Below are 144179 nucleotides of genomic sequence, written 5' to 3' on the forward strand. Positions count from 1 at the left end.
CGCCGTCACTGATCCCTGCTGTCTGGAGTTTTTAGAGCCGATAGAGACAGGTGCGATTTTTGAAAAGGTATGTGTTTTGTGACTGTGCGATGATTCGTTGCCTTACCGTACGATCACTTTCGCCATAGATGTTTTGAGGACATGACTAGCGACTCTCTCTCTCTCTCTCTCTCTCTCTCTCTCTCTCAGATCAAATGATTATATTTTCTCTTTCACAACAAAGTTTAAAGTGTCTGGAGAATAATATATATTTATTAGTTACGTATGTTGTGTAACTATATGCAGGTCTTCCCCGTCTCCCTGTCTCCACACCGTCTCTCTCTCTCTCTCTCTCTCTACGGGTGACGTGTGTTGGGGACTTGGGGTGGAGTGGCGGACAGTGAAGTGTGGCAGCAAGTTTTGATCCCTCGTTGTGATCTTCCCTCGTCTGTCCGTCTGTCTCCTTCCTTCTTGTCTGTATTTTGTTTTTCCCTTTACATCAGCTGCGTGTATGCTTGTTGAAGGATTGTTTTATTATGTTAGATTACATTAAAAGGATTTTGTTAAATTTTATCTGGTTTACAAGGGGATTTTTATTTGCTTGTACAGATCACGGTTTGAATATTTGATTTATAAAATTTGTATTAATTCCACGTTCATCCAGTACATGCTTATTTTTACTAATTGGTCTTAGGCGTCTTGATGAATTAGTCTTTTGATCAATATATAATTTATCTTAACGTTACCATCAGGTGTAATATAGCCTAATATGAATGAATTATCCCATTTGCATACAAGGCACGTGATGTGCGAGTGATCTAGCGTTCCTTTTTCCATTTCTTTATGGGAGTCAGCATTTCCTTTTTTCTTTTTCTTTTTTTTTTCTCCCGCGGCCTCAAGGACAGGCATTGTACTCAGAAAGTTTCTTAACCAGTTTTTACTTGAAGTGAGCACCCATAGCAGTCCGTTGTTGCCCGAGGTTACTCTGCATATATTTTGTCCCAAAGGATTAGCTAAATTTGCTAACTGCATGAGTGAAGATAAAATGATAAACTAACAATCTTAAACAGCATCTTCACACAATTTTCATTTTTCTGCGTCATTTTTCGAACGGCAGGTGGTAGATCATTATCGATTATATGTAGTAGCCAACAGTCTTTAACACCGTCTTCACCCAGATGACAAATCAGTTTTCTGCGTGTCTTCGAACGGCAGGTGTTAGATCATCATTATCTATCATTAGTTGCTATTCAGGACGAAAACCTCTTCCATCAATGTTTCATCCAGTCTTAGCCTATCTCAGAAATCACCTTTCCATGTTCCCTGCCTCTTCCAGAAACCTGATATTGTCCATAGTAACACTACAAAAGGTCTCCTTAAAGCTAAAATAAAAAAAAAAGAGAAGGAAGTCAAGGTAGCAAAAAGACATGAATCATTCGTCATTACAGTGAATGGCGTTAAGTGGTTAATAGCATCATGAGTCAAGACAAATGTATAAGCAAACACTCTTAGACCCAACTCAAGCTCAAGAAGGTTTATGAATACTGGTGCAGGTTCCATGGAAAGGCTGTGTTAGGAAGCGGGCAATATTTTCCCGCCAATTTCAGCTCGGCGCCCACGGTTCCCTGCGGCGTTGTCGGATGTACGATGATCCACCGGGTTCACTTCGGCTGGGATTGCCTTTCTTTCCACCCCCCTTTTACTTTTTGTTTTTACTTGTCTTGGCCGAACTTGATTCACAGTTCTTGTTTTAGTCAACGGTTGTTTTTAGGTTTGTGTACCTGGTTTAATTTTCTTAATATTAGGATGGGATTGTCTTTCAAGTCTCCTTTTACTGTTTTTTCTTGTGTTAACCGTACTTGATTTATTATTCATGTTGTTTTGTTTATGACGACGCTTATTTTAGGGGTATACGCAGGATGTTCATTTTATTTATTTGGTTATTTTTAAGGACTACTGCCTATTGAGTCTATTTTCTCAGCTCTCCGTGGGTTATAATTCAGTGGGATTTATCTGAAGATCGTGTTTGTAGTTGATTGTAGGGATGTTTTTTGGTGACTGGTGCCCTCAGAATAAATTTTACTCGTGTTATTTTTCTTTTATTTCTTAAAAGTCCATGGAAGGATTTATTTCGTGTAAATAGTTCTTAAATGCGTTTTGAGACCACCTTTACTTTTTCCTTTATTAATTTGGCAGTACTATATTCTGCTTTAGTTGAGGTTATGTTAAAGGTCTGGGGTTATATTTGGAGTTTGTTTACGTTGCTTAGGGATGTTAAGCAGTCTCTGGTGCTCTACATATATTTTTGTAATGCAGGGAAGAAGGAACCAAAGTCCAGAAGCACGCAAGATCACCCTGTCCAAGAGAGAGAGAGAGAAAAAAGCCAAATTTAAGCTCCGTTCATGTCTCACACCAAATCAAGTGTAGGTTTTATGTGCCTTATTATGATGGATTTAGGCTGGATTAGATTAGTCACGCCAGGAATGTGGGTGGGGGAGCTTGGTGGTCTTACTGTCTCAAGGTATTTTTTACTCTTACTGTCTCAAGGTATTTTTCGTTCTGGTCTTACTGTTTCAAGGTAGTTTTCGTTCTGGTCTTACTGTCTCAAGGTATTTTTCGTTCTGGTCTTACTGTCTCAAGGTAGTTTTCGTTCTGGTCTTACTGTCTCAAGGTAGTTTTCGTTCTGGTCTTACTGTTTCAAGGTATTTTTCGTTCTGGTCTTACTGTTTCAAGGTAGTTTTCGTTCTGGTCTTACTGTCTCAAGGTATTTTTCGTTCTGGTCTTACTGTCTCAAGGTATTTTTGATTCTGGTCTTACTGTCTCAAGGTATTTTTAATTCTGGTCTTACTGTCTCGAGGTATTTTCGATTCTGGTCTTACTGTCTCAAGGTATTTTTACTGACTTATTGTCTAAAGGTATTGTTTGATTCTGGCTTTACTCAAGGTATTTATTAAGTCAGGTTGGAGAAGTTTAGTGAGCAGTGTTCTCTTTGTCTTAGATTTCGTAGCACCAATTCCTTGGTGATTTACTTGTTATGACGTATCCTGTTGCATGTTACTCTGCGGACTAAACAAAGATAACAGAACATAAAGATAACAAAAAACAAAGAAAAACAAAGATAACAAAAGAACATAGTGTACAGTGCTAAATAATTCGACGAGGATAAAGTGCTAAGATGGACTTGTTACTGAATAAGATTTCGTAACAAGTCACTCGGATTTAATTTTTACCTCTAAACCTTTTTGTCCTCTTGCGTGTTACTAATCCCATCTGTGTTGATATTAAATAAAATTACATAAGGTACGAGAGTGTGAAGGTGTAGTGTGCCATATAAATCGCCTAGGAAGAGGTGCCACGGAAAACTATTATTTGTTTATATTCCGTAACATCATCCTCGGCGATTTATTTTGCCTGTTACATCTTAATACCCTCTTGCATGTTATTGAAGCATGTAAATAATGTACATGAGAATTTAAAACTTAACACCTCTTCCTCAGCGATTTTCTTGCTTCTGCGGACTCTCACGTACCGGTATGTTACTAAAATTGCATAAATAACGCACAGAATTTGAAACCTATCAGAATAAAATTTTCGCCGAGGAAGAAATGCTACGAAGCCTTCCAGAGTCCACCACTGTTCCTAAAATAACCCCGGATCCATTGACGACTTTTTTTTTTTTTTTTTTAATCGACCAGGTGCTCCGGGATTTTAAAAGATAGACTCCGCAGCGGCCATTGGTTATGTAAATGTTTGTATGCGTGACGAAGAGGGGTTAAAAATGGCGCCTTGGTGGGTGAACTTTATGCGTTTGAACAGGAGGTGGGTTAGGTATTATTCTTTTGTTGACAGGATGCTGGTATGGATTTCTGGTGAGATACAGCAGTAAATTACGTCGTCAGAGTGAAGGGGTTAAATGACTTGAAAACAGGTGTGATTATAAATAATTACTCGAATTTAAGATTGTTGCGTCAGTGATAAGCAATAAGGAAAGCCTAATCAGAGAGAGAGAATAATTACACGTATTTAATTTACGTCAGTGATAAGCAACAAGGAGTGGCTAAACAGAGAGAGAGAGAGAGAGAGAGAGAGAGAGAGAGAGAGAGAGTTTGAACTAAGTTTGTAATCGAAGTATTTCCCCTAGTCACATGTTTTGCCAAAGTGGGCTTCTCGCTTATCGATTTCTTAAGGCCGAGGTCTTGAGCCGTATGCGGTACCATCCTGCTCCACGAACGATACGGGCGGACCAACTTATCGCTCGCTTATCTCTTGTCTAACCGCTGATTCCCCGTTATGACAATCTCCATCTCCCTCAGTCTCTCCCTCATGACAAGTGGAAATGCCTCACCCGTCCCTTATCTTCCTCCCCCCCTTACCCTCCCCCCAAGCGCATAGTCGCCCATCGCTCGCTTGTGAACATGGACGAATAATTAAGAAAAGTGGGTGAGTGTGAGTGAGGTAGGCGGCCTGCACGCGACTCCCGCCCTTACCGCCTGACGTTGTGCGCGGGAGACAGGAGTGACGCCGCCAAACATGCTGCCACAAATACATATCACATTTTCCTAACCCCATCCTGAACCCAATCCCCTCTCTATCCACCCCAAAATAACCCTAAACTATCCTTCTCAAACTTTACAACATCTTGGGTTTGTGGGAGGTACATAAACTTTGAAAAAATATTAAAACGTGGAAGTAAGTTTCGGCAGTCGACGTGTTGGCGGGTGGTTGGGATGTCGGGTCGGAGACATTTTTAATTCTCAATAAAGCGTAAGAGGAAATCGTTGCCAATTAGCACCCGCGATGGCCCTAGTCTGGTTTAATGTAGAATTGAGGAGGGCGTCTGCCTTAATTGTCCGGATTGGGTCATTAGTAACCGCCCACCCCCTTTATGCATAACAGGAAGATATTGATGTTTTGGCGGCGTTCGAATCATCGGTGAAAGATCGTAAATGGTAATATTATCGACGCGGCGGCCGTCTCATGGGGGTACTTTGCTTAACTTGTCAGGCGTCGGGGTACCTGATTGTTTGTGACCTTATGGCGGGCTGGTTAGGGGATTAAATCGCCTCAAGGGGGATTTGAATTGGTGGTGCTTGATTTGGGGATGTTTTTTGAATGACGGGAGAAGGAGGAGGAAGATTTGATAGAGATGAAGTGACAGGAAGGAAAACGTGATGGAAGAAGGGGTCAGAGAGAGTGAGGAAGGTAAGGAGGAAGGAGGGAGAGGTCATTGGAAAGGGAGGGAGGTGAGGTCAGTTACATGGGAGGGAGGAGGGGGGGGAGTGAGGTCAGCGAGGATGGAGAGAGGTCACTGGGAGGGACGAGAGCAGAGGTGAATTATGTGGGATGGAAAAGGAAAGAGGAAGGGAGGAGAAGCGAAGGGGGAATGAACGCAGGAGGGAGGAAAGGAGAGAGGGAGAAGTGTGGAAGGCAGGAGGAAGGTGTGTGAAAGGGAGAGAGGGAGAGGTCAGTGAGAGGGAGGGAGGAAGAAATGAGCTTGAGGGAGGGAGGGAGAGGTCAGTGAGGGGGAGGGGAGGGGAAGGAGGGAGGTCAGTAGCCACATAACCTGTCTGTGGCCAACCTAACCTTACTGCCCTTTCCTCCCTCCCTCTCCTCCTCCTCCTCCTCCTCTGTCTCCCTCTCCCCACTCCCTCCCGCTTCTCCAGTTCGTCCCCCACCCTGTCTTATGACTCTCTCTCTCTCTCTCTCTCTCTCTCTCTCTCTCGTTTTTCCAATTCTCTTGCTTTCAATATATTTTTCTTACTCCCTTTCCCAGTCCCCACCCAATTTCATCCAAATTCTTACACTTTTAGAGCATTCTCTCTCTCTGTCTCTCGTTGGGTTTGTTATTGAAGGTGACTTAAGGGAAGTTGGAATTACCTTGACCTTTTGAGAGAGAGAGAGAGAGAGAGAGAGAGAGAGAGAGGGGGAGAGACTTGAGGGAAGTGGATGGATACTGAATGCACGAGAGAGAGAGAGAGAGAGAGAGAGAGAGAGAGAGAGAGAGAGAATCCATAGTTGATGATACACTTAGTTCAACGACTCTCGTGCATTCAATATCCCTCTCACCATTTCCCACAAGTCTCTCTCTCTCTCTCTCTCTCTCTCTCTCTCTCTCTCTCTCTCTCAACTTCCCGTCGAGTGGCATTGTCAGGTTTAACCCAGCAAACTTGAGTACAGAGAAGTTAGGAAGTTGGCTTGGCATAAATATCAATAAAAAGAAGGTTGTAATTATCGCCATTTGTCATCGAGCGCTCATCTAGGCGGCGTGATCTCAAGTGGAGAAATTATGCGCTCCCATTAAAGTAACCCCTCTAATTAATCGCCTAGTATAATTTTGGTTTCTCCGGGTATTTTCAGTGCACTTCTGGGGGTACTTGTGGAAATTCGGGTTATTTTGGGTGATTAATAAGATTGTTGGGGAAATAGCGGAATCTATGCAACACCGCGGATATCGTCGCTTGCCGACTTTTAGTCTTGATTTAATTACCGCCTTAATTAACATCCAATTGAGTTTTAAGCTTACGCATTGATTAAGGGATGGGATATGAGGTAGTTTTGTGAATTTGGAGCTGATTGAAGGAGATTTGTAGGTTTTGGAATAATTGCGTGGAAAGATGGCAAGGAGTAAATTCCGGCAGATGGCATCTGCTCAGAGGCCAACGAGCAACAGAAGAAGAATTTTGCGCAACCTCCCGCCTTCCCTACCCCCTCCAGCCGCTCCCTCCCTTCTTCCCTACCACCTCCAACCCCCTCCAAGCCTCCTACCACCCTTCCTGCCTCTGGTGCGACTGGGGGAAGGGGTGCTGGAGGGGGAGGGGGGAGGATATGAGGGTGTTTAGAGGGAAAGGAGTGTGATTTTGAGTCGCTGTGGGGAGGAAGGAGGGAAGAGTTTGAGTGAATTGGAGGGAAGGGGTCTGTTTGGTTGCTGTTTGGAGGATATTGAAGGAATATGGGTACTTTTTGGAGGGATGGTGGAAATATAGGTGACGGTTTGAAGGCGATTGAGGTAATACAGGTGTTTATTTTTATTTGTTGGAAGGTGTTTTTTAGAGGGAGAAGTGGTTAAGTGGTTTTGGGAGGAGAGGAGGAAAGGAATATTATTTGGAGGGAAAGGAGGAAGAGCTGGAGCAGGTTTGGAGGGAATGGAGGAAGTTATGAAAGGGAAAGGGGAAAGTTTGAATGATTCTGGTGGGAATATTTCCAAGTTTGGCGATCTATTTGAGGAAACTGGAGGAAAAGGAGGAAGAATTGGTGCGGGGAGAGAGAAGGAAGAACTTGAACAGGTTTGGAGGGAATGGAGAGTCAAATGTTAAGTGGTAAGGAGGAAAGTGTGAGTGATTTACAGGGAAATTGTAATTCGATTATTTCTTAGAGTGAGTTATTATTATTATTATTATTATTATTATTATTATTACCGATATTACTGTTGTTATTGTTTTATTGTTACTAGTATTACTACTACCTCCACCACCACCACTAATACTCCTACTGGTACTACTACTACTAAGTTGATTTTTGGAAGAATGAAAATATTGAATGTTTGGAGTGAGGAAGAAAAGATTAAGCAGGTCTGGAGGGACGAGAGGAAGCAATTGAATGTTGGAGGGAATATATAAAATGTAAGTAGTTTTTGGGTGGGTTGGGTAAATGTGGGTGAATTTATGAGGGAAAGAGTTGACTGGGAAAGGGGAGGAATCCATTTTTATAGGCGGGGGAGTGAATGGAACCAGGTGGCGTGTGTGTGTGTGTGTACGTAAAATGCGGAGAAAGGTAATGACAAGAAAGAACAAAGACCAAAAATGAAGGAAATGAGAGAAGAGTATGGAGAACATACGAAAATAAGGAGAACATGAACAATAAAAAACAAAGTAGGAAATAAAAGGACTCAAAGAAGCCAAAAATGAACAAAGCGAGAACAGATGAAGAACAATAACAGAACAGTTTAACCTCTTCAGTACGATGGAGGTTTGTATTCCTGCCACCTCCATACGATTTCATGAGCTCGGAGTGGTATATAAGGATCGTTCTTAACACCTCTTCCATTGCGACTTATTTTGTACTCTGCCCCTCAGTATCCCCATGAATTTTACTGATAAAATGATATAAACTAAATACAAGGAAATGCTTAAGTGTCATATGCAAAACAAATCGCCTAGGAAGGTGTGCTACGGCTGTTTTATTCTGTACCCTCAAGCAAGTTTAGTTTGACTTCTTGGCCTTTAAAGGTTATTGTAACTTTGAAGGTTAGCCTCCTGTGTACGATGATAATTTTGATTTTATTTTTTGCTTTGATTTTATTCAGTTTATAGGTCTCATAGTGAAGAGGTAGGAGAGGAGGATATGGGAGAGGGAGGAGGAAACGGGGAAGGGAAGGAGGGGGTGGAGGGAAGGGGGGATAAAGTGGGTGGTGAGGAGGGAAGGAGAGGGTGGGAGAAAGACAGAGGTTTCAGGAAAGGCAGTGGAGAGGTAATGAAAGGGGGGAGGAAAAGGGAGTGGAGTAATGGGGGAGAGGGTGAGACGGCAGGGGGAGTGGGGAGAGTTGATCACACATTCCCCCTCTCCTTCCCCCCTCAACCCCTTCACACCCCCTATCCCCCCTTCCCTCCCCAACCCCCTCACATTCCCCCCTAACACTTCCCCTCCCCCTCCCCTCCCCAATCACCTCACATATTCCTTCTGTCTCCCCTCCCCCCAACCCCCTCACAACCTCACGACAACCTCGCTACGTCGGACATGTGAAGCCCGGAACACCCACATGAGGTTACCGACAAGTCAGCATTCACGCGGGAAAGAATTGACGCCAGGAAAAAAGAAAGAAAAAAAAAGCATCATCCCGCACGAAATCCAAATTCAAATGGGATGGCGAGAGAGATTGATAAACAGGTGGGATTATGGCGGGCAGGGTGGCAGAGGGGGAGGCAGAACAGGGGTTACAAGGTCTTGGGATTTTTTTTTTCTTTTTCTTATTCTTTTTTACCCGGGCAAAGCAAAGGTGGTAGCCAGTTCGTCCATTTCTTAAGGGTGTTGCCGACACTCCCGCCATTTAAACCCCATTTCTCAAACCGTCTCGATATTTGTATTTTTACCCTCATCTGTCACGTCTCCCGGCCGTGTTTACATTGTTTACAAACTTTTTCGCCTCGTTTTTTGTTTATTTTTAGGGCGTGGATAATTCGGGGATGGTAAATTTCGGCAGCTGGTGACGTACCCATGTGTGTTCGTGCGTGCGTGTGCTTGGTGAGTTGGTTACAGGGAGTTTAGTCCTTCAGTCTTCTCGTGGCCGTGGTGAGGTGAGGGTGGTGTCCCCGTGCGCGCAACCTACATCCGTGAAACTTTAATTGTGTGATAAATTATAGCAGTGTGAGAGGACGGGAGGAGTAGCAGAGGCGGGGGTGCAGTGTGAGGTGAGTGTGAGTGCGGGAGTACGGCGGCCATCTTTACTCAACCACGCTCACGAGTCACTTCAAGCTGAGGACGTATTTTATTCTTAAATCTAAACAGTTCTATTCAGCTTAGGATTGACTTCTAGAACTGGAGGGGTTAAATAAAGCCTTCATCTCCATCCCTTCTTGGATGCTTGCCCAAACTATAAGTAAAATCATATGGTAAAAGGAAGTGAATAAAGTGATGCTGTAGGGTTGAAGGGTCAAAAAGATTTGCCATTAAAATTAGTTCACGAAATTGAAATATAACTGTAGGTAAGTGTGATTAATTGGTACTCAGATGCATAAAAAGAATCTTCAAACTCATTCTCCTATTTATGTCCTGATAAATTGGGTAAGGCTTATTAAATGAGTTATGGACCCACGCGTATTAATAAAGCCAGTGTCATTGTTTTTGATAGGATGGTGATTAAAAGCTCGCAGCGTTATATTTGAGATGCTGTTTTTTGTAGAGTATGGCTTGTTTAAAGGTGGATATGTAATCAATTTAGGGAATGGGGGAACAGAATGATAGATAAATAGGAATGTATGTACCGAGAGTGGAATGAGGAATGTATGTACCGAGAGTGGAATGGGGAGAGGTTGTGGTGATGCTGAATAAGTGGAGATTGAGGATGGATAATGGAATGATAAATGGGAATAATGTGGTTTATTTAGTGGAACGCGGGGGTGGAGGTTAGTGGAGACAATAAATGAAAGTTCAAGCCCCGTCTCATGCATAGTCGCTTACGCCTTTGACGCTTGGGGGATGACGCATGGGGAAATTTACTCTCACATCCTTTAAACTTTACAAAATCCCTTTCTTCATGCCCGAAGCTTGCATGGGGGATAGTTTTGAATGATTTGGGTTGGTTTTGGAATGTGTAGAGTGAGGGTGTGCGGAGTTTGTAAATAACGTGAAGGTTGGCAAGAGCGACTGTTGCGTATGTCCTCCGTGTGTCAGTGTTGCCGCTCGTTGGTATGGAGCCTTTTTTTCCTCCCTTGCCTCCTGTTGCTGTCTATTTCAGCTTTCACTTGCGTCAGACGGGGGTCCGTGCTCCCTCTTCCCCCTACTCCTTGCCTGAGAGCGCCCTGGTTACTTAGTTGAGGGGAAAAGAAAATAATTCACATCTGCGAGTGATGGGTTGGGAGTTGCCTGGCCTTCCTTTGTCTCTAATTACTTCACTCAGGTGTTGGCCGGCTTACCTGCCTCCCTCCCTACCTACCTCCCTCGTCGCGGCTATAACGGGACGCAGAGGGGACACATCATCCTCACTCACACTTGTCACCCTCATCGTTATCCTGTTTCACACTGATGGTAATATGGAGTGGGATACTGATACATCATCCTCGCTCACCGTTGCCATTATTTTCCCATTTTACAGACGAAGGGAGACCGGAAATCATCGTCGTTATTTATCATTAACATTATCAACAAAAATATCAACATCATCAACATCGTTTTGTTTCTTATTTATATAGAATGGAAACAGGTTTGCTTTCATCATCCATCTACGGTCATACAGACGTGCAGCTTCTGTACCTCATTCAGTAATCCATTATTGCATGAGATCGGAAACTCATTATCATAACCGTATTTTCCATCAGTACATGAGGTGCTAAAGTTACCTGTCAGTGTTCACCCTACCTCACAGTAATATTAGGGGAAGGAAATTGACTCATCATCATCATGTACATTTGCTGTTTGCCTGCCTTTGTCCTCATCATGGTCGTCTTTGTCATCACTGTAATATCGCTTCCCACCAGTATAGAAGGCGAGGAAACTGTCTTTACTTTCATAACCCTAATGGAAACAAAAACACGTAAAGGAAACACACATCTTTCATCCACTTTAATGTAACCCCATTTTCCACCCACGCGAGATGGGACCCTGACCTGCGGCATCATAAGCATCATCCTTACCCCATTTCTCACAAATTTGTTTTCAGACGGAAATCCCACAACATAAATATTGTTGTGATTGTGTAAACCTTATGGGGCTTAGGTATGAGGTAGGAGTGAGTATCCTTGGTTACTGATTCACTTATGCTTGGCCCAGATTTTCGTCCCTTTGTAGCTTTTTTCACGAAGCTCAGTGGCAGAATAAGACAGTGCAACAGATCTACATCCTTCCCATAGCACCTCCTCGTGACTAGCACCATATTCTAGCATTGATATCATGCTACAGCTCAGCATTTAAGCTGAAGTGGAAATTTTAGGCCAAGTTGAAGTGAACAGAGTACCGTCAAATCAACCCTCCAGCCTGACTACACTTGGCCATCAACTGGGCTGAAAGGGGTTAGGGATTGCCGCCGGATTAGAGAGAGAGAGAGAGTAGGTTGCGTGTGTAGTCATTGTTGAAGTGGAAAGTGTAACGTGGGAATATTATCGGTATTGATGGAAGAGGTAGGGTTGTATTTTGTGTGCCATAAGAGGTGTCGTTGCGCCTCCTAAGCGATTTATTGTGGATATTATGGTTTATCAGTTGTGTAGGTTTACTGTGGTTATTACGGTATAGCATAATTTTGTCCATTTATTTTGGGTATTACGATATAGCATCATTGTGTCGATTTATTTTGGGTATTACGGTATAGCATCATTTTATCGATTTGGGTATCACGTTATAGCATCATTTTGTCGATTGGGTATTAAGGTATAGCATCACTGTTGGTTATATGCTGTATGTTGTAGTATCGATAGAGTTTACATCAGTAACATTTAAGAGGGTATTGATGTGTCTCTAGCAGATTAAATCACTAAGGAGAAGGACCAACGAAACCTCCAAAATCACCAACAGTACGACCGTAACTAGCATAGAAAGGGAAACTTTGGAACGATATTATAAGCATTAAAAGGGTAAGTGTTGTTTTGAAAGAGTAAGGGGAGCATTGTTAACGGTAACGTGCCTTGGTGACCGTAGCTTCGTTGCTGGGAAATACGAGTGACGTAATAAGTTGTGTAAGAAGTGACCTGAAATATTTATAGCGTGTGAGTGGTAGTAGTGTAAGTCTTGTGAAGTGATTTGGCGATTTTATTCTTATTGTAGTCGTGTTTTTTTTTTTTTTTAATTTAGTTTTTCCTTCCCCTGTTCATCTTCGAGAGACCTAACTCCTTTCATCTCGGTTGTGTTGTCAGATTGGAGGAGCGTCATATACAGTATAGACCTTGGATACAGACAAAGCTCAGTAGGTCCCAGAATACACCTGTGGGATGTACTGTGAACACGCCTACGACATCCAGCCAGTCGTAAAAGCACCGTGTCCAGACATCTTGAAATGAACGGCTCTGGAATTTGTCTCGATTTAATTTTTTGGAGGGAACAGTCTTGCAGGCGTCTGGACTATGGTTCCATCTTTTCATTTTAAAAAGTGTTTCCTATCCGGACAATGTATTTTTTTTTTTTTTTTATACAAGAGCAGAGGAAAGAAAAGCATTGCATAAAAAAATAATCCATCCACCAGATTACAGGTGTCCTCCATTCATAAAAATAAGGATGGATGGAAACAGGTGTGATACTAATGTGCTTGGAGTGTAGTGTAGACGGAAGTAGAGGATGCTGACCTGTTTAAGCCGAAAAATCCAAAGCCCCAGAGATTACATGCACTAAACAACCCCCTTCCATACTGTTAACTTTAGCATCAAATAAATTTAGAGGAGAAATGCTAGCGGTCAGAGGGTTGAAAGCTAGAGGTATTGATTTGCTGCGGCTGCTGTGGGAACGCTGCTATTTACTCACACTAAGAATTGAGGGTTTTGTTCTGTTGATATAAGGGTTTAAGGGTTATTTTTAGGGGGAGTGACGACTGCTGCTAAATTTCAATTAGCGTTACTTTTTTTTTTATGAAGTAATGTTATTCAGATCTTTATTAGCTGCTGTTTGGATTTTTGTTATAAATTCTTGCTGGTCCCATTCGGAGAAGAGACGCTTGAAAGTGAAATAAAAGTTTGGCAATAGCAGTAAAAAATGTCAGGGGGTTGGAAAGGTTAGGCTAAATAGAGTGTTGCACAGAAAACCTATATAGTAGGGAATAAATGAAAGTCACTGAGCTTATTTTTCTTTTTTAGATTAATATGAACTGAGCAGCAAGAAATTTTTACTTTGATTTATTTTTTTAAATTGACAAATAGACATGTCATTAATTTAATAGGGAATAATATAATAATAATAATAATAATAAAGCTGTGGTCTTTGCAAATATGGGTAAAATTGTCAGGCGGTAACGTAATTAAAAGAAATTGCGTGGCAAAGGAAAGTGTTGTACAGAAACTCGGAATAAACTTTAAAGGTCAACCTCACCACATGCCTTGAGGGCCAGACGTCGCATAGCAGACATACAAAGGCTGGTAGTCAGCACCTAAGTTATTTTAAGGCCATTGGGTGCTTGGCAGGAGAGGGAGAGCGAGAAAGAGACGAATTATTAGAGGTAGGCGGGAGTGTGTGTGTGAGGCGGATAATTATTGCAGAATGCACAGCACGTGAGTGTAAGGTAATTGGAAGGAGGAGGGAATGAGAACCCAAAGTGCCGTGCTTGGTGGCAGACTAAGCAAGTAGGCTATGTGGGTGTTTGAGAGACAGCCCGAGAACTAGGTAGGGAATTGATCTGTGGTTGTGTCTGTGTGTGTGAGAGAGAGAGGGGGGGGGTGGAAGGACGGGTAGACTCAGAACTACTGTAGGTGTGGAGTTCGGGAGTGGGGCATCATAGGTGGTAGGAGAATTTATGTGACTAGTGGAATAGAGAGAGACAGGAAAGTCCTCGGTCTTCATGGGTGAAAAAGCAAACAGAAAAGTTGGTTTAGGAGGATGTGAGAGCCATAAATACTGATCATTAGAGCAGGAAAACATATGGTGTACATATTTTTTAGACAAAGCTTGCTAGACGAAGATTATTTTGAGTGGAGGACGCCTGTAATCTGGTGCATGGATTATTATGTGCTTTTCCTTCCTGTGTTTATCTTCTGTAAAAAATAATAATAATAGTGTGCTTATTCAAGACCGATAAAATACAAGCTTATAAAGAACAGTGAAACGCCGGAAATGATACGGAAATGACGTAATAATGTATGAAATTATGACGGTAGGGTTATACAGAGCTCTTACGTTAGTGTCACCTTAATAATTACAAAGGCTGTGGACGGAAATAAGTGGAAGTGGACTAATCTTTGTGAAAAACAGCGCGTTAAAACAAAGCCTATTATTGACCGATAGCATACGGAACTTCGTGTGTGTGTGTGTGTGTGTGTGTGTGTGTGTGTGAGAGAGAGAGAGAGAGGGGGGGAGGGAGGTTTTGTGAGAGAGCAGTGTGTGTGTGTGTGTGTGTGTGTGTGAGAGAGAGAGAGAGAGAGAGAGAGAGAGAGAGAGAGAGGGGGGGGAGGTTTTGTGAGAGCAGAGAGAGAGAGTGTGTGTGTGTGTGTGTGTGTGTGTGTGTGTGTGTGTGTGTGTGTGACCGCACTGACCTTGGTGCGGATATGGTAAAAATGATATTCCGACTCACCTTTATATATTACTGTGTTTATCCCCGCTTAAATACCCCCTCCCAATCCCACTCATATTTTTTGCCTATTGGTGTCGGTATGAAAGCAGAGGCACTTGGGTCAGTTACCCCTTTAAGCCTGGTGTTTATGTAAAGTGCTTGTGATTTAGGAAGGTTTGGCGTGGACGATACTGCTGCGTAGTTGGGAGGTAATGTTTTTTTGCGGGGATATCTGCTTGCCTGTTGATGGAGTTTTAGCTGTGATAGTGATCTGGTTAAATTGAAGGCGAATGATTACAGTAGAATGCGCTAGTTTGTTTTGACAGTTGAATTTAAACTAATGAATAAAAAGTGTTAAGCCAAATGGATTGTGTTAGATGAATAATAAGTTAAATTAAAAATGAATGGTGAGAGTTTTTGCTGGAATAATGATCTGGTTAAAAGTGAGTGATGAGAATGTGCTAATTGGAATTGATGTTTAAAGATAAAATACTGACTGAGAAATGTGTTAGTTAAACATAGATTAAGTGTTAGATGATTAGTGATCAACTTAGAGTGAATGATAAGAATGTAATAATTGGAAATGTGATGTTCACTTTACAAAGAATTGTGTTAGATGAATGAAGAGATTGTTAGAGGAATAGTGATAGTTAAATTACAAATGATTGAGTTTTAGTTAGATTGTGATGTAGTTAAGTTAAAAATGCACAGTGATGGAAGATTGTTAGTTATTTTTGAGCTAGTATAGCAAAGAGTGATTATTAGTAAAAATGAGCACTTCACTGGGATGAATATTTTTGTTTTCAGTATATAAATCGGCATAATGTACATCAGTAACATATTAGAGGATTAAAGTATATTAGGCAAGATAAATCACCGAGAGGAGGATTATAAGGTTAATTAGGCATGATAAATCGCTGAGGAAGGGGTTTTAGGAAGTTGCCAAGCCAGCAAGAATGTGGCTTCAAGGTGGAATGCATATGGTAAGGAGTGAGTTATTTGTTATTTCTGAGAGGGAAAATTTGACTCTCTCTCTCCCCTTTAAAACAGCCTCTTAATATCCCACAACACTGCAAATTGAACAGGGGCTTTCTCCTTTGATTCACGTCCCGAAGATCAAAGGCCCCAGCTCTACTCCTTTGCTCATGGGAACTGTAGTGAGTGAATGATTTTGAAGAATTAATTATATCTGATTACGTAAGCCTGGTAACGTTATCAAGGTTATTTTTCACTTATTATTATTATTGTTATGATTATTATTATTACTGCTACTATTACTATTATTACTGCTACTACTCTTACTACTAGACAATTTGACCCAATACGTATGTCAGTAAGAGCTAAAAAGGTTAGGTTACTATCTACGCTGCGGTGTGCCCTGTCCTTCAAAAAGCCTAAATATGCTAAATAAACACGACTAATGATAAGAAAATATAAAAAAAGAACAGTGGATTAATGGATGTAAAGTATTGATTAATGAGGAAGTAAAGATCGATTGATAGTTCAGTTATGTGAATGATAGATATAATAAAAATAGCTATAATGAATGATGGGTTTGAACGATAATAAATGATGAAGGAACAAATGGTGAATGAATGGTAATGAATTTTGACTTTGAACTGGGATGACTTTTTAACGAATGATGAATGAACGGTAATTTATGGCGACGATAATGGTGATGACTAAACGATGATGAATGGTGACTTTGAACTCTAATGGATTTTGTTTACCATTGAGATCAGTATGGTGGTGGTGGTAGTAGTGGTGGTGACGCTGGTGGTGGTGGTCGTGATGGTGGTGGTAGTGGTGGTGGTGATGGTCGTGGTGGTGGAATTTGGCGCAGGTAATGATTTGAGTAATATTGTGTGACTAGAGGGGGGAGGGTTGAGGAGGGGGAAGGTTCGGGGAGTTGGGGGAATGGGGGTGAGGGGCGGTACAAGGTCAGAGGCAGGATGTTGATGATCACGTGGTCACGCTGTCTGCCCCCCGCACCCCCTACCCCCCCTCCCCTGCTACGTATACCCCCATCAGCGTCCCCTCCCCCTTCCCCCTCTTCATCCCCTTCCCTTCCCCCTCTTCATCCCCTTCCCTTCCCCACCTCCCCCAGAACACTTCTTCTCTCCCTGTCTCCCACAACGCCCTCTCCTCTTCCCTCTCGGCGTCCACTTCTTTCCTCCACCACCACTACTCACACCCCCTACCTTCACATCGCCCCTCCCCTCTTTTTTTGCTTCTCCCTCCCCTCTCCCCACCCTACTGCTGTTCCTTCTCCTGCATGTCTTCCTCCTTGTTCTTTTACTCACCCCTTCCCCACCTCCTGCTCCCCCTACCTCTTCGCGTACTTGTTCCTGTCCCCCTTCCCTTCTCCCAACCCCCGTTTTCGTTCCCTAGTCCCCCCCCCCTCTCTCTCTCTCTCTCGCTCGTTATTTTCCCTGTTACTCACCCACCAGTCACACACAAACACACTCGGAGCAGCGTCACTACCTGCCGAAACGTAAACACGCCGAATTATCCCATCCCTCAAAATAGCACGAAAACAGACCGAAAAAAGTTTATAAACACGGCAAAAACAGACGTGTTGTATGAGTGTGGGCATAGTGGATATCATACATCGTTGTACACAGGAATAGGAATGACAGGAGTATGGCATTGTTGTCTCTCTCTCTCTCTCTCTCTCTCCCTACCTAGTGTCTATGGCATCACCCTTATATTCCCAGTCTCTGTCCCTTCACATGTCTCTTCCCCCTTTCATTTCTTGTACTCCCTTTCCCAAATTGTCTTCCTTCTCCTTCCCCTCCTTTTTTGTTTCCTCATCATTTCCTTTGTATTCCCTTCCCAACTATCTCCTTCCCCTCCTTTCTTTCCCTTCCTTTCCTTGTCCTCCCTTCCCCAGCTGTCCCACTCTCCCCATCGTTCCTCCTGCCTCCTTATCTGTCTCCCACTCTCCCCATCGTTCCTCCTGCCTCCTTATCTGTCTCCCACTCCCTCCCTTAACCCTCCCCTCCTTCCCCCCCCCCTCCAGCACTATATTTGGGGCGTGCAGCGTGGGTGGGGGGTGGTTGCGGGTGAGAGGGAGAAAGAATGAGAATAAAGTCAGGGAAGCAGAGAGATGTGAAGGATCAAGTGTATTAATAGAGGGATGAGGATGGGAATGGGGTGGTTGTGGGGAGATAAGAGAGGAAGGAGATTGGAAAGGGAGGAGGGGCGGGGATAGTTGAGTAGGGACGAATGGAGGGAGGGAAGGGAGAAGGGAAGGTTGTGGGGATAAGAGAAAGGGTCTGGAGTGTGTGTGTGTGTGTGTGTGATGGGGGGGATCATTTACATACAGTTCTGGTGCTGGGTTGGGGTCATAAGCCGCCCAGGACACACGCCATACCTCACAGTTTTACAAAGCCCAACCCAGTCTTTATTCTCTTTATATTTATTCTTTATTGGCGCAGGTTTACAAAGCCCAGTCCGTCTTTTCTTCATTTTATTTATTCGTTTATTAGTAATTCTGGGTGAGTATTACATAGAGTACTTTGTTACATTTCAGTCAGGGAATTTGTTGTATGTGGTTGTATTGTTTTAAAAAGTATTACTGATAGCGTACATTTGTTTTCCAGTATTTTGGAGTACAGTACTAAACCATTTTTTTTTTTTTTGGTATGTGCTTGAAAGTGTGTTTGAAGGAAGATTATAACAGTAGGCTACAGCGGTTTTGAAGTACAAATTCCGTAGTGCATTACAGTTTACGCTTTTTGTATCACCCAGTTTACTGAAGGTTCGATGATGGAAGAGTGAAAATAGAGACGGTGTTGTTGCAGATTGGAAATATCAAAACATACGAGGATAACAATGTGACAAGTGATCTAACTCGTGTGACAGCAGGCATGAGCTTGTTGTTTCTCACCCTCCCTCTCCTTCTCCTCCCCACTCCCTCTCCATCCTTGCACCCTCACCCGACACCCTCTCCCCTCCTCTCCATCCTCTCTACTCCCTCTCCATTCTTGCACCCACACCCCCTCCTCACCTGTCCATCCTCTCTCCCTCACCCACTCCTTTCCTCTCCCTATTTGCTTACCACCTCCTCCCCCCTCCACGTCCCCCCTCTTCTCTCCCACAACCCCATCCCTCCCCCCCTCTCCTACCACATACCCTCGCCCCCTCCATCACACCTGTTCCTTGCCGTAAAAATAGTCACAGCCCGAGTGATTGTGAGGAGGGCAGACAAAAAAAAGGGGGGGAGAGGGGAGAAAAGTAAAAAGATGTCACCCCCATTTGTCCTACTTCCCCTCGCGTCACCATCTACCCCACCTGTCCATATGTTAGCACCTGTTTCTCCCCTCTAATTGGGTTAAGTCATTTAGGGGTTAGGAGGAGGGGATGATAAATGCAAGATGGACGATGGAAAAGCTAAAGTCCACCGCTATATAACCCTTCTCCCCGTCACGATCTAAGAGCCCCTTCCCCGCCACCACCTTCCCCCTCCCGTTCCCTTCCTGCCACTTCCCTCTTCGTCACCTTAAGCCTTCCTCACTCCCCACCATCACCAGCCCTATCCCATTCCCTTTCCTCCAACCCCCTCCTTTTCCTTTCCCTCCATTCCCCTCCCTCCTTCCCCCTCCTATTCCCTTCCCTCCAACCCCCTCCAGTTCCCTTCCCCACCATCATTCATTTCCCTTCCCCGTCACTCCCCCTACCGTCACCTTTTGCCTCCCCCACCCATCCTTCTCTACGCTCTCCCCCTTCCCCCCACCCATCCTTCTCTACGCTCTCCCCCTTCCCCCCACCCATCCTTCTCTACGCTCTCCCCCTTCCCCCCACCCATCCTTCTCTACGCTCTCCCCCTTTCCCCCCAACCCTTCATCCATCACCACCTGTCCCTTCCCTTTGTTCTGGTTCATGCTCACCCTCCGACTCCCAACACCCACTTTTTTTTTTCCTTTCTTTTTTTTTTCCTTGCTTATTTGGGTACCTTTATCTGACGCGCTTGTCTGTGAATGATTCTTTTAACTGCTATACCGTTACCTTCAGTCCTGACGTAGTTGTATATACGCACAGTTTGTATATGAGTGAGATGTTTGGACGGGAGAGAGGGCAGTGGGATCGCGGAGGACAGCAGCATGGATGAGATTCGTTTGTGTACTTACCTTCCGGGATTAAGGCGTCTGGCGATAGATAAATAGGTAGATAGGTATAATTCATCCGTTTAAACAACTGTAACTACTATAATACACACACACACACACACACACACACACACACACACACACACACACACACACACACACACACACACACTGCCATTTGCACCCATCTCGGTACTATGATATGCAAATAAAGGTGATGACTTCTGCATGTCCTTAAATCCACCCAGTAAAAACCTGAACCCGCGCCTGTTTGTTGTTTATTTGGATTGAGAGAGAGAGAGAGAGAGAGAGTGAGAGAGCTAGTAAGAACCTGATCCCACACCTGTTTGCTTTGTTGTTTGTTTGGGTTGCTCTCCACGTCCCCACTTCGAGGACACTGGCTACCTTGATTCCCTTGTTTGTACTTGCTTGTGTGTTTGTTTTTATTGTTTATTTGTCAGCATTTTTTTTTATACTAGGATGTTATTAGGCCATGTACTGGCTGCTGTTACTTCATCATTACTATTATTATTCAATATTATTATTATTATTATTATTATTATTATCATTGTCATTATTATTATTATTGTTATTACCGTATTGTTACATTACCAGGCATAAATTATTATCCTGTTAAAATGTTGCCCATCTCTCTCTCTCTCTCTCAGTTTGACAGAAATGGCCGCCAAATATGGAATGTCGGAGCGTTGAGGGAGGGGGAAGGGGGTGAAAGGACAGAGAGAGAGGGAGGGGGGGGTTGGTTAGGGAGGAAGGGAGAGGAGAAGGGAATGGTGAAGGGGAGAGAAAGAGGGGGTGGGGGTTAGGGAGGTAGTGGGAGGAGAGGAGGGGGAGGGAGTGGTGAAGGGGGAGGGAATGCGTGAGGATAATGCTGAAGTTACTGGGCAGTTTCTCTGATGTCTAGCTTGCCCTTGTTTACCAGCTTGTATTGCAGGTGTTTTCTCCAGATGTTGCAAAAAGCTTACTCATGCATCAAAGACTCCAGTAATGAGGAGGCAGGTGGGGCGAACGAACTTTTTTTTATTTGATCGTACTTGATGTCCTGGCCGCCTGTATTATAGCAAACTGCACCTTGGAAGTGTTGGCTCGGGGACACGTTATTTTATCTCTTCTGTATCTCCTCTCTACTTTGACCCGTGGCCATTGCTCCTGTCCCCAGTCTGACGTCCCGTAGTTCATTTTTATTGAGGGCTCGAGTGTTCCTAGTGTTTTTCATTAAGAGATCCAAGTTTTCCCCAAGTGTTCCTAGTGTTCCTCATTAAGTGTTCCTAGTGTTCACCATTGTTGCGAGTGTTCTGGTTATAAAAACACACTGCTGTCACCCTGCAGACACCCCCATTTTAAGTCTGGGGGAGTCTCCAGAGCTATTCGTGCCTCTATAGCCAGTCCACAGTGTCCCTGTTTGTCACTCGGGTTTTTATCGGCACTAATATAGATTAACCCCCCTTATTGGTTTATCCCTGTTATGTTTGCCAAAAGACTCAGGCAAATGTATATGGATATTTTTCAGTGCAGATATCGCCCTAATATCAAGTGGCATTATACCCGAGCACGACTCTATTCTACAGGGAGGTTTTAAGACAAGCTTGAAAGAAAGTAGAAATCAAACTTCATCTTAAAGCATACCGTACGTCGTATCGTAGGTACAAAAAAAAGTATAATACGAAAATAAAGCAGGTTGAATGTGGAGGAAGAAGGGAGAAATAAAGGCGAGAGTTGAGAGGAGGAGGGGAGGGGTAGATTGGGGTTGGGGGCGAGAGTGGTTTAGCAGCTGAAGAAGGGAAGGGGAGGGTTAGGGGTAGGGGTGGGGTCAGTGAGTCTGTTGTAGCCAGGGAATTTCTCTCTCTCTCTCTCTCTCTCTCTCCATTGATCTATATATTTTACCACACATGCTGCTCCTCACCACCATCATTTTCAGTATTTCTGTTCATTATCATCACCACTCCTTTCCTATAATGTTACCGTTTATCTCCACAACTGTCATTACACACACACACACACACACACACACACACACACACACACACACACACACACACAATCTTAAAGTGGTTGTGTGTGTGTGTGTGTGTGTGTGTGTGTGTGTGTGTGTTACTGAGACCCTTCCCTCTCCCCTCCCCCCATTGCTCCTCTCTCTCCCTCCTCTTCGTTCCTTGCCAGCACCTTCCACTTCTCCTCCTTTCCCCCTCGTCCCTTTTCTCGATTCACTCCATTCTACCAACCTTCCCTTTTCAGCTTCCATCCTTCTCCACCTTCTTCCACATTCCCCATTCTCTTGCCCCATCTGTCATCCACCCTTCTCTTTACCATCTTTTCTTTTACTCTCCTCTTTTGCCCCCACCATCCTTTCATCCACATTCTTCCTCTTCCACTGTCCGCTTCCTCTTTTCCCTCCTCCTCTCATTCCTCTTACTTTTCATCCCATGTCTGCTTATCTATTCCCCCCCTCTTCTTGCATTCCCTCTTTCTCCTTCCTCTGAACTGTACACACCCTGCCTCTCCCCTTCTCTCCTACCTTTCTGCACCCCTTCCTATTCCTTCCTCTCCCCCTCTCCTCCCCTCTTCTTCCTCTGAGTACCCCTCCTCCCCTCCCGCTTATATAATCCAAGTGATGGCGTCGGGGGGGGGGTGATGGAGTTGAGTAATGGACGGCCCCTTCTGGTATGACTGGTGTAGCCTAGTGTGTTAGGTGTGGTGTGATGTGTGGAGTTTGAGTGGTATTGTGGAAAGGAATATGGATTGTGTGTGTGTGAGAGAGAGAGAGAAATGTGCTTGTGTGGTTATATTGATATGATGTACAGTACTTGTGTGTGTGTGTGTGTGTGTGTGTGTTAGGGGGAGTTAGGAAAGATGGTGTGATGATGTGTTGGCCTGTGATTGGTGTTCATCCCAAGTTTCTAGTGTGATGTGTTTGTGATATGATGAATTATGAACATTGATAGCCTAGGAGATAGTCGTTCGTCTTGTCTGGTAGGTTAGAAGTTAGTGGTCATTCTTGTTTGGTAGGTTAGAAGTAAGTTGTCATTCTTGTCTGGTAGGTTAGAAGTTAGTCATAATTCTTGTCTGGTAGGTTAGAAGTTAGTCATCATTCTTGTTTGGTAGGTTAGAAGTTACAGTAGTCATCATTCTTGTCTGGTAGGTTAGAAGTAAGTTGTCATTCTTGTCTGGTAGGTTAGAAGTGTAATGAGTTTAGTGTTGTGAGAATGTTTGGTAAAGTTCCCTAATAGGTACCGTAAAGTTTAATGTCTAACGTAAAGTGGAAAGAAATTCTCTCTCTCTCTCTCATAGGTAAAGTTTAGTTTCCAGTTTAAAGTGGATGGAAAATTCTCTCTCTCTCTCTCTCTCTCTCTCTCTCTCTCTCTCTCTCTCTCATAGGTAAAGTTTAGTTTCCAGTTTAAAGTGGATGGAAAATTCTCTCTCTCTCCCTCTCTCTCTCTTTCTCTCCCTCTCTCTCTCTTTCTCTCCCCCTCTCTCTCTCTCTCTCTCTCTCTCTCTCTCTCTCTCTCCTGTAGGTGAAGTTTAGTATCCAGTTTAAAGTGGATGGAAATTCTCTCTCTCTCTCTCTCTCTCTCTCTCTCTCTCTCTCCATCTATCAGACAAGCTGGTGAATCAAGACTGTCTCATCTTTATATCTGTCTATCTATTTAGTGAACCAAATGTCTATCTATCACAGTCAAGAGTAATATATCAATAAATAACACATAATTTTCTAACCACTACTTTTCCCAGTTGCTAATAAAATAGTTTGGTGTCCCCAGAGAAAAAAAAAGATAAAACAGCAAAAAATAAATGAATAAATAAATAAAAATAAAGGTGAGTCTGATGTTTAAAGGGCAAGGAAGCAGACGTGAAAGTTGCCTGTTTGGAAAGGTGTGTGTGTGTGTGTGTGTGTGTGTGTGTGTGTGTGTGTGTGTGTGTGACAGAGAGAGAGAGAGAGAGAGAGAGAGAGAGAGCAAACATAAAGGCCTTTGTTAATCTCCTGGAAGGGCGACAAGTGCCTTGATTAAATGGCTTGTGTAGAAAGGAAGAAATGAACAAACGCACACGTAAATATAGCATGTTTGAACAGAAAACAAGGAAGCAGCAAACAAAACAAGGACATTTGCAGAGAAGAGCAAGATGAGTGGAGAGAAAAACAATGAACGACACACACACACACACACACACACACACACACACACACACACACACACACACACACACACACACACACACACACACACACACACACACACACACACACACACACGACACTTATATACCCGTATCAGCGGAATGTAGGAAGTGTGTAAATAATTGTTAGATAAATAAATGTAATCAGGTGAGGGTTGCATAATCAGGTCAGTGAAGATGAAGGGAACTGCCACTGATTATGTATTGCTTAAGTTTGAAATTGATATCGTGTGTGTGTGTGTGTGTGTGTGTGTGTGTGTGTGTGTGTGTGTGTGTGTGCAAGGAAGCAGGAACCGAATTGCAGAAACCCTGAAGATTGTTCCCATCAAGAAAAAAACACAAACAAGAGAGCCAAATTCAAGATCCATTCATTTCGATGGATTGTACCTTTTTAACCTAAACTTTGCCTAGATTTTCGTCCTTTTGCAGGCCTTTTCACGTATCTGATTGACGGAAAAAGATATTGCTACGGCTTTCACATCCTATCCTTGGCACCTCCTCGTGACTAGCATCCAAATCATGTGTTAACTGATACGACTCAGCGTTCAGGAAGGAGAGATGGTAATTTTGGGCCAAGTTAGGGGGAAAAGGGTATAGGTTGTCAGTGGTTAACAATGTCACCTAAAGTTTCTCCCTTAGACAAAAGCGTGTGATGTTAATTCAAGGGTTAGATTGATAAGCTACTGTTGTACTGATCTGTTCTTCGTGTGGGTTGGCCTTTTTTCTTTTTTTAAATAATGATGTTGTGTAATTATTGTGGATTTTGGGAAGAGGTGATGAAATAGTTATATGTGGGAATGTGATGATGACGTGTGGTGGGGATGTGGTGTGAGGTGATGAGTTAGCCTAACTTAGAATGTGGTGTTAAGTTGTACAGTAGATGAATGTGGTGATTAAATACTACAGAAGTGTGTTACAGTCTGATCACTTAAGTATAGTAGATGTACACGTGTATTTTTACGTCAGATTTACACCAGAGTCAATATACTACAGTGAAAAAGGTAAGTTTGATACCAGCACAGCAGTATACAAGTCAAAATAGAGCCGACCCTGGTGACACACTGGCTTTACAATTAATTTAACATGTAACTGAGCTGGGTGGCATGTGTCGCACTCAGGATTAAGAAACTGTGGTGTAGGATGTGATGAATAAGTATCCTAGTAATATGGTGGAATGTAGTGATGACGTGTGATGTGAGGGTGATGACGAGTGTGGCGTGGCTTGCTGGCATGACGTGTGTGATGTGGTGTGGTGAGTGACGTGTGTGATGTGGCGGGGTGGCATGACGTGTGGTGTAGCGTGGTGGCAAGATGTGTGTGGTGTGACGTGTATGGTGTGGTGTGGTGATGATAACGTGTGTGGCGTAGTGTGGTGTGGTGAGGGTGTGGTAAATGGACTAGCGAGGTACACTGACTCAACCCGTATCCCGCCGTGACGCAATCCGGAAATAACGTCAACCTACCCCGTAAAACAGACCTTATGATGGCGTGCGTAGTCACTGTTTGTGTGCCCCACCAAATATGTGCTGTGTTTAGGGTGACTTTGACGAAATATACTGTTAGGAATTTAGATGGAAGATAAGTCTGTATACCGTATTCTTGCATAGTACAGTCATTTAGATTTAAGATAGTAATTGTAGTCTTGCTTAGAATTTAGATGTAAGATTGCGTGTACCAGTATATTCTTGCTTAGGAATTTAGATGTAAGATTGTATATTCATGCTTAGAGTTTAGATTTAAGATAGTAATTATATTCTTGCCTAGAATTTAGATGTAATATGGTGTATATAGATGAAAGATAGTTTGTATGTTCTTACTTAGAAATTATATGGAAGATAGCCTGTATATTCTGTCTTAGGAATTTAGATTAAGATAGTTTGCTATTTAGAAATTTATACGGTATTTAAGATGATTTGTACCCTATCATCTGTCTTAGGAATTAAGATTAAAATAGTTTGGAAGGATTTACGGTGTTTTTAAGTTTGGATTTTTTAGCTTTAGGAAAGTATATGGTATCCTGATTAAGTTCCGTTGGCTTGTAATACTTTATAATTTGCGGAAAAGGTTGATATGTTAGGAGGGAATGAGAGCTTATGTTGATTTGTTGCTGCTTGCGTAACCTACTTTGCAGCTAGATTAAGAACTGTGATAGCTACGGTAGGGGAGAGAGAATTGTGACTTGGAAAGGGTTGACGAGAGGAGGGGGAGGGATGGAGGAGGGAAGGGATGTTTTAGCGTGATAGAGAATTGTGTGTGTGTGTGTGTGTGTGTGTGTAAGATAACATAACTCGGATAAAGTTAACTAACGAGATAACAGCGATAAAAGCCGTACCATACGTGATGTGCCATATCGTTCCCACTTATCTAAAAATTGAAGGCCTCTTAGTGTGGTGACATTGTAGTTTATTTATTTATTTATTTATTTATTTATATCTTGGATGATTTTATTCAGCTGAGGAGATAATGTCGAACTGGAGGGTTAGATACTTCAACCTCTTCAGACCGAGAACCTACTGATTTGCATAATATCACGTGGAGATGCGGTACAAGGATTAATACCACAGTCGTTTTGTTTTCATCTAACGTAACCGGGCAACTTCCATAGCTTGAATTCTAGGTCATGGTTTGAAATTCAGTAAGCATAAGTTACAAGATAGAAATGAGTCTCCTTGGTTACTAGTCAAATGATCCTCCAGTCTGAATAGAGCTGGCCATCAATAAAGGTGAGAGGGGGTGGGGATATCTGTCAGGTAAGATTAACAAACTAACCAATTTAAAAATGGAGTGAATGTGGGAGACTGGTAATAGAAGACTGAGAATGAGGCGCGTGAGTGGAGTGCATGAGGAAGGATGGCTTGGAATGCTGACAGGCGTGGGATATTTACTGATATTTATTTATTTACCTATTGCTACGTTCACCTTCAATGAACTGTAAGATTGGATGTCTGTAAACGCTGCATACAGTAGATGTGTTTAGTCTGAAGAGGGAGGGAGTGGGTGAGTCAACAGTGCAACAGATGATTTAGAGAGATCAGATGTATACAGGCCTCTCTCTCTCTCTCTCTCTCTCCCCCAAGATTTCTACAGTCCCACCCAATCTTTTTCATCCCAAACCCTCTCATCTCCTTGTCCCTCTCCCACACAGCCGTCCATTATATCATTTCCTTCTCCTTTATCCGGCTATATTTTTCATGTATCTCCTTTCCTTTTCTTTTAACTGCTTATCTTTCATAGCATTTCCTCCTCTCCCAGTCACAGTTCTTTTATATCCCTTTAAAGCTCATTCTGTTAATTCTTTTCCTTTTTCGTATCCAGTTATCGTTTATCTTCCTCTCCTTTTAACAGTCCAATCTTTCATATCCTTTCACACTTATTGTATCTTCCTCCTGCTTGTCTCCATCTTAATACTCCTTCCTTCCTCCTTCACTCCTGTCCTGTAACTCCTTCACCCCCCTCCATCAACTTTCTCCATCTGTTTTTCCCTCCCCACTTCTCCGCATCCCTTCCTCTCCCTCTTAAACCCGTATTTTTCTTCATTAATTCTTCCTCTCCTGTCCCTCCCCTCCCCTCTCTTTTCTCCGTCTTTTCTCTACACCTCCCCTCCCCATGTTCCCCCTGTCCCGTTCTGAGTACAGTATGTGGCTGTTAGCTCTTGCAGGTCGGTTTTCCCTATATGGAGAGAGAGAGAGAGAGAGAGAGAGAGAGAGTGTGTGTGTGTGTGTGTGTGTGTGTGTGTGTGTGTGTTCCTCAGCCCTCATATCCTGTCGGGGGGGTGCTCATAAAAGTTAAAACAGACATGACAAAGGTCCTGGTGCTGGACCCCTTGGGGATTAAGACTACCTCACACATGGGTAGTAAAATTCATGGGGGTAGTTAATGAGAGAGAGAGAGAGTACTTGAGTGGGTGGGGTACACTTCCAAGAACGTAGCTTTCGGAAATGAAGTCTGTGCGTGTGTGTGTGTGTGTGAGAGAGAGAGAGAGAGAGAGAGAGAGAGAGAGAGAGAGAGAGAGAGAGAGAGAGGAGGGGGTTCGTAGAATGTTGGTTTCGGAAATGTAAGCTTCTTCGTCACGAATGGTAGAACGTCGAAGAGAGGATTTCCTGTGTTGCCAGAGAGAGAGAGAGAGAGAGGATGCTTAACCAACCTTTTCCCCGCTGTTGTCTGATGTTGGTATCTTATGCTAACACCAGCTAACTATCCAGCCGTTTGAAATCATAGTAGCGATAGTCGGGAGGATGTAGTGGCTAGTTAACTACACAAACAAGAAAAAATGAGGGAGGGCGACTTGAAGTGGTGGTCCAGTTTAGATGTTACCGGTACGCTTAAAGTATGGTAGATAGGGGTAAATGGTCGCCTGTTACCACGCTGCATCGACATCACATTTAGGGCACTGGTATGTCTGTCACTTTCCTCCCTGACGCATCGTATCAAAAGAGCATCATGTATGGACAGAGCAGCATACCACGCCTCCATCATCCCTCATCATCCCAGAAATATTAACCCGCAAAGATCCGTAACCCCTTTCATTTCGGGTTTGATGGCTAAGTGTGGTTGGATTGGCGGGTTGATTTGTAGTTAGATTGGGGGTTGATTTGTTAGATTTGGGGGTTGAATCGTTGTTAGATTTGGGATTGATTCGTGGTTTGATTAGGGGTTGATTTGACTAATAACCAAGGAGACTCATTCTTACCGCATTACAAAGTTTATGGAATTTCAAGTAACCACAGCTAAATATTCCTCTTGTAGCTCAGTTCCGTCGGATGAAAACAAACCCACAACAGAAGAAAATGTCTATTGTTAAGTTATAAATAATTCTCTAGTGTTTGCTTCGTCTTGCCAGGACCCTCATTTGTCCCAACTCTCGTTCTGGACACGTTCGGGGTGTGACGTCAGAGGTAAATAAAGATGGCGACAAGAATGGCGTTTTATATTTGACGGCCCAGATTCGGTTATGTGGAGGTTACTAGGGTTGAGGGTCACCTAGTGCGGTCACACAGGCACACGAGAGAGAGAGAGAGAGAGAGAGAGAGAGAGAGAGAGAGAGGTTTAAAAGTTAAGCCAGAATGTAAAGTTAAATCCTTGTAAAGTTGTTAAATTACAAAGATGGCTTCCAATAAACGTAGCATTGTCGGAGGTATAGACTGGGTAATGGCTTGATTGATTGAAATGTTGGGTTATTTTATTGTCTTGAATGTTACCGTATAGAAGTTTAGTGAAAATTGGTATATACGATAATTCTCTCTCTCTCTCTCTCTCTCTCTCTCTCTCTCTCTCTCTCTCTCTCTCATATGCCTGTCTATTTTTGGATATTTCAGCTATATCCGTTTACTTTGTCTAGCTTTCTGTATCACGTATATTTGTGTTTGTTTTCTTCCATTTCTGTTGTCAGTCTAATCTATCTGCCTGCTATATTTTTTAATTATCCACGTGCCAGCCTACAATTAAGAGTTCTTTATTTTCCAGCTTTACTGTCTGTGTGTCCCTAATCTATCTACCTGTTATCTTTTTATCTATCCACGTGCTAGCCTACGACTGAACATTGTCCTTTATCTCTACTGTCTGTGTCTCTTTGTACCCATCAGAATATTACACAGTTGCATAAGCTCACAAAGAAGGGCTGTAGGAAATGGTTGTGAAGGTGAGAAGGAAGTGAGAGGTTATGTAAGATGGAAGTGACGAGTTAGTTGAGATGGAGAGAAGATTGGATTACTTATCTGATTCTTCTTTATAGGTTTTTACATCCTTATTGATTTTAGTTCGTATTTAGGGAAAGATTGACGATATTCTCGGTCTTTATTTTTATTTATTTATTTTAATGGTCATCTCCACTTATTTATCTTAGTATTTTGACCTGATTTCACAGCCATCATAAAGGGGTTGGGAGCTGCCAACTCTGTGTGTGTGTGTGTGTGTGTGTGTGTGTGTGTATCCCATTTTATTGTGATCGGAATTCTCTCTCTCTCTCTCTCTCTCTCTCTCTCTCTCTCTCTCTCTCTCTGTTTCTCCATTCTGTTACCTGTTACTTAACTGGAAAAATGGAAAGTAGAGATAAGGAAGCAAGATAAACAGAGAAAGCGAATCGAAAGAAAGTGTAAGTGAAAGCGAGGATAAAACAAGTGGAAATGAACGAAACTCGAATTCGAAAGTGTGAAAGTAGAGATCAAAAAAGCTACTATTCTCACTAAGCGAAGAAAATGGAAATGTGGAAACGGAAAACCATTGATTTAAAATAACATAAGGTGTATTTCAAAAGTTTAAATGAATGTATCAGAAGTTAGTGGTCAAAAGGCAGTGAAAAAAAAGAAAAAGAAAAACTGCAAGGGTTATGTAGGAAGGAGTACATTTAACGTATGAAATGCAGCCTGATGAATAGGGGTCTTAAAAAAAAAAAAAAAATCATGAGCAGAATTTCCGAATTACCAACTCAAAAAGCGTAAAAAAAAGGGCGTTACTGAAATCAACCAACAGGATAAAATGTTGCATAAATTAACTAGTAGGAAAATGTCATTTAAAAATAATCGGGTAAGTATTTAATGTTTCAAAAATTAACCGACAAACATTAAAGGGCGCACCCAAATTCAACCGCCGACTAACGGACATTGGAAAATCCCAACCGTCAATTAAGTTTAAAATAATGAATCGCTTGAAACTTAAGGAAAGCGAGTACCTGGGCGTTCAAATAAGTCATTGTGAAGACGGTCGGGGGGGAAAGTCCTTGAATCTTGTTCGCTGGAGTCCGGGAAAAGAGAGGGAGAAAAAAAAGAAAGAACAAAGGAGGGAGGAAAATGTGGCCGGGGTTAAAATCCGCCGCTTGACATCCCCGTGAGTCACAAGAGCTGATGACGCAAGGACTCTCTCTCTCTCTCTCTCTCTCTCTCTCAGTATTTGTTTCTTGCATTATTATGTTACACCGTTGCCATTCATATATCCATAATATTTTCTTTTGCGGTGTTTTCTCTGGCATGGCCTATACCTTTTTCATACGTCTGTCTCTCATATATATATTACGCACACATACACATGGTATGTATGGTATGACACACACACACACACACACACACACACACACACACACACACACACACACACACCGTCCTATTTTGGCATACCTGACGGAGATTCATGTTTTATTTAGGCTGACAGACCCCCTGGTTAGTTATGACGAACGCCTCCAAGTCTGTCACCACTCCAGCCCTGGGAGAGAAAGAGAGAGAGAGAGATTTTTATTTGTTTTTACACCAATTCATCTTACTGCTTGAATCCGACGATGTATTTCTAGCCTTTATTATTATTACTGTATTATTATTATTATTATAGCGGTTGTAATAGTATAGGAGATGTAGTAGTAGTTGTAGTACTAGTAGTAGGAAGATGAGGAGGTGGAGGAGTATTGTTGTTAATACTGTTATTGTTATTATTGCCGGTATGTGAGGTTGGAAATGGAGAAGCCTTAAGTAATGTGAAAAGGAAATTGATGATTGTGAAGAATATGGAGGAAAATGAAGTACTTTAAATGTGAAGACGATATTCTGAACGTTGGAGAATGTCAAAATGAATATGAGAGAGAGAGAGAGAGAGAGAGAGAGAGAGGGAGAGGGAGGGAGGGAGGGGGGGTAGGACTGAAGAGAAGTAGAAGGTTTAAGAAATAGAATTAGAGAATGTAAAGAAATTGGAAGGAATGTGGAAGTGAAAATTAAAAATGATCAAAGTGATAACGGAGATGTTGATAAAGAAAAAATTATATGGAGGAGAGTGCTGTATAAGGAGCAACAATAACCTATATGGATGTTACATATAAGTTTAATCTGGAGAGAGAGAGAGAGAGGGAGATGAAATGAATGTTATGAAGGAAATGATAATGATAATCGTGGGTTTACAAGCTTACTGATGAAAATAACAAAGACAGGCGTGGATATTGGGAGAAATTGACTATAAAGGAAAATAAAAGGATAAGGCTTGAACAGGGAAGAGTATGAGAAAAAAAAGATATAAATGGCCTGGAAAGGATGGTTAGTGAAGGGGGAAATTAACCAAGGAAGAAAAATTGGTGAAATAGAGGTGTGACGGTGAGTAAAAACGAAAAATTAAAATAAAAAAGATGATTGAATAGAAAATTTGCTACTGATTGAATGAAAAAAGATTACATGAGTTTTAAGAGGAATGAGCTGATTAATTTGTTCAGACCGACTTATTTTTTTTATTTTTATTTTTTAGCCAGTTTTATTTACTTCCGGGAGATTTTGTGGTGGAAGGGGTTAATGAAGGTTATACCTCACTCCAGTTCAGTGTCTTCCCTAAGCTGATTGGTATTGACTTGGTATCAGGAATATAAATATGATCGTTCTGAAGGGATTGCATTCTTTGCCAGGGTAGTTTTTTTTTTTTTTTTTTCCAACTCCATGTCTTCTGGTGATATGAAGAATTCTCTCTCTCTCTCTCTCTCTCTCTCTCTCTCTAGCCGGGCGCCTTAACCCTGTAAGGGGTGGTCACAGACAAATCGCCTCCATGTCGCAGCTGCCCTTCCCCCAACTCACACTTGTTTTACTCACCTCCATCCCTCCATCCCATCCTCGGTCTCCCCCTTCCACCTCACTCAGCTACTCTCGTCGTTCTCACTCTCCATCTGCGCGAGAAGAATCAACAGATAAATCATCTGATAAAGATAGTGAACATTGCTTGGTGCCCCCACAGTGGTCAAGGCCTGTGCTGAGTTAAGATCCGGAGGTCACAAGAGTACAGACGCAAGATTACATGGCAAATCGTTATCGTATTGGACAGATATAACCCTGATCCCAAGACTTTTCCCTTTTGTGACCACAGGAAATTGATCAATATACTTGGCTCCCATCAATATCTTTGTTAATAAAAAAAAAAAAATGCTTGAGAATTTCACGTGAATGCATTTCTCAACATAAAACTTTAGCAGTTTTGGTCATTGAATGTAGAGATGGTAACTTTTTAAATAGCATCTTTCCTACCACTTGAGTAATACGGTAACTTTTTTTTATTACATCTTTCCTGCCACTTGGGTATATAATCATGAATTGAGAAATGGTAAGTACGCAGAAGAGATAATCCCCCTGGAACTCAGTACACGTTCAGACTGATGCGTATATATATATATATATATATATATATATATATATATATATATATATATATATATATATATATATATATATATATATATATATATATATATATATAATGCTTTGTGGATATTAAATGATTGGCTGATGACTGGCAAGAGATAAGGAACATTAAGGCATAACAGGAAAATGAGAAAAATATGATGGAGACGGAGAGCAGTGTTAAGATGTGGTGATGAATGTGATAGCGAGCGATGTTAATAGGAAAGCATGAGTGAAAGTGATGACATTGGTGTGTGTGCTAGTGGCGGTGAAGGTGACGCACTTAGTGAAGATGACACAGCTAGTAATGACGCAACAACTGGCTGTGTGTGTGTGTGTGTGTGTGTGTGTACTTTTCTGGTAGGAGTGAGTTTGTGAGTAATGTGTGCACGTATGGATGCGGATTGACTGTGTGTGTGTGTGTGTGTGTGAAGGTGTGAGATGTGTACCGCAATATATGTGTACATGTGGGTGCATATTTCCCAGTGCAGTATATCTGTGTGGCATCTGTGTGTAACCAGAACCTCACCCTCTATATATATATATTGGTGGATGATTGTATGTTGTGTGTACGAGTGGCTGTGAGAATTATGGATAAGGTGTGCGTGTAGGTGCAGTACGAGAGAGAGAGAGAGAGAGAGAGAGGGAGAGAGAGAGAGAGAGATTAGGCTATGACTTGGAATTGGTTGACAGGAGAGAGCAGGGGAGGGATGGAGGTGGGGAGGGGATGTGTTTGTGTGATAGAGAATATGGCCTGCCAGAGAGAGAGGGGGAGAGAGAGAGGGAGAGGTGGCAACACTGCTTGAGTTACCAAGTGTCGCGGTGGATTTCCTCTGCTAGGGGGAGGGGGAGGGGGTTTAGGGGGTGGAACGATGGGGAGGGGGTTGACGGGAGGGGGGCTTGGCGACAGTAAAGGTGGCTGGGAGGTTTAAAGATGGGGGAGTAAAGGGTAGGGGTGGAGGGAGAGTGTGAAAGGGGAGGGATGGTGGGAGGGGGAGAATATGAGAAGGGGATGGGGGGAGGGAGTGGGAGAATATGACAGTGGTAGGGGGTGAAGGGGGAAGAGAAAGGGGTGCTAGATGTTATTGGGAAGAGAAAGAGGAGCCGGAAGGTGGGAGAATATGAATGAGGGGGGGAAGAGTGAATGGGGAGGAGAAGGAGCAGGTAGGGGGGAGAATATGAATGAGGGGGGGAGATTGAATGGGGAGGAGAAAGAGGGAGGGGATGGTATAGTGAGGGAGCAGTAGGGAAGGGAGAGGAAGCGAATGAAAAAAAAAAAAAAAAAGAATGTTAAAGGAATATAAACGGAAGCAGAACAACACACCTAATGGTCTTTTTAGTGCTCTTACGGATATGACTGTGACTGATATCTGAATGTGTGGCGTGTATTCCCGTCAGTAAAAGAAGCTCCCTAACACCTCTTCCTTGGCTGTTTATTTTTGGATATGGGCATTTAGTATCCTTTTGCACGGTACTAATGGAGAGTATGGCGATTTTGGACGGATTTATGCAACAGAAGAGGGCAGTAAGGTGTAAGCTGGATAAATCGCTTAGGAAAAGGTGTTATTGGGCTCCTTCATCGGCGAAAATACGGGCCAAAGATTCGGATAGCACAGCAAGAAGGCTCCTCTCACCCATCAAGCCCTCCAACCAGAGCCGGCAGGAAAAAGTGAAAGGACCACCACACGCATGGAAAAAAAATGACATGGAAATTTCGTAAGAGAGGATGAATGGAGATGTATATTCTACTCCTTATTTGTGAAGGAAGTAAACAATCCATAACAATTTCCATGATCTGTGTGCGAAGTAAGCAGCAAGAATTTCGTGTTTACCTATGAATATGTCTACTTGGGGATTTGAAGCTACCTGTTCAAGCGACTTTAAATGTTCTTACTTCGATATTCTTAGGTAGTTTATTCCGTTTGCTTGTGACTGAGGAGGGAAAGCAGGAGGGGTAGAGAAAGGGGCAAGGAAGAGGCAAGTGCAAAGAGAGAGGTAAAAGGGAAAGATGGAGGAAAGAAGAGTGAAGGGAAGAAGAAAATGTGAGTGGAAGACAGGATTGGAGAGAGAGGCAGATAAAAACAAAGAAAACTCGGAGGTGGAGAAATAAACATTGGAAAGAGACAGCTAAAAGATTGTCGGTTTTGGGGGAAGGTGGAGTGGAGTAGGGAGAGAAAGAGTATGTAGGGCTAGTGAGATGGGAGATAGAAGGATGATGGGAGGGGGTAGCCCGGTGGGGGTGGGGAGAGAAAGGCGTGGAATTAGTGAAAGTAAGGGGAAGGGGGAATGATGGAGAGGTGGGGGCGGCCTGACAGTGAGGGAGAGGTACTAGGGGACGAGCAACTTGAGGGGGTAGGGGGGGAGAAATGGACGGGGAGGCAAGGAGAGGAGAGGGGGAGGGAATAGAGAGGACAAGTTTGAGAGAGGGAGAAGAGAGGAGAGGGGAGGAAATTCATTGGCATGTGGAGAGAGATAAGGGTAGGGGAGGAGTAGAGAGAACAGAATGGAGGGAAGGGAAGGGAAGGGATAATAAGGAGGAAAGAGAAAGGAGGTTGAGTATGTGGATGGAAGGGGAGGGAGGAGAGCAGCGTAGGGATGTGGATGTAATATGGAGGGGTGGTGAGATAAGAGGGGGGTATGTACTTGTTACTAAGCTGGGAGGAGAGAGAAAGATAAGAGTTAGGGTTCTGGGAATTGAGAGGGGGAGGGGGAAGCTTTGGGGCAGGAGAATCTTTCATGTAATTAGTTCAAAAGTTGAAGGTCGCTCGATGGGAATGTATTAGTGTATATTTTTCCGTCATTGTTTTGTTCACTGTAGACTCCCGGATGTGTGTGTGTGTGTGTGTGTGTGTGTGTGTGTGTGTGTGTGTGTGTGTGTGTGGTGTAGGTTTTCAGTCTCCTGTTTTGTAATCGTGCTTTTTACAGCAACCCTTTCTATTTCACGTGTGTGTGTGTGTGTGTGTAGAATATTTAATTCAAGTTAAAGAGACTGAGTCGTAGTCAGTCTATTTAACTGTCTGCTTATCTTTGTGTAGCGTTCAGTAATCGTCACAACAGGTTAATAATGCAAATGTGTTATCGTACTTTGGGATGCAGCACGTTCTCTCTCTCTCTCTCTCTCTCTCTCTCTCTCTCTCTCTCTCTCTGGTGTTAGTGCTAAAAATAGTGATTACACAAATATGTCCTAATGGTTTTTAATAGCTATAATTTCCCTAAGATTATTGATCCGCGTATTGTGTTATCTAAATATTGGGTCTACCTCAACACACACACACACACACACACACACACACACACACACACACACAGCGTCATAATGAAAGGGTTAATCCTAATACAATGCAGTCTGTCCTGGAGGTTTGTGTTGTGTTTTTCTCAATTTATCCACATTCTTGCCTCCTCTTACAACACATCCTCTTCACTCGCCTATTTTCCTTGTCCTCTCATGTTAGTTTGTCTCCGTTTGGTCCCTTCTCTGGCATTTGTTCTAATATTAATGTAGTTAGATTTGCAGCAGTTGGTTTTAGTTTTATTTACTGTATACCTGTGCTGGCTTTCATTCACTCATTCATTCACCTATTTGTTTATTCATTTCCTGTGGCTTTTCCTATCATCCATTCGTCATTCTTTCCTTCCTAACTTGCCAACTTTCCTTCCATCCTTCCTTCCTGCCTTCCTTCCCTTCTTCAGTCATTCATGCATTCATTCATTTTCCAGCCAATTTGATATCCATTCCCCCTTTCCATTCTCCCACACACGACCTTCCTACCCGCCTCTCCCCTCCCCTCCCCTCACCACTTCCCACCCACCGTTCATAGTGTGTGTGTGTGTGTGTGTGTGTGTGTGTGTGTGTGTGTTTAAAGTGCTTGTAGGTAACTATAATAATTAACATGCTAACTTCATACTCTGCATTTCCTTATCCTCTGTCTTGTTCCCCCTATTTCTCTCTCTCTCTCTCTCTCTCTCTCTCTCTCTCTCTCGCGAATTATGTCCTTTGTCCATCAGTGTAAGTGCATTTAATTCTTTCTGTCGTCAACATTATCAACATTGCATCACTGAGAGATGTTGATGTTGACATATTGATCCTTGGCCTTAATGAGAGAGAGAGAGAGAGAGAGAGAGAGAGAGAGAGAGAGAGAGAGAGATGGTGGAGGGGATGTTGTGGTTTGTCACCTCACCTCACCTTACGACCCCCTCCCCCCCACACACACACCACTTCATCCATATCCCCCTCACACACACACACACACACACACACACACACACACACAAAACCATCCATATCCCCGTCCCCCCGTCACAAATAACCCCCACTCATTCTCCCTAGTTTTCTCTGGCTTTCGTACCTCCCCTCTCCTTCTCTCCCTCCCCCTCACCTCCCCTCTTAACACTCCCTTATACCTGTTTTACTTCCTGCATTCTCCCTTTCCTTTCCTCCAGCCTACATCTCAGCTTCATGTAGCTAGTCTCAGTTTAACTCTCTCATTTCTTTTTCTTTTCTCCCCGTCCCTCACCTCTTAGCCCTCATTTCCCCCCCACCTGACAGTCTCCCCTCCCGTCTCATATTTCCGTCACCTCCCCCTCCTCTCCTCCCTTCTTTCCTTCCTGTTCCTCCCCCCTCCCTCCTTCCCTCCCTCCCTCTGTCTTCTTTCCCATCCCACCTTCCCTCACCCTTTTTGTCTCCCCTCTCTTCTACACCTACCCTCTCTTCCCCTTCCCTCCTCCACCTTCCTTCTTCCTCTTTATATCTCTCCCTTCCTCCCGTTTCCCTCGCTCTCCCCTTCTCCCTTTCCCTTCCTGTCTCCACCCTTAGCTTATTCCACCCCGCCTCGCAGTGTCGTTTCTCCCTTCACACCTACTCTTCCTCTCATCCACTTTCCCCTTCTAATACTCTCGCTTACCTCCCCCGCCCTCCCCCCCCCTCTCTCTCTCTCTCTCTCTCTCACCATCTTTGCATTCCTCTCCAGCTTTTGTATCCATATATTTGACATAGAATTGTTACATTAGTCGTAACCTATCAAGCAGCCTCGAAAGATCAGTTGCTGTTTGTATTTCTTTTGTATTTCTTTCCCATGTCTTTTATCCTCTTCTGCTGCTCCCCCAGTTCCCCCTTCGCTTTCCTCCTCCTCCTCCTCCTCCTCCTCCTCCCTTGTGGAGTTATGAGTAGTTTGTGTGGTGGGGTACAAAGTTAAAGAAAGATTAATAAAGTTACCCAGTTTGTAACACACACACACACACACACACACACACACACACACACACACACACACACACACACTTTCTCTTTCACCCCGCTTGCCCTTTCACCTCATCCTCAGCTTCACTTGCCCTTCCAGCCATATTACCCGCCTCCTCACCTGACCTACCTTGCCCTTTCTCCATGTGTGATGCCCTTTGCTTGCCCTTTATATTTCTTTTTACCAGATTTTCTTATTAATTAATTTTTACTTTACGTTAACCCTTTTTCACATTTGCTTCATATTTATAGTTTTTTATTTTTTCCACTACAAATGATTTTTCTCCTCTTGGGTGTTTTGTTTTCCTTTTCGTCCCTTTTTTTTTACTCGTCTTATTTATCATTTTTTCTTTAATGGCTGTTGTTTCTCCCTTTTTGTTTCTTGTGTACCTTCCTTTCTTTCTCCTGTTCCTTTCTTTCTCCTGTCTGTTCACTCGCCTCCTTTCATTTCTCGTCCTTCTTATGTTTATTTTTTACCTTTTCACGTGATCATCGGCCGTAGTGTTGCCCTTTGTACTCCTTGCTTTTAAGTGCCTTTTTATTATTATTTTATTATTATTATTATTATTTACGTTCCTGTACCCATCAACCCCTCTCTTTCCCCTGCTTTGTTCTCTCTCTCTCTCTCTCTCTCTCTCTCTCTCTCTCTCTCTCTCTCTTGGCACACGTTTCGATGTGGCTAATGTGACTATATTAACAGTCTGGAGAGCTGTCACCCACTCACGTTTATTATTTTCTCACCATCCGTTTCCTTTTTAATCTTGTTTTTCCAGATTCTTATAAATATTCTTGTCTAATACTTACCTGGTATCTTTTCTTCTCTCTTCCAGACACATAATTCCAGAGTCTATCCAGCGTGGCCTAAACAACACAGCAAAGACAGACGTTTTATCTATCGAGTAAGTTGAAGTTTTTTGGTTTACACTTAGAGAGGGAGGGAGGGAGGGAGGGAGGGGGAAGAGAGAGAGAGAGTCTTGGTAGGTGTTTGCGAGGGGAGTTTTGGAGTTATTTTTGAGTAACTTTGGATAACTTTTGGCTGATCACTTGTTCGTTCGCTTCTCCCTCCTTCCCCCTCTCTCTTAGCCCTCCCCCCCCTTGGTCTCCCTTTTAATTTCCTCACCAGCCCCCTTCTTTTTTCCTCCGCCATTTTTCCCTCCCCCCAGTCCCCCCCCTTTTTCCTCCCTTTCCCTTCCCTGCCATTTTTCCCCTTCCTCTCCTTGCGTTTGTCACCTCCCTTTTTATCCTGTTCCTTCTTTCCATCACCATTCCCTCTATTTTTCTCAAATTTTCCACTTCGTTCCCACCATGCGTTCCTTCATCGTCCCCTTTTTCTCTCCCCTGTGCCTCTCTTCCTCCATCTGCCAGTCATCTCCCTCCCTCTCTCTTCACATTCATGACTATCCCTTTCTACTCCCTCTCCTCCCAACCTCTTCACGTAATCACCCTCACCCTTCTCTCTCTCTCTCTCTCTCTCCTTTTAATCGTATTCTTTCCTCCCGTTTCTCTCATTTTCTCCCTCCTTCCTCCCCATCCTTCCCCATCTTCCTAACTTTCTTCTCTTTCCGTCCCCTTATTCCTTCCAGCCCCTCATTTTCCTCCATCCTTCTCCCACACCTTCCTCCCATTCCTACTCCCTCATCACCTCCCTCTTCCATCATTCTTCCCTCCTTTCGTCCATCACTTTTCCCCTCTCTCTTCACTCCCATCTTCCCCCCTTCTCTCCTTTCTCCCTCCTCCTCCTCCTCCTCCCCCTTCCTCCCAACTCTCACAAACTTGCTCTAACTTCAGCGAACATCGGAATCTTCAAACATTTGGCCCAAAGTTTAAAAAGTTTGTGTAAAATTAATGGTCATATTTTAGAAACTTATAACAATGTGGTAACTCGTGCTAATATTTTCTAACTTTGCCCGGCGAATTTTACCAGTTTGTGGCGCGTGCAACTGACGAAGCTTGTGGTTGTGGTGGTTGTGGTTGTGGTTGTGACTGGTAGTTGTGATTCTTGCTACTGACGATGCTTGTGGTTGTGGTTGGGGTGGTTATGTGTGAGTGGTAGTTGTGATTCTTGCTACTGACGATGGTTGTGGTGGTTGTGGTGTTGGTGGCGGTTGTGGTTGTGGTGGTGGTGGAATGAATGGTAGTTGTGATTCTTGTTAGTGACGATGCTTGTGCTTGTGGTGGTGGTTGTGGGGATGGGGGTGGTTGTGGTGTTGGTGGCGGTTGTGGTTGTGGTGGAGTAAATGGTAGTTGTGATTCTTGTTAATGACGATGCTTGTGCTTGCGGTGGTGGTTGTGGGGATGGGGGGGTTAGTAGTGATAGTTCTGGTGGTGGTTATGAGTGCGTGATAGTTATGATTCTTGTAACTGACGATGGTTGTGGTTGTAGGGGTGGCTGGTGGTGGTTGTGGAAGTGATTATGAGTGGTGGTTGTGAGTCTTGTAACTTAGGGTTGTGGTGGTAGTGGGAGAGGTGGTTGTTGGTTGTGGGGGTTATGAGTGAATGGTAGTTGTGATTTTTGTAAGTGATGATGCTTGTTTTGTTTGTTGATAACCAAATATAGTCAGATTAGCAGCTTGATAGTAACCAAGGAGACTCATTCCTGCCTCGTAACCAGGATCATCGATTTTCATGCAAGAAGGACATCAGGGTGCGAGTGACTTATTTTCGTCAGATGAAGTCAAATATACAGTAGTTTGTCTTCAATGCTTGCCTATAGTATGTTCACTCCCAGTTGGCTCATTGAGGGTGCGAAAGTGGGCCAGTCCCGTTAGATGAAGGCAGATATGTTCACACTTATTTTGAAGACTTGCGGTATACAGACAGACACGTAGCCATTATAGCGCATCTGTTTCTCACGTTCACCTGTTTCTGTGGACATTCGTACTTTGCCAGCTTGGATGTGGATTTAGTCTTATCCCCCTTCTCCCTCCTAGTATAAAGTCCACCCCTTTAGTAGAACCTGTGTGGAATTTTAAGATAATCATAGTAAAGGAAAGGAATAATAATAATAATAATAATAATAATAATAATAATAAATAATGCTGCTGGTGGTGGTGGTGGTGGTGGTGGTGATAAAATTGTAATGATAATGGTGGTGGTGATATAATGAAAATAAAAAGATTATGAATACCAATTTTCCTTGGACTGATTCAGAAAATTACAGTATAGCAAAGGTGGAAGAAATATGAAAATAATTGTGAATAGAGAACTCTTAATGTTAATACCGACCACAAGCGGTGTTCATCTTTTTATCGTGAAAAATAATAAATGAATAAATTGTTTTCGAGATGTGAAAGCGGAGGAGAATTTGCCATTTTATTTTTGCAGGTCATATATCAGTATCAGGATGAAAGTGTTGAAAATTGAGTGTTTTTAGTGTGACGAGGACGCCTTTGTAGGACTTCCAGTGTGTGTAGGACTTAGTGTGGATGTCTGTGAGGTGTGAGGATTCCAGGGGCTTGAGTGGATGAGTGTGTTGTCCCATTCAGTTTGGCGGATGTCAGTAGTGGGGAGGTGTAAATATTGGTGTATATTATGCATTCTAAGCTGTGCAAATACTGTATCTTTAATAATAATAATAATAATAATAATGGTGGTAGTAGATAGCTTACTTTCAAATCCCGGTTCATTTGTTAATGCCAAACGCACTCTCCTCATCCCTCCCCCTCCCCCTTCCCCCTCCCCTTTCTCCTCCCCCTCTTTCCATCCTCTTGACCTCCACTGTCTTCCCTTCCCCCACCCAACTCCTTTCTAATCTTTCCTCCACTACCCTTCCATCCTTGCACCTTTCCCTCCTGTCCTACTGTACTCCCTCCTCCATCGCCCTCCCACCCTCCTTCCCTTCCCTCTCCTCCTCCTCCCAATCACTTCTTACGTCCCCCCGCCCCCCCTTCCTCTAACGCCACATTGAAATAGTTGGAAATATTGTTGCATGTAGTTTTGTGAATGCCAATTGTTTATACATCGCAAATATTAGAGTTGATGTATGATTGGCTCTCAAATTTTTAGTCTCTTGGAAACGGGGGGGGGGGGACATGGCAGTACAAAAAACACGGTACAAATCCTGTTTTATTGTTTTATTTATTCGTTCATTCATTTCTTTAAGGGTCATGGGTCACAGGTGAAAGGCCTCAGGTGCTGCTTCCCCTCGACCCCGCCCACCCCCACCCCTTCGCCCTTCCTTATCGCAATGGCATGACAAGGAGGGTGAGTTTTAAGCCACACACACACACACACACACACACACACACACACACACACACACACACACACACACACACACACACACACACACACACACCTTCGCCCTTCCTGTCACAATGACATGACAAGGAGGGTGAGTTTTAACACACACACACACACACACACACCTTCGCCCTTCCTGTCACAATGACATGACAAGGAGGGTGAGTTTTAACACACACACACACACACACACACACACACACACACACACACACACACACACAGCCTTTCTAATCAACCCTTGGATTTTTTTTACTTTATTCCCTCTGCCTGAAGAATTACACACACACACACACACACACACACACACACACACACACACACACACACACACACACACACACACACACACACACACACACACACACACATGGCCTTTCAAACCAGTCCATCGATTTTTGTTTGTACTAAAGTCTAATTATTTAATCTGTAAAGAAAACGACGGATTCGATTACTAAACTCATCAACCCAAACTGATACTGTGCTGTTAAAAGATTGAAAAAAATAACTCATACAAACGGTAGTTGATAAATAAGTAAACAGCAAATATTTATATCCTGTACTTTTATTTACCCGTTGCATCATTATTGCAACATAGGAAGCCTAGGGATCCGGGGCCAGGCTAATCACTCCAGGCATTGAAGTTCATTTGTTTGTTATAGTTACCACCCAGCGTATTAAATGGTTTCCTGGTCTACAAGGCACCATTGGCCTGTCAGTTTTGAAAAGGTAGCACAGCATCGAGTGAAGGAATATTGGACGGTGATGATGATAAATGTAAACAACAGAGGAATAGTGTTGATCCTGTAAAAGTAGCACAAATAAACCTGTAAATAAAAAGTAAGACCCCCCTCCATTTTTTTCAGTTAGCGGTGTGTGGCAACTGCGGCGGGGCGGTATTGCCAAATGCTTTCGCTTTTCCCGCTCGCGTTGGCCCAGATCCCCGGAAACTTAATAAAAATCCTGACTTCTTGTGGGAGAGTTGGTCTTAACTTCTCAGGGGAAAGTTAACGGGACTCCACTACCCCCCCATTCCCCCTCCCCTCCACGTAGACACACTCCTGCCCCCTCCCCACATACTCTCTCCCCCCTCCCCCCTCATACACACTCACCCCTCATACACACTCCCCCCGTCCCTTCTACATACTGACACACACTTCCTGCCCCACCATACTTACACAACCCCCCTCCCTTTCCCCACGTCGCTGCCTCCTTTCCTCACCTTTCCTCTCCCTTACCTTCCGTCTTTCTGTCTTACGTGCCCCCCCCCCTTTTTTTTCTCTTCTCTCCCCTTCCCCAGTTCCCACTCCCTCTCACCCTTATACACTTTCTCTCCCTCTACTCCCTTTCCTCATCTTTCCATTCTCCATCCCCTTCACCCTACCTCTCTGCCTCCACCTCTGTCTCTCCCCCTTCCCCTCCCTTACTCCCACCCACAGATACTTACTTTGTTTTCCTCCCCTCTACTCCCCCTCCATTCCTCACTCCCCTCTTTTATCCATTTTCTCTTACCCCCCAACTCCATTCTCCCACCCCTCCCCTCCCCATTCTCTACACTCCACTATAATTCCTCGTCTCCCACAGTCACCCCCTCACCATTCCCTCCTACACTCCCTCCCCCTCTTCCTCCACCCCAATCTCCCATCCACACTGCCACACCCACCTTCCTTCCAGTCATGTACCTTCTACCCCCCACCGCTCCTCTCCCCTCCCTGCTCCTTTTCCATCCTCCTCTCCCCCTCCCTCCTCCTTTTCCCTCCTCCTCTCTTCCCTCCTCTTTCATCATCTCCTCCACCCCCTACTCGTACCTCTTACCTCCACCTCTCCATCCTTCACACCTTTCACACTTTCTCTACCCCATCCCTGTCACTCATCTCCACACCCCCTCACCCTCCACCATCACTCCTTCACTTTCCCTTCTCATCACTCCCTCTCTCTTCTCACACCCTCCCTCCCTCCCTTCCTTCCCAAGAGACAGACGGACGAACAAAGAGGCAGGGAGACTTAGTTGGCTGCTCTGGCCTGTCTTTTTTTCTTGAGAGAGAGAGAGAGAGAGGAGAGAGAGAGAGAGAGCCCAAATACAACTTTTTGGACAAACTCCACAAAAACTCCGGAAAGAAAAATCGTGAGGTGACGCGACGCGAGAGAGAGAGAGAGAGAGGGAGGGAGAGAGATGAAGAAAGTGATAGGGGGAGGAAGAGATAGGGAGGAGAGGGGTGTGTGTAATAGGTGTGGGGGAGGGGGAGAGGAGGGAGGGGGGAGGTTAAGAGTGAAAGTTAGTGGCGAACTACTCGCTGCTTCTCCGGCGTGACCCCCCCCACCCCCCATGTGTGTGTGTGTGTGTGTGTCCACTTCCCTTTATCTTCTGCATTTATTGACGGCATTTATCTGTCTCTATATCTACTGTATTCGGTATCTGTCTTACAAGTACTTAAAACCTAAATATCCTTAACTTCCTAAAAACTAGAACATTAAAAATAATAGCGATGATAATAATAAAAATAACTGATACTACTAATAATAGAACTTAAATATCTAATAATAATCATACAGATATTTCCGGAAGGGCAACTTGTGTGTAATATAAAGCTTGTAAGTTAACTTCTACCCAAAGCCTTGGTAAAGTTACAAACAGACCTAAACTTGTCTGAACCTCCTTGCTGAAGTTGGGAGAGAGAGAGAGAGAGAGATGCAGTGAATGTGTGTGAGAGAGAGGGGGTGTATGCAATGAACGTGTGTGTGTGTTTCTGAGAGGAATGTATGTGTGAGAGGAGAGCTAGGAGTGGTTGAAAGTGGAAGAGGAAGAAATAAAATGGGAAGAAGAGAAAAGCGGTGTGTGTGTGACGTAAAGCACAGGTAGGTACGTGACACCAGTGTTTCCAACCAGTCACACACACACACACACACACACACACACACACACACACACACACACACACACACACACACACACACACACACACACACACACACCTTTCACACGCAAACTGACTAACCCCTTCTGCGAAAATTGTTAGTCTTCTACGAATTTTTCCCTAAAGGTGAACACAATCGATTCGCTTCCGTAATAATAAAATGAACATAATGTCATCGATCTGCAGGGGTTGATGGAGGCTGGTTCATGACTGATTTTTTTTATATATATGTATTAATTGAAATAGTTTGGCGGTAGTAAAGTTGAAATGGGCATTATTGGACTGAAGGGGTTATCAAAAGTATTAGTTTGAATGTTTGATATGCGTATAATAATTGCAATAATAACAGGAATGGTAATAATAATAATAATGATGATAATAATAATAATAATAATAATAATATTAATTCATCATGTCAGTATTCTCCACACTTCCTCCTTTCGCTTTCTCTGATTTCAAAGTCACTTCATTTTCCTGGTCATTTTCACTATCATCACCATCCGATTCTTTCGCTGTCTCGCTTCTCATTTCCTAAACTTGTCATTATCACCACCCATCACTTTCATATCACTGTCACTGCCATCTCTTCCGGCTGTCACTTCCATCTGTTTCCCCACACGTCACTTCTGTCATCTCACACACTCACTGTCCGTCATTTTCACTTATTAGCACAGTGTAGAGACTCACCTCTCTCTCTCTCTCTCTCTCTCTCTCTCTCTCTCTGGCTATTAGCTTCCATCTTGTTAGTTACGCTGCTGTTGGGAGGGTCCGCTTGTTAGTTAGGTAGTTTAGTTACTGCTTACTCCTCTAATTGGCTCTTTTCACTTGGTTTCGTTCAGTTTGCCATTTTTCTTTTTGATTCGGACGTTTTTTATATTATTTGTTTTATAGGTTAGTCGCGTTACTGTTTCGTTTGTTCTTGTGTTTTTCGTCCTGATTTTTGTGTATTATAATTATTTCCTTGTCTTATTGTTTCGCTCACATATCATTCTGTCGTTTTCATTTGTTTTTCGCCTTTGTCGTTTTTCGTTTCAGTTTATTTATTTTTGTATCCAATTTATTGTTCGGTTTTTAACTCTCTCTCTCTCAACTTTCCTCATTGCCATCACTTAGGGAAATTTATGGTCATCTTCACCATCTTATCTCACTTTCATTATCACCATCACTCATTAACACCACCACCACCACAATCCTCCTCCTCCTCATTATCATCTACATTTGCTATCATTAAGAACTTCAAATATTCATTCATTCATTCACCACTTCCTTAATATTTTTCCTCATTTCTAACCAACACTATCACCTAAAAGAAGTAATTATAACAATAATAATAATAATGAAATAGTAATAATAATAATAATAATAATGATACATTCCTCGGTCCAGTCGCCATTAATCGCTTTCATTAACATTATTAGACTTCCGATTTTCATAATTTGCACACCTTGAGTCACTTCCACCTCCATCTTCACCATCACCATCATTCATATTTACCTGGTCAGAGGTCAAGTGCATCATTTTCACTATCACCCTCACCATCACACCACCTCCAGTCACTTTCACCGTCACATTCACCCACAGCAGCAGTATCATTCTCTGCACCATCAAATTACCACCACCCTCACCATACCATCACTTCCAGTCACATTCAGCATTATGTTCACCACTCAGTCACATCACATCACTGCACTCATCACACACTATGTCACTAGCCTCACCATCATATCTTTCCAGTCGCCTTCACCATCATGCTTACCGCACCATAAGTCCTTAATATCGTCTGGTGACTACCCTACTCACCATCACATCGCTGCCAGTCACTTTCACCATCATGTTCTTGTGTGTAATGTGGTCAGCGGGTCTCACCATCGTCACCATCACCCTCACCATCACCACGTGCGGTGATAGCCAGCGCAAAGTTTTAAAGACAAAAGTTTGTTGGAATGAGTTGGATTCTGGGAAAAAGTTGGAGTCGGGCGGAGTTGGTGGAGGGGGAGGGAGGGGATGAGGGAGAGAAAGAGGGAGAGAGAGGAGGGAGAAAGGGGGGGAGGGGGAGGAGAAGGAGAGAGGGGATGGGAGGGAGAAGGGAGAACCAGGGGAGACAGAGGGAGGTGAGGGGAGGGGGGAAGGAAGAGAACCTAGAGGGTGGGGGAATGAGAGAGGAAGAGGGATGAATTGAAGGAGGGAGGGGGAAGATGAAGGTGGAGAGACAGGGAGGAAGGGGGGGGGGAAGTAGTGAAGGGAACAGTAACAAAAGGAGGAAGAAAGTCAACAAAGAAAGTAAAGAGAAAGGGAAGAAGAAAGAAGATAGTGGGACGTGGGAAACTAAAGAAAATTGACACTTTGAGAGGGAAAATATAAAAGGGAAGAGAGAATAAGGTTAAAGAAAGAGGACAATAAGAATAGAGAAAGAATGGTGATTAGTGAGAGAGAATATGGAAGGGGAGGATGGTGATTATGGTAGGTGTCATGGTTTGTGTGGTAGAAAACTGGGGTAGATGGTAGAAGAGAATGGTTGCTTGGGTGAGGTGAAAATGGGAATGGGGAAGGAGTGGTGGTTGTGGTAGATGTGATGGTTAGTGAAGTGGAAAGAGGGGGAAGATGGAAAAGGGGTAAGGGAGTGGTAGTTGTAGGGGTTGTTGTGGTAGTTGTAGTGGTTATTGCATGAAGGGGGGTTGGGGGATGGAAAAGGGGATGGGAATGATAATAGTGAAAGTTAGGGAAGGGTGATGCTGAGGAGGGTGGGAATGTAGTTGTGATAGTGTAGTAGTTTGATAGTTATGGAATAGTTTGGTAGTTAAGGGATGTCTACCAGGCCCAGGTTGCAGTTACTATACATCTGTAGTTAAGTAGTGGACAAGGTCAGACGAGGCACCATATTCTTGTGGACTTCGGAGGCTCCCTAGTACCTCTTCCAAAGCGATTTAGTCTACATATTACACCCTGCTATTGTTTTGTATATTGTCTTTATAATATCGGTATAAATTGCATAAACAAAGCAGTTTTAGTAAGAATATTTAAGTTTTTCCACCTCAAGTAACTCCCCATCATCAGCTTCGTGAGAGAGAGAGAGAGAGAGTGTGAATGAATGAATTCTAAATATACCCCTTACCTTTAAATTTGGAATAGCATTTATATATATCTTATCATTGTAAGTATGGACGAAAACTGTACTTGTGTGTGCTCGTTCTAAAGTTGTGGGGGATAGTTAGGGAGGGTGATTCAGTGATTTGGAAGTTGGAGCGAGAGTTATAAGGAAGTACCCAGGAAAGGAGAAGTACCCCTAACAAAGTGCTCCAAACTTTGTGCCAGTAATTAGGTTAGGTTAGGAGTGGAGGTGGGTTAGGATAGGTTAGGGTTGATTGTATGGAGTTTGGATGGGATGAGTTAGGTGTGTGGAGTTTGTTAGGTTAAGTTTGTTTTCATGATTAGTTCAGTTAGGTGTGTGGAGTTGGGATGGGTTTGTTTAGGTGCGTGGAGTTTGGTTAGGATTGGTCAGGTTGGGTTTGGTCCCAGTTTAGATATATGAGTTTGAGAAGCATAGGATAGATGAGGCAGAGTGTTCTGAATTGGGTTAAGTCAGGTGCGGAGTTGGTTAGGTTAGAATAAGTGAAGATGTGGTAGGATAGGGGGGGTTAACTTTGGATAGGTTAGATCATTTAGGTAAGGTGGTCATTTAGGTTGGTAACGTAGGTCAGGCTGTGGTAGGTTAGGTCAGGCTGTGGTAAGCTTGGTCAGGTTGTGGTAGGTCAGGTTAGGTTAGGCTGTGGTAAGCTAGGTCAGGTTGTGGCAAGTAAGGTCGGGCTGCTGTGGTAGGTTAGGTCATGTCATGTGAGTTGAATGAGGAGAGGAGTGTGGAGTTGGTTACCGCGCGGCAGAAGTTTGTTGCGGTAGTTAGGAGGGTAATCAGTAGTTCGGTATTAAGACCAAGATGTGGCCGAGGGGGCTATGAAAGGAGATGAGGGAGGGAGAGGGATATTGGATGGGGAAGAGGGGGTGGAAGAGGGGGAGAAGGGTAGACCTGGAAATTGAGAGGTGGAGAATAGGAGGAAGAAGAGGGGAATGAGGGATGGAAGGAGAGAAGGGAGGGAAGGACAGTAAAAGGAAGGGAACGAGAAATGAAGGAAATGAAAAAGGTGAAGGAAGAGGATAAGAAGGATGAGGGTGAAGGATGAGTAATATGAGGAGGGGGTAAAATAAAGGATAGAAGGGAAACAAAAAAACAGTGAGAGGAAAGAGGGACCAAGGAAAGGGGAGGAAGAAGAGGATGAAAGAAAGGAGAGGGGAGGGGTGGGGAAGAGAGAGAGAGAGGAGGGAAGAGGAGGAGCATGGCTGGGGGGGTGGAAGAGGGGGTAGGAGAGGGGGCAAGGAGAAGTGAAGTTTTAATAGGAAAAGTTGTGTGCCAGAACTTGGCGCTATCAGTTTTGACAGAAAAGTTTTGTTTTGGAGTTGGTGGTTTAGGGGGAGGGGGGTCACAGCCTACTTGGGGAGGGGGGTGAGAGCCTACACGGGAAGGGGATGGGGAGTGAGAGGGTCACAACCTACTGGAGCAGGGAGGGGGTCAGCCTACTTGGGGAAGGGGAGGGGTCACACTCCACTTGGGGAGGGGTAAGAGCTACTGGGAAGAGGATAAGAAGAATGAGGGGAAGGAAGAGTGACTAATTATTTCATGGGGATGTGGGGGGGTCACACTGAATGTGATAAGTGTTCTGTTCAGTGAAGAAGGGTGAAGGCCAGTAAAGATGCACGATGTCGAAAAAAGAAATGCTGAACTTCGTAGCCTAAAGGACAATGGAAGTGAACTGTTGAGATCTTGTTTACAGCAGTATATATATAAAAAAAAAAAAAAAAAAAAAATCCAAGGCAGTGTCTTGATTCATGTATTTTCATTTGTAAAGTATAGAAGACAAATGAGATATTTGTTAGTGCAAAAAGAAGAAAAGGGAATGTTAAAGAAAAAAAAAATCTTGTATCAGTGTGCCACAACTCACGCTGGCCGAGAGTTGTCCTGGGAAGCTCCGTGACTAATTTCGTGTGTAATGTTCATTGTAACTAGTAAGGATAGGAATTTTAAAGACAGGAATTTTTTCAATACTCAGTCAAGCTTTCACCAGTTAATAATGCCACACCACCCAGAGCACAGCCATTGTAAGGTGTTGTAACAACTATTTATTATAAAGTACAGTTTTCCGCTATACTACCGGACGAGATGATGACATTTAAATATTGATCTATCTACCTCTAGCCAGGTGCCATAATCCCGTAACAAAAGGGGTGGCCGTTTGAGTTCGTTTTACGGGGAAGGCGAACCAACCCGCCACCTTAATAGATACGGTAATAATAATTACTTTTGTAACAAGCTTTAGCATGGTTTGTTTCTTGTTGCCTTAAAACTTATAGATCAATTGTAAATAATACTGTACGTTCAGAATTTCTCGAGGAAGGGATATGATTAGCCTAACCAAGAAATCTTGGCGTCGGGATCACCCTTCCACCATGTGGCCTGTTTCTTTAGTGTTCCTTCTCTATCGAGCCGTATATTCTGCTGGCAAGGCATATCGAATATACATTGGTAATTTTATGCAATCTGAAATATGCATTGGAAATAGAAACACTGAAAACTAAGTGATAGTTTTTTTTTTAGAGTACTGTCCCTAGTGTGGGTTGGATAAGCACGCGTCATCTGACTCATCTTGTAGGAGGCTGGCTGCGCTTGTAGGAGGCTCGTCTTGTCAGTGTCAGTGCATCATGTTACTAACTTCACACCCAAGTCTTCTAGGTGACGCAGAGAGAAGGGAGCTGGGTATATCATGCTTGTATATACTGCAGCTTCGGATAGTGTGGAAGGCCCAGTGTATAGTGCTGCCACAACGGTTTATTGCAGGAAGTATAAAGTCAGCCATACAGTGTCGGACAGTGTCAAAAGTACCGCAGGAGATAGAACCATTGATCCACATTTTACCAAGCCTAATCTTATATTGGCGCAAAGGTAGTTGTATTTAATTTGGTTGTATTGCCTAATTGCCGTCGTTTTGAGTGCCATTGATAGATACTAGGTAGCTTTAAGGTGTTCATGTTATACAGTTTTTATACATCTAAATACAGTATAGTGTTGCTTTATTGTTTTAATTTATATTCTTGTATTTTGCATTGTATTTAAATATTTATGTGTTCTTCAGATAATTTACTTCAGATTTATCCAAATACTGAAGAGGTTTAATTGCTGTACAGTACTTTCCTTCCATTTCAGGGAAACTGTACTAAAATTAATTGTACTTATAGTGTTTTTCATACAGTATCGTGGACATCTAACTTGTTCCTCTCTCTCTCCTTCAGGTTGATGTGCAGTATATAGGATGTCCTGGATACATAACTTTCAGAACAGGTAAGCTATTTTATTAATTTGTTTTACCCATTTTATTACTACACCCTGTAATGTATTTGTTCGTAAAAATTATCGTTGAACTATAAGCGTTGACCTTGTAAGAAAGAGAATATATATAGTTACTTGGAATGGATATTTTGTTGGCTGTAAAAAATAGACTTTAAGTGTTGCAAGTGTGAACAAACTCACATGGAGATCTGTGCAATTTGGTTTACTGGCACTTGGGCAGTGGGCAAAAAGACAAAGCCTAACCATTTATTGATATGTAACAAGCTAACACAAGCCTCATATTTCTCATTCACCATTTTGTAGTTAATATCCTTAATTATTGTAATCATGCAGTGTTGGAATGTCATAAATCCTTGTTTCCACCAGAAGGACATGAGAGTATGTCAGTACAGTAATTTCAGATGCGTGTTGAGGGGGAAAAATATAAAATTAGTTTTATAAAGTAAATTGGCTCAATAACGCAGTGAGATTTTTGGGAAGTATTAAAAGTTAAGAGTATAAAAGTGTCATAGTTCCTTCCAGTTTTTATTTTTTATCCCATATGTGGAATTATGATTGAATATGAACTTGGTTTTGATGAAAGTTAGTGGTGGGAAGATTGACACTCAGTGGTACAGTTCAAAAAAGTGGAGAGAATGTAGGTGCCCAGTGGATTACAAATTACTCAGTAGTATACCTGTACCTCGGTGCACGGAATGGAATGGTGTGGTGAATGCATCATCTCCCAGTGTGGGTTTGTTACACACGCGCACGTTTCCAATTGACTCACTCACGGCCTCCTGTGTTGTACCTCAGGTGGTGAAGTGAGCAGCCGAGTAAGGAGCTAACCTTGCCCGCCTGGCTGCCTCTCAAACAACTCTAGTTCCATTATTTAGGTAAGAACTGCTCTTGATCATACAGATACTGAAATATGCATCTCAAGTCACTGTATACATTACCTCATTACAGAGTGTCATATGTTGCTGCTATTATGTCAGGAGAATACTAAGGACTTATCTTTTTCATTAATGATTTATTCAGATGTATTTTCCTTTATGCAGTTCAGTTACTTTAATGAAACCACATGGAGACTATTTTCTTGTTGTGATAGAGAGTCTTCAGAATTGTTGTGCATGTTGATTGATTTGAGCTTATTTCTGTGTGTGTGCTGTGTCTGAACTGTTGTGTTTTAGGTGTGAAGGATGGTGTGTTGTCACGATTGTGATTGTGTGTGTGTGCTGCCATGTGGAGCGTTCCTGGTTTGTAGTTGTGACAATGTATACACTGTGGCCCATGGATTAAAAAAAAAAAAATGCAAGTTATTAGTAGGATCTTTATTGCTGTCATCATTTTAACTGCATGCCGGTAACACAGTAATAACAAAATGTTTAAGACAGTAGTACAAGAAAGGTTTAGGTATGTGGCAGTAGGCTTGTAGCTTCTTAGTGACACCTTAGGTAAGTTTTAGTAAGTGTTGTGACAGTTTTGTTTATGTTGTCCACAGTACTGCATTTTTTTTGGGGGGGGGGAGGGGGATGTGACAGGAGGTTTAATTTTGTACATATTTGTAAATTTTATCATTGCAATGTTTCTCAGTGTATCAGAATGTTGAGATTTGTTGCTTATAGGTAGCTGATTAGGTAAATACAGTAATCTTAATGTATATAGCCCATGGTTTCTATCTTCATGTGTTATTTGTTTCCATGGCCTCAAAAGCAAGTGCCAAAACATTTCAGTTACCGGTAACTTTTCTTTTGGAGAATGTTTGAAAAAGTTATTGAGCCCATTATGAAAACAAACATTATGATAGAAAGGGTTCAAGAATGCATTTTTATTCAACTTTTGAGAGATCACAGGACTTGCACAATATCATCTAGTAGCAGCACCTGTTTCGTGTGTTTGGCGTGTGCACTGTAGCATGCAGCCTTTTAATTATCTTACTTTGGCCACTGTAATCTAGTAAACTCCCAGAAGGCGTCATTGTCCAATATTATCACCTCCTAGATATTTGATATTGAGTCCTCATGTTGACTTGTGGTTTGATTCCGTTTGTAAATATTGTGTGTGTGTGTGTTACAGTTTTAATGTACTAGTTTTGCTAGTGTGTGTGTGTTTGTGAGATGAAGATGTTTTAGTGTTTGTGCTGTTGATATTTGTGTGTGTGTATGTGTGAGAGAGAGAGAGAGAGAGAGAATTACTGATGTGAGGGTGTTGCAGGTTGGGTGGTGTGAGGCCAGAGGGGTGCATGGACAAGCCCCCAGGGTTGATCGGGGCTGAGCGTCAGTTCCCGGTGCCACAAACAGTGCCCACCAGCATGTTAAACAGTAACAAACGGCCGCGGCTGGACAACATCCGGCCACCCATACCCAACGGCCCGGGTATGCATGCCCGGCCGCTGGTGGCCCTGCTGGATGGCCGAGACTGTGCAATTGAAATGCCCATCCTCAAGGATGTGGCCACAGTTGCCTTCTGTGATGCACAGTCTACATCAGAAATACATGAAAAGGTGAGAATCTTAGTCATTTACTCTACAAATATGGTGATTGAGTCTTTCCTACTCCCTGCAGTGCATTGCTACAAGAAGAAAGTCTTCCATTTGCCAAAAATTTCATCATTAATTGATCATTCCCCCCACCTCCACCCGATATTATGTTTCATGAGTACATTTTTTATTGAAAGTGAGGACTGACTGTAGTACTGTACATAAACTAAGAATTGATGTAGATTTTTTTTAAGTATTGGTATTAATATTAGCAAATACAGTAGTGGATGCTGTGATTCAGTGAGAATGTAGAGAGAAATGCATACCATTATGCATATTTATTGAACAACAGAACAAAATCTTACAGTATGTTTATGTTCAGAAACCATGGACCTTGACAGCATATGAAGGTCTTTTCACCTGTTGGCAGTTACAGGGCCATATGTCCTTCCTGACACCCCAGGCTTGATGGTCAACCACCCTGGTGTTGTAAATAGTGTCTTGGGCTGTAAGAAACCGTCTGGCTTGTCAGTGTAGAATCATCTGAAGGTAGTACAACATTATGCCTGTGAATGGCAGGTACCCCCACCTACCCCAAATAATAAGACAGCCAGATTTGCCTAGTAGTTCAGATTTTTCAGATCTGTAGCCATGAGTCTGATGTAATTGAAGAAAATTTTATAGGTTCAAGATGTAACACGTCATTTGTGATATAACGGTGGTTCACGTTAACACCTTTCTGTCGTGTCGAATTGAAATAGACTTTTCTTATGTGATCAGATCATATAAGTGTCCCTCTCTTTTCGTCATGTAATCTGATGTTAACTCCTTTAGCTACAGTTTGTGATTTTTGTTTTATTCTTGCTGTACTAGATTATTTTTTCAGTATAAGAAGAAATACCTTGTTAGTAAAGGGGTTTATCAGCTATCTAATCTCTCTCCAGTACTCTTTCCAAAACTGAATGAAATCTTCAGATGGCAAAAATATGAAATTAATGTCATGTTAAAAATAAGATAATCAGGTTGAATGGGTATGTCTCACCATTGCTGTTATGTCTTACGAATAGCACTGCAATTGCTCCTCTACCTGTGAACTTTTTGGATAAGTATTTATTGGTTTATATTTAAATTAAATGTACAAAGTAGAATTCAGTATAAGTATTTATTACTATATTTTACCTTCCATGCCAAGCTGTTCAAGGAAGGTATAATACTTCATTGTTGCGTTCATGATATAAATTACAACCACATCAACTTAAAAGGTGCAGGGGTGCAGTCCTTGGCTTCAAGTATTAGTGAATTTCAACTTCTGGACATTTCATGTTATGATCCAACTCTCAACCAGTTAAGTTTGTGAGTAGGAGAGCAAGTGTATTTTATCATGTCACAAGATCTTAAGCTTTCTGACCCATTTGTGTCTTCATCAGGTCTTAAATGAAGCAGTGGGAGCACTAATGTGGCACACCATTACACTTACAAAAGAAGATCTGGAAAAATTCAAAGCCCTCAAAGTCATCGTTCGGATTGGTAGTGGCATCGACAACGTTGATGTTAAGGTGAGTCTTCAATTCCCTGTCTGTCTGTAGCCAAAGGCCATAATCCTTGAAGGCATGTCCATAAATGAATTGCCCCCATGTCATTCTCTCCTCTGTCATCAGGTTGCCCGCCCTCTAACTCATACCACTGTTATATACCTCTCCTCCCTCCCCCTCAGGCAAATTTTTATGTTTAGGTTAGGTAATGATTGAAGAGGCAGACCTTTGGAGGAAGAGTTGAGCAGTATATTGGTGAGAGAGAAGGAAAAGGTATAGTGTTTAGAGAGAATGGGAGAGGTGTACATGAGGACTAAGCAGTATGGAGGTGGCTGTATCATTGCTGTCTATGTCCAGGGGAGTATAGGAAAGAGCAGGACATTAGATATGATAGAGGTGAATGAAGCTGTTTGGTATACTGTAGTTGTGGTTTAAGGTTGTTTTATTATTTAATTATACGAGGTCTTTTTTTTTTTTTTTTTTTTTTTTTTTTTTACTGATTGAAGTTATTACTGTGTCATGTGGCTGGTGTATTTTACATTTCTGCATTTTTATCTTAGTGGCAGTTTTAAGTTCTGGAGGGAGATCATTGATAATTTACCTCTTGTTTACCTAGTAGAGTTTAACTTGAGAGGAAAGTTTAGAATGCCAAAAAGTTGTAAAGTCAGGAACCTCCCCCATGCTGTTGTGTAAAAAGTTTAATTGGGGAGAAGTTGTTAGTTTACCTGTGTGTGGCAGAAGATATTGGTGTTGGTGTTGAACTGTATTGGTGATGTCCTGCCCGGTCATGCCATTTGCTGCCCTGCCATGCCCTAGCCTGTCCTGTTTAGTTTTAGTTACTGCTTATGGGGTTGTGTCAGGAATTAGGTGATAGGGAGTGATGGTGTGTTCCACATCACTGAGGATGCTGCTAGATAGTTGTATGTTTGTGTTTTGCCTTTCATTGTTTCTGGATCCCACCTTACCTCATCTCTAAGGTGAGAGTCAGGGTTAGGATGACAATAATGAGGGTGATTTGGTTTTTGCTTTCTCATTTGTTGTTCCTGGATCCTGTCTCACTCCTTCTTATAGGTTGGATTTGATGATGAGATTGATAGTGAAGCTTGGGGTTGTCATGATCATGTATTTTTTAACACGTATGAGTGAATTTGTTATTATATCGAGGTGAGTTTTTGTTGCTAGGATTGTTTTTGTGTTGCTGTTCCATTCCCATTGTTTATTTTGTATTGTTTCATTCCCACTGTTTTGTAAACCATCTTTTTCCTTATATGGCCTATGCCCTTTTTCCCAGCTTCATAATTTTCCTCCTCGTGACTGTACGCTGAGTGACAAGCCAAATGGTTTCCTGTACCCCAGGAAACCATTTACTATGCTGGGTGGTAACCATATAACCAAAATATGACACCTGGTGGTTTAGTGGGTAATTGTGGCGCTCTAATCAGATTGAGCCGGTGAAGGTTTATATCCAAGGGGTGGTTGGGGTTATTGCTCACGTAATGCCACTCGGGGATGAGTGAGGCTGGTCATTCTCCTCATAAATGCCAGGACCAAAATGCCCAGCCCCGGGCTGCTACGCTTCTCATGGGGCAAAGTAGGATTGGATGCTGGATGGATGGATGAATCTCTCTACACTAAGTCTTCCTGTGTCATTGTATCAACACATCTCTCCATACCTTCCACTCCTCCCTGTCCTATGATCCTCTCACCCTTCCATCTCTTCACACTCACCCCTTCATCCATGCAACCCTTCTCCCTCTTCTTTTTCCAACACAAATTCCCTTCTCACCCTCTCCGTTCTCTGTCCCTCCTCACCCATTCATGCACTTCCCTCTTTCCTCTCCCCACCCACTGCTCCTCTCACATCTTCCCAGCCCCACCCTCTTCCCCTCCCTCACCTCTCCACACACACTTTCCCCTTCTTCCCGTCCCTCCCCTCTCTACACACATTTTCCTGTTACTCCTCTCCCCATCCCCACTCTCGCCTCATACATTTCATCCCATCTTCTCCCCCCAGACCTCCCTCACCTGAGCTCATTGTCTTTTTAGATCATCATCCTTTACTTATCTCTCCTTATTACCTCCCCCCCGTCTCCCTTCCTCCCTCCTTCACCCTCCCGTGCAGTCTCCCTCCTTCCTCACAACTTGTCCTCCACTTTCAGGACTTTTTTTTTTTTTTTTTTTTTTTTTTTTTTTAAATGCTGTCAGAACTACACACAACTTTCCATTTCTTTAATTTTTTTTATGACCCACCATTTCTGTTGTTAATTGTATTATTTGAGCTCTTTAATGTCATTAGTCTAGGTTAGTGCACTTTGTTTTGTAAGGAGAGTTGAAATAGTTTTTTATTCCTTTTACATTTTCTATTTGTTTCAGAATCCATTTTCTTAGGTGGGAAGAAAGTCGTCATGATGATGATGATGATGATACAGAAAAGCAAATTGAACCATTTGGTGGTGGTGGGGGGGGGAGATAAAGGCCAGGATATTGATGATAAAAAATAAGTTGACATACAGAATAACAAAGTCAGCCACAACTAGTTCAGAAGTCACTTTGAATCTGGTAGCTCAGCCGAGGCATCGTGGAGTAAAGGGGGGGGGGAGGCCCTTAGTCATTTTACCAAAGTTTGTCAGAAAGCTTCTCCGAGTTAAAAACTTTTCTTCCAAAGTTGATAACTCTCCAAGTTGATTGCTGGAGTCTTCCAATAACAGAGTTTTGGGATAGTTAGAATTATTCTCTCATGATTGGCTCTTCAGTTGAGTTTTCCAGAGTTCTTTTCTGAGTTTGATGAGGTCTGGACAAAGGAGGGAAGTTGTGATAGTGTTGAGAGTGAATGTGCGGCAGTAATTACCTGGGCTGGGGCTTAGATTTTGCTTCACACTACCACTGTTCCTTCTCACACTGCTGCTGTTGCTGTCACTGTTCATCTGTCTCCTAGGAATAGTTGATTTATATTGTAGGGTGGGGCCTTAGAGAAACAAATAATGACTTAATATAATTCAGAGCAACAGTTTAAATTCAAATTGGAGGTTGCTAGAGATCATTGATTTTATTCTTCCTCTGTATATCTAGGAAACCATAATAATTCCTTTATGTTCATACTAATGTTTCTTTGATATTGTTATAATCATATCATCATGACACAGCTTCTTACTACAGTATTACAAAAATGTGGGGAGAATCCAGAAACAGTAGAAGAAAGCACTACCGTTGAGTCTTCCAACAGAAAATCACCTTAAATAAGTTTAGCATTTAAACCTTTGTAATTCTTTGTGTTTTAAGAAAAAGTTAGTGGTTTGTATTTGTAGTATGATTCTCAGTTATTAATACTATAGTGTGGAACCAGAAATGGCTGCATACATATCCCACATGACCTATATTTTTGTATTGTAGTTTTCTTTCATGACTTCCTGCATTTCCCACATTACCTTATATTTATTTGTATAGTTTTCCTTGACAAGCAACTGTATGAGCTCATTTTCTTTTCCTAAATCTGCACATTCATGACATGTTGTGCAATGTGTTGTATGTACAGTTGTGTGAAGAGAAAGTATATATACTTGGTTGTTGTATAGCCCCAATGCTAATGCACTAGACTTGCCATTTTCCCTAACTTGATTCCCTCTCCTCTCCCTCCTCAGCACAGTGAATTTTATTTAGCTTGAACCCTTCAGTCCAGTAATGCATTTTTCATTATAACTAGTCACCAGATAATTTAATTGAACATAAGATTAAAGGGTTAGTGAAGGCTATATCGATCCCACAGTTGGAAAAGTCTCCTAAATAAAATTGATAGAAAGTGGTTAAGTGAAGGGTTTAGGAGGGACCACCTTGGACAGAAAGGGTTAAAGGAAATCATGCATATCAGCATGTTACTTTGAGCCTTTCGGTCTGTCCACTCCCCCTGATGTTATGAGGGAGGTGCTGTTTTCTGCTGTTGCTGTGTGTCAGTTGCACAAACACCCAGCAGTTTTTTCCTTATACATGCATACATAACCAGCATAAAGACACATCTTACCACAGAACACACACACACAGTTTTTCCTTTGTTTATGTGTTCTTTGTTCCCCGGCAGCAGAGGCATGTGCATTGTGTTGTGCATTGTCTATGGGGAGGGTGGAGGCTTCTTACCTTACACCTGTCATTCATTCTCTTTTAAACATTTGGCCATAATTTACTGACATGTTTTAAGTTCCTATCTCTTTCACAGTATTTCATTCTCTACCAATAGTACTGTATTACCATTTATTTTTAGTACCCTCTCTTCCATTGCCATCCACTTACTACTAAATTTTTCGATAACTTTCCATTTCTGGATATGTTTTAAGTTCCTGTCTGCTATATTTCCTGCAAATTTCAGCCCATGTATTTTTATTTCTGATCCATAGTTATTCAGTATCTTTACCCAATTTCACTCAAGTTTCTAATTGTGTTTTTTTTAATTGTCCAGCAAGCACAGTACTAGAAGCTGCACCTGCCATTCTGGTGCTGGGTTTAGTATTGAGTGTAACAGTTGATTGTGGGTAAGAACAGGATACAGTATAAAACCAGTGTTGCACATGCCCCCCCCCCTCACCCTACCCCACCTACAATGACCTCAACCACCACCTCATACATTTTTTGCTAATTGAGTAAATATCCAGATACAGGCAAATTTATGGACAGAGTTGCCTTTCCAGAGATCATAAAAATGGCATAGCTGAATGGCAAGTTATGGAAATTAGTATTCTACTATTAAATCATCACCATCACCAGCTGTTTTTCTGCATTCCAGCCAGGAACCCCACCAAAGAAATGGCTTATGATGATGACGATTAAACCCTACACGCCGGGGGTTTTCTGATGTTGCACACTCCTCCCTACGGGGGATATTCATGACAGAAAAAAGTAACCTTACTTACCCTAATATCTGCCAAACTATAATAGCTAGAGAAAAAATTAAAGATACATAAGACTCACCAACTCCCAAATGAACGTATCCCCATGTCTCCAGGTGGTTCCGTCAATGAGTAAGTTTAAGTTCAAAGGGTAGTGGGAAGATACTTGTGGCTATACATGTCAACTGGCGTTGCTCCGCACCCCAAATCGTGACGGTTATACACGTCAGCCAGCGGTTAGGGATACACTCTCCCTGTCAGTCTCGCTCTCCATGTGGCCACCTCATTGTAGTTCTCCTAACGCCATCACATCCACATCCACATCCACACTACAATGCTCTTTCACTTCCACTTTTGTCAGTCTGTCCCTCCATATGACACCACATGCTCTTCTCAAATACAGTAACTCATTTCCACTGCTCTCACTCTTGACTTGTGTCCCTCCAACAAGGCCCAAGCTTCACTTCCATATGTTAGAGTTGGTATCACAATACTGTCGTGCAGCAACATTTTTACTTCATGCTCACTTCCCTGTTTCTTATCTCTGCTTTCAAAGAACCAGCAACCTTGCTTCCTTGTTGTACCCTTTCAAGCACTTCAGCCTTTAAACTTCCATCCTTACTCATCACACTACCCAAGTACTTAAATGCACTCAGATATTCCATTTCCTCCTCATCCAACTTCACTTCATTCAGTGTCCTCATTTCTCTCAAAGACCATAACTTTACTACTCCCTACATTCACCTTTTAGATTCCATTTCTTACACACTCTCCCAAACTCATTCACCAAGCCTTGCAGCTCCCCATCGTCTTCACTCAACACAGTATCATCTGCAAACAACAGTACAGGGAGTTTCCAAACACTGCCATCTCTCATTAGGGCCACTCCAGCATCTGCTACCCTACCTTGTATCTCCTTTATAACCCTATCTGTTGACAGATTGAACACCCAAGGAGACATGACATCCCTGTTTCAGTCCAACTTCAGATAGAGAAATTCACTCAGTTCACCGTCCACACACACACTGCAGGCTTAGCACCCTCATACATACTCTTCACGGCATTCTGCAACTTCCGATTTACTCCATATATTCTTAATACTTTCCACATTCCTTGTCTATCCACCCTGTCATATGCTTGCACCAAATCCTTGAAGGTCACATACAACTTCTTTCCCTTCTCTAGAAACTTCTCCACTAAAGACCCAAAAATGAATTTGATCTACACAACCTCTTTGCTTCCTAAATCCTCCCTGTTCTTCTCTGGCTAATTCCTCAGTTATTTCCCTAACTCATTCAATAAGTATCCTACGATATACTTTTCCTATTACACTTCGAAGACAAATGCCCCTATGATTACCATACTCTTCTTTTTCCCCCTTTCCTTTGTACAGGGGAATAGTTATACCTGACTTCCAATCCTCTTGGACTTAACCTTCCCCCCAGGCCAATCTGCACATCTTTCTTATCCATTCTACTACTACCTCTCCCCCATGCTTCAGCACTTAACTGTGCACTTCATCAGTTCTTGGGGCTTTCCCCATTTTGACTTTCTTCTTTGCTTCCACAACTTCCATGCTACTGGTTTCTTCCTATCTTCTCACATCCCTCCTTCTCCCAGCCATTCCCTAGCCACTTGTTTTACATTCTTTCTGTATGTTCACCAATACCTTAACCCATTAACTGCTAATGGCTGTTTTTTTGAGATGTCTGTGGTGCTCAGATACAGGGGTAAAACTGAACTTTCCCAGAGGCCCAATTTTGTCTTAGGAATTGAGAGAATACATGCCAAAGTATATAGTAACGAAATATTAGCTCAATATTTACCTTACTAAAGCCGTGGAAGAACATCGAAGTGTCTGAAACCATATTGGAATGTATAGTTTTCGTTTTCATTTTTGAAGGCTCCAACATGCTTGCATGCATTGGCCTTGGTCACCGTGGCGCTGTATTTGACCCGCATCTGCGCAGCCAGGACTCTATTGAGCGGTCGCACTCGGAACAGCGAAGGCTGTATAGAGCAGTTGACGGGTTAAAGTGTGTTCATCTACTCACTTTTTCTCCCTACTCCATTAGCAATCTGTCATTTTTATCTTTCACTCCCCGACTAACTTCTGTATCACCTTGTCTAACATTCTTTACCCCTTTCCACAATATTGTCTTACATTCCCTCTGCATTACAAATTTGTCATCCATTCTTTTCTTACTCTCTCATATTAATCATTTCACCTCCCTCTTTTCCTCTGCATATAACACTCACTTCCATTTCTCAACTTCTCCACACCCGTTTCTCATCCACTCCTTCTTATTCTCTCGTATTAATCTTTTCACCTCTCTCTTCCTCTACATATAACTCTCACTTCCATTTATCAACTTCTCCACATCCCTGTTTCTCATCCACTTACTATATACTTTCTTCTTTTGTGCCACAGCCTGTCTCACCTCTGCATAATTCCACCATGCTGTTTCTTGCACCCCCTTTTGCCTTCTCTTCACCCCACACACCACCTCACATGCTGCACAGGCTTCTGTGAATATCTTGTACACACCTTCCACGCCCCCTATCTGCTCCAGATCATATTTACCCAATCGCTTCTCCACTTCTCTCTTTTAGTCTGCCTTTTTTCAATCATCTTGCAATCTTTCTACCCTCTCTACCCTCCTTGTATGAGCTACTTCCTCCTGTCCTTCTCTTCCTCCATTTCATTTGAACCTTGACTTTCACCACCACCAAGTGGTGGTCAGAAAGCCCACTCCCCCAGCCTCTACTGTATATGCTCTTGCATCCATTACACCTCATTCTGTCATCCACACACACATAGTCAATCATTGCCTTCCATTCATTCAGTTCACCACCCACCCATCTCATCACTCGCCATATATACCTGTGGATCATTTTGTGTCTAAAGAGGATACTGGCTATCACCAACCCCCTACCTGCATGAATGTCCACTAGAACACTGCCATTCTCATCCACTTCTGCAGGCACACCCCACTCACCAATTTCTCCATCCTCCCTCACATTCCCTACTCTTCCATTCATGTCTCCAATCAAAAACACTCTCATTCCTTTCAAACTTTTTCATGCACGCTTTCATATTTGTCCAAAAGTCTTCTTTCTTTCTACTTGCATGCATTTTTGTTTATTTTACACATTCACATTTCACCCAGGATTATTCTTTACATACAGTACTGTATTTCTGGATCCTACCCACCCAATCCAATTTATTTTTGGTAGTAGGTGGGATCAGGATGGTGATGACAAAGGTCCTGTTTGACATGCTGTGAGAGTAGATTGAGGATAATTATGACAAACCAGGGAAAATAGCACTGTTGTGGCATTTCCTGAATGGGTTTGCTTAACGAACCTTGGAAAGTAGAGAGATAATGATGATGATGATGTGTCTTTTAACCCCTTGACTGTGGCTAAGGTGGTGAAAGTGAGGCCCATGCTGTGGTGTTCCACCCCAAAGTTTCCCATTTTCAGTTCAGTAATTTTCGTATTAATACACGATAATAAAAAGAAAAAAAAAAGAAAAGAAAAAAGCACAAGAAAGATAAACCCTTCTTTTTACCCGTGAACACTGCAGTGAATGTCTAGGTGCTCCTATGTTGCTGTAGAGAGAAGTGGAAGAACATCATTTTTGGTGTTTTTGTGCATTGCTGTAGCTGTCTGTTGTCCTCAGTGACCCCCACTGGAGCCCACCACCCTTCACTTCACCACCACACACCAGTATATGTGTCACTTAGGTTTGCTGTATATTGTATGTCACTTAGCACTTCAGTATCATTATTTTACTGACATAGTGTTATATTGAAGAGTGAAAAACTAGTCAGTAACAGTAAATACTGCTTAACTCAACGAAATATATGGCTTACACCAGACATGTTCATTTTCCAAATATTTGATTCACATACATTTACAATTAGATTCTTTCACTTTACATTTTGTGAGTCAGTTTTCTAGAAGTTGAGCGTGTAAAAGTTAAGGTAGCAGGCTCCCAGACATAAGCCAGTTTGACACGTGGGGCACCATGTTGTCACTTTCCTTCTTACTTGTTCGTGCCTGCTAGTGTTCATGCAGACATAGCAGGAAGCTAAAGTGAACTAGCAACCCCAGGCGCGAGTGGATAAATACACAAAGTTCTCGGGGCAGAATACAGGTGCAACTTTTGAAACAGAACTGTGGATTTTAAAAGGAATGCTGCAGTATGTCGAAAGGTCCGTTCAGAAGGGACGTGGCAGTTAGGGGTTAAGGTGAGTGGGGATAATGGTGATGAAGTTTCCAGTAAGTGGGGTTAGGATGCTGCTGCTGCCAGTATGGTAATGACATCTCCCTCTGTGTTCTTACTAACAACTCTTGTTACATTGGCAGGCTGCGGGTGAGCTGGGCATTGCAGTGTGTAATGTGCCCGGGTATGGTGTGGAGGAGGTGGCGGACACAACTATGTGCCTGATCCTCAACCTGTACCGTCGCACCTTCTGGCTGGCCAACATGGTGCGGGAAGGGAAGAAGTTCACAGGTCCCGAGCAGGTGTGGGAGGTGAAGAACGCCGTGTGGGGTGTTGGGGATGCCTACTGCTGCCAAGGGGACCTTGCCATAGGGCCCCTCCTCTCCATAACATGTGGGGTCAGATAGGATGGGTGATAGAGGTGTGGGCTAGATAGGATATGAGACAATGCTTTGTGGTAGATTTATAGGGCTTTGAATGAGGATGGATAAGACCACACCAAAAGCCTCGTCACTGAAACACATTGGTTCAGATATAGGTGAGTGATTGGAGATATGTGTTAGGTACAGATGACTGAAGCAGGGTAGGATGAGTGATTGAACATGGATAGAGATGACCTCACAATACAGTGCCTGTATAACACTTGGGTTTTGACTGTGGTAGGGCAGGTAATTTGGGGGGATAGGCATTTGTGTTAGACAGATAGGCCTTCAGCAGGATAAGATATAGGGCAAAGAAGATCGTGTATAATTATGGCTAGTCAGAGCAGAGTGTGAAGTTGTATGTGGGTTCATTAAAAAAGTAAACTCAATAAATATTATTGTAATTTGACTGTGATTAGTGACATTCCAAGACCATTTGAGAATGAATTTGTCTTTCTTACAAGTGTGGGTTCAGGTTCATAGAATTGGAAGAATTTGCTTACTGTATTCGAAAACCATTAGAAAGTGAGCCTATCCTTTTTATTTGATTTATTTTTTATTTTTTTACTCTAATTTTTTCCTCACTCTAGCTGTGGGTTAAAGTCAGTTAATATAGGAAACTTTGTCAGTAGTGGGCAGTCCTCATACCCCAAGCTTGTTGTGTGGTATTGTGGTGTGAGCTGCAATACCCTTTTTGGTCCATTATGCATGCTGTCCTTGGCCACTCAGTGATTTACAAATCTTTATCTTGGCCACTCAGGTTAACTCTTGATATTAAGTGCATTAATTTAGTTAAGTTTTTACCCCTTCATTCTGGTGATGTATACAGTATTTATATTTTATTTGTGCTGCCTTCAAATAATTTTTTGTGTAATAACCTGGGAACAGTCCATGAACCCCTAAAGGTTGGGCCTCATTTGAAACATGTGTCATTCGAACGTCACTTCCTCTTCCAGAACGTTTAGACACATTTATGTTCTCAGCCACTGCACTATAATAAAGAATCGTAGGACATTGGAACACCACTCATTTTAAAGCTATGATACGTTTAATAGTTTTCATTGGAGCAGTTTTTGAAAAATCGCTTTTTTTGCGAAAAATGTCCGCTCCTGACAGTCGATTTTTTAAAGTGCTTGACCTCAAGGGGTTAATACTTGACAATTATATCTAACCTCTGTATTTGAAGAGTTTCCCCAAAGCTGGATTAAATTATGGGGTGCTTGCAGTAAAAAGATATGAAGTATGTCATTGGAGTGAAGGGGTTTCATGTTGGCCATTTGATTTAACTTTATATGTTGATAATAGATTTTAATTACAGTTTCCTAACTTTGATTTGAATACTCATTGCCAGTTTAACATTGGGAAAAAATATTACTCAAATACGAGTTGATTGTACATTGAATTTTGTTTAATGCAGTAACACAGCAGAGAAGCTGCTTAAGCATTAATATTTAGTGACCTCACTTGATGTTTATACAAAGAAAGGTGGGTATTCTTGTAGGTTTAGGTGGCCGAACACCTCTTCCTCAGCTTAATCCTCACAGTTGGTATTCTTTGGCTTATTTCTGTTGCTTCTAGACAGTTATATTAATTTTTAGTAAGGTCTTTAGTTGTGCAGGATTCAGTGAAGCAATATCTTACTCCTCCAGCTCCAATAGTCCATCCCAGCCTGAATAATATAGCCTGAAGTTGCAAATAAAAAAAAAAAAAAAAAAAAATCCTTAACAATGGGAGGAGTCTTCTTTAACCCCTTCGCCACGAGGGTAACTAATCTCGCACAGTACCGTGTACAAGGCTTCCCCTGCTCGTTCCCCCACACTGCTTTTCCAGGGAAAAGTTGCTATCTTGCGACAGTAGCTATGGTGTTTCGTGTGTTTGTGTATGTGTGTGTGTGAGTTTAGGCCTACATGTGTATGTGTATATGACTGAATCTGCCTCTGCTTGTGTTTTTAACAAGAATAATATAAATTGAAAGATTTTTGAGTAGGTTTATCATAAATAATACAGTCCAGTGAAAGATTATATAAATACAGATTAATTCAAGGTACTTAGTTACTAGAAATGTTGCCTCTGAACTTATATCTAGGCTGACAAACCTGTCGCTGCATATTACTTAAGGACAGAACACTGCTGGGTCACCATACAACACACTTTTGCTCCAGTACATGTAAATTTGGGGCAGTTTTGAGATTCCCACGGCTAACAAAAGGCTGATAAAAGTGTACATATCACTTTCTGAAACAGGACACCAAATAATGCTATTTACTTACCCTTTTTCTGTGGGTGTTCACTGAATAATTTATCTGCCCTCTGATTTGTCCACTGATATTTTTTCACCACATCAGCGTAAAAAATTAGTTTGAAAGAGTCCAAAGGCTACACAATTTCAGATTCACAAATTGCTGGGTTCAGCCCCCCAAAAACTACTCTTAAATTCAGGCACATGGTTGGAATGTGAGTCACCAATTATGCTGTTTATTATTCGCCAGCCACCATCGACGTCTTATTCTTCAGTATTATCAAATTTATTACCCACTAGTTCTTCACTGGACGAGTCATCGATTAGATCAATGTCAGAGTCTTGCACCGACAGATGATACTCCTTGTCATTTGAGGAATCGCGAGATTCCTCAAGAATAGTCTGTGATTCAGCCAAATTCACTGTGGAGGGAACTACAGAACACACTTCTATGGTTCACAGCCAAGACTGATCATGATAGCAGGCATTGTTACTCTCCAGCATGCCAACAATCATGTGTCCTTCCATATACTGTATATTGGGATTGGCTGGGGGGGGGGAAGTGGGTGGAATTTATTTTATCCTCGGTAACATTTACTAGACAGTATGAAAGGCCCTAGCACAATAAATGAACCCCTCTGCTGTTTTCTTTGGTTGAATTGAAGTATGACTACAGAGGGATGCAGATTTTTTGGATTAATCCCCGAGCTAGACCTCATCAGATCATATAGCCCTGCTAGGGTTACAGGAGAGCGCTACCCCTCCCAGCACGGCAGCCACCGGGCGGGGCGCGAACTCGCAACCTCACGATTACGAGCCCGACACCCTACCACCGAGCTACCGCGCTCCCCAGAGGGATGCAGAGTACGTGCACCCTGGAGGGTTATGGCAACATATGCGTCATTGTGGCGAAGGGGTTAAATGTGTAAATAGTTCTTGTTATAAATTACCATTCTGATCCCCCTCCCCTTTTTCTGTCATCTCTTCTGTAAATTAAAGAACTGATTTCCCATTTTGCCCAATTAACAGTAATAATTGTGTATAAAAGTTGTGATAGTTTAGAATGTATATCCATACAGAAGCATAGAATATTGTACTGTACCTGTATATCCCATGCTTATGGAAGAAGACTGCTTGTAAACTGGTGAAGGAAGGGGTGTCAGGAGCCTCCTGAGATGACAAGAATATATGCCTTGGTGTAGTGTAAATTGGTTGGTGTGAGTAAGAAAGATGTTTACAATAACTATTTTGCGTGTCAGGTGCGGGACGCGGCGCAAGGCTGTGCACGGATACGAGATGACACACTTGGCATTGTCGGCCTCGGTAAGTGTACCGTAGTTATCAGTCTATATTAGTGTATAATGTATACAACTAGCACAGTTTATACAGGTAAGAAGTAATTTATTAACTCTGATAACGTGTAACTAAGCAGCTGATGAGTACAGTAAGACCTCACTATAACGGGCTAATTGGGGCCCAAGCTAGTCCGAAAAACACAAAATTGCGATAAAAACGACATCCAGACTTCTCCCTGCTAACCTGGACTTTTTCCGATATATCAGACATTTGTCCGGAGTGCATGAATGGTTTTTAAACTGTTTTGACTACCATTGTGGTACTGTACTGTGTTATAACTTCACTACATTAATCAAATGGTATAATATATATAATAATACTGTACTGTACACTGATTAAAAGGTCTTTTATTTACCTTATTATGGTAAGCATACGTGAAGTGGTCAGGCAGTCCGGACTGCTTCTGGCTTTATCAGACTTTTTCCGATAAATAGGTATTTAGTCCGGTAGCTCCTCGAGTCTGATGAAAGCGAATTCCGGTCTATTGAAGTCCGTTATATCGAGGTTTTACTGTATGTTGTTATTTTACTTGATATTTTTTAAGGCCATGTTTTCATTTTACTTGATATTTTATAAGGCCATGTTTTCATTTTATTTGATATTTTTAAGGTTTCATTTTACTTGATATTTTTTAGGGCCGTGGCTGTGTATGCATCTGTGTGCCTTTTTCTCACTGTAGTCACGGTGCACGATTATGAATTTGTTATTATCGTGCCTTGACAACGAAACATTCAAAAGTGCGTCTGAGTTCACGTACAAAACGCTTGTGATTCGTGTATAATATGTTTGTGTATACTAATATTCATGTATAATATATTCGTGCTTAATACAGTAATATGATTCATGTATAATATGATACAAAATGAGACGCACTTTTGAATGGTAGGTTGCCAGGGCATGATAATGACAACGTGAGTTGTGTGCCATGACTGTAGTTGATTACACTGGGTGCTGTATAGCCATAGCATCTCTGGTGCTGGAGTTATCTGGCCATATGCCTACGCTGTGACCAGCCCATACCTAAGTGCCTTGGGTTTGAATTAAGAGTTTATTTGCTTCTAGGACAGCTATATCAAAGACTGATGAGTCTAGCATACTGAGGGGAATTGTACAGTAATTGTATGGAAAATGTACCATATGCAGATGTTCTTTTCAGCCGAGACTTAGCTGTGTAAATGTGGTAGATTTCCCTGTCTGGGAGTGGTGTGCTAGGCCAGCAACCAGAATTTTGGCCCCACACCACTTCTATGGTAGTGCCTGCTAGGGGTGATGGTAACTAGCCATGTATTACTAATAGTCATCCCACTCAGTTGTACAACTGTGGTAAGCTAGGTTTCCATGTAAGATTGATACACATAAGACAATTGAACCCGTAACAGTTAATGTGTTAACCTCATCGGCATGACCCCCACTTCTTGTGTATATGACCGAATTTTCTTGCCAATATGATTTGTGAAGACATACCTTCGTATTTAGAGGTACACATGAATACTGAAGACGTACCTTTATATTTAGAGGTCTGTATGATTTCTGAAGACATACCTTCGTATTTAGAAATGAGTAGATGTAAGACACTGCCATTTGAGAGGTTTAAATATTGGGTTGGAGCAACAGCTACTATCACTTCCAGAAAAGCTTACACTCTCCCTCCTATCCAAATGTGATCCTCCTGTCTCTGATATAGCCTTCTTTCCGTTTTCCTTATTTCTTTTCCTTTCACTTTTCTTTTTTCTCCTTTCCTTATCCTTTTTCCTCTCTTTTCTCTCCTTGTGTGATGAGTACAGTGTATTTAATGATATATGACTAAATTTATACTGTATAATTAATGATACAGTACTGTACTTTCATCCCCCTGGCAGGTCGTATTGGGTCAGCCGTGGCACTAAGAGCAAAAGCTTTTGGGTTTAACGTCACATTTTATGACCCGTACCTCTCAGACGGTATAGAAAAGAGCCTGGGCATTACCAGAGTATACACACTACAAGTAAGTGAACATTTCTTATGTAAATTTTCTATTGGAGAGTTATTTTTTAGTCCAGGGGCCTGAATGGTGAGTTAGTGTTTTCCATTTCATTGGGCATACTGTTTTAGTTCGTCATTCCCCCCCCCCCCAAGGCATGGCAATTTTTATCTACTATACAGAATTTGAAACTTTCTGAAAAAGGTAACAGTGGCTTATGTATCACTTGCTGGTTGGTATCGTTTCTCATCATCCGGAGTTCCAGACCTCCTTTCATCCTAGGACAGGGTGAGTAGCAACATCCAGACAGCCTAAGTTTGCCCAGTTCAATGGACCATGCTTCCATTCACTCATCATTCAATACCATGGAATCCTGGACCATCAGATAATTTATGCCAAAAAAAAAAAAAGAAACACGTTCTGTAGCGTCACACTTATCTATCAGATAGAGTACGGTATTGTTATATTCATCATTTAATCATTTTTGCTATATTCAGACAGTTTTATTCAGCTAAGGAGAGGCTTTTTGTATGGAAGGAGTTGGATATAACCATTATTAACCAATGCAGGAGATGCCGTTTTGGAACAGAATAAAATATGAGTGGCAAGAACAGTGGGGGGGAATCACCTGAAGTATGGGTTTAATGTATACACTGTGTTCTGGGAAAAGCATGCTAAGCTCCAAGAAGTTATTCTTGGGCTAATTTTAAATAATTATTTGCACAATGAGGCTGGGGCAGGCAGATACAGGACATGGGGCATGTGTGGGCTTGGGTCACAGAACCCTAGCAGTGAGCAACAAAAGCACAATGCACAAATTGTAAACAAACACAGTTATCTGGAAATCAGTTACCTAAATGCACCCATTTTGTTTCCCGTGCAGTGAATGATATTATTTTGTTATAGGGAGAAACTGATTGCTCGTGTAATTGCAAGATCGATACCGGTACTGTTTTCAGTCATAAATCGTGACTGCAGCTATACAGCATACAATATGAACATTGTTCCTGCATGTTGGGGTTGAACCTCTTGCACATTATTTCTCCACTACCAGGGTTGGCTCAGTGTCTCACTGAAGTCTGAAAGAATGTGATGGTGAAAGTTGGAGGGGTGCCGTTTTGGTTTTCTTGATGTGTGCTTTGTAACTGATTCTCAGATTCTTGACTGTGCTAGTAACATCAATTTTTGGTATTCAAAAGACTGAAAAATTTTCTATATTTTAGTCAACCTAGTAACACTGAACTCTTGTATAATCGATGTTCGTTTATGGGACTTTATTGTGTTGTATATTTTGGAGTATAAAATCAGTTTTAGGGGTACCAGTAGAACTTTAACAGGCAGTTTTTGTGTAACTTACTGTGAACTTAATAGGAAAAAATAAAAAGGCAACATGTAATGAGGTCATACTGTGCCTCTTTCAGACTCATTACTCCTTTAGATTTGGGTTGGTTGGAATCACAGATGTGTGCCCTGGTTGTAGAAGAGGCCCAGACAGCCTAATGGAGCACTGGACATCACTTGCCATACTAAAATGTAGGCATATAAATGGTGTAAGGAGCCCATGGGAAAACCTCAGAGAGGTAGCTTACCTGTGGTTGATGGGTCTGCTCAATCACAGATAGGTTGAGTAGCAGCAACAGCAACATCCCAACATTGACAAAACTTCCCATTCTTTCCTCTGCAGGACCTTCTGTACAGGAGTGACTGCGTGTCATTGCATTGTTCCCTCAATGAGCACAACAACCACCTAATTAATGACTTCACCATCAAACAGGTACTGGTAGTCTTCCTCAGGGATACTTTTGTGTTCCCTGGTTAGACAGTAGAAGCATGCTAGATACAGTATGAGTGTGATTTACAAGGCTTGTGAATAAGTTTGGACATATGTATTTGTCAGAAACAAAATTAAAAACTATGTAACAGAGAGTCAAGTTGTGATCTTGGAGAGGATTGTGGTCATGGAGTGCATTGTGAGGCTAGCTGCAGTTTGTTTTTTTCCTGCTGTGGATCTTTCACACCCTGATGGAGGAATTGGGGTTTTTAATGATCATGGAAGTATAACATGCTTTTTCTTCCAACATAAACGATTTGTATATATATATGACTAAAGATAAAAGTATAACTGCCAACAGAGTGCCCAGTGAAAAGCATGTTGATACAATAATTAAACATGAGCTATTACTAGAGTACCCACTCATACTGTAGGTAGCCCTTCTTTGCTGTCCTCATGTTATTCTTTTAGTTTCATCATACTTTCAGAAACTGCCTTGTATAGACCAGTGGGTATGCTGTAGTTTTCCTCCTATCAAACTGTCTGGTGTTCTAAAAACAGACCAGTGAGAATGTTCATTATGATCCCTAGCGATACCTTAGGTTGAGGTATCAGAACTGGTAATAATGTTACTGTATATAAAGGGAATATATAAAGTCCCTGTTCTGTTATACATTTAGTTTTTACCCAACGACTGAGAAGGTTTCTTTACCAAACAAGAGTCTTAAATTGGTGAAAAATAACCCTCATACAATTATTACCATATGATAAAGGTTAAAGATACTGTTGGTAATACAAATACTGAAGTATCTGCTCTTGTGTACAGATGCGTCCAGGGGCATTTTTGGTGAACACTGCCCGAGGTGCGCTGGTGGACGAGAACGCCCTGGCATCCGCTCTGAAGGAGGGACGTATCAGAGCAGCGGCACTCGATGTACATGAGAACGAGCCATATAATCCATTCCAAGGTACTTGTGTTGATATCAGTTTTCATTGAATCTTTAGAAGGCAGGATATTTCATTCAGCTTGAGTAAAAATCTTTTGATTTTTTTGTCTATTAGCAGGATTACGCAAAAACTAAGAACCAAATTTGGTGGGTAGATTGCCCATGTTCCAGGGAACAATTGATTAACTTTAGGGACTGATGAAGATCTTATTATAGAGTCAGGATCTGGAAAACACATTTTGCAAAACCCTGATCATGATGAGAAACCCTAACCCATTATGAACTGCGGTTTAGAAATTATGTTGCCCTTGTTGGAGAGATGCACTGCACAGAGTGCCTCTCTCGTTTTTTATAGATTTGCTTTTCCATCCTAGAGGGACAAAAATTTCATGGTATGTATATAATTTTATATATTTTCAAAACATATCATCATCCAGACTTCCTTACCCACCCTAGGGTAGGGTGAGGAGTATCAAATTTGCCCAATCCAATGGGCCACACTTCCATTCACTCATCATTCAAGCCCCTGTGAATCCTGGCTCCGTCGGCTATGTCAAAAACATTCACCACGTCTTGTAGTTTCACATAAACGCATCTGATACGCAAACATTAAAAAATGGTGGTATAAATTGCCGCGCCCCCCCCCCCCCCCCATAACATCAGACCTGATAATTTTATGGGAAGTGTGAAATTAGTTGCATTTTGTCATTGTATCATCAAATATTGATTTTTAAAAATATATATATATATATATATTTTTTATCTCAATGTGCATGTTTCCTGGTTATTTATGGTCAAATTTGGATGAAGTGTTCATACTCTGTGCAAAAAATGTGTTGCACATTACTACCAGAACAAAAAAAAGTGAGTGTCAGTATATATATATATATATATATATATATATATATATATATATATATACAGTAACCGCTCAAATAACGCAAGGGTTAGGTTCCTGGAGAGCTTGCATTAGTTAAAAATGTGTTTTTTAAACATAATTTTCCCATAAGAAACAATGGTAATATTGGGGGTTACGTTCTGGACTCTGGGAAAGTCTACCCATTTGGGGAGTTATGCTACTCTAAACTTAAAAGCAACAATATTAATTTGAAGAAAAATCCACGTAAAAAACAAAAACAGTATATCTGGGGGGAGAAATAAATAACATTTGAGCCCTAGTTGGGCCAAAGTGTTGTTTACTTCTCCCCAAATACTGTACATACTGTTTTCGTTTTTTACGTTTATTCTCTTTCAATTCTGCTTCATTCACGGCATTGTGAAAGTTCCTCAACATTATTAATGCATTAGTAGATCATAAAAACACTACAGTAAAAGCAACATTTTCATTACAGTGAGTAGGTCACAAACAGTAACAACACAGCCTCACTTCATCTATGCATCACTCGTTGTCTGCTACTGTCCCTCCTTACCCCTCTACCCCACCTCCTGCCGCTCCCCACCCTAAAATTGTTGTCCTTCCTCTTCCTCTGACTCCCATGCTACTGGTGATGAAGATAACTCCCTTAAGTTTTCTGTCTTCTTCATAAAGAACTGCTCTATCTTGGTCTGAGTGGTTTTCTTCTTTCTGTTCTGCGGCATCAAATTGTAACAGTTTAGATCTACCATCACTTTCCTGGCCAAATTTTGCCCAAAAATGAGCCAAATTGCTCAATGGGGCCAAACTTCATTTTCAAATATTACAGTTCGAATAAAGCCAGTTTAAGCAACAGACAAATAAAAAATTGTATTTATGCGTGAAGTGCCACACACGGTCTATCAGCTTGGGACTGTCCAAGGCGCACGCAGCTAATTTGAAACCATCATGTACGTGTAAAGTCGCGTTAAATCGAGAAACCCTTGTTAGTTAAACATATCTCCTTAAATATTTGCTCGTGTTAAAACGAAAACGCGTTTTTTAAACTCGTGTTAGTTGAGAGGTGACTGTATATATATATCTCATCTCATCAGCCGTTTGAGTGTCCACTGCAGGACCGGCCTATCCCGACCGAAGTGGGGATGATACAGCCAATGTATCTTTACCAAGTGGCTTAGGGTGTCTGATAGATGTATCTCTACCAAGTGGCTTAGGCTGTCTGATAGATATTGTATGTAGGATGAGAAGTGCTTGTAAGTGTAATTGTAGTGTTGGGAGTGGCTTTGGATGTGTGTGTACAGTAGTCTGTGAACCAAGTGTAATTGGCTTGCGCAAGCTGACTGGTCTGCAAGCATACTTTATAGTAAGCGACACTGGTTCAACCACAGCACCTCTTGTGTCCACCAATGCAGTACATGGCTGGGTGAACACTCCCAAAGTTTATTACCCTGGCGGGGTGCGAACTCTGGCTCACCCATGTACGAAATGCACACACTACCACTGTATCACAGATACATATATATATATATATATGTATTTATGTATATGTGTATACACACACAGTAAACCTTCTATAATTCAGATTAATTGGGGGGAATTCTATGTCGAATTATCCAAGAATCCGAATTATTGGAGCTCATCCTTGCTCCTATCCTCAGATCACACCCACGCTCACTAAAACATGGCTTTTCACAAAAACATTGAACAGTACAGTATATTATTACTTTATACTCAGAGTGCACAATACAATAAATAAAATAGTGTCAAACCTTGATATAGAAGTCTTGCAACACAGTACAGTAGTAGAGTACAGTACACTTACTGTATCAAAGGTACTGCACAGTTCTTAAAAATTACATTTATTAATACACTGAATAGGGAAGCTGCCAGATATCGAACAGCATGGCAAGCTGCCATTAGGTGACCAAGGTCGACACATGCAAGCATGTTGGAGCCTTAAAAAACGAATGAATGATTTGTATGTATATATGAAAAAGAAGGATGCTATATTACATCAAAACTAAATAGTGTGTACTGTACACATTTTGTGCAGCTTGTGAGCAGTAAATGTGGGGAGCCCCAAAGGCAGCACAGCTTCATTCCATTGGAAACTTACCCCTGGCCTGGGAATGGAGTAGAAAAGTTATGCAAGACTGGCCTGGTATAGTGTTAATGCCCAGTTATACAAAGGTCCTTATAATTTGCTACAGTTTTATATTTACTTTGGTTTAGAGGTTACTTTTGATGTGCTTGTGTTATAAAAAGTTCATAAATAATGATTGCAAGCACCTTTTTGTATTGGTACGTGGGTGTTGTGACCACACCCCCTTCACTGGTGGTGTAAGCAGCACCATTGCTCCATTGATTGAGAGGGGATGGGACTTGAAGTTACTGATATATTTTCCAGGAGGTTTTTAAAGAGCTGTAATATAAATATTTTATCCTTGTTGAAATGCTTTCTTAAGTTATATACACCAGTACATAATCCAATATTGTCCTTTAGAAAGGGTAAACAAATATGTCAGGAGGGAGCACAAGTTATTGGTGAAAGAAAGGCTCACAGATTTTTCTTATGCTTATTTGTATTAACTGTTAGAATTAGGAAGTAGATAATGCAAGTGAGCATTATGTACCTGTTAAGAGTTACTTGCAGAAAAAGATTGGTAATGGATTGAAGCTTTAACAGGTACAAAGATCTTGTAGTGCATCAACTGAGTAAATAATTTTTCTCTACATCCAGGTCCTCTGAAGGAGGCCCCAAACCTCATCTGCACACCCCATGCGGCTTACTACTCCGACGCCTCCAGTAATGAGCTGCGAGAAATGGCCGCTAGCGAGATCCGCCGTGCAATAATTGGCCGTATCCCTGATGCGCTGCGAAACTGTGTCAACAAGGAGTATTTTATGAGCAACTACAGTGAAGGTGGAGTGAATGGAACTGCCCCATATTATGTGCCCGTACATTCAACGACACATGACTCGGTGCCCAGTGGTCCACCCCCCACCAGTCACGTTGGGCCCGGCATCCCCCCACCTCCCCACCTGCCTCCCAACGTCCCTGTCAGTGGACGTGCCTCGCCCCAGACAGGACCCCCAGTACCTCCTGGACCCAGGGAGTCAACCTCTCCATAACACAAAGTTTCTACTCCGTTGATGCCACAACACCCAACCCTCTGTTGTGAGTACTAAACTTTTCTCATGTACTCTTGGCAGTGCTACATTATATCTGACTTAGACTTATAATAAATTTGTTTCCCTTCCACAAAGGTGTTTTTTTTTTTTTTTTTAAATAATAATAAGGAATAAAAGTGTAGAATTACATAAATGAAAGCTTGGTCAGTGTCAGTTTGTCATGAAGTGGTATCTGAACCCATGTGAAGGAAAAAACTCAGTCATATTGAGAGTGATAAACAAAATAGGTTCAAGGTGTGTTAATGCTAAACGGAGGTGTGTATCCTGGTTTGCCCCATGTAAACATGGGTACACTCAACTGGTGGCTAACTTTGACCACCCAGACAAACTTTGGACATCTCAAAAGCCCAAAGCTGGGGGAAGGGGAGAATAATTAACATATAAATGGTGACTAACACTGATAAAGAAGGGAGGGGGGAATAATAAACGTATAAATGATGACTAACACTGACAAAGAAAAAATATGTAGAAAATTTTACTTATAAACTAATATCAAAGTATTGAGCATTACTCTACATTGTCTGAATCAGGTATTTTGGAAGTAAATGTAAGAAAAATGTAGGAAAACTGATTTTACTTATAAACTTTAGTAATCATCATCTGGACCTCCTTTCCCACCCTAGGGCAGGGTGAGGAGTAGCATCATCCAGACAGCCCAAGTTTGCCCAATCCAATGGGCCATGTGTCCATTCACTTACTATTCAAGCCCCCGGAATCCTGGCTTTATGTGATAAGCCAAAAACTTTCACCACGTTCTGTAGCTACACATAATTGTATCTGGTAGAGTAATGAGACAAATGTCAGAAAAATATGTAGGAAAATCATGTTACCTATAAACTAAGATCAAAATACTGTGCATTGCATTGTTGTATTGAAGTATTTTGAAGGTTAATGTATGAAATAATGTAGGGAAATTTATTTTACCCATGAGCTTGAATTGAGGTATTTTGGAGGTAAATATATGTAGGAAAATTATTTTACGTATAAACTAAGCAGCTGGGGTTGATGAGGTGTATCCAGAGATGATTAAGTGTAGTGGAGAGAGCGGGGTAAAGTGCTTGTTGGAGGTAAGAAGGCATGGATGAGTGAAACTGTGCTACTGGGGTGGAAAAAGGCAGTAATTGTACACCTGTACTAAAATAAAGGTTAGTGAAGTGAGTGCAAGAATTATGGTAGCATAAGTGTGTTGAATGTTGCAGGGAGGGTATATGGAAGAATTATTATAGTGCTAGGAAGAGAGAGATCAGAAGTCCTAGTGAGTGGTGAACAGGGTGGCTTTAGGAGTGGCAGAGGGTGTGTGGATCAAATATTTGCGTGAAACAGGTAGTGGAGAAGGCACGTAAGAACAACTATTAAGGTTATGGCATTTATATCTGGAAAAAGCATACAACAGTGTAGACAGAGAAGGATTTGTGCATGTAAAGTGTAGATGGTAAGCTGCTAGGTGCTATCAAGAGTTTTTATGATTGTATTGAGGCATGTGTAAGGGTACAAGGGGATCTAAGTGAACGGTTCACAATCAATGTGGGTGTGAAACAAGGTTATGTGATGTCCATATGGTTGTTCAATGTGTATGTGGATGGGGAGATGAGAGAAGTAAAACATGAGTAATGGAGGGAGGGATGGTGTTGGAAATAAATGGCAATGGATGGAATATCTCAAATTAGTTGTATGCTGATATTGCAGTGCTACTTCCAAATACTGGACAAGAGCTTGGTAGACTAGTGCTGAGTTTTGTAGATGTCTGTGAGCATCATGCCTTGAGAGTAAATGTAGAAAAGAGTAAAGCCATGGTTATTGAGGGAGAAGGTGACTCCCAGTGTGATAGTACACTCAGTGGAGAGAGACTGGAATTGGTGAGAGTTCAAATACCAGGTACAGTGATAGAAAAGAGAGAAGACTATGCAAAAGAAGTGGAAAGTAGAGTGACACAAGGAGGAAAGTAGTTGGTGCTATGAAAGCCTTGATAAGAAACAGAGGCTTGAATGTTGCAGCTGCACGAAGATTTAACATATGGATGTGAGACTGATGTAGCATGAAAATGAAAAATCGAGAGTAAGAGCACTGGAGATGGGACTGCTGAGGAATGTATGTGGAGTACAGACAGTGGGCAGGATACAGAATAATGTGATTCGTGAAAGATGCAGAGTGAGGAAGTCCGTGGACACCAGAATTAAAGAGAGTGCCGAGATGGCATGATCATGTGGAGAGAATGGTTGACAATAGAGCGGTGAAAAAGGCATATCTGAGCGAATTTGAAAGAGGGAGGAGGTGAGGTAGGCCACGATGAAGGTGGAGGGACATGGTGGATGTGTGTGTGAGGAAGAGAGGTATGGAAGTTGGTGAGGCCAAGGGACTGATGAAATTGAGCTGGCTGGATGAATTTAGTGCTGGATGAATTTAGTTTGAGCCTTCAAAACCGAAACTGAAAAAGAAACCAAAAACCATACATTCCAATAGGGAATCAGACACTTCGATGTTTATCCATGGCTTTATCAAGGTATATATTGGGCTAATATTTCGTAACTATATACTTTGGCATGTGTTCTCTCAATTCCTAAGACAAAATTTGGCCTTTGGGAAATTTCATTTTTACCCCTATGTCTGAGCACCACGGACACCTCCAAAAAAAAAAAAAAAAATGCAATGAGCAATGAACGGGTTAAAATTCCTGAGGAAACTATATGCTGTCATGAGAATAAAGGCTGTTATTTTGTTACATTTCAGGAGAATATGGGATGGGGAAATATCTATCATAATTTTTGTTAAAAAGGAGTTTATGAATGGTTCTTGGTTATTTTTAATTCCCAAAATTTTTCACAACAACATAATGCAATGCCTGGTATTTTTATCACATTTTACAGATTCTGCAAAATAAACTTCTATACATAAAAGTCTTAATCAGTTTCCAGTTAATTATATTTCATTTTTGTAAGCATATGAAGTTGAATGCAACTGCTTTTTTTTTTCTCTCTCTCTCTCTCTCCCCTCAATGCATTGGGCTAAGTTATGTTGATTTTCATTAGAATTCTTGAGTAGGTGTCTACATATTAGTGTACTCTGTGAGGTTTCATTCCTTCATGGGAACATCTTCAGACCAGTCGGATGGCAGATGGAGTGAGACCATCATATGGTGGATGCTGACATGTGATTGGTTGGCCAAAAGCTTGCAATGGAAGGTGTGTGGCTATCTCATTGTTGGAATGAGTTAGCCCACCAATGTTTGTGATCATTTACATGTTGGAAGGACTTGCAAGTCATCCACTTGTGACTTGATTGAAGGTTTCAGCTGGGAAATATAAAGTGCTTCCAGAAACACGAGTCTATGTAGGCCCTTTTCATGGTCATTTATTTCAGTACCATTTTCGAGGTGGTCACGTGTGAGGGAGGTGTTTTGATTAATTCTCTTGTGATTTTTTAATGGTCTGCTCTGTAGGTGACATGAGTCGCCTTGACAGTTTAGTCCTTGTCTTTCCTGCGTAGGTATTAGGCCCACAGTCCTCACTTGTGCTAGTAAGTTCGTAGATGACGTGGTCTTGCACGGGCATATTTTTTTACAGTAGGGCCATTCTTGAGTAATAGATGGGAGGTTTTGCAGGTCATGTAATAAGTGATTAGTGCAGTAAATATTCTTCATTATACTCTCTTCAGTTTTATACCCTGTAGACATGTAATTTAAGTAGTACAAAGTGATTTTTTTATAACTGAGAGAAGAGGCACAATGGCTTGAGTACCATTTAACTGCCTTCTTCACTACATCTTCCACTTCTCCATTCTGATATCCATTGTTGACGAGAACTTGCACAAGTCTTTCCAACTCTGAATGAACACTGCTTCATGAGGAACAGTGGGTGAGATCATGATGTGGCACTGATGGTGGAGTGTAAATATCGCTGAGGACATTGACTTTTGCTGTTGAGACATAGCCCTTTACTGGATGATTTTACATAAACTGCAGTTGTGAATCCAGAGTCATGGACTGTCAGGGCATCAAGTAAGGGGAGGTGGCCTTGGGTTCGAGTGAAATTTAGGCCAGACGCGTTGATGAGACGACGTCTTAGATTTTGAAGTTCTTGGATGCCCTTTACTCTAACAAAAATATTATTGATATTACGGCAGTAGATTGAAAGACAGTTGTTAGTCAATATATTGGCCTCAGTTGTACCCATAAAAAAAGAGGTTACAAAAAGAACCCAGAGAGTGCTGCCAATGGCAACACTATCTAGCGATGCTTCTTTCCACAGGGGCAGATGAAGGCAACCTTTTTAGTACCAAGTTCCTACATGGTGTGGAGGAAGGTTTCTGGCATGCCAAGGGGTATAGTTTCTTCACACCTGTGTACTTGGTTGAGGACGAAGTATATTATTCTGTCCATGGGTCCGTTGGGAAAAAAGACTTTCGACATCCAAAGAGGCAAAGATGTGGTCTGCAGGGGGTGTATCCTTCAGAATCTTGAGGAACTGGCAAGCTGATGTCAGGCAGTAGTTGGTAGATGCGTAAGGTGTATTTCATTCCATTTCTTTGCTGTGGAGTAAGTAACAGTTGGGATCTGTGAGATGATGGGGCGAAGGGAGTAGCCTGGCTTGTGTGTCTTGACGTTGCTCTATGCGTAGCCAAGGGAGTGGTCACCTGTCAGTTTAGGGAAGTGGAGGTCATTTGTAGTGGCATTGATAGCTTTAGTCACAACATTGACTTCTTAATTTCTACTGTGCGGTTGCAAGTTATGCTCATAAACATGGAGATGTCAGATAGGATGTTATCCATTTTTTGTAGATAGTCCTGCATTGAAATAACGAAAGCTGCAGTCTTGTCTACTCTCGTGATGACAATGTCCTCATTTGAATGAAGTTGCTTGGTTTGCGGGTGTCATTTTTGTACGAGATTCATATGAAATGAGCCCCTTGCTATAAAAGCTTCGGCTGTTAGGAAGGCTGTGAGTTCTCTTGTTGTTTCGACTTTCCCTTCTCTCCAATTTCTGAATATCATCTAGGAAGACACTTGAGCAACATTAAATTCCCCCGACTTACAACAGGATTTTATTAATCTTGTCCCCAACCGTGACCTGAAGCAGAAACAAGAAATACTCAGTATGGGACTTAACTGTCACTTCATGACTAAACCCCAACCCCACCGGAAGAGGCTTAGGATTAAAGTCTTCCCAGATGACATTCAGAAACTGGAGAGAAGAAAAATTTGAAACAAGAAAACTCAAAGCCTCCCTTATTGCTGAAGCTTCTATAAGAAGGGGCTCATTGCAAAGCAATCTTGTACACAAACGACACCTGCAAGCAGCCAAACAACTTCATTCAAATGAGGACATTTTCATCACGAGAACAGACAAGACTGCAGCTTTTGTTATTTTGAAGCAGGACTACCTGCAAAAAATGGATAACATCCCATTTGACATCTCCATGTTTACAAGGATTACTTGCAACCCCACTGAAATTAAGTAGTCAATGTTGTGACTGAAGCTATCAGTGCCACTACAAATGGCCTCCACTTCCCCAAACTGACAGGTGACCACTCCCTCATAGAGCAATGTCAAGACACACAAGCCAGGGTACTCCGTTTGCCCCATCATCTCACAGTTCCCAACTGTTACTTACTCTACAACAAAGAAACAGAATGAAATACACCCTACATACCTACCGACTACTGCCTGACATCAGCTTGCCAGTTCCTCAAGATTCTGAAGGATGCACCCCCTGAAGACCACATCTTTGTCTCTTTGGATGTCAAATTTTTTTTTTTTTTACCAATGTACCCGTGGATAAAACAATACAATTCATCCTCAACCGAGTACACAGGTGTGAAGAAACTATGCCCCTTGGCATGCCAGAAACCTGCCTCCACACCATGTAGGAACTTTGTAATAAAAAGGTCTCCTTCATCTGCCCCCGTGGAAAGATGCATCGCTAGATAGTGTTGCCACTGACAGCCCTCTATAAGTTCTTTTTGTAACCTTTTTTTTTTATTGGTACAAATGAGACCACTATATTGACTAACTACCATCTTTCAATTTGCTGCCGTTATGTCGATAATACTTCTGTTAGAGTAAAGGGCATCCAAGAACTTCAGAACCTAAGACATCGTCTCGTTGACGCGTCCGGCCTAAATTTCACCTTCGAAGAGTCTACCCAAGGCCGCCTCCCCTTCCTCAATGTCCTGACTGCCAACGACTCTGGATTCACAACTGCAGTTTATGTAAAATCATCCAGTAAAGGGCTATGTCTCAACAACAAAAGTCAATGTCCTCAGAGATATTTACACTCCACCATCAGTGCCTATGTCCACCATGACCTCACCCACTGTTCCTCATGGAGCAGTGTTCATTCAGAGTTGGAAAGAGTAAGGGAAGTTCTCGTCAACAGCGGATATTGGAATGGTGAAGTGGAAGATGTAGTGAAAAAGGTAGTTAACAAATGGTACTCATGCCACGGAGTCTCTTCTCTCAGTAACAAAAAAATTGCTTTGTACTGTACTACTGAAAGTACATGTCTACAGAGTATAAAACTGATGAGAGAATAATGAAAAATATCATTAATAAAAATGTCAAATGTACAGATCTCAAAAAAGTATCGCACTAATCACTTATTACAAAACATGCAAAACCTTCCATCTAATAATTAAGAACGGCCCTGCTGTACAAAGTATGCCCGTGCAAGAAGACCACGTCATCTACCAACTTACAGAAGTGGGGACTGTGGGCCTAATACCTTCGTGAGAATGACGAGGACTAAACTGTCAAGGCGTCCCACATGTCACCTATAGAACAGATCAATAAAAAATCACTACAGAATTAATCACAACACCTCCCTCACACATCAGCACCTTAAAAAAGGTACCAAAATAACTGATTGTGAAAAGTACCCTTGCAGACTCGTGTTTCTGGAAGCTCGATATATCAGAACTGAAACCTTCAGTCAAATGACGAAATGATAATTTGCAAGTCCTTCCAACATGCAAAAGATCACAAACATTGGTGGGCTAACTCATTCCACTAATGAGATAGCCACACACTTTCCATCACATGTTCTTGGCCAACCAATCACATGGTGGCACGTGTCAGCATCCCTCATATAATATAAAGTCTCACTCCACCTGCCATCTGACTGGTCTGAAGATGTTCCCATGAAGGAATGAAACATCACCAAGTACACTAATATTTGGACACTTACTCATAAATTTAAATGAAAATCAACATAGCCTAGCCCGATGCATCCAAAGTACTGAGAGGAAATTTAAAAATGCAGACACAGCAGTTGCATCCAACCTTATCTGCTTACAAGAAAATATCTTACCCAGCTATATACATATAATATATTCATACATTCATCATCTAATCCTTTGTTGCCCTGTGAAGAGCATAGGAGCCCGGGGATGGGCAAGTTGGTCTCGACATTTTAAGATGGGAGTGACCAGCCTCACTCATCCCTGAGTGGCATTACATGAGCAATAAGCCCCAATCATCCCTTGGATATAAACCTGCATCGGCTCAATCCAATTGGAGTGCCTTAATTACCCACAAAGCCACCAGGCGTCATAATTTGGTTATATGGTTGCCACCCAGTGTAGTAAATGGTTTTCTGGGTTACAGGAAAACATTCAGCTTGTCACTCAAGTGTAGAGACCATGAGGCAGCACTACCTTGAGTGGTTGATGGGCACCCCCACCTAACATCAATATATATATATATATATATATATATATATATATATAAACAGTATATATATAGAGGGGGCATGGCGGTTCAGTGGTAGAGCACCTGACTCATGTCCAAAGAGTCATGAGTTTGCGCTGCTCCCAGGCAAGGTGCCCTGCTGGTTGTAGCTGCCATAGCTCAGTGGGTAGCTCTGACCGAGGGGTCAGAGGTTCAAGTCCACCCAAGGGTCACTGGTAGACATCAGGAAGGGCATCCAGTTATAAAGTGCTACATGCTCCAAAACAAAGTCCTCTACCCAGGGGCAACGCCTTAGCCCTCATTGAAAAAAGGGGGACACGACATAAAACTAATCTATCTGTAAATATATAATTGTGTGTGTGTGTGTGTCTCTCTCTCTCTATACCTTCAATCCTCCCCTGTCTTTCTTTCCTTCATTCTTTCCTCGTACTTCTGCCTACGGGTGACTTTATACTCCCTCTTCTGTGTTTCTTTCCTTCATTCTTTCCTCTTCCTTCTGCCTGTGGGTGACTCTACACTGACTGACAAACCAAGTGGTTTCCTGTGCACCAGGAGACCACTTATTATGCTGGGTGGTAACCATATAACCAAATTTTAGCGCCTGGTGGTTCAGTGGGAAAGTACGGCGCTCCAATCGGACTGAGCCAGTGAAGGTTCATATCCAAGGGGTGATGGGGTTTATTGCTCACTTTATGCCACTCAGGGATGAGAGAGGCTGGTCACTCTCATCTTAAATGTCAGGACCAACTTGCCTAGCCCCGGGCACCTACGGTTCTCATGGGGCAACGTAGGATTGGATAGTGATTGAGTGATTATATATAAATATGTATATATATGTGTGCGTGTATCATACTCACATGCAAACTTCTTGGGTGTCCAGAGTCTGGGGTGGCCGAAGGTATGTATCTTGGCCCAAGGGTAGTCAATTTCGTCGGTAGTTTTGAACGATGTGATTGTTCAACAGTGGTCCTGCTGTAATACCTGAATTTTTTTTTCTTTATGTGGGTGCACATACCACTTACCATGGCTACACTTTGAAACAAACAGTGCTTTCATTATGCAATTTAACAGAAAATTATTCATTGAAAACTTTTTAAAATGTCCACTTCTGTATATGTAGTTGTATGGCATTAATTACCTTGCTACCAGTATAACCATAGTGACTAACTCGTTCATGTAAGCCAACACTGGAGTAAATTTGTCTTCCACAGATGAGTCACGAGTCATTCCACCTTGAAGCCAAGAGTATGAGAGGTCGAGTGTGGCTGCTGTGAGTGTGAACCGCACACTCTGCCACGTTATTGTACAAATATCCACCCCACCCTACCCTGTTGTCCCACCCCTCACCGTCATAAACAATATACAGGTTGTCCCTGGAAACGTGCGGGAGGATTGAAGAGCTTATTCTTCAGCTAATTTTGAGTAACAAGTGTTATATCGTCATGAGTTCATTTCTCAGCTCATAACAGAGCTATGGTTCCTGATGACCCAATGAGTGACAGTGCTCTCCTTCATAATTCACACATGTCCTCAGTAACTGTAGCTCTTTATTGGGTGATAATTGGACTCCTGTTGGTATAGCATTTATTGATCAAAATTACTTCCAGAATATTGCCTTAAAGTTTCTCACACATTTCCTGGGTTACCCTGTATGCCCTTGTCCTGCCCTGCCCCGCCCCGTCCTTGTCCCCAGTGCCAGGAGGACCAAGGCCTCGCCTCAACAAGTGCAATGGACACCACAGAGGAAGTTACTTAGTTTGGGAGGAACTGTTTTCTCATTTGAGTACTGTATTTGTGTTTAATTGGACTGGCTTCTCTTTGGAGAAAGAAAAGATATTAAATTTTGAATTGGCAATTTTTTTTTTTATTTTCATATATATATTTTTTAATATTTGGGGTATTTTTGGCTGGAAGATATGGTCCCTGGCATCAGGGAGGAAATGCCACTCAGGTCGGATATTCTGTTGTGTTTATAGAAAACGATGAATCAATGCCGAGACATCATAGTTCATAAGAATTTCTAATTGGAATAAAATTGATAACATGAAATGTTATCAAGGTAAAATTACAGTATATTAGTAAAGAATATATGGGTTACAGTAATGAGGGGTTATAATTAAAATAAAATTAGTTTTTTCAAGTTTCATATGGTTGTTGCCTGCCTATCACTTCTAAAACATTACAAAAACCAACTGAAGCTCAAAAGTTGTTCTAAGGTGAGACTAACGGGCTTGGCTGCCTGTTGAGAAGGGGCAACTCTACTACTTTGTGGGGCAAGGTTCCCTGTTCTATGGGAATCTTTATCCCTTGACTTCAGTGGGTATATTGTTTTAGTTTGTTCTTGCTACCTCCAGACTGACCTCAAAAATTATGAAAGACCTTTCTAGCTTAAAGAATTCATGTGTCTCCTTAATAAAATTATCTGGAGAAAGCAAGAATAAATAAAAACTGCATCATTGGAGTACAGGGGTTAAGTACTTGTAGGATATCAATCCTAATAAAAATTTTGCAAAAATCTATCATTTCATTTTTTTTTTTTTTTTTTTTTTTTTTTGAAAAAGAATTAATAGATGTAAGGTGAAATTTTATTGTATTTTGTGATGACATGAAATATTTGACTGTAAAATTGGCAGAAGAATGGATGTTGAACTAAGTCAGTGTTTATATCATGTTCAGGTGTGTGAGGTTGTTAGGCAATACTTTACGTCAAGTGTGGGGGGACTGTGCAAGCTCACCCAAAGGAATTCTAGGTATACGTCATATTCTAAGTAACTGGAAATTTCATAGCATGGCTTCCAAAGTGGTCTTATTTTGCACATACCTCTCAATCTTCATGCTATCAATGAAGCAAGGTATGTTGATATTAATAAAATTTTAATGTCAAGAACACCTTAAGGTGAAACATGCAAAATATACCGCTGAGGAAGAGATGCTACAAAGCCTCCCACGACACCTAGAATATGGCCCTAAGCTGTATGGCCAATACCAGATAATAGCATGGATGATATAGCTTTACTTAACGAGTGATGGTTTGTGTTGTGATGCGAGAGAGGAAATGTGCACCTGAGTCATCTCTGTTATGTCATTTTTGTTGCAAACAAATAATTCTATTTCATTCGCATTGTCCCAAGATTTACCACCTAGACACCAGTGGCTAAGGTCCATACTGTCAGCAGTTAAGGGGGCCTCCTTGCATATCTTCCTCACCAATTTACAGTATTGTATATGGTAAATTAAAAGTTTCTCATGCATTATTTTTCCACACCTCATTCTTAGGTAAGGAAAAAAGATTTGCCATTACTAGATTAAGGGTTATTCAAGTTATATACTTTTTTTTTTTTTTAAGTTATTAACTGCTAGGAATTGTCTCATTTGAATGAAACCTGGCGTCAGCTCGAATGAAATACCCATGTCCAACAACAGCCAAAAGGTGACGGAAGACTTGCTAGAAAGCCACCTAATCTGATGAGAACACAAAAACCTAAATCTGTGCAGGAATCTTGAACTGTTACATATGATTAGAGTTCTGGGCCCATATACATCACTGCTGCCAAATGACTGACTTTCCAATATCTTTACCAATTCCTTGTTTTGAAAAGGCCATTAAAAATTGCCTTGGTACGGTAAAGTGGAGATATCAACCATCATTATCAACCAATGCGGCAGTATGCTGATGAATCTGGCCCCAGGGTGGCAAGCCAAAACCTGACTCTGGTATCATATCTTGGACTGTCAGATCACAACTCCATACTCTGATACATCACACAGCACCTCAGTGTTTGTGGGTCACATTTTAAGTGCCTCTGGAGATTTGTAATGCCTCTTCCTTAGCATTTTATTCTACACATTATACCTCAGTATCTTTTTGTTAGTCGTTCAAAGTACGTTGATATATAATATAAATAGCATGCAAGAGAATGTGAAGATACAGTCCTCTTGTAAGTTAAATGCAAATTGTCAATCTTACTAAATTTAAATAAATTGCATAGTACAAGAATATATTATGAAGTAATATAATATGAAGTGTCAAGGATGAAGTTCTACAATTCCAAGAATATATTGTGATGTAATATACAATAAATTGTCATGGGTGAGGTCTTACAAAATCTCAAGAGCCTCCTAAAATATGACCCTGTACCTCAGTGACAAACTTGACAATCAAGGAGACTATGTCAAAAACTTACCTGTTGTAGGTGATATAAAGTTTCAAGATTTGTCATAACGTTACTTTTCTTTGCATTATATTTATTTCTTAAATTTGGTGTAATATATATGACACGTAGTTATAATCAGAGAATATATTGTAATGGGTTATTCAAGTGATCAAAATAATCAGGATAAACTGTAAATTGTACTATAAAATATGAAGAGTGATTTAATTGGTAAGCTGAGAGCACTGGAGTATAAATCCCTTAACCTTACGCACGTCATTTTTGGAGTCAATCCCTTCACCCTGAAGATGTCATTTTTGGGTTTATCCTTGCAGCCTCCAGAAGATTTTACCATTCTGAAAGATCTCTTGCAGTGAAAGGGTTAAAGAAAGCTATATTGAACATCCCCCGTTTGACAACTCTCCAATTCTCAATAAAACTCTTTAGAGATAACAAGATGGAAAAGAAAAGTTTGAGTAGCCCCAAATTTTCAGCAAAACTGTTTAGAGGTATGAAGAAAATTTTGAGGTAGGATGAAAAAAATACTTTGAATAGTCTCCAATTCTCAATAAAACTTCGAGAGACAACGAGAAGAAACTTCAGAGATAACAAAGAAAATTTAGCGAGATGAAATTAACAATTTGAGAGGGACATATTGCTAACCACTTAAGTCCAGTGATATAATTTTATTTTATTCTGCCTCACACTAACAAGCATATTACTTTGAACTGAAGGAACTATAGCTTTCATTAAACCCTTCAACACATAGGTCTTTCCTGTGCTCAGCAAAACCATCTTGTGTTAACAAGAATGCTAAACAGAAAACAATGAGAGTGCAGGGGTTATGAGCTGATCAGAGTCCATGATATGGGGTGAGACAAGAGTTTACTGTCAATCTCTTATCCTGCTTCACATGTCATTGAGAACATTGAACCAAGCTCCAGGGTTCTTTTCATCAGCTTTGGAGACTTGCAAGCACTCCTTCCTTACTTATTCTCTTCATTCTAGTAATCCTTTGTAAACAGCTGATAGGAAGGGAACAGTGGATCATTAAATCTAGTTTTCAGTGTTTAATTTACATACCATGGTTTGATATGTATATTATGGTACCCGGAGTGTTTAGATATTTTGTTTCAAATTACTTTGGTCTTAATACAGTACTGTAAGCCAACGTGTGGTCAGTCAGTCCGATCATCATCTTTCTCTGTGTTTGTCAAGAGGGCATAGTGTATTCTTTGACACACAAACTGTTTTAAAAACATTTAAGTGGGCACTACAGTGCAACATGCAGAGTAAACTGATAATGATGAGGTGTTTTGGAGCCTCCATAGCTGATGAAAATATGAATGACCCTAGTCTGGTGTCACTGGCATTAGAAATTAGGAAGCTTTAATCAAAGACTGTTGCTGTGCTCAGCTGACCATTCTGGCTGCATAATGAACTGAACTGTGATTGAAGCAAGCTTACAATGTGATGGCCATGCTTGTAAACCCAACAGCCAGCGACCAACCACTCAGGAGGGAGCAGAGACAGGTAGCCTGTAAGAGATTGTTAAATACTCAATTTTTGTTGCAGATGTTCGAGGGAGAGTGAGGGTAGTAGCATGGAGAAAAGAAGAGAAGTGGGGTATTTCTGCACAATTTGTCAGGAAGAATGAGGAGTGCACAATGGGACAGTGAAATGAGACATGGTGAAATACATGAAAAATAAAGACAAATGAGTAATATATATATATATATATATATATATATATATATAATTGTGTGTGATGGAAGAATTATGCTTCTCTTGTAAAAAGTACTTTATTGAAGAGATACATAAATTCTAGTCCAACTAGAATTTTTAGGTATAAACTGGAATGCACTATAAGCATTTATAAAAGTATGGAAGAGAGGTAGAGGGAAGGGAGGGACACAACTTTTTCCAAACATGGACATAATTCTTCCATTTGAATTAGTCACAGCATTGTGATACTAAGACACACGGGGGAATAAAGGTAAAAGTTTGGATAAGGTCATGGTTGCAGTGGATGGTAGTTGGCTGTTGCCTTATAAGAGGCCCCACAGCAGTTATAGCGGGTTGCCTCAGTTTCTGCATTTGGGGTATATTCATGCAATTGGTACAAAAGTTTCTGAAAGATGTGCGTGCTGGATCATTTCTACAGTCCCTTTGAATGAGTCTTGTTCCTAAAAAATAATTTAAAAAAAAAATCTGACCCTGCACAACTTTTTTGTGCAGTTGTAAAGAGTGTAAAAACTTAGCAAACTGATTAGAATTGCATCGTAGTTAATAAAAGACACACTGGTTGATGTTGTCTGCATATCCCTACCACAGTCAATGTATTACTGTAGTTTTTCCACCTAACTTGGCCCAAATTTTCATCCTTTTACAGCTTATTTCATGTATAATAGCTCAGTTACAGAAAAAAGACAGTACAGTATTATGAATATCCTTTACATAGCACTTTTTCATGCCTAGCAGCATATTCTAGTAATTATCTACTGTTTATAGTTAAGTATTCAAGATGGAGAGAAGGCAATTTTAGGCCAAGATAAGTGAAATGAGTACAGTATATTCTGAAAATCACCCATGTTTTACTCATCTGAGTTAAAGAAAGATTGCAATATGCTGTATTTAAATAGTTTCTATGCTACCATTTACATATGACGAGGATCGACTAGCCAATATGATGAAACTGAGTTACTGATAGCAATGTATTCCTGTAGCCTTGAGCTCGTGTTTCTAACCCGAAAGAAACCAATTTCAGCCCTTGATCCATGGTTGAGAGTTCAATGTTTGTCCCTCCAGGGCTCAACTCTACCACCTTTGGTTGGCCCAAGTGGCTGTACTTCTACAAGGTTAGGAAAAGCCATTGTACCCCCTCCAAGCAGCCAAAGAGGTGCACAATACTAGCTAAGCTTCCCACCTCAAGTCATTTGGTGTGCAGTCATTCTTGCTTTCCTGTGGGTATTATGCTAAGTGTGATTTTATGTTAGGGATACTGTACAGTACATTGTCGTTACTGTGGTTTTATTAACCATGCTCTGTATTACTGTGTAGAGGCAAATTCTATTGTCTCAAATCATCCTCATCTGAAAGGCCCTCGTGTGCATGGAAACACTCGAGTGATCCAGTGAAGTGGAAGCTAGCTGTGGTCAAAGAAAAGTGTAATAGCGAGTAGTATGTCAATGCTTGCACTGGACATCTTGTCAAGGCTGCGTAAGTGCGGGTGTACGACATAGCTTGGCTATATCACTGAAGTGAAATTTTTCATAAATTTTAGGAATGGGTTGATTATAAGAAGATAAAAAGAAAAATGAGTACACAGCCCAATATGTGAAAAACAATCCTTGTGCCCATTCACAAGCACCCGGGGCCAAAGTGTCTCGCAAGGCACATGTGAATGATGTTGAACATAAAGTTTGTGTGGCTGAATTTTTATCTATTAATGCCCTGAAATGCATGTGGATCCGCTGTGTCCTGGAAACAGTTGTCAGACTGACTGTTAGATACGTGTGTGAAATCTATGTGGAATAGGCTGTTTGAACTATAAGGTGGTGCCAGGATTCAGGGGGCTTGAATGGTGAGTGAATGGGAGCAGACCCATGCAATTGGTCAAACTTTGGTTATTATCAAATCCTTCAATTTTTTTCTGAGAAAGGAGGTCTGAATGACGATGATGGAATGAGGCTGACTGAGATGGGTTCGTGTGATATTGGCGCTTGCGTTATGCAGTATGTGCTATACTGATAACTATTTGTGTAACTGCCAAGGAACTTTCATCTTTGAGTAAGATAAAAACAATAAATTGACACTTGTGGTGACCATGTTGTACTACATTCACAGAGCTGATTTGAATAGGTGAAGCACATCTTCATGGTGCCCAGCCACTCTTACTTCCCATGTGAACATGACTGGTCACAATGGGTGCCACATCAGAACTAAGATATTTACACCACAGAGAAGTACTGTTGCTTTACTGTGAATTCCCACACCACTTGACTGTTCAGTGTCTTCAGGATGGTCCTCTGTCCCCTGCAACTTTCACAAGTTGTCTGTTCTCCAGGACTTTATCAATGTGGTGTATCACTACAGCATATTTCTCCAATACAACAATTATCAACATCTGCAAGTCCTTTAAGGAAGATTATGGTATTTGTACAGCGTAAAATCATGATGAGCCCTACCAAATTTGACTGCAAAGGGAGCACTCTAGAGGGTACAGTGTCGTGTTCCACCTGAGGTGTTTTACTGCATTTACTGTATGATACAGCAATGAAGCTCTCACCACAGATAAGGTTATGTCCCTGTGAACTGCTTCCATTATGTTCCTGCCACTTACTGATACTTCGACGAGGAGATCTTTCATCAGCTGGAGGAGCCTCAAGCATGGCTTGATAAGGCTGACCCAAAAGATGACAACCTTGACTACTGATGATGACCACCTTGACTGCTGAAGATCTCCCCCACTCATCTTAATAATTAAGCTCATCACTACTGTATGTCCGTGAGTCCAACCTCTAATTCATAATACCTATAAATTTCATTGCCTTTATTTTTTTTTTTTTATTTTTTTTTTTTTTTAACACTAGCCACAGACATATTAATTATAAGGTTACAGTTTCTACAAATGATAAAATCATATGACTGACTAGAGCTGATTTTCACAAATCAGTAATACTGTACTTTTTTCCTATAGCTAACAAGTTTTTGTTGGACATAAGGGAGATTCAGCACTCTTCTTGTAGAATGGCTAAACCTACATAATGCCCACTGGGGGATACTTGCACTCGCTGTAAGTGTAGCTATAACATTTAGACAGGGCTTTCCTCTACTCCATCCTTCTTTCCTTCATTCTTTCCTCGTCCTTCTGCCTATGGGTGAATTTACACTTCCTCTTGTCTTTCTTTACTTCATTCTTTCCTCTTCCTTCTGTCTATGGGTGACTTCACTGAGTGACAAGCCGAATGGTTTCCTGTATACCAGGAAACCATTTACTACGCTGGGTGATAATCACATAACCATATTTTGGCGTCTGGTGGTTTAGTGGGTAATTGAGGTGCTCCAGTCGGATTGAGCCTGTGCAGGTTTATATCCAAGGGGTGGCCGCAGTTTATTGCTCACCTAACGCCACTCGGATGTGTAAGGCTGGCCACTCTCATCTTAAATGTCAGGGCTAACCTGCCTAGCCCCAGTCTCCTGCACTCCTTATGAGGCAACACAGGAAATATGATGATGTATTTACGTACTTGTGATACGCAGGAAATGAGCTACACTCGTGGGGTCCAGTCTCCATGTCTCAATTGGTCAAACTTTGCTTTAAACTAATTATCAAGTTTTTGGACTAGTCAATCTCCTTGTCCAGGCTGTTCCACAGGTCAATGCATCTACATGGACAGTATATGGAAAACTGAATTTCTTGATTTCTGCCAACTTGTGATTTTCAATTTCTTTCCATGTCCTCTTGCTGCTACCCCATCCCATACAAACAGGTCTTTTCTGTCAATTTTATCTATGCTCATCATTGCCCTGAACACTGCAAGCATGTCATCCCTCTCTCTTCTTTCTTCTAAGGAAGACAGACCAAGCTTTTCTAGTCTTTCCTTGTACGATAGATCTGTCAGGCTAGGGACCATCTTGGTTGCTGTTCTTTGTATTTTCTCCACCCTGTTTATACCTTTCTTTTTGTGGAGACCACATCACTGCCACAGATTCTAACTTGGGACAGATCATATCCATCATCATCATCTAAACCTGTGTCACCCCATGAGAAACATAGGAGCCCGGGGCTAGGCAAGTTAGTCATAACATTTGAGATGTGAGTGACCAGCCTCACTCATTCTTGAGTAGCGTTACATGTGCAATAAACCCCTACCACCCCTTGGATATAAACTTGCACTGGTTCAATCTGACTGGAGTGCCTTAATTGCTCACTAAATTACCAAGTGCCATAATTTGGTCATATGGTTACCACCCAGCAGAGTAAATGGTTTCTTGGTGTACAGGAAACCATTTGCAGACTCACCTGTACACAGAAAGAAGAGGAATGAATGAAGGAAAGAAAGACGGAACAGGAAAGAAGGAAGGGAAGAGAGGGCAGGCACCTGAGACCAGCACTACATCGAATGAGTGGATGGTGAGCACCCCCACCAACCACTTGGACCATAACCACTGACATTTTTTTCATCATCTCCTCAAACATGTCTTGAAATGTCACTCTTCTGTTTGTCAAAAGCTTCTGTGTCTCTGACAATCTTGTTAATGTGTTTTTTGGGCAACAAATTATCCTGGACCAACACTCCCAGGGCCTTCTCTCTCACTCTTGTAATTGATTCCTTTCCCACTGAATAATTCAGTGATGGCCTCTTAGTACTTTTATCCATTTCCAGTATTTTGCACTTTTTTGCATTGAATTTTATTTCCCATACCCAGCTCCAATTGTAAATCCTGTCCAGATCTTCCTGCAGCATTTTGCAATCCTCTTCAACTTTAATTCTCTTCATAATCTTTGCATCATCTGCAAACAAGCATGCATAATTGTTCATTCTGTTTAAGTAGATCAGGAACATTACAGGCACCAACAATGAGCCCTGCAGGACTCCATTTGTTACTTTCCTCCACCCTGACATCCTGTCCTTTAGTACTGTCCTCATCAGTTGTCTGTCACGAAGTCTTTTATCCATTCCAAGAGGTTCCCCTTCAGTCCTTTGTGCTCCAATTTCCACATTAGTTGTTTATGGGGGTACTTTGTCAAAGGCTTTCTCCAAATATAAGTACAGTAGAGTATACACAATCCACACGACTATCTTGTAGCACGTCGATCGCTCTTGAGTAGAAGCTCAACAAGTTACAGACACACCATCTTCCATTCCTGAATCCAAACTGACTTTCTGCCAAAACCTCCATCTCCTCCACATATTTTATCCCTCTGCCTTTCAAGAATCTCTTGCACAATTTTGAGACCATGCTGGTCTATAAGTCAGGGGTTCTTCCTTCTTCCCTCCTTTGTAAACTGATACCACATTGGCCCATTTCCATTCCCGAGGCACTTCTTCTTCCGGAGAACAGACAATTAAACTGTGAATCATATCTGGCAGCTGTTCTCAGCATTCCTTTAGTATTCAAGTACAGATCCCATCAGGTCCCGGGGCCTTCCTTACATCCTGATTGTTCAGTAATATATACACTTCTTGCACTCTCACTTTTATATCTTTAGAACTACATTTCTAGTCACTGCCTCCCCCTCCACAAAATCACTTTCTTTAGTGAAAACCAACTGGAAACTTTTGTTCATTATTTCAGCTTGCATTGCTGCAAATTTGTAGACATTTCCTTCTACATTCAGCTTGTTAATTCCTTCCTTGTGTTTTAATTTGCTACTGACATAGCTGTAAAACAATTTAGGTTCCTCCTTACATTTGTCAATTACACCTCTTTCAAAATTTTTCTTCCTTTCTAAGGATTCTTGTATACTGATCTCTAGTTCTTCTGTATTCTTCCTTTGTTCTATTGTCACCTCTCTTTCTCCATTTGATCCATGCCGCATCCCTTTCTCTTTTTGCTATCATACACCTTTTGTTGAACCAATCCTTTTTCCAGTTCTCTCTCCTACTTACTCTTGGCACATATTTTTCCACTCCCGAGTTGTAAATGCCTAGAAAGATATACATTTCTTTTGTGTCTCTCATTTCCCTGAATTCGTTCCAATCCGCTTCTCCGAGAAATTTCCTCAATCCTGTAAAGTCTGCTTTCCCAAAGTTGTATCTTCCATGCCTGTATAGCTCATCTCTTGGTGCCACATTCCCTTCTACCACTACATGAGCATTTTTCCTATAGGGCACAGATATTTCAGATTCAATTATGTCCGGTTCTTTGGTTAGCAGTAAATCTAGTCTTGCTGATGTGTCATCGCCTCTAAATCTAGTCTCTTCTTTGACCCACTGAGTCATTACATTATTCATTGCTATATTTAACAGTATACTGCCCCATGAATATTCACTAACTTCTGAGTCCCACTCCTCCCAGTTCACCTCTATTCAATTAAAGTCACCCACCAGGATTATGTTGTTGCTTTTCTCAGTCACTTTCTATAGGTGCCTAACCATGTCTGACAACATCCCCTGGGTACTCAGCCTCATTCCATGCCCCTATCTAAGAGGGGACATATGCTATTGCGATGTCCCTCCCACCTTTCCCCTACCTTCTCCCAGTTCCACATTATCCACATTTATGCTGTTCTTCACTGTTATCATCACTCCTCCTCCCATTTTTTCTTTTCTATCTGATCTCCATAGTTTGTATTTACCATCTCCCACTTGGATATCAATATCCTCACTTAACTTGGTCTCTACAAAGCACACAGTACCAGGCACATTTACCCTTAAAAAACTAGCCTTGCCGAGGTTAAGCCATGTTAGCATATGCCACTTTCAATCCTCTTATGTTATTTTTTATTTTGTCTTTTTCCCTTGCTCTCTCCATCAGTACCTCTTCTTCAATTTCTGATCCATAACTCACCAATAGATCTCTAACTTCTCTTCCACCGTTCTCCGGTCGTTTTTTCTCTTTAGCTTCCTTGATTAGCTCCTTTATTTTAGCTCTTCCTTCCTCAATTGCATCTCTCCTTATCCAAACATTCTTAAACCTCTCCTTGTCTGCTAGTTTCCATGCTATTTTAATCATCTCATTTACCATCACCTGTGACCAATACTTAACTTTTAGTGGCCAAACCCCTCCCTCATTGTATCTTCCCAGCCTAAACACTAATTCAATCACTTCTTGAGCTTTGTTATCACCCTCCATAACTGTTGATAATATCTCATTAGCCCTTCTCAGTTCCTCTCTTTCCCTTCTGATTTTACTGACTTAGGTTTTTCTTTCAATCCAGAAATTAACACACTTTCTTCCTTAGCTGCTACATCCTTGACCAGAGATTCTCTACACTTTAGTACCATAACCACTTCCTTCTCCACCTTTTCCTGGTTTTCCTGTGTGTGTGTGTGTTTAGCAGTATTTTAAGGGTTTGTTTGGATTATGGTAGCCTACCCATGAGCTCTCCAACAACCTGAACCCTCATAGGTCCAAATGGACTACTATGGAATCAACTGCTTTTTAGAACATTTCAGTGACACAATTAGGCAACACAAATGAAACAGCTAAGCCACATAAGGAAAAACTTCACATGTACCAGTCTGGTTGGCCACACAATACGAACAGTAATTCCAACCAAACACACTCACATGTTTCAAAAATGTCCCTCAGAAATGTTGGGCTTCCTTACCTGCATTATTGTGACATATGCTTTTAGCCCTTTCACTGTGAGAGATCTTCATAGGCTAAATTATACTGTCCTGTGGTAGAAAGATATGATACTGCTTTGTCATCACAGTGAAAGTTTGTGAATCCTCACAGGTTTCATGTACGGTAGGCAACGAAGTTATGTCAAGTGAAAACACCTCACATAACGATTTATCGTATAACAAAGTTGATAAAACTTGAGTTCAGTGGGGTTATGCTGCAGTCTGGGTCCATTTAACCTATAATCTAAAATAAATCTTACCCTTTATTGCTTCACTTAATATCACACACTCCACTATTTGCTGAACACTTGCACTACTATCTGGCAATAGCAATAGTGGTTCACTGGCTTTGCATGCAAGAAATGGAATGAAAGGGAAACAATCACAACGAATGTAAACACCATGCACCCATCTTGACTCAAACATCTGACTGCTGGCTTGCACTGGAGGCACTGTATGCACAGGATTGTAATACGTGGCCACCACAATTATCAACAAGCGAATTTCACCATCGATTTATCACATACCAAGCTGACAAAATCCGTGGCCTGGATATATACAAACTGATGCATACCTTGGCCTGATTGTATACAAACTGACATAAACCATGGTCTGACCATATAAACTGACATATACTGGGGCCTGACAGTACACAAACTGACGTATACTGAGGCCTGACTGTATACAAAATGATGTATAACGAAGCCCGACTATCATTCAGGTGGTTCCTTGGCTTCATAAAGAGGACTGAAATGCAGAAGGGTTGTAGGTGAATGTGGCAGTATGGATGAGCCAAGAAGCAGAGTATCCAAGAATCCTGAAAGGGGTGATTGAGGATGAAGGATACAGCAAGCACCATTTTTTTTTTTTTTTCCCTTTTAAGTCTATGCCAAGCTCTACCTCCATCTTCAAACAAAACTGTCAAGTAAAAAAACACAAGGCTGATATGTCTACAATTTCTATCACATTTGCTTTTAACCAATGAGGAAGTTGCAAACCAAAGAGCCGTGATGCATGCCTCAAAGCAGTTTTGGTATTTCCACAACCTGTGAAATCTGGTGAAGTCGGAAGGGCACTGGTATCATAACAAGAAAAGGTGCATGACGTCAAGTGTGTGCCTTGTTGGTCCAACAGTACGGTACTTTGTTCCTGTGGCAAGACAGAAGTGCAAGCAGCTGGGGTGCCTTTCAAAATACCCATGGACACCCAGCCTACCTAGAGGATCACTGTCAAAATGAATGAGAGGTTAATAACACCAAGAAAAACTTCAGTGATACAGTTGATAGACTATGTAGTGATGGTCACTGTTAACATGTATTAAAGGAAGTTATAAGGCCATCTTTGGAAACAGACTGACAGCCAGGAAAAACTGTCAACCTGGATTTCTAAGAGCCTGATATCCAGGACCCAGATCCCGTGCAAAGTGGTGAAAGTGATCAAAACAGTGTTGTGTTGAAAATGCAGAAAGTGTTACAAAATTTTGGGACGGTTAGTGGAGCAACAATAACTCACACAACAAGCTCAGTACCCAATCGGTGCACTCCCCAAAGATGGGACTCCAGATGCTGATGTGGGATGCACTGGCAGCTGCATGAAGGCTTCCTGGTGGGGAACTGGTGATGGCAGCAGAAACCTGGAAGTGGCAGTGGCTAAGATAGTAACCCTGCTGGCTGTGATGGAAAGGTTTGCGATAGAATACAGCACTTAGACTGAACAAGCCCAACCCCTGAGATGCAAGTGAGAGCTACAAATTGTGTGCTCTCAGCAGTATCCTGTCTACAGCCGAAACCCAGAACCCATCACGTCCCAAGCTATTTCGCACCTACGACACCCCCCAATCCCGAGGTATTTTCGATTTTTTTTTTTTTTTTGCTAAAACCTCCGCTTTTGGTGAGAAACATCGAAATTTCATTGAGAAATCGCTCACCTTAGGTTTAAAATACTCGATCCAGGTAGCAGTTACTCCTTACCTGACTGGGTTTTCTAACAGGCTGGCACCAAAGAAAACGAGTTCTATGGGAGGGTAACTATTTCACACCACTCATAAACGATATTTATTTATCTACTTGGTACGAATTTATATGTAGTATGAGAGTATATTGGTTTTCAAACAGTAATATAGGCATTATAAGCATTGTTTCACTCACTAACTTATCACCATACGTGACCTTCTTTTGCCACATTACCTGATCATCATTTCTGACTGTTTCTTCCTCTACTGCTATGTAAACTTTGTCCTCCACATTGTCATCGATTGGGAAATCACTCTGGCCCTGATGTCTTTATTGGCCAGGTCACTGGTAACAGGCGAATTGCCAAGACAATGGTGTGCGGGGGGGTGGGGGGTGGGGGGTTATGCAGTGTAAGGCATTGTCCCTGCTTGGCATCTTGTAGAGGAATAGAGGAAGGTGTCCCGTGTATACATATGAAAAATCACACGCGAAAATTGAAAATTGTGCAAATTAGGGACCTTGCAATTGCACAACGTACCAGTACGTCGTCGGGACTGGCAAATGCAAAATGTTGCAACGTACCCATACGTCGATGGGACACCTCAGGCTAAAGAACAAGTGGTGTTTAACAAGAAATCAGTGGATAACAGGAATGAAGTGATTGCCAACACCCACAAAGCAATGCATTACTACAAGGACTTGCACATTAAAAAAGCAAATCACCATACAGAAATTCTCAACATCCGCTACTCCCAACCCCTGAACTCACCATCAACCTCACTTCATGAGTGAGACTGATATGATGATGTGTCAGTGGTGCCAGAAATTGAAAGATTCATGTCAGATGTAAAGAGGAAGAAACAGCAGGAAGAGGCACAGTAAGGGCACACTACATGCCTCACTCAGCCTCAACCACCTCCCTGCACCCTCACACCTAGCCAGTCATCTTCACACTTCAGGTGAGTGGCACTAATGAGGAAACCTACACATGGTGGTGCTGCGTACCCTGCGTCCCGCAGCTGCAGCATCCACCTGGTGGCAAAACCCCGTATTTCCTTGCACCTTGCCATTGGAAGGATCCTAGTTCAACCCTGGTGAGGCACAATGGGGTGCCAAATACCAGCACGGTGCAGATACTGTATTATAGTGTACCATTATGGACTGCCCCAACAGAACCTGCGCATGGGATTCAATAACCAGCACAATAAATACAATATAAGTGGGTTTCCACTACATTTAAACTTAAAAGAGGGACCTGAGCTTGGTGACTGAAGTTCAAGCATATGGCAGAGACAAAGAGGGCCATTATGATCTTGTACCACATTCAGTAAACCTGTAAATGCAAAAATACTGTAAGACCATCTCAGTGCTCTTAAACCTTGCACATTAGATGGCAAATATATACTGCAGCAAAAACTGTGGCCAATGCTTTGGGTGATGTTTATGTACAGCTTACCTTAGTGAAAGTACTGTAAAGAAAAGAAGCTAGGAAATTACATACTCATATGGTGCCTCTTCTCAGCGCATCTCTCATGGAAATTAGTATCCATTTTTTAACAACATTCTCAGGGGGGTTATTCCATTTGTTAAACCTTTCACCAAAGAACTCAGCTCTCTTATGAGTCCTGTGTCTTACTTTCTGCAGCTTAAGGCTGTCCTCAAGTTTGGTGCCACATATTACAAATGGTTTGATAAGTTTTGGCACATGAAGCCTGCTTGAGTCTCTGTTTTACCTACCACACTTCACTCACTCACCAACTTTCGTGTTTCTGATAAAAGAGTTTCACGGCAACTGCCGATTATTATATTAGATGTCGACGATATATTAAATGTGAGAATTTGTAAATTAAAATGATTTATACAGGTTTGATAATTTTGTATGCGTTACTTTCAAGGTAGGTGTATAACGAAAGTAAAGCATGTTATTTATTAAGTGCTAATCGTGCAGCAATCGCCAGGTAAATGCAAATACCACTAAAAGGTGAATTAAGTACGGTATACATTCATTACCAGTGTAGTGTATACCCTATCACTGTTAATCCACAGAGAAGAATGTGGTTTTCCAGGTGGTCGATTTTCCGTGACTTCCTCGAGTCAGGCATCGCTACCCCAAAATGGAGGGGTTAAGGACATGAGACACTAGCTTCAAATATGGAAATATCGTCTTGTAGCTTCAATACAGATATGTCGCCTAGTATTCCCAGTTCAAGTCGAAAAAGAAAACGGTGAAAAACGTACAAAGAACAATTAGGATACGAAAACTGGCAGGATGTCAGCCACCGTGCAATTTGAAGACGTATCATGGCTCTTCGAATGTCCTACGTGCACCACTGACAAGAGCGCACTGGTGTTATTCAGACAATCAATGTATTTACTGGTTTTCATGGACTCAACCCTGGCATGCTCTTCCGGACGCCAAGTGAAGACGGAAAAAGGGTGCACGGTGAGCGCAGCGTCTGCCGTGATGCCGAATGGCGCTAACCACGAGGAAATGTATTGTCGTACATTGAATGACTCGTATGCCCTGCCCGAATCTCTCGTGCAAACTATGACCTGTTATGCATTCAGGGATTGGCTTGATAAGTTGTAGTGGCGAAAGCAGTACAATGTTCCCTTCTAACCAGACTAATGCAGTATGGCGCACACACGTTGCCATGGTTGCCTAAGACTCGACATAACACCACTTTCAGACAATAGTACCGTACATCATTCTGGGCCATCTGCTCTTCGGCGGAATCTTTAAGAAATGCTTACTCGTCATATGGGGTTAGAACTGAGGAATAAAGCATAAAATTATGGTAAAGATTATGATATACTTACCGGACCCATGCGCCAACTCACACCGCGTACCAAGCCATCGCCGTCGCTTAGTTACTGATAAGCTCGAAAACAGACACATGGTTAAGAAATGCCATTAATTAAGGAAGAAAACTACCAAGTTCTCGTGATAAATGCTGTATTATTTGCCAATAAAAATTTCTCAGTTTCTAAACACCTCCTTGATTAAGAAACCCTTTGTAACTCAAAATTACTAAACTTAATATTTGCAATGGAGTGTATGCGCTTATACTGTATGTAAACGTTTGTCTCCTTCACTACTGAGTTTGAACTGTGTATAGATCCGAATACTCGCCACGGAAGGTTAAAATATATTTACTCTAACCTACAGAATCCCTAACCAGGTGTAGTCATACTGGAGGGTTGATTTGACCATTAACGAAGGATTACTGTCCTACCTCATAAGCACCAACCGCGATTCTAATCACTAAATATTTAAATGAAACTGTACCATTATTTTCTATCATCATGACTTTCCCAATTAAAGATGCGTTAAACTACACTGTTTCATTTATTCCCTTTATCCACTAGGACACATCCATTATATCATCGCTAAGAGACATCAGTATCATCTATACATATCCATTATATCATCCATCAGGACACATCCATTATCACACCAGGACACATCCATTATATCATCCACCTGGACACATCCATTATACCATCCACCAGGACACATCCATTATACCATCCACCAGGACACATCCATTATACCATCCACCAGGACACATCCATTACAGTACACCTGGACACATCCATTATACCATCCACCAGGAGACATCCATTAGCCGGTATATCGTTCACCAGGATATCCATTATATCATACACGGGACACCTCCATTTTCATACACTGGGACACATTCATTATATCCCCAGGACACACCCTTTTTATCCACCAGGACCTTTTTATCATCTACCAGGACACATTATATCATTCACCTGGACACATCCATTTTCATACACTAGGACACATTATATCATCCCCAGGACACATTATATCATTCACCAGGACACATCCATTTTTATACACTAGGACACATTCATTATATCATCCCCCAGGACACATCCTTTTTATCCCCCAGGACACATTATATCATTCACCTGGACACATCCATTACTTCATACACCAGGACACATCCATTGTATCGCACCAGGACAATTCATTATATCATCCACCAGGACACATCCATTACATCACACCAGGACACATCCATTATATCATACACAAGGACACATCCCTTACACCATACAGCAAGACATTCATTATATCATCCCCAGGACACATCCATATCATCCACCAGGACACATCCATTATATCACACCAGGTCATATCCATTAGCCTATATCATCCACCAGGACACATCCATTACTTCATACACCAGGACACATTCACTGTATCATTCACCAGGACACATCCATTTTATCCACCACACACCATCCCTTACTTCCCATCCACCACACACCATCCATTCCTTCTCATCCACCACACACCATCCATTCCTCATAGACCACACACCACCCTCGTCCTCCACTCAGCTAACAGTCTTGCTCTCGCTTAATACATTTATTTTTTTATGCAGATGAAATAAAAAACGCTGTCAGAGAATAACAATAATAATAATAATAATAATAAAGCTACGCCGTCAGAGAATGAGTCTCCATAACCATTTCACTGACATGGTCCAGTTCTGTACTTCCGCTGCCTGCCACCCTGCCTACCTGCCTGCCTGCCACCTAACCTACCTGCATGCCTTCCTCTAAGCCTCCTTTTCTGCTTTCAGATTGCCTGGTTGTCTGCCTGCAACCCTTCCCTCTATCAGCTGCCCTGCCTGTCTGCCTTAACTTCCAGTCCTTTGTCAGCATTCATTTCCAGTCCTTCTGTCTATGTGTCAGGTAAGCTGACAGGCAGGAAGGGTGTCACCGTCAGCCAGCAGGCAAGGCACGGTAAGCAAGAGAATGGCCAAAGCCAACATAGATGCACCACTACCTCCTGTATATGTAGGCCTATTTTTTAGGCCTTTACAATAATAAACACTTCAACCATTTTTTTTTTTTTTTTCAATTTCCCCCACAAAAACCTTTTAAAAGCCATCTACAGAACTTGGTGCTTCTCTGCCTCCCCACCTCCCACCCAATGACGTCAGACAAAACTCGTCATCTCTCCACCAATCAGAAGCCAGCAAGTTTTATCATATTTTTCATTACTTTAGCTTCACAAACGCCATCTATCGGAAGGGTTTGTGCTTCCCTGCCCTTGGTCATGCCCAGGCGTGACGTCAGAGCTTCTGTCGTCTAGAGCAGCCGCCATGTTGCGCTCTTATAAATTATTTTGTTCTGTAACTTTCCTTTTAAGGAGAACTATGGCCGTGGGGAATAAGTCTTCGATTCTATTAACAAGCAAGCATGTGCTGGTACACTCTGAAGAGCTGAACGATTTACACTATCAAATTATCAATGATATTAAAAGCAATATCACTCTACTGCAGTTTATCCTCAAATAATTACAGTAGAACACGGTGCACAAACAAAACATTAAAGAATATGTATTGTGATAACTTTCATCATAACTACACGAAAAAGAACTTAAGCTTATATATGGATGCCAATGAGAAAATTAACCCACAATAACAACAGCTGGGACTGGGAGGCTTGTAACAGAGTATATTCAACAAATGGACTCTTACAGATCATTCAAATATTTCATTTACAATATCTTACTCATGTGTAAGTACGCGTATTACGGGGTAAATCGACTCAAGTAACGTTAAAAGGTATCTTGTTTATAAGATACTCAAGTACTAAAAGTAAAAAGTAACCACCAATTTCTCAGTCTAATTCAAACTAAAAACCTTATGTTAATCTAATGTTAAAACTCAGCATTCAAGGCGGACAGACGACAATTTTAAGCCAAGTCAGAGTAAAAACTATATTTCATAATACAGTACTGTAAATGTGACAGTTCCAGAAGTAAAGAATACTTATGAAGCAGCTGATGAATGGGGACGGCATCGGGTGCTGATGAGGTTAAATGAGAAACTACTGAATGTAACTGAGAAAGTGCACCTGTGGCGTTTGACGAAATGTGCAAGAAAGCCTGAATGAATAGAACTGTGCCAGAAGACTGAAATAGGGCTGTGAATGTGCCTCTGTATAAAAACAAAAGCGATTGATCTAAGTGCAAACATTTTCGTGGCATCATAGAGTGCTGTGTGATATACCAGTAGCGAATGAAGAGGGATTTGAAGTGGTGGAGGAGTCTGGGTACTTAAGTGGTGTAAGAGTAAGAGAAGGGTAGTGAAGTGCAGTAACAGGGTAAGAGAGGATGAGTTGCATAGGGAAGAAAAGTGGTTGGTGCTAAGAAGGCCTCGATGCTAAACATAGTCTGAGTGCAGAGACTGCCTACAGGCGATTTAGTCCCTACAGTAAAGTATGGATGTTAGGGGTTGGTGCGGCATGGGAACGAAAAGACGGGATTAATAGTGGAGGTGGGGTTATTGAGCAACGTTAAAGAGTGGACACGGTACGAAATATGGTGATTTGTAAAAGAAGTGGTGACAGGAATTTTTTTGGCAATAGCGTTGGAGAGAATGCTTAGTCAGGTCTCTCTCTCTCTCTCTCTCTCTCACCAGACGATTTTATTCAAGTTAGCACTATTTAATTCCTGCTCTCATCGATTTTATTCAACATGTCCCCCTCTCTCTCTATTTTACTCTTGCTATCGCCGGACGATTTTATTCAAGCTCCTCCCTCCCCCCCTTCTCTCTCTCTCTCTCTCTATTTAATTCTTGTTCTCCCCAGACGATTTTCTTCACTGGCATCCCTCTCTCTCTCTCTCTCTCTCTCTCTCTCTCCATAGCAGCCACATTACAAACTTTAAGAACACCAGAGCATAACCGATCACAAGGATGATGCACTGACGAGAAGGGGGGTTCAAATTCTACATTTTCTCCCACTGGGCTTGAACCTCTGAAACCCCGAACCTCTTCAGTCACCCTCTGGCCACGAGCGGGGGTGTATGTGTCAGTGCCTGGTAGATGGATATACGAGGCTAAAGTTGCTCCTGCATGACAACGAGCAAGAGGATGGTGGCTGCGGCTTCTTTGGGAATGGAGGTTGAGAGGTGAGTGAGGATGGTGGTGGTGGTGGTGGTGGTGGTGGTGGTGATGATGATGATGATGATGATGATGATGATGATGATGTTGTTGTTTGGCTCATCTGAAACGTGAACCCGGTGGACTGCAGGCGCAGGTTGCCCTTCTGCAGTGCACCTTCCTCCTTTCGGGAGAGGGGGATGTAGTTGAGGGATGTTTGGATAACCTGGCAATAAAGCGTAAGGATGGACAATGAGAGACTGACTAGACAAGTGTATGTGCGTGAGGTGGAGGAAGAAGGAGGGGGAGACCAAGGATGAAATGGAGGGATGAAGATATATGAGAGGGCGGTGAGTTAGATATAACGCAATCAAATGGCAGAGGAAAGGGCAACGTGAAGACGATTTGCTTTTAGCCACCCCTTATGGGATTTAGACGTCTGGCAATACAGATAAATAAATATAGAAGATAGGTGCACAGAGATGGACATATAAGTGAACAGACTGACAGATAGATAGGCGGATAGATACAGGTAGACTGATTGTTTTCAGTGATGTATTGGTTAGCAAATGTAACTCGCAGGTGGAGGAACCCATTTTCAATTATTAGGCAGGTCAGACTGTTGGGCAAGGTTGGTTTCCCCCTTGTCGCTGTTCACCCGCCAGTACAGATAGGGACCTGGCCGCAACATTGGCTGCTGCAGGTGGTGTTCTAGAGGTGTCCATGCATTAATTTGTCGATTGAAATATAAAAAAAGATGTGGACAGTTTATTAAAATCTTCACACATCAACATCACCCTCCTACACACCACATCATACTAAACCACATCCTCCTCCTACACACCACATCATACTCCACCACATCACACTCCACCACACCGCACAGTATCCCCCTCCCACACCACTCCACACACACACCACAGTACACAAAATCCTCCTCCCATATTACAACACACCACATAACATCAGCCTCCCACACAACACCACACCACACATCACCCTCCCACACCACACCACACCGAGCTAGGCCATCAACCACAAGGCCCTGACACTCCCGCATATAGTACTGTTGTAACTGTACCGCTACTAAAACAACTTAAAAAAAAAAAAAAAAAAAAAAAAGTTCCATCTTGTCCTTGGTAAAAAAAAGAAAAAGAAAAAAAAAAAAAAAAAGGTCTTTAATACTTTCAGTCACATGGCTTTACTATCATCTATTTATTTACTTATTTTATTTTATTAAGGAGCAAGCGGCATTACATGGGGAGAAAATTGAAAAGTGAAAGAGCGTTGTGTTGATGTGGATGTGGCTGAAGGGGTTTGGAGGGATACGTTAAGGTGGCCTGGTCTTGTGGAGAGGATAGACAATGTGATATAAAAGAGGGTGTGTTAGTGAGGTGAAGTGGAGAGGCGGAGACCACTGAGCACATGAACGGATGGGGCGGATATATGAGAAGGGGGGGGGGACGAGGTGGATGGAGGGCAGTTATAAATGGCAGAGGACAGGATGACATGGAGGCGAACTGTTTGTGGCCACCCATTACGGGATTATGCCACCTTGCTATGTAAAGGTACTAGATAGATAAATAAATAAATACACACACACACACACACACACACACACACAAACTGGTGTGTGTGTGTGTGTGTGTGTGTGTGTGTGTGTGTGTGTGTGTGTGACTATACATAAGATGGTCCACATTGAGCATCCCAGTTCTCGTGTGCTGCTGGTGTGGGAGTACAGATATTTTGACCTACGTGAAAGCTCTTCATTTATGCAATCAGTGGACGTATAACATGCCATTATAAAGGACACTGAGTATGGGAACTATATTGCAGATGCTGGGTAAATACTACACTGTGTTCATTTTCACTTGACAAACATCATTAACCCTTTTCAGTTCAGGTGATGGCCATACCTAGTCAGGCTGGAGGGTTGATCTGACTAGCAACCATGGAGACTCATTCCTACCTCACAAACTCATAAAATTTCCAGCAACCACAAGTAAATATTTGAGTAGTGAGAATGACAGTTCCCCGAGATGAAAATAAGCTTTAGCAATGACAGCCGTCCCTTCAACACACGAGAACTGTGATAGGCAATACAGTAGGCTATATGATTTTTTTTTTTTTTTATTGGGAGGGTGGGGAGATGCTAGTGTTACTATTTTTCTTTTCTTTTTTTTTAGAAGAAATGTGGCAGCGACGTCAGACTGGCGCTTGCATGGTTGGTGACGTCACGGCTGGGTGTCTGATGTTTTAAAAGAACCTGGGAAAGTTATTACACACCCATAGTACCGGTAGGTCACAAAAGGTAATGTTATTGTTTTCCAATCTATCATCTATCTATCTACCTATCTGTCTATCTATTTATGTATATTTTCTTACCTGTCTACATATCGCTTTTTATGATGTAAGGAAAATTGTAACCAAAGGCTAAAAGCCCTCAATAATTGTTCCCTCCAAGAAAATGAAAAACAAGATAGCAGAGAGCCAAATTCAAGATCCGTTCACTCCGACATGCCTGGACACTGCGTTTGAAAGACCAGCTTGCTTATAGCTATACATCTATCTGTTTATCTATAGCCTGACGCTTTAATCTTGGACGTGACCACCAACGAATATCCTTTATGTCACGCCGTCTCCCACCATCAGTAGCCCTTTCTTCAGTTCACCCCCTCATACACCTTTCCACCCCATCCCTCCATATCGTCCTCGGGGTCCCTCTTCCCCTCTACCTTTCCACCTCACTCATAATGCACTCTCCTGGTTAATCTCTCATTTTCCAATCTCTCCACCACAGTAACCGGAACATAATTATCGAAACAAGGAAGAAAAATTGGAGTAGCTATTAAGTATACCCTGATTCAGTAACAATATAACATTTTCTGTAATGTCAAAAATATTATAGTTAAGTGACTTTGAAGGCTTCGTAGCACCTCTTCCTTTGCAGTTTATTCTTCACATTAAGTCGACGAAAAAGTATCGTCATTATCATCCCGCCTCTTTCCGTACCAGCTCCCACAATCTAAAGCATACTCTTTTCAGCTCTTCTCCTCAAGGAACTTACTCCACAACGTTAACAAATCACATTACTTCTTATCCTACTCTCTATCCACACTCCACACACGTTTCTCAAAATTTTCATCTCCCATGTTCAAACTCCTGACTTGTCGCTACCATGTCACACCTGGTCTTACACCCATATGATGAGTGTATTAATACAAATAACAAACAATAATGTCATGGTATAATATCCAAAATAAATCACTGGGGAAGCGGTGGCACGAAATCGTAATGGCATCCTCTGCAGCACCAAGTCATTTCTAAGTTGAATTGAGATATAATTACAGGATATGAAGTCACCGCACTTAAAAGCTTAGGCCGTACTGTAAAAAAAAAAAAAAAAAAAAAAAAAATGATTTGGTTCTCCAAACCCCGCGAATATCTGAAAGTGCAAATATATCACAAGGTGTATATAATTATTTACCCTGCAATTTACTGATCCTCGTACTGAAGTCATCCGCAATCAAAGTGTTACAGCCTACACATCAAAATAACAGTTTACAGGTATATGATGAAGACTCAAATAACCCAACAAATGTTGCTGCTGCTGTTTGCAGGAAAGAAATAGTACGGTAACTATAAAGCACATGCAGATGCGGTTTTTTGCAACGTTAAAAATATATTTTAACTAATATTAACACAATGACTTTTGGGCTGATATTGTTTTCCCAAACTCCGAAACTCAATACGAAATACTGAATCTTGATAAAGACTATGATTATTCATTATACCCATTCCTGCGAGCACCGAGTGTATATGAAATAGAATCTTGGTCAAGTTTAGTCATGTTGCTCCCATGGTATTTTGACTGATACTGACTTGTTAACTTCATTGACACAGAGCGTATCTGCTTATACATGAAATATTGCTTTCTGTGGTGAAGTACAACAGTTGAATGGACTTCAGCTGAATGTTTATTGTATGGATGGCAGAGCTGATACAGAATGATATGAAGTGAAACATATGACCACACGATTAGCTGATTTTGTTTTGGCGACACTCCATATTCAATGCTGTCAAAATTGGTCAAAATTTATTTACACATTTAATTCTCGCCCAAGCCAGCCAGTGATGCGCCCGAGGTATTTTGACTGATATTGACCTCTCCATATTGTGAACACACATAACGTGCCTGCTTCCTCCAGGAAATATTGGCTCTTGTGGTGAAGTAAACAATGAACACTAACCAAATGTACTGTCTGTCGTGTGAAGTGACACGTAACTACATGATCACCTTATGTACTGTTCTGGTGGCCCTCTCCGTATTCAAAATTGTTGTCAAAATTTGTTAAAACTGATTCTGACTTATAATCCTCAGCAACACCTGCTTCTGTTATGGAAAACAATGAGGCAATCATGTGGCGAGATGGCCAACAGATGCGAGCAGGTAGTGTCGTCTAAAGGCCCACACGTCATACTCATTAATAACAGACGCTATGAAAATAAATCTGTCATTCTTCTTACCTAACAAGTAGCCTAGAAGACTCTGGGTGCCCTCGTTGACGCACAGTGATAAAAGGAAGACTTTTTTTTGGGATACGTCATCACGCGGACGCCTCCACGCCACCACCACCGAACAAAAGGGACACGCCAATCACGTTTGTATTTGTATTTATTTATATTTTGTAGCACACTCCCCTAGTTTGATTTTTGCGTTGAATTTCATAATGTTAGTAATTCAATGTTTTATTTAAGATATCTGGCATAAGATAACAGAACAGGTGATAACATCAACAACTCGCAACAAATTCGAGTCGTTACTTAATTACTGTATCATTTGCATAATCAAGTTTCCGTGACGGAAAATGAAGTAAAAGAAAATAATACTCAATATTTTATAATGAGAGCTGCTAGTGAGACGACAGGTATAATTTCGGTGGTGGAGAGGTGAGGTGGTTGCTATGGTAACGGGCAGACATCTTAAGCCAAGGAGGTTCGGTGATGCAAGTATGTGAAGGCATCTTTCTCCGGGACCAAGTTTATTGAAAATAAGTTCCTAATTGACGGAACCTATAGTCAACTTAGAATTTTTAATAGCATGAAGATTGAATGGATGCGAGATTTTTATTCACCAAGCAATATGGTCTTTCTTGTGCAGATTGCTTTCCTTTTCATCCCATCACGTACAGGTTGGCAAGTACATTGCCATCTCCAGTCTTTTGTGTTCCGGGGACGGCTCAGGCTGTTTTTATGTTAAATCAAGACGTTTGGCCTGCTTCATGACTTTATTAATCAACCATGCAGTCAAAAAACAGCCGCATCAGAAATTGAAAGGGTTATGAAAAGTTAAAAAAATATATACAGAATAGGGATTGATGATGATGATGATGATCATCATCATCATCATCATCATCATTATTATTATTATTATCATTATTATTATTATTACTATTACATTCATTTGCCTTGCTTCTCAGGTGCTTATGTTACAGTCTTCACCATTACCTGGACCAGAATTTCGCCATTTTCCAGTTTCCGAGCTGTATCGAGGGATAAACACTATGTAGTATATGATGCTAGTCACGATGAAGTGCTATGTCAAAGTGTAGTCCTAGCATTGCCTTTTTTGCTACTGAACCACTGTTGGACGAAAATCTGGACCAAGTTAAGGTAAAAGGACCATAGGTATATGTAAGAGTAGTCAATATCCAGTGAATAGTGAAGTAATGTGTGTATTCCTCTTATTCCGCAGGCAAGAGGAACCAAAGGAAGGAGGTGCAGACGAAGGCGATCAGGCTGGCATCTCTCGGGGCTACAGTTGGAGAGGCTTTTTGTGATTTCGTAACAGATCTTCCTAAGCGATTTATTCAGTTTACGGCACCTTTAGCTTTCTCGTATTTATTCAGCTTATTGCACCTTTAGCTTTCTCGTATTTATTCAGCTTATTGCACCTTTAGCTTTCTCGTATTTAATAAGCTTATCGCACCTTTAGCTTTCTCGTATTTTTTGTCTTCCTGTCGATGTGGCTTGCATCAGTAATATTCAAGAGGATTGTGATATGTAATGTACAGGATAAATAGCTAAGGGAGAGGTGTTTCGGAATCTCTAGTCACTTAGAAATTATCCGTAATCGTATGATGTGAAATCTAAAATAAGCATAAATAACAATAAATAAAAATAAAACAAGTAAATAGGAAATATAAGGAAAATGAGTATATGAATAAATAAAATGTTGGAATTTTGTCCTGAATTGATTATGTATACAAAATAAACAACTGTCGCCTTGTCTCATTATTACCTTTATCTCCTTTACTACCAGGACGTCTTTTTTGGACTATTCTTGCTGCCACCAGACGATTTTATTAATTTCAGTAAAGCACATTCATACTGAAAGGGTTAAGGAAGGCTGTATATAGGCCCTATAATTCGAAAAAAATCTCTCCAAAAATGTATAAAGTCATCTGCAGGTACCATGAATAAATATAAAAATACGACATCGGTCTGAAGGAATTAATAAAAACAGGCCTGGTTATTAGAAGTAAAAGGCCAATATAAGACACTAGAATTCATTTATAAATAAACAAAGAGGCTGCTGATTTATTTCCAACCAATAGCACCATCTGAAAGTCTGGTCGAACAGTTGTGAGAGTTCTTCAGTGCATGAATATACAATTGGGAGCTGAAATAAAGCTCAAAGCCCTGGTTATTGTACTAAAATAAACTACTCAAGCCAAGTGACACCATTTAGATAGCTCTGCTCCGAGTCTGCATGGCTTCGTCGTCGAAACCTGGAGTGCAAAACCCATAGACTTCTTGAAAATTACCTTTCCTGACCAGCATCAGTCTAGATTAAGCGATCCCGGCCCTTATATACCCTCGGATTCTCCTTACCTAAAATCTCGTCGCCACAGAAAACGCAATATTTTAACTTATTGTGTTAGCTTCAGTATATACGTCACTATTTTCTGCGTACAGTAAATAAAACGCTATTTTTTGACATACAAAAGGTTCATGATAACTCTTTATTTATGGAAAATAAACGGTTAATTAATGTCGTTCTAGGCGACCCGAGAAGACGCCATCGACGAAAAGTTTGAGAATCCATCCGTTGAGTGGCGCTTTAAAGATTCTGACTGCCTTTTTCTCGTAAATGCCAAAGGACACATAAGTTTTGCCAATACTCACATGCGCACATCACTTTCAACTAATGTAATCTGCTACAGCATGGCTGATAACAACATGGATTATGAGAAAAATGGAAAAAACTGAATTCTCGTTTTTTGTTGGAGCGAGGAGGGGGAGTTATTATAAATCAGTATCCGGTCTGACTTACGAAAGTGACTGGATGACTTTGTCGGGTTCTCCGGCTACTTGTTCTCATGCCAGTGAGTAGTAGCCTTGTTTGCTTACTCGTCAAAGGTAAGCTGTATTGCTTTTACTGATAAATTTGTTAACATAAATCTACTTGTTATGATACTGCAGGAAATCTTAGACAGACCCCCTCTACGATGCCGATCGCAGAGAACATCGTCAGTCTTTGCAGGGTCGGGTACTAAGATTTTGAGCATTATTTCAGCTTGTTTTCATAATTATGTCCATACACTAAAATTTTTCACAATTGTTCGACCGGATTTTCAGATAGTATTATATCGTAATGGCAGTAATTAATCTAGAACCATGAAGACTAAAACGAAGTAGTGTTTTTGTCATTGATACAATCTATGCTGTTTTTATTCTAACTTTGCATAAAATTGCCAACTCTCCATCTTGAATGCTAAGATGTATCGAAAGAACACCACCAGAATATGATGCTAGTCACGAGGAAGTGCTATGTAAAGGCTATAGAGCTATACTAGTCTTTTTCCAACACTTGAAACGGTCTGCAAAAGGACGAAAGCCTGGGCCAAGTTGAGGTGAAAGGAGTGTAGTGTATTAATATGGACTTTTACCTCCATGCCTGATGATACTGATTGGTACATTTTGATAATATTTCGTTTTTCAATGCTACCTCCAGACTTTTTTTTTTTTTTTTTTTTCACATAGCTTCGGACAGATTTTCCGAATTGGAAGGATTAGATACAACCTTCCTTTCAAAACTATGCTTTACTGAAATAAATTTGTCTGGCAGTGGCATAAATAAATAAATACCATACGTAATGGAGGTGAAGGAGGTAAAGGAGACATTGAAACAAGGCATTTTTTATACATAATTAGTTTAGGATAAAATTCAGACCTATTTAATATCTTTATTTACGAGATTATACTGTAGGCCGTACTCTAAGTAAATTTTGAAATATCTTCAACACTTCTTCCTTAGGGATTTATTTTGCACATTATAGTACACTTAAATAGCCTCATATGATACTAATGAAACGTATATATTAAAACAGTATACTGTGTATTATATGCAAGGGAAGGTTAAGATCTAATATGCAAAATAAATCGCGATAGAACAAATGCCACGAACTCTCCTGTGCGGCTTTGAAAAGTTGTGATAGTTTGGTATCGATGGAGTGTGTGCAATATGAGGTGGTGTGTGGGAGGGAGACGAGTATGTGTGGTGGTGTGTGTGCGGGGAGATGTGGCGGGGGGTTGTTGTGGTGTGTGGCGGGCGGTATGGTGATGTGTGGCGGATGTGTGATGTGTGGCGGGTGTGGTGGGGGGTGTGATGGTGTTTGGTGGCTGGGGAGTGTGGTGGTGTGTGGTAGTCGGGGAGGGGGGGTGGCGATGTGGCGGGGTGTACGTGGTGATGTGTAAAATATGTAATTGGACTGAAGGAGTTAAAGGGGTATTTATGCAAAATTATTCGCTAAGGAAGATGTGTTACGAAATCACGAAATCCCGAGAGATGCCAGCTTGATTACCATGGGTTGCTCCTCATCCTCTTCGTTTCTTACCTGCGCAGTAAGAGGAATAAACATTATTTCATTACTCTGATAATACTTAATAGATAATACATGTAACTAAGTGTGTGTGTGTGTGTGTGTGTGTGTGTGTGTGTGGGTGGGTGGGTGGGTGTGGGTGTGTGTGCACAGGGCACTTCAGATTGGAATGGGATAGGTTGGAACAGGATATGGTAGGCTATAGCTTAGAACAGGTTAGGTTACGTTAAGATAGGGTTAGATCGAGACAGCGTAGCTCTGGATTAGTTGTTATGTAAAGCTAGATGGGTTAGAAGAGGGTTTTAAAATTCAGTTAGCCATGTTTTGTTGTATAAATAAATTAACATTCAGGTTGGGATTAAGATTATATTGTTTACGTTAAATTAGATTACATATGATTGATGCTGGATAGGGACGCCTTCACACAGTGGCAGTGATATCACCGGGCTGTTCAGTTGTCTGGTTACAGAAGCGTTCCTCAACCACCTCACTGTCCCTTGAAAACAGGCTTGTGCAACTGCAGAACAATGGCAGTTTAAGCCTGCAGTCCACAGGGTTTACGTTTCATATGAGCTTCAGATAACAATACGTGAAATATAATAAAGTAACATCTAAAGTTTTATCATGTTTAGTGTCCAAATAAATAACATTATTGGGTAAAGCTTTTTATTTCGTTGTTATGAAACGTACTGAATAACACTCACAGTCTCCCCTACTCTCATCTGAATATCGTGTGGCGCTGGAATAAAACACTCGTGGCTTGGAAGGTTCCATATTTTGCACTTTGCCCCTCAATATCCTGTGGTATGTTACTCTTTTAAACTGCGTTGAAGCTTATGGAAAATAAAAGTATAACAAGGTATAAATTACTGAGGTATAATATGCAAAACAAATAGCTAATAAATTAGCGTTGCGAGGCCTCAATGTTTCTTAGAGTTCGGGCCTCTTCCTCAGCAACTTTCTCAGCACATTCCACCTCCTCAGTTATTCCCTCATATTATTAATACAAAATGTGTCGCCAAAACGATATAAACAACACGTAAAAGATTATCAAGGTGTTATAAGGAAAATGAATCAATAAGGAAGAGGTGCAACGAAGCCTCAATACCGCTTCAAACACGAGCCTTTGGGATGTAGGTGGCGTTGAGATGGTGCATACGAGGTGATGACAGGCAGGGAAGAAGGGCGCGGGGCCCAGTTTGTTTTTCTTGAAGTTGTTGCAGTGACGCCAACCCTCTCGGATTTTCTCGACCTCCCTCCTCCATGTCTGTAAGTTTTTTTTTTTTTCTCTCTCTCTCTCTGGCCGAGTGCTCTTCTGCCATCGATCGTTATTCCCTGGTTTTTCTTTTTCACGGTAGGCTGTTAACATTCTTTGACTGCCATATATTTTTTATACTATTGGACGGGATGGATTGAAATGTTCTTCCCCTTCCAAGCAAAACTCCTTGTTGTTCCCCCTCTGACGAAATGCAGACGAAAATTAATGTAAAACTAGTATATCCTCTGAATTTCACAAAGATCTTGCCATTTTGCAGGTGGCAAGGCTAGTGTGGTGGCTGCAGATCTTATTGTCCGAACCACACTAGCCTACCTCAAGTTGTGAGCATCCCGCCGATCTCGGCACACTAGAATATTGCTGTGAGTGGGGGCCATTGATAGAGCTCTGTGGTGGGGACAGTACTATAGTGTGTTACCAGTTTGCATAAAATTTCAAAACTGAGTTGCAAGACTAAATACTGGTCTGCTGGAATAAAGATCGCAGAGTGCGCACCATTTTTTTTTTTTTTTTTTTTTTGTATGAGCATTAAACGTGGAACATGTTACTTTAGGAAGTTGCTAGTTTAGTACATGTCAAAGTTTGGTGCAGTATGTGCTCTGAACACTTACCTGACCTAGTTTTGTTCATTATTACTGTTAGAAAACTCCATGAATGGCCCATAATTCTTTTCTGAAAGTTTTACTACTGGAGAGGATTGATTGCTATGTTTCTCCTTCCAGACAGACCTTGTTGCGTTCCCTCCCGGTGTTCACTCTCTGACGAAAATGATACCGTAAAGAAACTAGCATTTCAAGAAATTAGATACGACAAAGTTCATACCATTATGCACGCGGCGATGCAAGTGTGATGGCTGCATCTCCTTGATGGCCCAAACCTTGCCAAACTCCTTCATGTAAGCGACAGAACCGACGCTTGCGGCACACTGGTAAACTGCGTGTTGAGGTATTTCATCCAGTCGGTGACCACTTAGCATTAACTTTACTGTCGTTTTGCAAACTCGGAATAAGTTCTGGAGGTTGCTTGAAAAATTGTTAATTAGCCAAGATCAAAATATCGTAATTTTGTGTTAACTGGTATAGCCTATGGGCGAATATTTAAGACTTAAACCTGGAACATATGTGAATTCAGGTAATGAACAGTTTGGTGCACGTGAAGTTGGATGCAGTATCACTGTCCTCGGAACACAAACTAAATTTAATTTTGTGATGTTTTACCATTTAGTTAAGTTTTCCATATGAAATGCTAGCAGGCCCGTAACCGGGGAGAGGGATGGGGTCACTGAGCTCTATAATATGGAAAGGCTATTTCCGCCGCTGATGTGTGATTTTGGCGACCATATTGAAACAGACACTTAATACTTCATTTCCACTAAAGCAGTGATTAGTAATACACTTTTAGCTTGATAAAAAAAATTTATGGATTATTTTTCTGCCTAGTTCAACGAATTAAATCGGGTACATTTAGCCACTGAGTATATAACAACGCCATAGGTTGCTGTAGTAGGCACTATCCATGTCATGAAACCGAATGTCTAGATTGATAAAGGCCGGAAGAAACATGGAAATATCTACGAGAGTGTGAACAGAAAAGAGGACATGGAGAGAAAGACTGGAGATAAATGGGCCCGTTTTAGTGACCTCATTCATGCAGGGATACCGGGGAAGAATCTTCCCGCCCCACCCCAGGGGACAATGATCTTATAGAATTAGCAACAAAATATATTTCTTACTTGTGAAATGTAATGCCATCTCTCTGAATTCCTGTATCCATTTTTGCATCCAAAAGCTGCACAGCTGACCATGGCACTATATATTACGGAATCATCGACTGCTTTCTAAAACCCAACGAATACTTCGGTTCAAAAACCGTGGGCATCAGGCGAGGTGTAACATGGCTGCCGCTACACCAGCCCTGCCATGGCGGCGGCTACATCAGTTACGCTGTGCTATTCATGAGAAAGCCTCTGCATATTAGAGCTCAATGGATGGGGTCGAGAAGGTCGAACGACTCACCTGCCTACAGGCTGACTTTTTTTTTTTTTTTTTTTTAATTAGTACAAAAAAGTTACTCTCCGTTGTTTAGAAGTTTTCTGCTCTCAGCGTCACTTAGGCATATCCAGATGCCCATAGCAAGCATGGAAAAGACCATTGATCAGCCGTCTGTTACGAAAGTCCAGATTCAGCAGAACCCCCCCCCCATCCTATTCGAAAAGTCTGGATATGGGCCTGTAAATTACAGCCACAGTGAACCCTTTCGAAAGAGGAACTAAAATTCGTCTGGCTTCTGGATTTAACTTCATTCTTGGATCTTAGTACCTGTCTATCTATTGCCAGACGCTTGAATTCCTTACGGAACTGAGGCCACAAACAAATCTCCGTCACCCTGTTCAAAATCATTTCACTGCCTTAGCAGACTAGTGCAGAGTTTTGTAGATGTGTGTCGTGCCTTGACAGTAAATGTAGAAAAGTAAAGTGATGGTTAATGAAAGGGGTGACTCCGAGTGTGATGTTACAGTAAATGGAGAGACTGGAATAGGTGTGTTCAAATACGTGGGTACAGTGATAGGAGGGGAAAATATGCAAAAAAAAAAAAGTAGAGTAGTGACACAAGGAAAGAAAGTACCTGGTGCTATGAAGGCCTTTTTGAGAAACAGGTTAAGTGTTGCAGCTGCTCAAGGCTTACATGGTGTTACTTGCAACTTTAACATACGGATGTGGGACTACGGTGTGGCATGAAAATGAAAAGTCAAAAGTGACCGCAGTGGAGATGGGACTCCTGAGAAATGTATGTGGAGTACAGAGTGGATAGGATATGGAATAATGTGATACGTGAAAGATGTGGAGTGAGGACGTCTGTGGACTGGAATCTAAGAGTGTACCGAAGTGGTTTGGTCATGTGGAGAGAATGGATGACAACGGAGTGGTGAATAAAGTATATCAGAGCGAATTTGAATGAGGTAAGAGATGAGGTAGACCAAGAAGGTGGAGGGATATGGTGGATGAGTGTGTGCGGACACCAGAATCGAAGAGTGTACCGAAGTGGTTTGGTCATGTGGAGAGAGTGGATGACAATAGTGGTGAAAAAAGTATATCTGAGCGAATTTCAATGAGGGGAGAGATGAAATAGGCCAAGAAGGTGGAGGGATATGGTGGATGAGTGTGTGAGGACGAAAGGTAAGTTGGTGGGGCTAAGGAACTGAAAAGACAGAGTTGGCCGAATGAATTTTGTGCGAAGCGCATGACCAGGGATTTGGCATCCCTTTTTAACAGTAGTGTTTGGCTTGGCTCTACCAGATAGGTATGTGAAGCTCCAGAACGTGGTAAAAATTTTTTGGCCCATCTGATGGAGCCAGGATTTCGAGGGCTTGAATGATTAGGGAATGGGTGGCTCATTGAACTGGGCAAACTTTGGCTGTCCGAACATTGCTACCCCAGGGTGGGAAAGGAGATCTGGATGATGATTGTATTCATCTTGTACTGCTTCGAAATTCTTTTTATTTCCCTTTTCACTCAGGTGTGACTGAAGGTGATAACGAGTTGTTGCTGCAGCCCAGGGCTATTTAGAATTAACCCTGAAGACTGTAGGCTGAAGCAGTCATCTCCTCCAATCCACCATCTTCCTTTCATGAGACGGAGGGACTTCAACGCTATATACCGACATTGGAGTCTTCCGGCATTACCACTGCTGCCATTGGAAGGTGTCCCTCAACAGCACTGATAGCACCTGTAGTTTGGTCTTGACTTCCTGCCCTGCTGCCTCTATATACGCGGGTTAGTTAAATTCATGCTCTGCCACTGGTTGCTTTAATTTTCATTTTAATTACTAGTCTATAAATCTGTACACTTTCACCAGACTTAACAGTGCCACTGTAAAAATAATCATTTTCAAGTCTACTTACACAAAAGATGCTCAGTGAAGTCTCCCTGATTACCGATGTCAGCCCTCCCTCTGACTACACTTGGCAAAATGTACTGAAAGATGTCAAGTATGTTACTACCAAATTTGCCAATGTATCAAGTAACTAACTAAAAACAAACGTTAATTTTCTTGCTTTGCATTTGTGGCTGGAAGATTTATTTGCTTTACACATTTGATGGACATTGAATTTATGCAGCTCCTAAAGGTCTGACAGCGTAAGATATTGAAATATTGGCTTCTGTGATTTTTTAAAAAGAGCTTTAGTGATTTTGAAATAACTTCTGCTTCACAGGTTGTGGTACCCTGCCACCACCAGAGGCCCTGTGAGTTCCGGCCTTGCCCTGCCACCACCCGAGGCCCTGTGAGTTCCGGCCTTGCCCTGCCACCACCCGAGGCCCTGTGAGTTCCGGCCTTGCCCTGCCACCACCCGAGGCCCTGTGAGTTCCGGCCTTGCCCTGCCACCACCCGAGGCCCTGTGAGTTCCGGCCTTGCCCTGCCACCACCCGAGGCCCTGTGAGTTCCGGCCTTGCCCTGCCACCACCCGAGGCCCTGTGAGTTCCGGCCTTGCCCTGCCACCACCCGAGGCCCTGTGAGTTCCGGCCTTGCCCTGCCACCACCCGAGGCCCTGTGAGTTCCGGCCTTGCCCTGCCACCACCCGAGGCCCTGTGAGTTCCGGCCTTGCCCTGCCACCACCCGAGGCCCTGCGAGTTCCGGCCTTGCCCTGCCATCACCCGAGGCCCTGCGAGTTCCGGCCTTGCCCTGCCACCACCCGAGGCCCTGCGAGTTCCGGCCTTGCCCTGCCACCACCCGAGGCCCTGTGAGTTCCGGCCTTGCCCTGCCACCACCCGAGGCCCTGGGAGTTCCGGCCTTGCCCTGCCACCACCCGAGGCCCTGGGAGTTCCGGCCTTGCCCTGCCACCACCTGAGGACCTACCATACTCTGCCACCACCCAAGGCCCTGTAAGAACCTGCCCTACTGCCACCTGAAACTCTGTCCTCTCCATGTACTACAAAAATGTTATTCTTTTACAGAATAAAACATTAAATTTTTGGTCTTTTTTCTTTATCTTTTTCTTAAGTCTGACTTGTGCATTTTACATGGTACTGTAACTACTAACAAACATATGACAGTTTTAAAAAACTAGAAAGGTATGTTCAAAACTTTAGATGTACTGAAAGACAGATATTTTATAAACAATATTTAAAAAAATAAATAAATAAACTTATAAAAAATGAAATAAAAAATTCAATTGTAAAAAAAATTTGGAAAAAAAGGAAAAATACAATATCAGACCCAAAAAAAACGCCATTTTGGTAAATTTTTTTTTATATACTAAGTTGATTGCGAAGATTAAAGTGTCCAGGTTCCACGTCGAGCGTCTGTTAATCCGAAGAGTGTCCGGAGACAAGCTGAAACGAAAAAAAGATGTTAATAAAGTAAACTCACCCCCCCAAAAAAAAATTTCCCCACCCCCCATTTCCCTTACCCCCTAAACCACAACTGCTGGTAGTGGGTGCAGGGGCAGAGAAAATGGGAGGTGGGGGAGTGTACAGTCACAGACAAAAGTTTGCCAACTATTTCACCGTAGGGAGGGGGCAGGTTCAAATATTTGACAAACTTTTTTTCTCAATTGTACCAAGAGAGCTCACAGCCCCATCACACATGGACGGCCATCTTTGATTTAAGTTGCCAGTTAGTATTATTGAGTGAATTTTTGGACATAGTATGATTTTGTAATGCCAACAGTTGCCAATTAGTATTTTTTGTGAATTTTTGGACTTAGTATAATTCTGACACCTATATATAAAATAATTATACTTATGAACAATTTTTTGGACTTAATAAAAGTTTTGACCAGGCAATAAAGCTTTCGAGTTACCAACCAGCCAGTGATACAAGTGAACTTTTGGCGTTGGTATACATTTGCAATTTCAGGATAAAAATATTAAATGACTGAATGGCTATTAAATTCAGAAACATTTTTTCTGGACTTTGAGAAAATGTCAAATGGCAACACTGAGTTTGAAATAACAAGGAGCTGTTACATAATCAACGTTGGCTTTTACTAAAAAAAAATGTGGGAGGCCGTACATGTGTGGTGCCGAGATGGACATTGATTCACAAACAGACTTACTATGACTACTGTTTTTGGAAGAAAGACAAGAACAACTGGGTGTAGAATCCTCCATCAGAAAGAAAAAAAATATTCCAGTTACAAGGACAACTATTGTAAGTTACTTTGTGAATCTCGTCCATGACCCACAGAAGCAGGGTCCGAGGGTGTCAGCACTCCAGGTACACAATGGCTTGTATTCTAAGGTTCACATTCTTGTCAGTTTATGAGGCTCTCCTGTAAATCTTCCTTAATTATTTACTCATCAACCCATGGAGGTACTACCATTAGAGTGAAAGGTGGCTACAAGCTTGGTATTTACCACATAATCATCGTTATTGCGCAGGAAACATTCAGCCACAAGTACATCGAGTCAAAGTCCAAGCTGAGACTCGCATACTGTCACAAGTCTTATTAATCATCTTATATTTCTTTCAATTCCAACAGTTTCAAGCAACTGTAGGGTAGTAATTAGCTGGTTATGGGACTTGGTTTAGCTTCCAGTCCACACAAAACTTCAGCTGCACCATGACCAACCTCAATGACTGGACTGCACATGTTACAGCATGGTGCCTCTTTTGGTATTTCATTTTAGTACCTCACTGGCTCTTTGGACCATACCTCACCCCATCCTAAGGTGGGAGAGGAAGTCTGGATGATGTTGATGAGTTATTTTTATTTATTTTTTATCAACATGAGATGTACTAATACTATATATAAACATAGTGCACCTGATCCATAAATGAACTGGTAAGGAAGAGGTGTTGGGAAGCCTCCTTAAATGACAAGAATATGAAGTGGTTTTGCAGATTTTATAATATCTCTTGTTTAACGACTTAATCTGCATTTTACACATCAATATCCTTTTGCTTGCACAGGATGCCCCAGCAGAGGCAGTTGCTTGCCCGGTTAATGGGTCTGCTCAGCCAGACAGACTAGGGTTATTTAACAAGAACAACAACCACCATACTGTAATGATAGTGAATATATATATATACATATATATATATATATATATATATATATATATATATATATATATATAGATATATATATATATTAATTGATGATTAAATTCAAGTGAATGTTATGTGTAATATGCAAAATAAATTGCTAAGGAAGAAGTGCCACAAAACCCCTTATGCCATCTAGAATACAGGCCACAGATACAAGGCCACATGGAACTGACTACACACCAGGCAATAAACACATCTAGCTTAACCCCTGCATAATTAGCCTTTGAAGCAGAATAATTATCTAGCAATATTCATAACATATCCATCCCACTACACACAGAAATAAATAAAATATATCTAGCCATATAAAATGGACTTTCACAGTTGGCTAAAGCTGGCACCACTAAGGAGTAAATTTTCTACTGATGATGTAACAATAGACAGACTTTAAAGTACTGAAGGTCACTTGCTTTGGCCTTGAGTAACATCCTCCAACAAGCTGCATGTTGGACTTCATGAGAATCTAACCTTCATCCAGTTCATCAGGTTCATGTTCAGATGAGCCTGGAGCCAAAACAGTAAAAACCACTCCATCAACCACACCGGCATATTCTGTTTCAGCCAACAAAGCACAACAGCTGTTGACTGTTGCTGTAGCAAATTCAGTCCTTGTGATGCTCAGTTTCCTTGTACTGTCATTTGTTCCTTCATTAACAGCAAACTAAAGATTTTGCATGTGTAGTCTAGTCCATATTACCTGGTCGTACTGTACACTCAAACATAAATAATGCATACACAAAAGCAAATAATGAACAAAGAGACACAGAATATCCAATGGTGAAATCTGTCCAGCTTACCTAATTCTTATTAAGTTTCGCTCCATTAAAACCTTGAACTCTTAAAATGGGGTGATTAAAGAAGCAATGTTGGGCAGCTTTCAGACATGAGGTAGCATGGGGTTAAGTCAGGCAGGGAAGGGTCGGGTGGGGCAGTGTAAGATGGGGTATATTAGGCTAGGGAAACATGACAGGATGGGTAGGGTTGTGTAAGGTACGGTAGGTTATGGTAGGTATGGTACAGCACAATGGAGTCAGCTAAGTTAGGCTGGGAAGGGCTAGGCTGGGCTAGATTAGGTTAGGCAGGGTAGTGTAGGGTAGGGAAGAGTAGGTTATGGAAGGGCATGGTAATGTAGGGCAGGTTAAGGTTAGGGTTGAATAAGTTAGGTTAATATGGATATAACAAAGTAGGGCAGGTTAAGGACAGGGAGGGTAGACTGGGTTAAGTTAGGTTTGGTAAGGGTACGGTAAGAAACGGGTTGGGGTAGGGTGGGCTCTAATAGCTGAGTTAAGGTAAGAGAAGGTAGGTTAGAGCGAGATAGGAAAGATTAGGTTGGAGTGGGGTAGGACAGGATAGGTTAGGTCAGGATGCATCACAATGCTTACATTTAAACTGGAGATACAAATAAAGCCCATAAAATGGGTAACTTCTTTTGATCACCCTTTAAACTTTTTTAAATTTTCTGAGCTGATATTTTTCTTCTCCTCAATGAAAACAAAAAGCACAAAAATGCAAGCATGGATATTTAATGACAAAATCTGGACTGAGTTCACCTCAAAAATCTTTCTAATAAAGTCTTCTTATAATTATTGTCCTTTGCTTTACTCACAAAAATCTGTGTAAGTTTCATTTTGGCTTTTAGAATATCATCAGTACATCCTTAATTAACATCTAAAACTGTACAAACTTGGAGACGATAACCTTATCTCAGTCAGATGAGTTAAGAGCAATAAGATATGCTGTTGACCTGCCTGGATGCTGAGTCGAAATATTTCTTGTCTTCCTTCCCATCATTCTCACTTAAGATGTTTTCCTCTCTTTCTACACAACCTCACCTTTTTCTCTTCTTCTTTCTCTTCCTATCCCTTTTCCTCTTCCTCACCATTCTTCTCATCCTTATCCCCCCTTTCTCTCACAGTTCTTCCCCAACCTCACATTTTCCTCCCTTCATATCCCTTAGTCCCTCTCCTCTACTTCTTCTGTCCCTTTCACTCTCTTGTCTTGTTCCCTTACATTCTTTTTGCTACCTCACCCTTCCCAACCTTTTCCTCATCCTAATCCCCCTTTCGTCTCAGTTCTTCCTCAACCTCACATCTCCCCCCCTTCATCTCCCATAATCCCTCTCCTCTAGTTCTCCCTCCATTTCACTCTCTCGTCCCATTCTATTACATTACATTCTCTACCTCACCCTTCCTAACCTTTTCCACCTCTCTCTCCCTCTCACTCTTCCCTCTCCCTTCTGCAGCCCCCCATATTCAATCCCACTAGGTTGAAAAATATCTCTTAAACTAATCAAACCTTCAGGAGAAAGCAAGTATGAACTACAATATAGCTACTGTACACCATTCTCTCTCCTTCTCTGTACCATATAGTACTTCCTCCCTCACTTCCCCTACTCTTACCTCTCCCTTCCAAGCCTTCCTATTTCTTTCCTACACCACCTTCCCTAGTCCAATAATCAACTGCTTTCCCCTTATGAAAATATCTATTTTATCTTTCTACTTCTACCTATCTCTAATTGTATCTGACTCCCTATCTCAGATTATCTACAGGGTACTCTACCCATTTACCTATATATCTACCCGTCCAATGCCTACCTATCTATCAATCTATCCTTAAACTCAGATTCTATTTGTAGTTCACCAGCATATCATCTGACTGGCCTCTCCTTAAACTCAGATTCTATTTGTAGTTCAACAGCATATCATCTGACTGGCCTCTTAATTAAAAAGATGTCTTGTTTATTACAATCTTGCAATCAATAAACTGCTAATTCTCACAACAGAATGGCTGATATTAATACTGTACCAGCATTGCTAAATTTAACAAATAATGCCGACTCAAACATCAACACAGCTGATTCAAATGGCCAAATTATCAAAACTGAGTGAGCAGAAGTGTACACAAATCTCTCATTTTAAAAGATCATTAATAGAATATTTATAACTGTTTATAAATCACCCTGCAGCCATATTACTGAGGGTAGTCAGCAATAATGAAAAAAGTTCAAACATGTTCTATAACCATCATGCTATTGGAACTACTGTAATTGCTATAAAATATGTGACTGGTCTGCACCCAACACTGAGTGCAGTTAGCAATGAGACGGAAAGTTCAGACATTTGCTGTCCAAAACTCGGTGCCTGTTCACTCCAAGATCTAACACAGTGTACTCCTTGGCATTCTCAGTTTTAATAATATGGCACAAACCCCTATACTGATGCCTTTAACAGGAGAATGATAATGACAGGTATTAAAGACTGATAAAAATTTGACTTAGCTGTTAACATCAAGGAGAGGCCTGGCTGGATGCGACGACTGTCGACAGACGTCTTGCAGTTGTCCATCCATCTGTCAACAAAACACACAATAATTTTTTTGTCTTTACTCTATTCAGCATTATAAAGGGAGCAGCTAGGACCCAGAAAAATGAAAACAAAAGTTTTCATCACTATTATCATCATGACCACTGTCAGCATCATGGTTATCATCATCATCGCCACCATAACCCTGAATGCCATCTTCTTAATCCCACCATCATCATTACCACCACCTCCATCAGTCATCTTCATCCCATCATCATCATAATCATAATCACCACCACCATCACCGTCATCATCTCCATCCCACCACCACTACCACCACCATCAGTGTCATCATCTCCATCCCACCACCACCACCACCATCAATGTCATTATCTCCATCACACCACCACCACCATCATCACCACCATCAGTGTCATCATCTCCATCCCACCACCACCACCATCAGTGTCATTATCTCCATCCCACCACCACCACCACCATCACCCTATTTTATTCTTACTATGAGGTGAGATACGGCTGAGAAACAGGCATAGGGAAAATACAGAACTAGACCTATCACTAAAGTGTCCATCAAAAATGAACAACACCTCTATTCACTCATCACTGTCCTCTATCAACTATCTATCTATCTATCTATCTATAGCCCGACGCCCATATCCCGCAAAGGGTGGCTGCAGACAAAACGCCTCCAAGTCGCTCTGTCACCCACCATTTGACTACCCTCCCCCCAACTCACCCCCCTCTCCCTCATATACCTCTCAACTCCATCCCTCCACCTCATCCTCGGTCTACTCCTCCCTCTCCCTCCCTCCACCTCACCTACATACACCCTCTTAGTTTTTCATTCTCCATTCTCTCCACATGTCCAAACCACCTCAGTGTATTTTCTCCTAATCTTCTCAACCACATCCACATCCACCCCACAACGTTCCTTCACTTCTTCATTCGTCAACCTGTCCCTCCATGTCACTCCACATGCTCCTCTCAAGTAACTCATTTCCACTGCTCTCACTCTTGACTTGTTCCCCTCTTGCAAGGTCCATGCCTCACTTCCATATGTCAGGGTAGGGATCACAATACTATCATGCAGTGACTTCTTAACTTCCATACTCACCTCCCTATTTCTCATCACTGCTTTCAATGAACCCACAACCTTCCTTCCCTGCTGTACCCTTTCACGCACTTCATCCCCCAAAGTTCCATCCTTACTCATCACACTACCCAAGTACTTGAATGCACTCACACTCTCCATATCCTCACCATCCAACCTCACTGTACATTCTCTGACTTCATTCCTCTCAAACACCATAACTTTACTTTTGTTTACATTAACTTTCAGCATCCTCCTCCTACACACTGTCCCAAATTCATTCACCAAACCTTGCAACTCCCATTCATCTTGACCCAACAATACTGTATCATCAGCAAACAGCAACACTGGAATATTCCAAATCTCACCCTCATTCATCAGAGCCACCCCCACATCCACTGCCCTACCCTGCACCTCCTTTACAACCCCATCCATGTATATATTGAACAGCCATGGAGACATCACACAACCCTGTTTCAGTCCCACATTGAGATCAAAGAACTCACTCAGCTCACCATCCACTCACACCGTACTCCTAGCTCCTTCGTACATGATCTTCACAGCATTCAACAATTTCCCAGCCACTCCATATATTCTTAATACCTTCCACATACCTTGCCTATCTATTCTGTCATAAGCTTTCTCCAAGTCCATGAAGGCAGCATACACTTTCTTTCCCTTCTCTAGATACTTCTCCACTAAACATCTTAGAACAAATATCTGATCTACACACCGTTTTCCCTTCCTAAATCCCCCTTGTTCTTCTCCAACTAGCTCCTCTATCATATGCCTAACCCTATCAATGAGTATTCTACCATGTATTTTACCAATCACACTAAGAAGGCAAATACCCCTATGGTTACCACATACTTCTCTCTCCCCTTTTCCTTTATATAAAGAAACAATTATACATGATTTCCAGTCCTCTGGAACCCTTCCCTCTTCCCAAGCCAATCTACACAACTTCCATATCCACTCCACAACAATCTCACCCCCATGCCTCAGCATTTCACCACACACTCCATCAATTCCTGGAGCCTTTCCCAACTTGATCTTCTTCATTGCTTCCACTACTTCCGTCCTACGGATCTCTTCCTCCCTCCTCTCATCTCTTCTTTTCCCAGCCATTCCCCAACCACTTATATGCGCACTGCTGTCACTCTCTACATTCAACAAATCCTCAAAGTGCTCCTTCCATCTCCTCAGTTTCTCTCTCTTCTCCACCAACAATCTATTATTCTTATCTTTCACTCCCCTACTATTTCCCCTTTCACACTGCCTTACTTTCTTTACCTCCTTCCAAAACAATTTCTTACTCTCCCTCCATTTCACACTCAGATTCCTCCCAAACTCTTCATCCACGTTCTTCTTACTCTCCTTCACCAGTCTCTTCACTTCCCTTCTCCTACTCACATATACAGGTCTCCCTCGTTTTACGTTGTATCATTTTACGATATTTCGCATTTACGATCCTTCTTCTTTAGTACCAAGTGTTCATTTTACGATTGAGCTCCCTCGCATTTACGACTGGGTATGTGGAAATTCTGCACTCACAGGCAGATCAGCTGAAAGATGCGTGGCATAACCGCCCCACCCACACAGTTTCCCGCGCTTTTGCCAGTCTAACCCGCATGCTTGTTCAGCATACAACCTCTGTGCATCTGTGTGCATCAGTGCCCATGATATTACTACTTCTCCTGTTCTTCATATTTTGCACCCCTAGTGCCACCACCGTGATGTCTTGTAAATGCCCTGCAACATCTGGTGCTGGTGATATGAAGCCAAAGAAAGCAAGAACGTCCTTAACCCTGGAGTCTAAGCTTAATATTGTGAAGCAGCACGAAGCAGGTGAGGGGGCAAACACCATCGCTCGTTCCATGGTCTTGCACAGTCGACTGTATCGACTGTTATAAAGCATGCTGTCAACATTAAGAAAGCTGGGGAGACAGGCACGACTCTACAATTCATAAAACATCATCATTATTACTGCATATTAGATCACTTGTATGGGTCTTGGGTTCCTTATATGTGAGTCCAGGAATGCATCCCTATTTATCCCATTCAACCTTAATTTCGCTTTACGACATTTCGGTTTACGATTGCCTTTCTAGGAACGCATACCAATCGTAAAACGAGGGAGACCCGTACCTCTCTCTCATCTTCTCCCCTACCTCTACTCGTTAACCATTCACTATATGCCTTCTTCTTTTGTTCCACAGCTCATTTCACCTCATCATTCCACCATGCTGTCCCATGCACACCCTTGCATCTCCTCCCCATTCCACAAACCACCTCACACGCTAAGCCTATCTCTTCCACATGCTCGTAGTCTATCATTGCCTTTCATTCAACAAGTTCACCATCCATCCTCCTCATTACTCTCCATGTATACCGGTGGATCATCTTATGTCGAAAGTAGGTGTTGGCTATTGCCATCCCCTTACCAGCACAGATGTCCACCAAAGCACTACCATTCCCATCTACGTCAGCTGGCACACTCCACTGACCAACCACTCCATCCACTCGTAAATTCCCAACTTTGCCATTCATGTCTCCAATCAAAAGCACTCTCTCGCTCCTCTCAAATTTGTCCATACATGCTTCTACTCTCGCCCAAAACTCATCTTTCACTCTTGCCACTCGGTCCTCTGTTGGAGCATACACACATACAATCGCCCATGCTTGTATACCTACTTTCATCCTCACCCATACAATCCTTGCACCCACTGTTCCATACTCTCTTATATTCTCCTTCCATTTCTTGCTTATCATCAGACATACTCCCTCTCTTGCCCTCTCATTCTCATTAACTCCTGCACACATACCTAAACCATATTTCCATTCTCTCACCCTTTCACCTTTCCATTTAGTTTCAGTCAATCCACATATATCCACTCTTGCATCCTCAAGCACCTGAACAATCTCTCTCTCTTTCACTTCATCATTCACTCCTCTCACATTTCACCCTCAGAATGTCCTTCGTCCGTTCCTTAGCCGTCAACGTATGGTCTGTCCTGGTCCGAGGCTTTTATTCGCTTGTTTAGTTAGTTCTTTTTACAAGGTGAGGTACTAACCCACCACCAACCCTTTTAGTCACCTCGTACGACAAGCAGGGATAATGGGGGAGTATTCTTGAAACCCCCCTACCCCCAGGGTGTATCAACACAAGAAAAAAAATACATGAATGGTGTAATGATGTTCTATCACACTTGTTTCATTAACCGACACTAGAAGAATTACCATAGTCAAGTAAAATCAATATCATAAACACTAGCTACCATCTTCATGATCATGATCATCAATTTCATCATCATAACATCAAGAACTATAATGATAATAATAATAACAATAATAATAATAGTAATACAGTAATGATATTTTCTATGCAAGCAGTGGCTCAGTGGGTCAGAGCGCTCTAACCAAACGGTCGGTGGTTTGAGTCCACCCAAGAGTCGTTGGTAGACATCAGGAAGGGCATCTGGTCATAAAGTGTTACACACTCCAAAACCTAAGTCCTCTACCCAGAGGCATCTCGTTAGCCCTTGTCAGAAAAAGCCTAATGTTACCCACTCCAATGGGACAGTGCCAGAAAACAGGAGAATTCAACCTTATTCACTCACATTCTATCCCTCAGCTGTTATATGTAATGGCGTCATATCTACGACCTATCTTAACATTACAATCAACTCGTCAGCTAATTAAATTAAATACATAATATTGTAAAAAGAAACATAATTCTAGTAACACAGAATTGCAACATACTTGCAACAGTAATATAACGGTAACATAACTGGAGTAACTTACATTGTAATAATATATTTGTTACATTCAATCATTCATCATCTAATCCAGTGTTGCTCCATGAGGAGCCAAATGGTTTCCTGTACATTAGGAAACCATTTGCAATGCCGGGTGGTAACCATGTAACCAAATTATGGCGCCTGGTGGTTTAGTGGGTAATTAAGGTGGTCCAATCGGATTGAGCCTGTACAGGTTTATATCCATGGGATGGTTGAGGTTTACTGCTCATGTAATGCCACTCAGTGATGAGTGAGGCTGATCACTCTCACCTTAAATGCCAGGACCAACCAACCCACACGAGGGTGGACAAACACCTGAGTTGAGCGGTGCCAGCTGCCTGCACCAGGAAGTGAACCCTGGTACTAAGGAGCCAGCAGTTTTATTGCTGGCAATGATAACTACTGTACTGTACTTGGTAACTGCAGATGAATGGTTTCCAAAATGAACTAATAAAATATGTCAACAAACTGGGTTAGCAAGAATAACAAGAAAATATGATATCAAACTTACTCAAAACTGCAGGCAACAGCTTCTCAGCCAAGGTCCTCAGCTCCGAATTTGAGGCCGTATGCCTCGTGCACTATCCACCTTCATAATGTCTTATTGGGGTTGGCCACGTATAGTAATTCTCGTTATTCAGTTTGGCAAAAGGGTTTTCTCTTGCTGCAGCTCCATCCTCATTTTCCTCCCTCTCTACAGTATAGAATCGTAACCTGAAACAGAAAAGCGTGTCTTAATTCTATAGAGCCATGAATTAGGGTTGGAACATGGGATGGAGAGGTATAGTATATGAATAAAAGGAGTGTCAGTCAGGACGGCAAACTGATGGCAGAGGACAGGCTTACAGGTAGATGGTTTGTTTGTGACCATCCCTTTTGGGATTATGGGATCTGGCTAGGCTATAAAGAGAGTTGAACAGTAAACTGTTACAACAGAATAAGTAAACAGTCCTCATTATGAGTCAATGATGTTTTCCACAACATAACAACTTTCTCCAGTATTGTAATTGGTGGGGAAACTGGCAAACCAACTTTATGGTAGCGATGTAACTGTAACCCATTGGAACCCATGGTCCTTTACAGAGGACAGTATAAAGTACTGTACTGTATTTTCAAAAGTTAATAAATGAGGGAACCCCTAGGTACAGACCTATTAACCCGGCAACTATGAGGCAATAGATAGAGGTGAGTATGCTAAGTACCCTTCCAGCAAAATCCCACACACAAGAGCCCTGAACACAAATAGATTTACCCCATCACTCCTAGGTCTTTTCTCTTAACTGAAAAGAATTATCTCACGTTAACCTAAACAAATGACATGGTGCCATACCGGTAACAGGCATCTCTATAATACTTGGTGGCAACCAAAATAAAAGGGGACGGTAAATCCCCCAAACTAGGGTCAATGGATCATCTAGCTCTGCAGGGCAAGGAGAGATCCTTGGCGAGACCACTACATCTCATTCATTCATTCATTGCCAGATGCCATGTATCCCAAATGGAGTGGCCAAGGGCTTAGAGTTAATTGTTTTACAGGGAGGGGCACTAGTCCTCTACATCTCTCACCAGAAATATGCCACCCTGGTGTGGGCTCGAACTGCCGACCCTGCAGTCAAGAAACATGAGCACTACTACTGAGCTATTCTGGCCTCATACTTGGTGGCAGTGCACTGCTGTTATCAAATGAAAAAGACCTACACATGCTAGGAAGTCAATGGTCTCTAAATATAAGAATGTAAAAAAAAAATGTGTACCAGTAGTGAAGGGCAGGTTAATCCAAATAGTTTCTGAAGCCTTAATGCTGAGATTTATTTATACTGAACAAAGTCTTCTGATATTTACCTGAATCCAATATCAATGAGCCCCAACCACTGAAAAAGGCATAAAAGGCAATTTTTGTTACTTACTGATACTGGACACTTAGCTAAAGACAAAATAAAAACACCCATCGCTGTTTATAAAGTATCCAACATGCTTGCATGAATCGGTCTTCGTCACCTAATGGCAGCTCTGTGCTGCTCAATCTGCCTGCCTCTCTATTCAGCCAATATTAGCAAATCATGCTGGGTCTGGTTAGTACTTGGATGGGTGACCGCCTGGGAACACCAGATGCTGTTGGCATCCCTATGTCAAGTGGGGTTGGTGGAGGATTAGTGCCCCTCTCTGTAAAACAATTAACTCTAAGCCCTTGGCCACCCTGTCTGGGATACATGGCGTCTGGCAATGAATGAATGAATGAATGTTCTATAGGTTAGGCTTAGAGATGCCTATGTTAAGTTAGATTTGTGCCAAAGTTATCCTAATCTAACCAAACTTTAGAGACAGAAAGTGATTAGCTTTAACAGACTGCACTACTGTACTACACTATCTATCTATCTATTGCCAAATGTCATAATCCCCAAAGTGGTGGCCATTTGACTTTGAGTAATTTGTTTTACTTGGTTGGGCACTAACCCTCCACCAACCCACTTGTTGACACGTTCGGAGCACGTATGGTTTACACCCAGCGTTGTAAATGGTTTCTTGGCTTACAGGAAACCATTTGGCTTGTCACTCAATGTAAAGCCACCTATAAAAGAAAGAAAAGCAATGAGAAGTGACAGGAGAGATGGAAGAAATAGGAAGAGAGGACGGCAGGCACAGAAAAAGAATGATAAAGGCTAAGGAAGAAGTAGGCAGCACTACATCAAGTGAGTGGATGACTACACAATTCAGAAAAAGATGTCAGCCATCACCTGAATCAAAAACTCCCTTTACTGTCTCATGAAATGCTACAGTGGAAATTAATGCTTATCTGCATGGAAAATCAATACAAAAAATAAAAGTGTAGTTAGTATAATGTAAGACATATGGACTGAATATACAAAATACCCAGAATCACTGTCTGTGTGAAACTGCAAACTGATACTTTTCTTTTAAACTGCCGTATGACATTTGTATCCCTGGGGGACTAATAACCTCAAGGTTGGGAAAAATTTACTTAATTTGCAAAGCATGTGTCACAGACCAAATGTGGCAGTGAATGATGACATAAACAGAACACGTCAAATATCTTATAATAATATTTACACGTACCAATGTTGGGCTAGTCCTAACCATGGCATCACAATATTCACTGAAATAACATACACTAAACCTGATGAAACTAACAAAAAACCTAACTAATCTTATGCTATCATTATCCAATATTCTATTTTCACTATACCCGGTACTCTTCACTTTTTGATCGGCCAAAAGTTGCCACTTCTCTGTCATGAAAGCTAGGCTATAACACGAGATTAACATTAAAATTTGGTGTTAGTCACAGAAACCTGATGAAAAGGATGTTGCGTCTTCCCTACAACATTAACTGAAGACGAACTGTTTTCAGCATGTCAACAGCACATCATCAACAGCTTAAAAACGGCTACATCTATTGAGCCGGGGTGGAGCCTAATTCATCACTATTTATGGGTATCTATTATCCGAACCTATGGTAGCCTAGATACTTAAGGTACCCGGTAAATACTTACTGTTACCATTCTGCGGGAAGTACTTCGGCAGCAGTGTCAAGGATATAATGTAACCTGTCATCAAAACACACCTGGGATGTCAATTATCGTTCATTTCATCACACACGGTCATTTGTGGGAAGAGGCTTTGTTTCCAATGTTGCAAAAATCTGCCAATAGATTTGCTCTGCCACATTCGCCAAGATATACACATTCGCACGGCATTTCGATCTTAACACCGGCCGCGTACCACTGTACCACACCAACGGCTCTGCAGTGGGGCAGAATATTTGTTTCAAGAAAGAATAATTGCTTTACAGCGATGTAAATATACGATGGAAAGACAGCGAACTTTTGGATCTTTGCATTATACTATCAACATAGTTTTATTTTTACCGCGATCAACTTTTTCAATATCTTGCCCTTTTGGGCGAGGTATATAATTTCCTAAAAATCAGGGGCTGTTTGTTGCAAAATGATACGTTCAAGCATTGATTTTTCTTGTTCTGACTATGATTTTCCATTATTCGTGAACAGTTATCCAAAATCTTGAAAAATAAGTTATTCCCTCATTTGAGACTGGCCGATGTTGGTCTGACGTGTATGAAGAAGCTGGGGTTGCCAATTTAGCGTTTTTCTCGCTAGCTCTAGAGATAACTTGCCATTCGGCAAGTTAAGCGATAAGATACTCACCAATATTCTATATATACAGTATTTTCAAAGTTTCTGCGATATCTTGAAGATTACATAACCTTTTTAGTATGGTCTCTTTTTATTTAGCGATATTCAAGCATCAGGTAGAGCACTAGAGCAATATGATATTGACAGGATGAGGAATGAGAGAAACTAGATGAGTGTAGGTGAAGGTGGTGGAGGGGAGAGGAAGACAAAGATTAAACTGAGAGATGTAGTGGATGAGATATACAGGAGAGGGGGTATGAGTTGGGGAGGGCAATCAAATGTCAGAGGACAGGGTAAAGTGGAAGCGATTTGTTTGTGGCCACCCCTTACGAAATTGTAGCGACTAGCAACAGAGAGATCGACATATTATAGATTACCGCATTTAGCAACATTCTAGCAATTTGGGGGACCAGACAGCGATACTCATGAATTTCGATTTGGGGTCATGATCTCGTCAGTTAAGGAGGCTGTCCGACTGCCTGACTGAAAACTTTACTAACGTAAAATATGCACAGTACATACACAAAAGATGGAGCTGATCTTGCACATATTCCTTATCAGTTTATATGCAAAGACCACGTTATTATTCTCCTTTGTGTTGTTTTATGCAATCTATGTCAGTATTAAAAGGATATGAACAGCCTAAGAGAGTACCGAGGTGTAATAATCAAAATATATTTTGAAAGCAGTAAGTGCTAGAAAGCCTGAGAATACAAGCACTTGCAACCCTGGAAGAGAAGCTGGTGTCAACACAGCTGCGCTGTTTCCTTACGTCCCGAACTTCCCTGTGTCATTTATTTCCCCTTGCCTGAGTTTTCTCTCCCAGCCACCATGCACACGTTCTTGTCACGAGTGAACGCCGTCAGCGCCTTCAGCCTGAGCACCTTAGCGGCTCTTACTTTCCTATGCTTCGCCTCGACGTTCCTTGTCAACTACAGTGCCCCAGTCACCATCACCGCCGCTAATATTGTGCTGTCAGTTTGAAAACATTTACTGATTTGTTGGGTGGTGATTAAACAGATAGTAACAGGATATGATATAACCTGACGGACGCCTGGTAGTATAGTGGGTTAGGGAGCTCAAAAAAGAATTTTTAAAAGTTACTTTTAACATGCTGACTTGTATAACAGTACTTAACCTGTGAAAGCAACATTCATCAGACCTAATACCCTCATCATATTAGTTATTTCTGCTGAATTTGAGTGTTATAAATTAATTGCAGTATGATAAAGTGAATCATTGGCATAAAAGTTGACGTCTTTGAACGGGAGTCCTCGTATATTTTCTCCAGTTTTTAACATATGTCTGTGAATTGGAGCTCTTCTAGACAGTACTGGTCATTTACTGCTCACATGCCACACATGGACAAGAAACAGGTCACTCACTGAATATCTGAATAAACTCTCAGGAAGCCTGGTCCATGCAAGCACCCCTACTCCCCCTCCTGGTTTTGGCCCAGCCAGATATTTCCCCTGCACTCAAAATACGGTTTATACGGTGCTTTTCTTTACAGAATGGGCCCTATTACAGTTACCAATTACAGTATTCTTTTGTTGTGATTGAAGCCAAAAGGTGTAGCTTTCTTTTGTTGTCGGACCATACAGTAAGTTTGTAAACTTAAAAATTTATATTGAAATGAGCGTATGAATACTAAACTGCATTCATTCACGATGATGATGGAACTTTTTGAGGAAGTAAAATATCATTTTATTACACTTCCTATTCTATTTGTCTTATTTTACAATATATCAAATCTCTCATAATGTATGAAGTACATGAAAATTTGCTATAGTACTATTTTCTGGTCCCAATCATAGTGAGATTTACCGTAATATATTAGCTACAAAAAGTAAAAGATTATCACTTGTAACTTGCACCTGCGAGACACATTTACAGTTAGGCACACCATTGCCTGACATATGAGCTATAATGCATACGAAAGCGGATCATGTACCTTTTCTTTGTGCTTTTTCATCTAGTGGTCATACACGTTTAAATGCGAATGAAAACCGTGAGGGGGGTAAGTAGATCATACGCATCAAACGTGTAAGAAAACCGTGAAAGGGTTAAACTGCTTACTTGAGGCTCCTTACACTCCTAATGGTGAAATAAAAGCCTGGATGTTAGATAAACAGATATTCACATACTATTGGTTTACTTTTATCTGAGTGCTGGAGAGGAATGCCTTCATGTGGTGGCACTGATATAGCTGGACGGTGGAGCTGGGTGGTATTATACAAACGTCCCTCATCTCCATTGCTATCCACTGAAAGGAGAATAGTGGGCTGCAGGAAAGGGGCAACTTCATCCTGCAGTCCACAGGTTCACATTTCAGATGAACCCGAGATTACTACTACCGGTACTACTACTACTTTTACTTAACAACTAGGCTACTTCTGCAACTTAAATACTAAGTAGGGGTAGCATCAGCATTTATTAAAAAAAGGGGGGAGGGGTCCTAAACTTTTTCCACTGCTACGTATTGATGATTTCTGATGGCGGTGGTGGTGATAATGGTGATGGTGATGATGATAACAACACAATTACAGGAAGAATGTGCCTGAGTATGCCGTCTCCCGCGAGAAGAATGACCTGGGTGCACTGCGGTTTGACATGACCTCTGACCTAACCCCACTGTTCAACTGGAACACCAAGCAGCTTTTTGTTTACCTCACAGCTGAGTACCAGACACAGAACAACAAAGTTAACCAGGTGAGACTGTTATCTGTCCTTCTGTCTGTCTATCTATCTTGGTCTGTTTCTATGTCTGTCTTAATATATCTATGTATTTGTCTGTCTTTGTCCATTCATCCATATATACTGTATATACTGGTATTTATATATCCATCCATCCGTACATGGTATCTTGTATCTGACCCTCCATCTATCTTGCTGGTTGTCAGTTCATTTATCCTTCAGTATCTTTTCAACCCATTCATCTGTCTATCTGTCTGCATTTCTTTTTTTCATACTTTCCTTCCTTCAGGGACCAGTCATTTGCCCTTGCCCCTTGTTTGTTTTGTTTTATTTCGTTTATAATACCTCAAACATGCTTTTATTTGTCTGCCTTGGTCACCTATTGGCGGCTTTCCATGCAGCTAGATCTCAGTCAGCCTCTCTCTCCAGTCCTTTATTGCTGAGGTTACACCGTATGAACTCATCCCCTTGTTGAGTAAAATTGCCCATTATTTTATTATTTATTTAAATCTTAATTTTTGTGTTCATCTCTTTCTGTGCTTTTTGTACCTTACCTTACCCTATCTATTGGTGGGAAGGAGACGTTGAGGAGATGATCATGTGTTTTTGTCAGGTGGTGTTGTGGGACAAGATTATCCGGCGTGGGGAAAACTCTCTGGTCCAGCTAAAGAACCAGCACCTCAAGTACTACTTCTGGGACGATGGAAATGGCCTTCTGTGAGTACATCGGTGTTTTAACCCTATCATTGTTGCCTTTTCTTCTTTCTTTTCTTTATTAAATTGTCATCATAAATTGAAATACATTATACTGTACAATTTTCTGTTTTCATCCAAACCTTTAATTGTAATAATTTAAACATTTTTAGTGTCGGGTTTAGAGTTTGGTGTCATTCGTTTGTGGCTAGAGTGAGAAGTGTTTGGAAGAAGTTCAGGGAGCAGGTGCCTCTCCTGATATTGAGAGGGCTCTTCCTCTGTGCTGAGGGATCTTTGCGTGCAGCATATGTTAGGAGTGTAGTGCTATATGGAGGTGAGACCTGGGCAGAAAAGAAGGGGATATTCACAGGCTCAAACATACTGTACAGGAATGGTAGTGATTAGGTGGATGTGCAGTGCATCCTTGAGTGTGAGGCCTGGGGGGGGCTAGGTTTACAATGTAAGAGTTGAGATGTAGGATGGGACTGGAGTGTATTGATGTTGTGATGACAAGAGGTAGATTGAGATGGTTTGAGCATGTGGAGGGGGTGGAGAATGATATTTTGATACAGAGAAGTATCAAAGTGAGAAGTGTTATCATTAGGGGTAGAATTGCAAGAGGTAGACTGAGGAAGACAGTTTGACCTCAAGGATAAGAGACTGAATAGAGAAGCTGCCTGAGATCAAGCAGCATGGAGAGCCGCTGTTAGGTGACCAAGCCGATGCATGCATGCATTTTGGAGCCTTTAAAAACAAAATGAATTGATAGGTTTCCCTCAAGTCCAGTAACATTATGTGATTACTGTATAGCCAAAATAAACTGCAGATAAGGTAATTCACAGCTAGAAGGTTTGTATGTGTCTAGTTAGGCTATTGTATATCTCAGTAAGAGAGAGAAAGTACAGACTGTATATTCATCGTACTGTATTTGATAACTGACTTTAGGAGCAGGAGGTGGGGGTGGGGGTGATGGAAATGCCACCTTTGCTATGAATGTGGTAACCTGTCTTCCCAAAACATTATGTGAAAGTGACTGAAAAACCTTGCTGTTAAAGTTCCCCCACTCCCTGTAAATACTGGAAGTTGTGGTATGACGTTGATTGTAATAAAAAGAAGGAATGAATGAAATAATACTTAAGAGGGAGCAGAATAGGATTATGCCTTCACTAGTTCTTTTCATTTGATTTTCCACCTGTGCCTGTCCTCTGGCTATAACGAATGCCCATTTATGTGATTTACTGATTAGTTGTAGCTAGATAAATAGATTCACTCACCTGTTGTGTTTTGTTTCATTTTCCACATCTCACCTTTCCAGTGGCCACAAGAACGTCAGTCTGTACCTCTCATGGAACATCATCCCCATCGCTGGCACTCTCCCCCTCTGGAGTGGCACTGGGAGTTACAAATTGACCTTCCCCTCTGAATACACCCAAGGCAGGACTTACTAGAGCAGCCGAGGGTTGGTGGAGAAGCTGGGAGGGATAGTGGAAAGATTGGGAGAGTTAGTGTGGAGGCTGGGAGTGTTGGTGTGAAGTTTGATTGGAAAAAAAATATGAAAGATGTCGGAAGAGACATGTCAGATGATTGAGGAAAAGATTAGAAAATATACAAGATGTGGGAAGATACCATATAATATGTAGTACATTTTAGATAGTTCAAGGAAAAGAAGAGAAAAACTGCAAGATGTTGGAAGATACATTTTAGATGTATATATTTATATATTCAGCAGCACTGTGAATAAGAGATGCAGTCAGGAACTTAAGTGTGCCTACTATTTCACTCCTCTGCTGTGCACTTAGGCCATGTCTGTCACTATCCTCCCTGATGGAGCATATCAGAGAGAATTATCTATGGACAAAGAAACACCAAAGCCATTCTCAACTTACCAAGCCAGCAGAGGAAAGAGAAGTAAAAGAGGTGATACATTAGGTGAACTTTTATTCCTGATTGTACCTTGCCAACAGGAAAAAAGTGTGGAATGTGGGATGGTTAGCTTCATGTCTGAGAAATCATCAGCATTGAAATTTAAAATCCTGAAGCTACTCAGACGATGAGCAATTGAGAGGGAGGCTCATAGATCTTTGGGTTTATAATTCAGATACGTTCTTCCATGAGTCTAAAGAAAAGGTTAGAAAAACTTGGAAAAATATGAAATGTCAAAGATACAAGCTGTTCATGTTTAATATTGTGATGAATTGGAGTTACTAGACCAAGGAAGTACTTCCTGTATGTGGAATGCCATGTAACCAAGCAAATATAGGGAGATCGGTTATCAGGATAACGATATAATTCTGTACATTTTATTACAGAAATTATTTAACGTGTTTCCTTTTTTTTTCTTTCCCCAGTAGATAGGTTGGATATGTTTTCTGCTTATCATTAGGCAGTGCCATCATTGTCAAAAAATGGTATAACTATAATAAATGTAATAATCCCAGGCTGTGAGTTCATGACATAGGTCTAGACAAAGTTCATGTGTTGTTCAATAGGCCAAAATATTTTATGGTGCATGTAAGCTTACCAACTATAAAATAAAATTAAATTGTGAAAATGGTAAATGAAAAGTATAGTATCGTTGCTTGGTAATGTTATACGTTTCGGGATATACTGTTGTTTAATCCCCGGCCTTATCTGGACATTAACCCAGTGGACTGCAGGCTGAAGTTATCCCTCCCCTGCAGTCTACTTTCCCCCTTTCAGGGGACAGGGAAGGAGTTGAGGGGCTTTTGTTAAACTGGGCAGTTTGACTACAGTATATCGGTGCCACTACATGAGGGCACCCCTCTCTAGTACCTTAGAGTGGCTAAACAGATGTACTGCAGTGAAGTAAGTTGGTTGATGGAAGAGAGGTAGATCATAAATGAAATGGACAGGGCCAAGGAATATGTGGGAGACTGGGTGGGGACAGAATGATGACCATCATTTGGTTTCAAAGTTGAGAGGTGATAGATTTGTTATGGTCAGCCCAGATGAAAGAAGTGGTGTGAGAAGGCAATAGAGAGATTACTCTGTTTGTGCGTGTGTGTATGAGCGCAACAAACAGTACCACCACCACAAGTGCATACTCCTAAAGATAAAAACTCTACTTGTATTTCTGAGATGCCCACTGCCTGAATGACCTAATGATCAGAGAGTTATAAAAAATGAGAAGTACTGGTATGCATTTAGTCTGAACAAAGAAAATGAGACCATATCAGTTTTCTGCATACTGGAGGTTACTGCACAAG

At 41.6% G+C, this 144179-nt stretch overlaps 2 protein-coding genes across 8 annotated transcripts; both read left to right on the plus strand.

The window, feature by feature from the left end:
- Positions 1-9265: 9265 nt before the first annotated feature.
- CtBP (C-terminal binding protein) lies at positions 9266-86991 on the plus strand. Of its 7 annotated transcripts, XM_080274721.1 has the most exons (13): positions 9266-9383; positions 39372-39440; positions 52035-52083; positions 52888-52967; positions 54289-54577; positions 55981-56109; positions 65334-65501; positions 69111-69174; positions 71067-71191; positions 72852-72941; positions 73765-73906; positions 77500-77937; positions 86844-86991. In XM_080274721.1, exons 5-12 carry the CDS (start codon positions 54317-54319, stop codon positions 77889-77891), a joined length of 1371 nt encoding a protein of 456 aa, XP_080130847.1. In that variant the 5' UTR covers positions 9266-9383; positions 39372-39440; positions 52035-52083; positions 52888-52967; positions 54289-54316; the 3' UTR covers positions 77892-77937; positions 86844-86991. The 7 variants fall into 7 exon arrangements, with proteins under 7 accessions (XP_080130847.1, XP_080130844.1, XP_080130846.1 ...); XM_080274718.1 differs by lacking the exon at positions 52888-52967; XM_080274720.1 differs by lacking the exon at positions 52888-52967 and having other exon boundaries at positions 65334-65492.
- Positions 86992-138341: 51350 nt separating this feature from the next.
- Spase22-23 (Signal peptidase complex subunit Spase22-23) lies at positions 138342-143384 on the plus strand. The gene is made up of 4 exons (XM_080274726.1): positions 138342-138536; positions 140112-140274; positions 140873-140976; positions 142268-143384. Exons 1-4 carry the CDS (start codon positions 138394-138396, stop codon positions 142398-142400), a joined length of 543 nt encoding a protein of 180 aa, XP_080130852.1. The 5' UTR covers positions 138342-138393; the 3' UTR covers positions 142401-143384.
- Positions 143385-144179: the final 795 nt, after the last annotated feature.

This window comes from Coenobita brevimanus, chromosome 59, assembly GCF_032717465.1.
Source record: "Coenobita brevimanus isolate Jiangsu-jjx chromosome 59, ASM3271746v2, whole genome shotgun sequence".
In the NCBI taxonomy this organism is placed as follows: Eukaryota; Metazoa; Arthropoda; class Malacostraca; order Decapoda; family Coenobitidae; genus Coenobita; species Coenobita brevimanus.

Coding starts and splice junctions, on each gene's coding strand:
- CtBP (XM_080274718.1), top strand. CDS start 52,055: ATGTCCTGGATACATAACTTTCAGAACAG. Junction 56,110..65,333: donor TCGACAACGTTGATGTTAAG/GTGAGTCTTCAA, acceptor TTACATTGGCAG/GCTGCGGGTGAGCTGGGCAT. Junction 65,502..69,110: donor GTCCCGAGCAGGTGTGGGAG/GTGAAGAACGCC, acceptor TTTGCGTGTCAG/GTGCGGGACGCGGCGCAAGG.
- Spase22-23 (XM_080274726.1), top strand. CDS start 138,394: ATGCACACGTTCTTGTCACGAGTGAACGCCGTCAGCGCCTTCAGCCTG. Junction 140,275..140,872: donor AGAACAACAAAGTTAACCAG/GTGAGACTGTTA, acceptor TGTTTTTGTCAG/GTGGTGTTGTGGGACAAGAT. Junction 140,977..142,267: donor GACGATGGAAATGGCCTTCT/GTGAGTACATCG, acceptor TCACCTTTCCAG/TGGCCACAAGAACGTCAGTC.